Raw genomic sequence first — 141339 nt, 5'->3', positions numbered from 1 at the left:
CAGATATTTGGTCTTGAAGGAAAATTTTTTACTGATTTTTTTCTTATGTTTTTTAAAACACACTGTGATCAGTTAATATCATGAGTTAGAAAGCCATAGCATGTCGAAAAGCACTATTGTAGCAAACATCTATGTAGTCAGAAAATGTCCTTTAGATAAAATCAGAATGTCCAAGGACTCTATCCTCTCCCTCTCTCTTTCCCTTGCCTCTTTTTTCTACCTTTCCCTTCCCTTCTCCCATTCCCTCTTCACTCCTACAGTCTCTTATATTCACAGAGAGAGGTTTCTATAACCTGTCTCCTTTAAAGAGATTTACCACCCCTTCATTAACTCTGCCAGATGCTGTTTGAAGGTGTTCTCTCCGTTCTCTGAGAGGCATCTCTACACCATCCTGCCCCTGCAGACACTCTGGCTTGGTGGCAGAGGCTGTCACAGCACTGCCAACAGCAACTGTGCAGCCAGAGCTGCAGAATCTGTCACTGCTGGCCTGAAAGTGCCAGCCCTGGATGGAAATATCAGCAGGAGCTCATGATCTGCCTCCCCGTGCTGACAAATCCCTGCAATCCCTCCTGCTGTGCTCTGTGGCAGCACTGCCAGAGGAGGCAGAGGATGTGACACATCCTCAGGGACACCTCGGGCTGGCTCTGGGCAGCAGGACCTTCCCTTGGCCCATGCTCACTTCTGCAGACAGCTATGGCCATGAGCCTCACACACTCCTTGCTTTTTGGGGCAAATGCCTTCAGCTTTGCTCATTTAAGGCTCTGCAAGGGGCCAAAGACTCAACCCTCTTTTTCTGAAAAAGCAGATGGTGGGCAGTTCTTCAGCCCACACAATTAAAAATAAATTCTTTTGACCCAAGTAGCCTCCAAGCACATATTTTGGGAAGGAATTACTTTCCCACACATAGTGCACTTTCCCTCTTTTCCTGCTAACAAAATCCCAGTGTTTGATGCAAACAGCCCCAGGATATGTTCATGAATAGCTCATCAAATAGCTCACAACCAGCCCCTTGAGAAAAGCAAAGTGTGCTTTCTAATGTAACCAGTTAGTTTGAGTTTTGAATGTTTTGCATTTGCAACTGAGGCACTGTAAGCAATTCTAATTGTTGTCAGTAGGTGAGATACTTCTGAACAAAGAAATCAGTTTTACCTGGCATTTACCTGGTCATACAAAAGAATGGATGTTTGGAGAGTGTGTTTTTATAATGTCATATGTTTAAGGTGGGACACACACAGTGTACAACATCTCTCCTTTATACTTTCTTTTATAAATACATAGTTCTAAGAATTTATAACTTTTATTTGGCTTAAAAGGTCAAGGACTCAGTAGTAAACACCTGTCAAGCCTCCTGGACCTCCGTTCTGGCCATCCAGGGCCATAGGGTGCTACTGCAAAAGTTATTTTTCAGGCAACAGTAGCAAACATAGGCCCCAAGGACCAACCTGCCCCCTTTCTGTATCATCAGCAATAGAAATTGGTTTTAAATTATCAGAATTTCCAACTCCCAAATGTCAAAATATGTATTTTCACATGCAAACTATGATGGCTTTTGCTGATGTTTATAACATTTCACAGGGCCAAAGATGACTCAGATTTCTGAAGTTTTACAAAATAGAGATGCAAATGTCACAGGAAGCACAGCAAGGATGAAGGTTTAATCACCCTGAAAAAACCTCTCTTGCTGAAGTGTCCATAGAATCACAGCTTGATGCAGAGGGCACCAACAGCACCTTACCCTGTCCATGAGCCATCCTGGAAATGCAGAGCATGCCAGCCCCAAGTCTGGTTCTAGTGCCCATTCTTATGCACAATTGTCTCCAAAATCTGCAGCAGCACAAGCCAAGGTGAGGGCAAAGCCCATTCTGAGGATGTCTTGGGGACCCTCCACGCCTGTTCCGAGCGCATGGGGACAGCAGGTTGTGCCACAGCAGCAGAAATTACATTACGTGTTAGTAAATGCAGCATTTAGAGTAGCAACTAAATAGTCCTGTCTCAGAGTTAAATGTTCAATTCTTCATAAATGCAGTATCTAAACCAGTTAAATCCCACCTACACGCCAGACATCCACCTATACCTGCTTGTGTAAATAGTATTTTCCACTCCACTCCCTGGCCCTTCTCTCACCACAGTCCTCAAGCCCTCAACCAGGCACAAGCCAACTTCTCACCATGCTGTTAGTAATCACCTGCCCCACCCACAGCAGCTGTGCACATCCCTGACTGCTGGGAGAACAGGCTTGAAATGCAGACACCAACCTCCACAAAAAAAAAAAAAAAAAAAAAAAAAAAAAAAAAAAAAACAAAACAAACAAACAAAAAAAAAAACCCAACAAAAAAAAATCAAATTTTTCTAAATCATTTCAGACTAGTGAAAGATCAGGACATTGAGAGACTTGTTTATTCCCTTCAGGCCAATCAAGATAAAGTTTATGTCCTTCTGTATCAAGGGAAGTCATGGCTTCATTTTGAAGCCCAGTTTTATGTTTTATGAGCCCACTTTCCTTCCTCGTTTGTCCCTGCTCCCCAGGAGGCCACTCACTAGGCATATATAGAAATAGCTGTGTCTGAAAACACATCTACATGAGTGCATGACTTGCACTGCAGCAGTTGAAGGCATTGTTTTTATTGCACAAAGATCACAAACCTGTTCTAGAAGAACTGCAGAGTTCTTACTATGGAGCTGTAAGAACCCTGCCCACACATCTGCTGCTAAAGCAACAATTCCAGCTTTGCAGTGGCTTAAGCGGGCTGAGACAGAAGTGTTGCTCTATCAATGCATAAACCACAACAAAGCAGTGGGGACAAGCCTTTGTTCCAAGTGTGACTGAAGCTTTGGGAAGCAGCTTTGCCTGCAGAGGGCACACAGAAGCATGACACCTTTGCCTGCTGTGCACCTACAATTTCTACACCATCATTATCACTGCTCGGGTGACTGAGCAAGCTGACAGTGTGTGACAGATTGTCTGTCGTGTACAGAAAGTCACAGACAGAAGAAGGAAGGGAGAAAACAGGGAAGATGACAGTGCAAAAGATGTTGAAGGAGTGTGGCAAGGATTGAGGATTAAGAGACAGAAATAAGAAGAGACCATACCCCTTAGCTGTCAAGGGCTGAGGGGAAACTGCAAGTACTTGCATATTTGAGCTCACCACCTGGACTTGCATGCCTTGTCCACATTACCATTATTTCAATAATTTTGCTTCCTGGACAAGCTGCCAGGTCTCCATTACCAGTCCTACCTTCCTTCCAGCAGTCTCTGTCTGGGCAGAGTCAAAAACAGATCAGGGATTACCCTTTACTCCATAAGCATTCAAGACAGCCAGAGAGGTTCCAGGAAAAGGCCATAGTGAGTGTCCAGGACAAAGAGATTTTAAGCAAGTGGAAGAAGGGGGTATTAATTGAGGATCACAGTTATATGTTGGGGTATAACCTTTCAAATATTTGTTGCTTTTGAAATAGAGATTTTTGGAGTTCACTTGAGTTAGCAATATGAATTAAGCATTTAAATTTTAGCTTGTAGAATTAAGTGTTGATTTTTTTCCTTTTACTTAAGAAATCATGGATGTAATTATCATGCCAGGCAAGAACAGGCGGGGCCAGGGGTTGGATATGCATGAAAAGGTTGAGCAATGTCATCTATATGGAGCACCTTTGTGAATAAAAGATTGGGCTCAGACCAGGGCTCAGGGCACAAGTTTTCAGGAGAGCTATCTCACTTGTGCCGGGTGCTGACAATACAGACCCACTTCATAACTACATCAGATTGTGGAGTCTATTTATTCCACCTATGGCTTCACTTTTCTACTGAAAACTGCAGGTGGGAAAGCCAGGCAGAAAAGGGAAGGAGAAGCCATGTAAACAAACCCATAGCTCTATACAAGGACAGAAGCAGATTCCATCTTCACCAAACTGAAAAGAGTGGTTGTATTAGAAAAAAAACAAAAGCAAAAATACCCTAACATCATATATATTCTCCCACCACATTCAGACATTACAACAATAAAAATGCACTCTAAAACCACTGCAGTAAATTGGTGAGTTAGGAAAAATAAACAGGGCACAGGTTAATCTATATAGATCTTTGGAAAGATGAGCAATTACAATCTGCACCCCAGCTCATGCTCAGTATTTACTATAATCTTAAATAACAATAAAGTCAAACACAACAGAAGACTGATGTTCCTAACTTCTGCTTCCCAAACACAGCCAAGGGTGGCAGCAGCTACAGCTCCATTCTCCTGAGCTCACAGCGCAGCGCAGCTGTTCCAGCCGCACCAGCACGGGACTGGCCGCAGGTTGTACAGCCCGTGCCTGAGCCAGGATCAGAGCGTGTTTCCTCTCAGGTAAGGGGAGCCCCGTGCTCTTCCACAGCTTCTCCACCTTCTCCAGGAGCAAAGCAAACCCCACCACAGCTACAAAAGCCGATGCTTATCAAAGTTTTCCCTTAGCAGCTTGGAAGAGCCAACTCCCGCAGACTCCGCAGAGCGTCCGTCCGGGAGAGCCAGCCGCAGCTGCCCTGCTCTCCTTTCATCAGATCCGGGTGACACCCACCCACAGCCATTGAAAAGGGTCATTCCCAGCCTGGGAGCCAGGCGGGTCTAAGCAGTGAACAGTGATGATCATTAGAATCACCTGAGTAACAACTAAGGTGACTTAGCTCCCTGCTTTGGACAGGCCCCTTTGGTGTCCTTGTGCAGTGGGGCAGTCCCTGCCCCGGCACTGGCAGGGCTGGAGGGCAGCTGGGAGCCTTTCCCAGCGCCTGGCAGCTTCTGCAGCTTTGGCAGCTGGGGCATGTCTTGTGTCTTCTGGAAACCTGGCAGCCCAGGCGGGATTCCCAGATAGCCTCGGGCTGGCATCTCTGGTTTTTTTTTGCAGTTCTTTTGTTTGTCTTAGGTCTGAGATCAACAAAAGGGCTTTTCCCACAACTTCCAAGCAGCTAAGTGAAAAAATCTCGTTCATTCACCAAACACAATATTGCTGCCCCAAAGCAAGAACACACAGGCCAGAAATATGTCCATGCATGTGAAAAACACATGTGAAAACTGATAAAGTTTAATAAAGGACAACAGGAGACAAGGACCATAGCGCAAAGGTTATTATGGCTGGATGCATCTGGGCACTCAGCCAAGCCCACGCTGTGTGTTGCATGAAGATTGCTGCATATGCATAGACCCTTATGCATAGCAAACTTTAGTTTACATGTTCCAAGAATTGTTTTGCATGGCTCCTCCTGTGTCTTAGAGCATGCATATTCCTTGGCTGTGGTTTTAGTCCGTTCTTACCACCTCCAATTTTTGGACCTTGGTCCGCACCATCTTCAGACAGTGAGTGCTGACAGTGGGCACATCTGTAGCAGGTGTCTTCTTTCTATGTTCATTGGATGTTATCCCATTTAAGTAGGCATTTGAACACAAGCATACTTCGATCAGCTATTTCACTACTATGTCTAAGCCTAATTAAGAACTGAAATAAAAACTATATCTTTATAAGAAAGTTACTTTAACATCACACATATAAAATCCATTTTAATATTTGCAAAAAGCCAATATTAGAATATTATAATATGTATCTATAACAATCTATTGATAATATTGCTGAAAGAAGGAAAACTTTTCTAAATACCTAGTGCCTTTGGTAATCGCTAAAGGTAATGTAGCTTGGGCTCTACTACTGTTTACTCATCTCTCTGTTGCACAGAAATCTTGGATACTTTAGTGTGTAGATCTGTATTTATGACATTCTCTGAAATGAAAGTGAGAGGAGAAATGGGCTAAATTCAGATATCTGAAGTTCTGTCTGAACATTTGCTGAGGTAAATCAAAGACTAAAGGACAGCTACTCTTTGTGAAGAATGCCAGAGCAAGTTAAAATATGTATTAACAGGCATAATCAACACACTAGAATTAAAAGAGCATCTCCACCAGAAGAGAGAGTCTATAAAATCACACTCTGCATCAAGAAAACATAATGTCTATCACTACATGGATTTGTCGCTTTGCACGCCCCTCTGCCAAGTGCAAGGGGCCTCAAGGACTGAAAGCACAGGGAGCCAAAGGGAGACAGCTGCACCTACGTCACTGGGGGCTCCCGGGGAAGCAGTTTCCTTGAGAATCAAGCTCCTCTCCTCCAAAGGCACTTCCCCAAATGTCTGCATTTCCCGGGAAACACCAACACACACTTCAGAAACCCTGGCAAGGCCAAATTCCTTGTGCTCCTTGCAGCACAGGCACTCCAACTGGAGCTCATCTTCCTTCCTCCAGCTCTGTGTCGCTTCCTTCCCCACACCCACGTGTCGCTTTGGGCGCGCAGCCCCAGCCCCTACAAACACGAGCTGCTTGCTGCTTCTGCACATGCCTGAACTCCTGCCTGCGCTCACGGCAGCAAAACCAGGCTGTTCCCAGCCAGGGAGCGGAGCCCTGTTCCCGCAGGAGGCTCTGGTCAGCCCCTTGCAGGACGCTCCGCTGTGCACGCAGCACTTCTCCTGCCTGCCCAGAACGCTCCTGGCAGAGTAGAGCACAAGCTGGCCGGCTCTGTGCTCAGCACACCCCAAACACGGGTACAGGAAGACGCAGTGGCTGCTTTGCAGCCATGCCCAAGACAGCTGGGAAGAGTCCCCTGCCTCTGGTCTCACTTGGTTGGCTTTCTGAGTGGGCCTGAGGCAGGGGCTGTGATTCCTCACTTGTGGGGAGAGCAGAGCTGCCAGAAGCGCACCCAGCCTGCAGGCACTGCCTGACAGCGCTGCGGCCACTGGGACGCTCGCGCCTCTGAGTCACAGCCACTGCCCTGCTGCTGCTGCTGCTGCTGCTTCATTTGCTTTGAGGCACACCCAGAGCTCACTGTTAGGCCATGGTGGTCTCTGGTTCTGCCCTCTTCCTGTCCTTGTGTAGGGCTGGAGCATTGCTGTGCTTTCAGGAAGCTCTTGCTGAGAACTTCCAGCACCACAAGCTCCTCTGCCCTCGGTGGATGCTCGCCATGGAAGAGCATACTCAAGCTGGCTCTTCAAAAACCCAGGGTCCTTGTTCCCTTCAGCGTGCTCAGCACGACCTTCAACTCCACGGTGCTGTGCAACTGGAGCAGCAGGACAGGGACCTCTGCAGCCTGAGCTGCCCTTGTTCCTCTCTGCCCGTGCACAGACGATGGCGTGGAAGAGAACGGCAGCAGGGCCCTGCGTGTCCCCGGGCTCAGGATTTGTGCTGCTTCAGCTCCACAGACAGAGCCACGGCTTAAGTGAAATAGCCAAAATGTTTATTAAGGGAAGGCAAAGTGAAGGGGTGAATTGGGAGGGAAAACGGGGGATTGGCAGGGTCAGGGGGCTGGAGGGAGGGAGCTGCAAACAGGGAGCAAGAAGGCAGGAGCTCCTGGAGCTTGCCACAGGCTCAGCTGTGAGCAGCAAGAGCTGGGCCTGGAGCTGCAGCTGGTCCCCTCTGCTCTGCAGGTGCTCCCATCTTCAGTGGGAACTGGGGGTGGCCAAAGGACGCTGGTTCTTCTCATCCTGCAGGCGCAGTTCGGCAGATCATGTGTCGAAGGTCAGCTTGACAAACTGGTTTATGAAGGAGGGGCACTCGTATTCGCTCAGGGCTTGAAGGGCTGGAAAAGAAAGGAACAGAGCCATGGCCAGAGGCCCCACTGATGGAATCCAAGCAAAGCCTCCTGCCAGGGCCATCCCAGCCGGCTGTTGCCATGGCCAGGAGGGAGCGGCAGACACGGGCTTGGGCCGGAAGGTGCTGGCCACGGATCCCCCACGTGCCCCTGAAAGCCCTCCGGGCTCTGCCCCCGCCGCCCCTGGTCCGCACAGGGAGCAGAGCCCTGGGCAGCCCGGGCACGGACTGTAGCTGCGGGGCTAGCATGTGCAGCTGCCCCCGGCGGTCCCCGCTGGCCCGCGGCTGCCCTCACTCACCCTCAGCGAGGACCTGGAGCTCCTCCTTCTGCCCCGTCATCAGCGCTCCGGCCACCCCTGGCAAGACAGAGGCACAGGTGGCGGCCCCAGGTGGCAAAGCTGCCCGACACGGGCGCTGCCAGCCCCGGGGCCGCACGCCCTCCTCCCCGGGCAGGGCTCAGGCCGGGCCCCTGCCGCACGCTGCCGCCCCGGGGAGGGCTCGGCTGCGGGAGGGCGGCGGCAGCGGCCAGGGCTCGCCTCCGGCTGCCGGGGCAGCAGCCGGGCCGGGAGGCGGGGAGGGACGCCGGGCTTGTGGCTCACCCATGATGCTGACAGCCGTCTCTGGCAGGGGGCTCTGCGGGCTCTGCAGGCGCGGCAGGGTGCAGCGCAGGTGCTCGGCCGCTGGGCTCTGCTCCTGAAACAGCTGCGGGGAGCGCTGGGAGGGAAGGCCCGGCGCGGTCTCTGCCCCTCGGCCGGGCGCTGCCCAAGCCGGGCACCGGCCCAGCCGGCCCGCACGGCCTAGGGCAGGGAGCGGCGTGCGGGGCGCAGGCTGGTGGCCCCGGGTGCGGCGCTGGGCAGGGGCACAGCTGCCAGCCCCCCACGCCGAGTACCGGGGCCAGGGGGCTTCTCCAGCCTGCGGCTGGCGCTGCCGGGCTGTCCTTACCAGGCTCTGGGCGAACTACATCCGCAGCTCCTCCAGGTCCGTCTTCCTCAGTCAGCATGCCGCACAAAGCAGGGCTTCGCGAGAGGCCTGGAGAGCAGTAGAGAGCCGCAGGTGGCACCAGAGCCCAGGACACAGGACCTGTGTCCCTGTGCCAAGGCCAGGGGGAGGCTGGAGCCTGCCAGGCGCCAGGGCAGGAGGGGGCCGAGCCCCCTGCCATGGATGGGGCAGCATCCCTCAGAACCTCACCTTGGCCACGTGCCAAGCCCAGGAATAGAGGGAGCAGGCTCTGGCTCAGGATTCTCCTGAGAGCCTCTTCCCCCTCTTCCACTCCCAGCTCCATCACCTGGCTGAAGAGCTGAATGGAGAGCAGCTGCAGCTGGCTGTTGTCCTGGAAGGAAAGGAAAAGTCCTAAGCACCAAATGCTCCCCACCCATTGGAGCAAAGGCCTAAAACTGCAGAGAGCACAGAGTTTCCAGGCAGGGGCCAGTGCTCTTGGCTGGGGGCACAGAGCCTTACGTTGTCAAAGTGTGGCATCTGGGGCTCAGCCAGCTTCAGGGTGGTGATGCTGGGTATCTTGAAATCTTTGTCCTGCAGCAGACGCGTCAGCCTGGAGAGGCTGGTCCAGAGCATCTCTGCATTGGGATCACGCAGCTGCTGCAGCAGGTGTTGATAGAGGCCGTGTATTCCTCCGCCCTGTGTGCAAGACGAGGCTGTGCTGTGAAGCCGTGAACGGCTGCAGCAGCAGCAGCTGCTGTTGGCACTGGGGCAGCTGAAGCGGGAGGCAGGAGAGCTGGGAGCAGCTGCCTCTGCTGGCAGAGCCCAGCCAAGGCCAAAGGTGTGTGTTCCCCCGCCCCACGCTGCCAGCGCGGCTTCAGCCACTGCCCCCTTCTCACCAGCAAGGGCTCCTTGCTGAGCAGCATGAGGCCTCTGAGCTGCAGGCGCAGCCTGTCCCTGCACTGGCTGGGCAGGTGCCTGGATAGGAGCCAGAGGGCACTGGGACCGTGTCGGCTCAAGTCCAGACAGTCCAGGAGCTGAAAGGCACAGGGCAGTGACGGGGGAGCCGGCCGGCAGGAGCCCGGAGCCGCACAGGGCCGGGCCCCTGCAGCAGCGGCAGCGGGCGCGGGCAGCGTCCCAGGCGGCTGCGGCTAGCAGAGGCCCGAGAGCTGGGAGGCAGCTCAGGCAGGCAGCGCTGGCCGTCAGGCTCACCTCCACAAAGAACACCAGAGCAGGCAGATCCCGGCGTGGCTGCTTGCGGATGAGCAGGCTGAGCAGGTGTGAGGCCATGTGGGGACACAGGGGGCTCAAGCCACGGCGCATCTCCCTGGCAGGGGAAAAAGGCACCAAGGCCCTGAGCCGGCGGGCAAACCTCTCCCAGGAGTGACTGACAGAGGTCTGATCATTCCCCAGCACTCTGCAAGGGGACACGGGCCCCTTGGGAAGCGGCTGCTCCTGGGCATCCTCCTCTGCCAGGCTTGTGCAGTCTGCTCGGCCGTGCCTCGGTGGCAAGGCCCTCTCGCTTACGGCCGCGGGGACTGTGTGGGGCACTCTGGGCACAGGGCACAAATGCTGGCAGTGGCGGAGGGGAGAAGGGGGTCTCACCTGGCCAGCAGGCCCGCTGCCTCGTGCTGGGTGTTGGCACAGAGCAGGGCGTCCCAGACCTGTGTGTGCTCCAGAGCCACCAGCTTCTTGTCGAAGCCCAGTCGGGAGAGCAGAGCCTTCATGGTGTGCGCTGCAAACCTGTGTGCCGAGCAAAGGCCGAGTCACGCTGGGAGCACTGGCCCAGGCCACAGGGGGCATGGGAAGGACAGGGCGACTGGGACCTGTTGGGGTCGCTGGCAAGGCCGTGTTCCTCCCGGCACACTCTCCAGAAGCTCCTGGTCTCAACGTCCTCTGGCATCTGCTCTGTGGTAGAAAACATTTGCAAGAGCAGATCCACGAGCAGCTGGGGAGAATAAATGTGCATCCCGTAGTGCCACTCAGACGTGGGGACAATCCTCCGCAGCACCAGAGTTGCCTGCAAGAGACAAAGCACCCCGAGGCAGAGCTCAGTGCCGAGGTGCCCATGAGGCAGGGCCCGAGGGGAGAGGCAGGGCGGGCACCCGGCCTGCTGTCCCTGAGCCTGCCCTGAGCCCAGCTTTCAGCCCAGGCCGGGAGCTGCAGCGTGGGGAGAGCGTGGAGAGCTGCTGGAGAGGGTGACCTGGAGGGCCAGCAAAGGCCAGCTCCAGAAACTCACAGCCAGGGCAAAGGCGGCCTCATTCCCGCTGCAGAAGATCGGGCCGTGCGGTGGCTGCTGCTCTAGCACGGAGAGCAGCGCCGGAAGGACCTCCTCCACGGCGACTTCTGAGGTTCCCATGGCCCTCCACATCAGTGTGGCAGCTCTGTGGGACCAGAGCTGTGTCAGCACCCTGCCCCGTGCAGCTGCGTGGGGCCGGGTGACAGAGCCCCGGTGCCCTGAGGGGCCGGGAGGGAGCATGGCAGCAGGCTTGGGAAACAGAGGTGCCCGAGGGACCCTACGGGCCGGTGAGCACCGAGCTCTTGAGGCAGTGGTGCCCCGTACCTGTCACATAGTGGGGCACAGTGCAGGAGGCTCATGACCACGTGAGCGGGATGTTCTTCGGTCAGGCTCACGATGGCCATTTGCAGCCCGGCGTCCACGGTGTCGCAGGACGCCAGTCTCTCCAGGATGGCCCTGACCGTGGCTAGCACCTGGAGGGAACGGCATGAGGGAGACTTGGTGTGCTGTCCTAGGCAGCAACTTGCCCAGCTTCGCCCAGGAAGTGCTTGCCTTCCCACCCCACTGTGATGGCCCCAAAGGCTGAGCGGGACCAGCAGACATGGCTTGAGGGGCCACGTGATCCTGGGAGGCCTTCAGCCCCGGCCCCAGGCTGATTGCCTGCTGCACAGAAGAAACACCCTTCTGGCAAAACCCCAGACTGGGTGCAGGACTCACAGTCAGGGCAGTCACAGCGTCCGCCTCCGGGATGGCCTGATTGCGGGTGTTTGAGGTGGCCATCCCCTCCGTCAGGGCCATGTCAGCCTCCGCCCGGCCCTCGGCCGCTGCCCGCTCACAGCTTGCAGCGAGCTCAGCGGGTGCAGTGCTGGCAGCAGGCTCTGCCCACAGCTGGCTGGACACGGAGTTGGGCTGGGCCGTGCCTCCGGTCACGGTGGCCCTGTTCTTTCTGCGCCGAAGGCGCAGGAACCTCCGCAGTGCCTGCAGCAGAAGGAAGGGCGGGAAGAGAGGGACATTCCATGGTCTGCTGCAAGGACGGGGCTGGGCCGAGCAGGGCCAGCAGGCCCGGCCCAGGTGGGGATGGCCGCAGGTACCTGCGCCGCTCTACGGAAGCAGCCGCGGGTGGTCTCCTGCTCTTGAGTGGCGTCCTTGGCTGCATCTGGCAAAGAGGGAGAGCAGCCAGAGCTGAGGGGCTGTGGGAGAGGCCGGAGAACACAGGCCAGCCCTGCGCTCCCCAGGCAGGGACAGCCCCCTGCGTGCCCGAGGGACGGAGCACGACTGCCATCGGGGGGGCAGTCCCTGCCCCTGTCCCATCCTGTCCGTGGGCATGTCCATAGGGATGGGATGGGATGGGATGGGATGGGATGGGATGGGATGGGATGGGATGGGATGGGATGGGATGGGATGGGGCGGGATGGGGCGGGATGGGGCCTAGGCTGGCTGCAGGCACCAGTGCTGCGGCCCAGCTGCACCACTCACCGTCCTGCAGCGGCTGCAACTGCTCCGGCTCTGCAGGCTGCTGCACTGGGGCAGCTGCAGGGCCGTTCTTTTTCTTCCCCCGAAGGCACCGGAACAGGCTGAGCACTTTGCTCGCCATCCCGCTGCCCGACCTCGAGGGACAGATGCCTCGGCAGAGGTCCGAGTCAGCGGTGCCGCAGTCGTGCCTTGCAGGCACCTGCGACAGGGAGGCCTCAGGAGGATGACAGGACAGCAAGTCCTGCCCTGTGTTCCCGAGGGCTCCTGCCACAATGACAGGAGACTCCTCGTGAAGGATGGAGGTCACCAACTCCCACGGCCTGGCCACAGGGGCACCGGCCGCAGGGATGGGAGATGCCTCGGAAAGACTCCGAGTCAACGTGTCCCAAGGTCTGGCCGTGAGGCCAGCCGCAGGAGTAGCGCTTCGGAAAAGCTTCGGGTGGGCAATGAACGAGCTGGCTGTGCGGGGGATCCACACAGCACCGCTCTGTCACGTCCTGTCCCGTCGCGTGCACCGAGCACTCTGGCGTGGCCGTGACGCTGCCAGCACCTATGTCAGCGCGTGTCACAAAGGGCTGCTGCCACACCCTGTTCCACTGCGCCGCACGGTGACCCTGCTGTACCGTGTCAGGTGCAAAGAGGGAGAGCAGCCTATGTCAGCGCGTGTCACAAAGGGCTGCTGCCACACCCTGTTCCACTGCGCCACACGGTGACCCTGCTGCACCGTGTCACAAGGGGCCCTTGGTGACGCTGCCACGTGCCCCAGGGCCACCCCCTCCCCAGGCAAGGCGCCCCTGGTTGGAAGGAATCCGTTGCCCTGAGTGTCTAACACAGCCCTGGACACACCAAGGCTGGCCAACTGCTCTCCAGGTCTGTGCCCGGCCCGCACAGCCCAGCTCGGTGCTGGCCCTGGAGCAGAGCGGCTTCCAGCAAGCAAGAAGCAAACGCATCTTGCCAAGAGCTAAAACACACCAGCTAGGGAAGACGGCATTAATAAAGGCCTTGGAATTCACAGCTCTCTGAGAGACATTTGGGGTTCTCAGCTGGACAGAGATGATCCGGCTCTGTCCTGTGCTCAAAGTGGGGAACACACCCTACCACAGGTGCTTGGCTTGGTCTCCGCAGGCCCAGGCAGGTGCCAAAGCTGCTCTTGACAGCCTTCTCCCTTCCCACGCCCCACTGCCAAGTGCAAGGGGCCTCAGGGACAGAAAGGAGCACAGGGAAGCAAAGGGAGACAGCTGCACCTACCTCACTGGGGGCTCCTGGGGAAGCACTTTGCTTGAGAAGCAAGCCCCTCTCTTCCAAAGGCATTTCCCCAAATGCGCACATTTCCCAGGGAGCACCAACACACACGTAAGAAACTCTGGCAAGGCTGAATTCCTTCTGCTCCTTGCAGCCATGGCACTCCAGCTCCAGCTCCTCTTCCTTCCCCCGAGTCTGTTTCCATGGGTCCTTTCTGGCACGCAGCCCCGGGCCCCCTATAAACAGGAGCTGCCCGCTGCCTCTTCACATGCCTGAACTCCTGCCTGCGCTCAGGGCAGCAAAAGCAGGCTGTTGCCAGCCAGGGAGCGGAGCCCTGTTCCCGCAGGAGGCTCTGGTGAGCCCCTTCCCACTGTGCACGCAGCACTTCTCCTGCCCGCCCAGAACGCTCCTGGCAGAGCAGAGCACAAGCTGGCCGGCTCTGGGCTCAGCACACCCCAAACACAGGCGCAGGGAGACGCAGCAGCTGTTTTGCAGCCATGCCCCAGAGAGATGGGAAGGATCCCCTGGCCCTGGTCTCACTTGGTTGGGTTTCTGACTGGCTCTGAGGCAGGGGCAGCGCTTCCTCGCTTGTGGGGAGAGCAGAGGCGCCGGAACCGCACGCAGCGTGCAGGCACTGCCTGATAGCGCTGCGGCCACTGGGACGCCTCTGAGCCTCTGCCACTCCGCTGCTGCAGGACAGGGAGCTTTGCAGCCTGAGCTGGCCTTGTTCCTCTCTGTCCGTGCAGAGAATGCAGCGCAGAAGAGAAGGGCAGCAGGGTTCCGCGTGTCCCCGGGCTCAGGGTTTGTGCCGCTTCAGCTCCACGGAGACGCGGGTAACGTGCAAAAGCTAAACTGTTTATTAAAGGAAAGCGAAGGGAAGGGGTGAGCTGGTAGGTAAAAAAGGGGATGAGCAGGGCCTGAGGGCTGCAGGGAGGGAGATGCCAGCAGGGAGAGGGATGGCAGGAGCTCCTGGAGCTTCCCACAGGCTCAGTTGTGAGCAGCTAGAGCTGTGCCTGGAGCTCCAGCTGGTCTCTTCTGTTCTGCAGGTGCTCCCATCTCCAGTGGGAGCTGGAAATTGCCAGACTCCGGTCCATCTGATTCAGCTGACAAACGAAGTCGCAGAGATCTGGTTTTGAATGCCAGCTGCATCAGTGTGCTCCTGCAGGATGGGCTCTGATCTTCCCCGATGGCTTGAAGAGCTGGAAGAGAGAGGAACAGAGCCACGGCCAGAGGCCGGATTGAGGGAATGCAAGGAAAGCCTCCTGCCAGGGCCATCCCAGCCGGCTGTTGCCATGGCCAGGAGGGAGAGGCAGCCACGGGCTTGGGCCGGAGGGTGCTGGCCACGGATCCCCCACGTGTCCCTGAAAGCTCTCCGGGCTCTGCCCCCGCCGCCCCTCGTCTGCACAGGGAGCAGAGCCCTCGGCAGCCTGGGCACGGACTGTAGCTGCGGGGCCGGCATGTGCAGCTGCCCCCGGCGGTCCCCGCTGGCCCGCGGCTGCCCTCACTCACCCTCAGCGAGGACCTGGAGCTCCTCCTTCTGCCCCGTCATGAGCGCTCCGGCCACCCCTGGCAAGACAGAGGCACAGGTGGCGGCCCCGGGTGGCACAGCTGCCCGACACGGGCGCTGCCAGCCCCGGGGCCGCACGCCCTCCTCCCCGGGCAGGGCTCGGGCCGGGCCCCTGCCGCACGCTGCCGCCCCGGGGAGGGCTCGGCTCCGGCTGCCGGGGCAGCAGCCGGGCCAGGAGGCGGGGAGGGACGCCGGGCTTGTGGCTCACCAATGATGCTGACGGCCGTCTCTCACAGGGGGCTCTGCGGGCTCTGCAGGCGCGGCAGGGCGCAGCGCAGGTGCTCGGCCGCTGGGCTCAGGTCCTGCAACAGCTGCGGGGAGCGCTGGCAGGGAAGGCCCGGCGTGGGCTCTGCCCCTCGGCCGGGCGCTGCCCGAGCCCGGCAGGGGCCGAGCCGTCCCGCACGGCCCAGGGCAGGGAGCGGCGTGCGGGGCGCAGGCTGGCGGCCCCGGGTGCGGCGCTGGGCAGGGGCACAGCTGCCAGCCCCCCACGCTGAGCACTGGGGCCAGGGGGCTTCTCCAGCCTGCGGCTGGGGCTGCCGGGCTGTCCTTACCAGGTTCTGGGCGAACTTCATCCGCAGCTCCTCCAGGTCCGTCCTCCTCAGGCAGCGTGCCGCACAAAGCAGGGCTTCGCGAGAGTCCTGGAGAGCAGCAGAGAGCCGCAGGTGGCACTGGAGCCCAGGGCACAGGACCCGTGTCCCTGTGCCAAGGCCAGGGGGAGGCTGGAGCCCGCCAGGCGCCAGGGCAGGAGGGGGCCGAGCCCCCTGCCATGGATGGGGCAGCATCCCACAGAACCTCACCTTGGCCACGTGCCAAACACAGGAATAGAGGCAGCAGGCTCTGGCTCAGGATTCTCGTGAGAGGCTCTTCCCCCTCTTCCACTCCCAGCTCCATCACCTGGCTGAAGAGCTGAATGGAGAGCAGCTGCAGCTGGCTGTTGTCCTGGAAGGAAAGGAAAAGTCCTAAGCACCAAATGCTCCAGGCCCACTGGGGCAACGGCCGAAAACTGCAGAGAGCACAGAGTTTCCAGGCAGGGGCCAGTGCCCTGGGCAGGGGGCACAGAGCCTTACGTTGTCAAAGTGTGGCAGCAGGGGCTCAGCTAGCTTCAGGGCGGTGATGCTGGGTATCTTGAGGTGTTTGTCCTGCAGCACGTGCGTGAGCACGGAGAGGCTCGTCCAGAGCATCTCTGCATTGGGATCACGCAGCTGCTGCAGCCGGTGTTGATAGAGGCCGCGTATTCCTCTGCCCTGTGTGCAAGACGGGGCTGTGGTGTGAAGCCGTGAACGGCTGCAGCACCAGCAGCTGCTGGTGGCACTGGGGCAGCTGAAGCGGGAGGCAGGAGAGCTGGGAGCAGCTGCCTCTGCTGGCAGAGGCCAGCCAAGGCCAAAGGTGTGTGTTCCCCCGCCCCACGCTGCCAGCGCGGCTTCAGCCACTGCCCCCTTCTCACCAGCGAGGGCTCCTTGCTGAGCAGCACCAGGCCTCTGAGCTGCAGGCGCAGCCTGTCCCTGCACTGGCTGGGCAGGTGCCTGGATAGGAGCCAGAGGGCACTGGGACCGTGTCGGCTCAAGTCCAGACAGTCCAGGAGCTGAAAGGCACAGGGCAGTGACGGGGGAGCCGGCCGGCAGGAGCCCGGAGCCGCACAGGGCCGGGCCCCTGCAGCAGCGGCAGCGGGCGCGGGCAGCGTCCCAGGCGGCTGCGGCTAGCAGAGGCCTGAGAGCTGGGAGGCAGCTCAGGCAGGCAGCGCTGGCTGTCAGGCTCACCTCCACAAAGAACACCAGAGCAGGCAGATCCCGGCGTGGCTGCTTGCGGATGAGCAGGCTGAGCAGGTGTGAGGCCATGTGGGGACACAGGGGGCTCAAGCCACGGCGCATCTCCCTGGCAGGGGAAAAAGGCAGCAAGGCCCTGAGCCGGCGGGCAAACCTCTCCCAGGAGTGACTGACAGAGGTCTGATCTTTCCCCAGCACTCTGCAAGGGGACACGGGCCCCTTGGCAGGCGGCTGCTCCTGGGCATCCTCCTCTGCCAGGCTTGTGCAGTCTGCTCGGCCGTGCCTCGCTGGCAAGGCCCTCTGGCTTACGGCCGCAGGGACTGCATGGGGCACTCCGGGCACGGGGCACAAATGCTGGCAGTGGCGGAGGGGAGAAGGGGGTCTCACCTGGCCAGCAGGCCCGCTGCCTCGTGCTGGGTGTTGGCACAGAGCAGGGCGTCCCAGACCTGTGTGTGCTCCAGAGCCACCAGCTTCTTGTCGAAGCCCAGTCGGGAGAGCAGAGCCTTCATGGTCTGCGCTGCAAACCTGTGTGCCCAGCAAGGGCCAGGTCACGCTGGGAGCACTGGCCCTGGCCACAGGGGGCATGGGAAGGACAGGGCGACTGGCACCTGTTGGGGTCGCTGGGAAGGCCGTGTTCCTCCCGGCACACTCTCCAGAAGCTGCGGGTCTCAACGTCCTCTGGCATCTGCTCTGTGGCAGAGAAAATTTCCAAGAGCAGATCCACCAGCCGCTGGGGAGAATAAATGAGCATCCCGTAGTGCCACTCGGACGTGGGGACAATCCTCCGCAGCACCAGAGTTGCCTGCAAGAGACAAAGCACCCCGAGGCAGAGCTCAGTGCCCAGGTGCCCATGAGGCAGGGCCCAAGGGGAGACGCAGGGCGGGCACCCGGCCTGCTGTCCCTGAGCCTGCCCTGAGCCCAGCTTTCAGCCCAGGCCGGGAGCTGCAGCGTGGGGAGAGCATGGAGAGCTGCTGGAGAGGTGACCTGGAGGGCGAGCAAAGGCCAGCTCCAGAAACTCACAGCAAGGGCAAAGGCGGCCTCATTCCCGCTGCAGAAGATCCTGCCGTGTGGTGGCTGCTTCTCTACTACGGAGAGCAGCGCCGGAAAGACCTCCTCCACGGCGACTTCTGAGGTGCCCATGGCCCTCCACATCAGTGTGGCAGCTCTGTGGGACCAGAGCTGTGTGTCAGCACCCTGCCCCGTGCAGCTGCCTCGGGCCAGGTGACAGAGCCCTGGTGCCCTGAGGGGCCGGGAGGGAGCATGGCAGCAGGCTTGGGAAACAGAGGTGCCCGAGGGGCCCTACGGGCGGTGAGCACCGAGCTCTGGAGGCACTTGTGCCCCGTACCTGTCACATAATGGGGCACAGTGCAGGAGGCTCATGACCACGTGTGCGGGATGATCTTCTGTCAGGCTCACGATGGCCATTTGCAGCCCAGCGTCCACGGTGTCGCAGGACGCCAGTCTCTGCAGGATTGCCCTGACCGTGGCTAGTACCTGGAGGGAACGGCATGGGGGAGACTTGGTGTGCTATCCAAGGCAGCAACTTGCCCAGCTTCGCCCAGGAAGTGCTTGCCTTCCCACCCCACTGTGATGGCCCCAAAGGCTGAGCGGGACCAGCGGACATGGCTTGAGGGGCCACGTGATCCTGGGAGGCCTTCAGCCCCGGCCCCAGGCTGCTTGCCTGCTGCAGAGAAGAAACACCCTTCTGGCAAAACTCCAGACTGGGTGCAGGACTCACAGTCAGGGCAGTCACGGCGTCCGCCTCCGGGATGGCCTGATTGCGGGTGTTTGTGGTGGCCATCCCCTCAGTCAGGGCCATGTCAGCCTCCGCCCTGCCCTCGGCCGCTGCCCGCTCACAGCTTGCAGCCAGCTCAGCGGGCGCAGTGCTGGCAGCAGGCTCTGCCCGCAGCTGGCTGGGCACGGAGTCGGGCTGGGCCGTGCCTCCGGTCACGGTGGCGCTGGTCTTTCTGCGCCGGAGACGCAGGAACCTCCGCAGTGCCTGCAGCAAAAGGAAGGGCGGGAAGAGAGGGACGTTCCATGGTCTGCTCCAAGCGCAGGGCTGGGCTGAGCAGGGCCAGCAGGCCCGGCCCAGGTGGGGATGGCCGCAGGTACCTGGGCCGCTCTACGGAAGCGGCCGCGGGTGGGCTCCTGCTCTTGAGACCGCTCCTTGGCTGCATCTGGCAAAGAGGGAGAGCAGCCGGAGCTGAGGGGCTGTGGGAGAGGCCGGAGAACACAGGCCAGCCCTGCACTCCCCAGGCAGGGAAAGGCCCCTGCCCGTCTGGGAGATGGGGCATAGCTGCCATCGGGGGGGCAGTCCCTGCCCCTGTCCCATCCTGTCCGTGGGCATGTCCATAGGGATGGGATGGGATGGGATGGAATGGGATGGGATGGGATGGGATGGGATGGGATGGGATGGGATGGGATGGGATGGGATGGGATGGGATGGGATGGGATGGCCAGGATGGGGCCTAGGCTGGCTGCAGGCACCAGTGCTGCGGCCCAGCTGCGCCACTCACCGTCCTGCAGTGGCTGCAACTGCTCCGGCTCTGCAGGCTGGTGCACTGGGGCAGCTGCAGGGCCGTTCTTTTTCTTCCCCCGAAGCCTCCGGAATAGGCTGAGCACTTTGCTCGCCATCCCGCTGCCCGACCTCGAGGGACAGATGCCTCGGCAAAGGTCCGAGTCAGCGGTGCCGCAGTCGTGCCTTGCAGGCACCTGCGACAGGGAGGCCTCAGGAGGATGACAGGACAGCAAGTCCTGCCCTGTGTTCTCGAGGGCTCCTGCCACAATGACAGGAGACTCCTCGTGAACGATGGCGTACACCAACTCCCACGGCCTGGCCACAGGGGCACCGGCCGCAGGGATGGGAGATTCCTCTGAATGACTCCGAGTCAACGAGTCCTTTGCTCTGGCCGTGAGGCCAGCCGCAGGAGTAGCGCGTCGGGAAAGCTCCGGGTGGGCAATGAACGAGCTGGCTGTGCGGGGGATCCACACAGCACCACTCTGTCACGTCCTGTCCCGTCGCGTGCACCGAGCACTCTGGCGTGGCCGTGACGCTGCCAGCACCTATGTCAGCGCGTGTCACAAAGGGCTGCTGCCACCCCCTGTTCCACTGCACTGCACGGTGACCCTGCTGTACCGTGTCAGGTGCAAAGAGGGAGAGCAGCCTACGTCAGCACGTGTCACAAAGGGCTGCTGCCACCCCCTGTTCCACTGCGCCGCACGGTGACCCTGCTGCACCGTGTCACAAGGGGCCCTTGGTGACGCTGCCACGTGCCCCGGGGCCACCCCCTCCCCAGGCAAGGCGCCCCTGCTTGGAAGGAATCCGTTGCCCCGAGTGTCTAACACAGCCCTGGACACACCAAGGCCGGCCAAGTGCTCAGGGAAGGCCTCTCCATGTCTGTGCCCGGCCCGCACAGCCCAACTCGGTGTGGCCCTGGAGCAGAGCGGCTTCCAGCAAGCAAGAAGCAAACGCATCTTGCCAAGAGCTAAAACACACCAGCTAGGGAAGATGGCATTAATAAAGGCCTTGGAATTCACAGCTCTCTGAGAGACATTTGGGGTTCTTGCTGGGCAGAGGTGATCCGCCTCCGTGCTGTGCTCAAATGGGGGAACACACCCTACCACAGGTGCTTGGCTTGGTCTCCGCAAGCCCAGGCTGGTGCCAAAGCTGCTCTTGACAGCCTTCTCCCTTCCCATGCCCCACTGCCAAGTGCAAGGGGCCTCAGGGACAGAAAGGAGAGCAGGGAGGCAGAGGCAGACAGCTGCACCTACATCACTGGGGGGGCTCCTGGGGAAGCACTTTGCTTGAGAAGCAAGCCCCTCTCTTCCAAAGGCATTTCCACAAATGCGCACATTTCCCAGGGAGCACCAACACACACTTCAGAAACTCTGGCAAGGCTGAATTCCTTCTGCTCCTTGCAGCCATGGCACTCCAGCTCCAGCTCCTCTTTCTTCCCCCGAGTATGTTTCCACGGGTCCTTTCTGGCACGCAGCCCTGGGCCCCCTATAAACAGGAGCTGCCCGCTGCCTCCTCAAGTGCCTGAACTCCTGCCTGCGCTCAGGGCAGCAAAAGCAGGCTGTTGCCAGCCAGGGAGCGGAGCCCTGTTCCCGCAGGAGGCTCTGGTCAGCCCCTTCCCCACTGTGCACGCAGCACTTCTCCTGCCTGCCCAGAAGGCTCCTGGCAGAGCAGAGCACAAGCTGGCCGGCTCTGGGCTCAGCACAGCCCAAACACAGGCGCACCCCAAACACAAAGCAGCAGCTGTTTTGCAGCCATGCCCCAGAGAGATGGCAAGGATCCCCTGCCCCTGGGCTCACTTGCTTGCCTTTCTGACTGGCTCTGAGGCAGGGGCAGCGCTTCCTGGCTTGTGGGGAGAGCAGAGGCGCCGCAACCACACGCAGCGTGCAGGCACTGCCTGACAGCACTGCCTCCACTGGAATGCTCGCGCCTCTGAGCCTCTGCCACTCCGCTACTGCTGCTGCTGCTGCTGGTGCAGCTTCATTTGCTTTTTGGCACAGCCAGAGCTCACTGCTAGGCCACGGTGGTCTCTGGTTCTGCCCTCTTCCTGTCCCTGTGTAGGGCTGGAGCATTGCTGTGCTTTCAGGAAGCTTTCTGTGAAGACTTCCAGCATTGCAAGCTCCTTTGCCCTCGCTGGATGCCTGCCATGGAATCCCTCATGGCTGGCTTCAGAGCACACCCCAAGCCGGCTCTTCTAAAACCCAGGGTCACTGTCTCCCTCAGCGTGCTCAGCACGACCTTCAACTCCACGGTGCTGTGCAACTGGAGCAGCAGGACAGGGACCTCTGCAGCCTGAGCTGCCCTTGTTCCTCTCTGCCCGTGCACAGACGACAGCGTGGAAGAGAACGGCAGCAGGGCCCTGCGTGTCCCCGGGCTCAGGATTTGTGCTGCTTCAGCTCCACAGACAGAGCCATGGCTTAAGTGAAAACGCCAAAATGTTTATTAAGGGAAGGCAAAGTGAAGGGGTGAACTGGGAGGGAAAACAGGGGATTGGCAGGGCCAGGGGGCTGGAGGGAGGGAGCTGCAAACAGGGAGCAAGAAGGCAGGAGCTCCTGGAGCTTGCCACAGGCTCAGCTGTGAGCAGCAAGAGCTGGGCCTGGAGCTGCAGCTGGTCCCCTCTGCTCTGCAGGTGCTCCCATCTTCAGTGGGAACTGGGGGTGGCCAAAGGACGCTGGTTCTTCCCATCCTGCAGGCGCAGTTCGGCAGATCTTGCGTCGAAGGTCAGATTGACAGGGGGAGGCTGGAGCCCGCCAGGCGGCAGGGCAGGAGGGGGCCGAGCCCTCTCCCATGGATACAGCAGCATCCCACAAAACCTCACCTTGGCCACGTGCCAAGCACAGGAATAGGGGGAGCAGGCTCTGGCTCAGGATTCTCGTGAGAGCCTCTTCCCCCTCTTCCACTCCCAGCTCCATCACCTGGCTGAAGAGCTGAATGGAGAGCAGCTGCAGCTGGCTCTTGTCCTGCAAGGAAAGGAAAAGTCCTAAGCACCAAATGCTCCCGACCCATTGAAGCAAAGGCCCAAAACTGCAGAGAGCACAGAGTTTGCTTGCAGGGGCCAGTGCTCTTGGCTGGGGGCACAGAGCCTTACGTTGTCAAAGTGTGGCATCTGGGGCTCAGCCAGCTTCAGGCTGGTGATGCTGGGTATCTTGAACTTTTTGTCCTGCAGCAGATGTGTGAGCACGGAGAGGCTGGTCCAGAGCATCTCTGCATTGGGATCACGCAGCTGCTGCAGCAGGTGTTGATAGAGGCCGTGTATTCCTCCGCCCTGTGTGCAAGACGAGGCTGTGCTGTGAAGCCGTGAACGGCTGCAGCAGCAGCAGCTGCTGGTGGCACTGGGGCAGCTGAAGCGGGAGGCAGGAGAGCTGGGAGCAGCTGCCTCTGCTGGCAGAGGCCAGCCAAGGCCAAAGGTGTGTGTTCCCCCGCCCCACGCTGCCAGCGCGGCTTCAGCCACTGCCCCCTTCTCACCAGCGAGGGCTCCTTGCTGAGCAGCACCAGGCCTCTGAGCTGCAGGCGCAGCCTGTCCCTGCACTGGCTGGGCAGGTGCCTGGATAGGAGCCAGAGGGCACTGGGACCGTGTCGGCTCAAGTCCAGACAGTCCAGGAGCTGAAAGGCACAGGGCAGTGACGGGGGAGCCGGCCGGCAGGAGCCCGGAGCCGCACAGTGCCGGGCCCCTGCAGCAGCGGCAGCGGGCGCGGGCAGCGTGCCAGGCGGCTGCGGCTAGCAGAGGCCCCAGAGCTGGGAGGCAGCTCAGGCAGGCAGCGCTGGCCGTCAGGCTCACCTCCACAAAGAAGGCCAGGGCAGGCAGATCCCGGCGTGGCTGCTTGCGGATGAGCAGGCTGAGCAGGTGCCAGGCCATGTGGGGACACAGGGGGCTCAAGCCACGGCGCATCTCCCTGGCAGGGGAAAAAGGCAGCAAGGCCTTGAGGCGGCGGGCAAACCTCTCCCAGGAGTGACTGACAGAGGTCTGATCTTTCCCCAGCACTCTGCAAGGGGACACGGGCCCCTTGGCAGGCGGCTGCTCCTGGGCATCCTCCTCTGCCAGGCTTGTGCAGTCTGCTCGGCCGTGCCTCGCTGGCAAGGCCCTCTGGCTTACGGCCGCAGGGACTGCGTGGGGCACTCCGGGCACGGGGCACAAATGCTGGCAGTGGCGGAGGGGAGAAGGGGGTCTCACCTGGCCAGCAGGCCCGCTGCCTCGTGCTGGGTGTCGGCACAGAGCAGGGCGTCCCAGACCTGTGTGTGCTCCAGAGCCACCAGCTTCTTGTGGAAGCCCAGTCGGGAGAGCAGAGCCTTCATGGTCTGCGCTGCAAACCTGTGTGCCCAGCAAGGGCCAGGTCACGCTGGGAGCACTGGCCCTGGCCACAGGGGGCATGGGAAGGACAGGGCGACTGGCACCTGTTGGGGTCGCTGGGAAGGCCGTGTTCCTCCCGGCACACTCTCCAGAAGCTGCGGGTCTCAACGTCCTCTGGCATCTGCTCTGTGGCAGAGAAAATTTCCAAGAGCAGATCCACCAGCAGCTGGGGAGAATAAATGAGCATCCCGTAGTGCCACTGGGACGTGGGGACAATCCTCCGCAGCACCAGAGTTGCCTGCAAGAGACAAAGCACCCCGAGGCAGCGCTCAGTGCCGAGGTGCCCATGAGGCAGGGCCCGAGGGGAGAGGCAGGGCGGGCACCCGGCCTGCTGTCCCTGAGCCTGCCCTGAGCCCAGCTTTCAGCCCAGGCCGGGAGCTGCAGCGTGGGGAGAGCATGGAGAGCTGCTGGAGAGGTGACCTGGAGGGCGAGCAAAGGCCAGCTCCAGAAACTCACAGCAAGGGCAAAGGCGGCCTCATTCCCGCTGCAGAAGATCCTGCCGTGTGGTGGCTGCTTCTCTACTACGGAGAGCAGCGCCGGAAAGACCTCCTCCACGGCGACTTCTGAGGTGCCCATGGCCCTCCACATCAGTGTGGCAGCTCTGTGGGACCAGAGCTGTGTGTCAGCACCCTGCCCCGTGCAGCTGCCTCGGGCCAGGTGACAGAGCCCCGGTGCCCTGAGGGGCCGGGAGGGAGCATGGCAGCAGGCTTGGGAAACAGAGGGGCCCGAGGGGCCCTACGGGCCGGTGAGCACCGAGCTCTGGAGGCGCTTGTGCCCCGTACCTGTCACATAATGGGGCACAGTGCAGGAGGCTCATGACCACGTGAGCGGGATGATCTTCTGTCAGGCTCACGATGGCCATTTGCAGCCCGGCGTCCACGGTGTCGCAGGACGCCAGTCTCTGCAGGATGGCCCTGACCGTGGCTAGCACCTGGAGGGAACGGCATGGGGGAGACTTGGTGTGCTGTCCTAGGCAGCAACTTGCCCAGCTTCCTTCCCCCAGGAAGTGCTTGCCTTCCCACCCCACTGTGATGGCCCCAAAGGCTGAGCGGGACCAGCAGACATGGCTTGAGGGGCCACGTGATCCTGGGAGGCCTTCAGCCCCGGCCCCAGGCTGCTTGCCTGCTGCAGAGAAGAAACACCCTTCTGGCAAAACTCCAGACTGGGTGCAGGACTCACAGTCAGGGCAGTCACGGCGTCCGTCTCTTGGATGGCCTGATTGAGGGTGTTTGTGGTGGCCATCCCCTCAGTCAGGGCCATGTCAGCCTCCGCCCTGCCCTCGGCCGCTGCCTGCTCACAGCTTGCAGCCAGCTCAGCGGGCGCAGTGCTGGCAGCAGGCTCTGCCCGCAGCTGGCTGGGCATGGAGTCGGGCTGGGCCGTGCCTCTGGTCACGGTGGCGCTGGTCTTTCTGCGCCGGAGACGCAGGAACCTCCGCAGTGCCTGCAGCAGAAGGAAGGGCGGGAAGAGAGGGACGTTCCATGGTCTGCTCCAAGCGTGGGGCTGGGCTGAGCAGGGCCAGCAGGCCCGGCCCAGGTGGGGATGGCCGCAGGTACCTGCGCCGCTCTACGGAAGCAGCCGCAGGTGGGCTCCTGCTCTTGAGACCGCTCCTTGGCTGCATCTGGCAAAGAGGGAGAGCAGCCGGAGCTGAGGGGCTGTGGGAGAGGCCGGAGAACACAGGCCAGCCCTGCGCTCCCCAGGCAGGGACAGCCCCCTGCGTGCCCGAGGGACGGAGCACGACTGCCATCGGGGGGGCAGTCCCTGCCCCTGTCCCATCCTGTCCGTGGGCATGTCCATAGGGATGGGATGGGATGGGATGGGATGGGATGGGATGGGATGGGATGGGATGGGATGGGATGGGATGGGATGGGATGGGATGGGATGGGATGGGGCAGGATGGGGCCTAGGCTGGCTGCAGGCACCAGTGCTGCGGCCCAGCTGCGCCACTCACCGTCCTGCAGTGTCTGCAACTGCTCCAGCTCTGCAGGCTGCTGCACTGGGGCAGCTGCAGGGCCGTTCTTTTTCTTCCCCCGAAGCCTCCGGAATAGGCTGAGCACTTTGCTCGCCATCCCGCTGCCCGACCTGGAGGGACAGATGCCTCGGCAAAGGTCGGAGTCAGCGGTGCCGCAGTCGTGCCTTGCAGGCACCTGCGACAGGGAGGCCTCAGGAGGATGACAGGACAGCAAGTCCTGCCCTGTGTTCTCAAGGGCTCCTGCCACAATGACAGGAGACTCCTCGTGAACGATGGAGTTCACCAACTCCCACGGCCTGGCCACAGGGGCACCGGCCGCAGGGATGGGAGATGCCTCGGAAAGACTCCGAGTCAACGTGTCCCGAGGTCTGGCCGCGAGGCCAGCCGCAGGAGTAGCGCGTCGGGAAAGCTCCGGGTGGGCAATGAACGAGCTGGCTGTGCGGCGGATCCACACAGCACCACTCTGTCACGTCCTGTCCCGTCGCGTGCACCGAGCACTCTGGCGTGGCCGTGACGCTGCCAGCACCTATGTCAGCGCGTGTCACAAAGGGCTGCTGCCACACCCTGTTCCACTGCGCCGCACGGTGACCCTGCTGCACCGTGTCACAAGGGGCCCTTGGTGACGCTGCCACGTGCCCCGGGGCCACCCCCTCCCCAGGCAAGGCGCCCCTGCTTGGAAGGAATCCGTTGCCCCGAGTGTCTAACACAGCCCTGGACACACCAAGGCCGGCCAAGTGCTCAGGGAAGGCCTCTCCACGTCTGTGCCCGGCCCGCACAGCCCAACTCGGTGTGGCCCTGGAGCAGAGCGGCTTCCAGCAAGCAAGAAGCAAACGCATCTTGCCAAGAACTAAAACACACCAGCTAGGGAAGATGGCATTAATAAAGGCCTTGGAATTCACAGCTCTCTGAGAGACATTTGGGGTTCTTGCTGGGCAGAGGTGATCCGCCTCTGTGCTGTGCTCAAAGGGGGGAACACACCCTACCACAGGTGCTTGGCTTGGTCTCCGCAAGCCCAGGCTGGTGCCAAAGCTGCTCTTGACAGCCTTCTCCCTTCCCACGCCCCACTGCCAAGTGCAAGGGGCCTCAGGGACAGAAAGGAGAGCAGGGAGGCAGAGGCAGACAGCTGCACCTACATCACTGGGGGGGCTCCTGGGGAAGCACTTTGCTTGAGAAGCAAGCCCCTCTCTTCCAAAGGCATTTCCACAAATGCGCACATTTCCCGGGGAGCACCAACACACACTTCAGAAACTCTGGCAAGGCTGAATTCCTTCTGCTCCTTGCAGCCATGGCACTCCAGCTCGAGCTTCTCTTTCTTCCCCCGAGTATGTTTCCACGGGTCCTTTCTGGCACGCAGCCCTGGGCCCCCTATAAACAGGAGCTGCCCGCTGCCTCCTCATGTGCCTGAACTCCTGCCTGCGCTCACGGCAGCAAAAGCAGGCTGTTGCCAGCCAGGGAGCGGAGCCCTGTTCCCGCAGGAGGCTCTGGTCAGCCCCTTCCCCACTGTGCACGCAGCACTTCTCCTGCCTGCCCAGAACGCTCCTGGCAGAGCAGAGCACAAGCTGGCCGGCTCTGGGCTCAGCACAGCCCAAACACAGGCGCACCCCAAACACAAAGCAGCAGCTGTTTTGCAGCCATGCCCCAGAGAGATGGCAAGGATCCCCTGCCCCTGGGCTCACTTGCTTGCCTTTCTGACTGGCTCTGAGGCAGGGGCAGCGCTTCCTGGCTTGTGGGGAGAGCAGAGGCGCCGCAACCACACGCAGCGTGCAGGCACTGCCTGACAGCACTGCCTCCACTGGAATGCTCGCGCCTCTGAGCCTCTGCCACTCCGCTGCTGCTGCTGCTGCTGCTGGTGCAGCTTCATTTGCTTTTTGGCACAGCCAGAGCTCACTGCTAGGCCACGGTGGTCTCTGGTTCTGCCCTCTTCCTGTCCCTGTGTAGGGCTGGAGCATTGCTGTGCTTTCAGGAAGCTTTCTGTGAAGACTTCCAGCATTGCAAGCTCCTTTGCCCTCGCTGGATGCCTGCCATGGAATCCCTGACGGCTGGCTTCAGAGCACACCCCAAGCCGGCTCTTCTAAAACCCAGGGTCACTGTCCCCCTCAGCGTGCTCAGCACGACCTTCAACTCCACGGTGCTGTGCAACTGGAGCAGCAGGACAGGGACCTTTGCAGCCTGAGCTGCCCTTGTTCCTCTCTGCCCGTGCACAGACGACAGCGTGGAAGAGAACGGCAGCAGGGCCCTGCGTGTCCCCGGGCTCAGGATTTGTGCTGCTTCAGCTCCACAGACAGAGCCATGGCTTAAGTGAAAACGCCAAAATGTTTATTAAGGGAAGGCAAAGTGAAGGGGTGAACTGGGAGGGAAAACAGGGGATTGGCAGGGCCAGGGGGCTGGAGGGAGGGAGCTGCAAACAGGGAGCAAGAAGGCAGGAGCTCCTGGAGCTTGCCACAGGCTCAGCTGTGAGCAGCAAGAGCTGGGCCTGGAGCTGCAGCTGGTCCCCTCTGCTCTGCAGGTGCTCCCATCTTCAGTGGGAACTGGGGGTGGCCAAAGGACGCTGGTTCTTCCCATCCTGCAGGCGCAGTTCGGCAGATCTTGCGTCGAAGGTCAGATTGACAGGGGGAGGCTGGAGCCCGCCAGGCGCCAGGGCAGGAGGGGGCCGAGCCCTCTCCCATGGATACAGCAGCATCCCACAAAACCTCACCTTGGCCACGTGCCAAGCACAGGAATAGAGGGAGCAGGCTCTGGCTCAGGATTCTCGTGAGAGCCTCTTCCCCCTCTTCCACTCCCAGCTCCATCACCTGGCTGAAGAGCTGAATGGAGAGCAGCTGCAGCTGGCTCTTGTCCTGCAAGGAAAGGAAAAGTCCTAAGCACCAAATGCTCCCGACCCATTGAAGCAAAGGCCCAAACCTGCAGAGAGCACAGAGTTTGCAGGCAGGGGCCAGTGCTCTTGGCTGGGGGCACAGAGCCTTACCTTGTCAAAGTGTGGCATCTGGGGCTCAGCCAGCTTCAGGGTGCTGATGCTGGGTATCTTGAAATCTTTGTCCTGCAGCAGACGCGTGAGCACGGAGAGGCTGGTCCAGAGCATCTCTGCATTGGGATCACGCAGCTGCTCCAGCAGGTGTTGATAGAGGCCGTGTATTCCTCCGCCCTGTGTGCAAGACGAGGCTGTGCTGTGAAGCCGTGAACGGCTGCAGCAGCAGCAGCTGCTGGTGGCACTGGGGCAGCTGAAGCGGGAGGCAGGAGAGCTGGGAGCAGCTGCCTCTGCTGGCAGAGCCCAGCCAAGGCCAAAGGTGTGTGTTCCCCAGCCCCACGCTGCCAGCGCGGCTTCAGCCACTGCCCCCTTCTCACCAGCGAGGGCTCCTTGCTGAGCAGCACCAGGCCTCTGAGCTGCAGGCGCAGCCTGTCCCTGCACTGGCTGGGCAGGTGCCTGGATAGGAGCCAGAGGGCACTGGGACCGTGTCGGCTCAAGTCCAGACAGTCCAGGAGCTGAAAGGCACAGGGCAGTGACGGGGGAGCCGGCCGGCAGGAGCCCGGAGCCGCACAGGGCCGGGCCCCTGCAGCAGCGGCAGCGGGCGCGGGCAGCGTCCCAGGCGGCTGCGGCTAGCAGAGGCCCGAGAGCTGGGAGGCAGCTCAGGCAGGCAGCGCTGGCCGTCAGGCTCACCTCCACAAAGAAGGCCAGAGCAGGCAGATCCCGGCGTGGCTGCTTGCGGATGAGCAGGCTGAGCAGGTGCGAGGCCATGTGGGGACACAGGGGGCTCAAGCCACGGCGCATCTCCCTGGCAGGGGAAAAAGGCACCAAGGCCCTGAGCCGGCGGGCAAACCTCTCCCAGGAGTGACTGACAGAGGTCTGATCATTCCCCAGCACTCTGCAAGGGGACACGGGCCCCTTGGGAAGCGGCTGCTCCTGGGCATCCTCCTCTGCCAGGCTTGTGCAGTCTGCTCGGCCGTGCCTCGGTGGCAAGGCCCTCTCGCTTACGGCCGCGGGGACTGTGTGGGGCACTCCGGGCACGGGGCACAAATGCTGGCAGTGGCGGAGGGGAGAAGGGGGTCTCACCTGGCCAGCAGGCCCGCTGCCTCGTGCTGGGTGTTGGCACAGAGCAGGGCGTCCCAGACCTGTGTGTGCTCCAGAGCCACCAGCTTCTTGTGGAAGCCCAGTCGGGAGAGCAGAGCCTTCATGGTCTGCGCTGCAAACCTGTGTGCCCAGCAAGGGCCAGGTCACGCTGGGAGCACTGGCCCTGGCCACAGGGGGCATGGGAAGGACAGGGCGACTGGCACCTGTTGGGGTCGCTGGGAAGGCCGTGTTCCTCCCGGCACACTCTCCAGAAGCTGCGGGTCTCAACGTCCTCTGGCATCTGCTCTGTGGCAGAAAAAATTTCCAAGAGCAGATCCACCAGCAGCTGGGGAGAATAAATGAGCATCCCGTAGTGCCACTGGGACGTGGGGACAATCCTCTGCAGCACCAGAGTTGCCTGCAAGAGACAAAGCACCCCGAGGCAGCGCTCAGTGCCGAGGTGCCCATGAGGCAGGGCCCGAGGGGAGAGGCAGGGCGGGCACCCGGCCTGCTGTCCCTGAGCCTGCCCTGAGCCCAGCTTTCAGCCCAGGCCGGGAGCTGCAGCGTGGGGAGAGCATGGAGAGCTGCTGGAGAGGGTGACCTGGAGGGCGAGCAAAGGCCAGCTCCAGAAACTCACAGCAAGGGCAAAGGCGGCCTCATTCCCGCTGCAGAAGATCGGGCCGTGCGGTGGCTGCTTCTCTACTACGGAGAGCAGCGCCGGAAGGACCTCCTCCACGGCGACTTCTGAGGTGCCCATGGCCCTCCACATCAGTGTGGCAGCTCTGTGGGACCAGAGCTGTGTGTCAGCACCCTGCCCCATGCAGCTGCCTCGGGCCAGGTGACAGAGCCCTGGTGCCCTGAGGGGCCGGGAGGGAGCATGGCAGCAGGCTTGGGAAACAGAGGGGCCCGAGGGGCCCTACGGGCCGGTGAGCACCGAGCTCTGGAGGCGCTTGTGCCCCGTACCTGTCACATAATGGGGCACAGTGCAGGAGGCTCATGACCACGTGAGCGGGATGATCTTCTGTCAGGCTCACGATGGCCATTTGCAGCCCGGCATCCACGGTGTCGCAGGACGCCAGTCTCTGCAGGATGGCCCTGACCGTGGCTAGCACCTGGAGGGAACGGCATGGGGGAGACTTGGTGTGCTGTCCTAGGCAGCAACTTGCCCAGCTTCCTTCCCCCAGGAAGTGCTTGCCTTCCCACCCCACTGTGATGGCCCCAAAGGCTGAGCGGGACCAGCAGACATGGCTTGAGGGGCCACGTGATCCTGGGAGGCCTTCAGCCCCGGCCCCAGGCTGCTTGCCTGCTGCAGAGAAGAAACACCCTTCTGGCAAAACTCCAGACTGGGTGCAGGACTCACAGTCAGGGCAGTCACGGTGTCCGTCTCTTGGATGGCCTGATTGAGGGTGTTTGTGGTGGCCATCCCCTCAGTCAGGGCCATGTCAGCCTCCGCCCTGCCCTCGGCCGCTGCCCGCTCACAGCTTGCAGCCAGCTCAGCGGGCGCAGTGCTGGCAGCAGGCTCTGCCCGCAGCTGGCTGGGCATGGAGTCGGGCTGGGCCGTGCCCCCGGTCACGGTGGCGCTGGTCTTTCTGCGCCGGAGACACAGGAACCTCCGCAGTGCCTGCAGCAAAAGGAAGGGCGGGAAGAGAGGGACGTTCCATGGTCTGCTCCAAGCGTGGGGCTGGGCTGAGCAGGGCCAGCAGGCCCGGCCCAGGTGGGGATGGTGGCAGGTACCTGCGCCGCTCTACGGAAGCGGCCGCGGGTGGGCTCCTGCTCTTGAGACCGCTCCTTGGCTGCATCTGGCAAAGAGGGAGAGCAGCCGGAGCTGAGGGGCTGTGGGAGAGGCCGGAGAACACAGGCCAGCCCTGCACTCCCCAGGCAGGGAAAGGCCCCTGCCCGTCTGGGAGATGGGGCATAGCTGCCATCGGGGGGGCAGTCCCTGCCCCTGTCCCATCCTGTCCGTGGGCATGTCCATAGGGATGGGATGGGATGGGATGGGATGGGATGGGATGGGATGGGATGGGATGGGATGGGATGGGATGGGATGGGATGGGGCAGGATGGGGCCTAGGCTGGCTGCAGGCACCAGTGCTGCGGCCCAGCTGCGCCACTCACCGTCCTGCAGTGTCTGCAACTGCTCCGGCTCTGCAGGCTGCTGCACTGGGGCAGCTGCAGGGCCGTTCTTTTTCTTCCCCCGAAGCCTCCGGAATAGGCTGAGCACTTTGCTCGCCATCCCGCTGCCCGACCTGGAGGGACAGATGCCTCGGCAAAGGTCAGAGTCAGCGGTGCCGCAGTCGTGCCTTGCAGGCACCTGCGACAGGGAGGCCTCAGGAGGATGACAGGACAGCAAGTCCTGCCCTGTGTTCTCGAGGGCTCCTGCCACAATGACAGGAGACTCCTCGTGAACGATGGAGTTCACCAACTCCCACGGCCTGGCCACAGGGGCACCGGCCGCAGGGATGGGAGATGCCTCGGAAAGACTCCGAGTCAACGTGTCCCGAGGTCTGGCCGCGAGGCCAGCCGCAGGAGTAGCGCGTCGGGAAAGCTTCGGGTGGGCAATGAACGAGATGGCTGGGCGGGGGATCCACACAGCACCACTCTGTCACGTCCTGTCCCGTCGCGTGCACCGAGCACTCTGGCGTGGCCGTGACGCTGCCAGCACCTATGTCAGCGCGTGTCACAAAGGGCTGCTGCCACACCCTGTTCCACTGCGCCGCACGGTGACCCTGCTGCACCGTGTCACAAGGGGCCCTTGGTGACGCTGCCACGTGCCCCGGGGCCACCCCCTCCCCAGGCAAGGCGCCCCTGCTTGGAAGGAATCCGTTGCCCCGAGTGTCTAACACAGCCCTGGACACACCAAGGCCGGCCAAGTGCTCAGGGAAGGCCTCTCCACGTCTGTGCCCGGCCCGCACAGCCCAACTCGGTGTGGCCCTGGAGCAGAGCGGCTTCCAGCAAGCAAGAAGCAAACGCATCTTGCCAAGAACTAAAACACACCAGCTAGGGAAGATGGCATTAATAAAGGCCTTGGAATTCACAGCTCTCTGAGAGACATTTGGGGTTCTTGCTGGGCAGAGGTGATCCGCCTCTGTGCTGTGCTCAAAGGGGGGAACACACCCTACCACAGGTGCTTGGCTTGGTCTCCGCAAGCCCAGGCTGGTGCCAAAGCTGCTCTTGACAGCCTTCTCCCTTCCCACGCCCCACTGCCAAGTGCAAGGGGCCTCAGGGACAGAAAGGAGAGCAGGGAGGCAGAGGCAGACAGCTGCACCTACATCACTGGGGGGGCTCCTGGGGAAGCACTTTGCTTGAGAAGCAAGCCCCTCTCTTCCAAAGGCATTTCCACAAATGCGCACATTTCCCGGGGAGCACCAACACACACTTCAGAAACTCTGGCAAGGCTGAATTCCTTCTGCTCCTTGCAGCCATGGCACTCCAGCTCGAGCTTCTCTTTCTTCCCCCGAGTATGTTTCCATGGGTCCTTTCTGGCACGCAGCCCTGGGCCCCCTATAAACAGGAGCTGCCCGCTGCCTCCTCATGTGCCTGAACTCCTGCCTGCGCTCACGGCAGCAAAAGCAGGCTGTTGCCAGCCAGGGAGCGGAGCCCTGTTCCCGCAGGAGGCTCTGGTCAGCCCCTTCCCCACTGTGCACGCAGCACTTCTCCTGCCTGCCCAGAACGCTCCTGGCAGAGCAGAGCACAAGCTGGCCGGCTCTGGGCTCAGCACAGCCCAAACACAGGCGCACCCCAAACACAAAGCAGCAGCTGTTTTGCAGCCATGCCCCAGAGAGATGGCAAGGATCCCCTGCCCCTGGTCTCACTTGCTTGCCTTTCTGACTGGCTCTGAGGCAGGGGCAGCGCTTCCTGGCTTGTGGGGAGAGCAGAGGCGCCGCAACCACACGCAGCGTGCAGGCACTGCCTGACAGCACTGCCTCCACTGGAATGCTCGCGCCTCTGAGCCTCTGCCACTCCGCTGCTGCTGCTGCTGCTGCTGGTGCAGCTTCATTTGCTTTTTGGCACAGCCAGAGCTCACTGCTAGGCCACGGTGGTCTCTGGTTCTGCCCTCTTCCTGTCCCTGTGTAGGGCTGGAGCATTGCTGTGCTTTCAGGAAGCTTTCTGTGAAGACTTCCAGCATTGCAAGCTCCTTTGCCCTCGCTGGATGCCTGCCATGGAATCCCTGACGGCTGGCTTCAGAGCACACCCCAAGCCGGCTCTTCTAAAACCCAGGGTCACTGTCCCCCTCAGCGTGCTCAGCACGACCTTCAACTCCACGGTGCTGTGCAACTGGAGCAGCAGGACAGGGACCTTTGCAGCCTGAGCTGCCCTTGTTCCTCTCTGCCCGTGCACAGACGACAGCGTGGAAGAGAACGGCAGCAGGGCCCTGCGTGTCCCCGGGCTCAGGATTTGTGCTGCTTCAGCTCCACAGACAGAGCCATGGCTTAAGTGAAAACGCCAAAATGTTTATTAAGGGAAGGCAAAGTGAAGGGGTGAACTGGGAGGGAAAACAGGGGATTGGCAGGGCCAGGGGGCTGGAGGGAGGGAGCTGCAAACAGGGAGCAAGAAGGCAGGAGCTCCTGGAGCTTGCCACAGGCTCAGCTGTGAGCAGCAAGAGCTGGGCCTGGAGCTGCAGCTGGTCCCCTCTGCTCTGCAGGTGCTCCCATCTTCAGTGGGAACTGGGGGTGGCCAAAGGACGCTGGTTCTTCCCATCCTGCAGGCGCAGTTCGGCAGATCTTGCGTCGAAGGTCAGATTGACAGGGGGAGGCTGGAGCCCGCCAGGCGCCAGGGCAGGAGGGGGCCGAGCCCTCTCCCATGGATACAGCAGCATCCCACAAAACCTCACCTTGGCCACGTGCCAAGCACAGGAATAGAGGGAGCAGGCTCTGGCTCAGGATTCTCGTGAGAGCCTCTTCCCCCTCTTCCACTCCCAGCTCCATCACCTGGCTGAAGAGCTGAATGGAGAGCAGCTGCAGCTGGCTCTTGTCCTGCAAGGAAAGGAAAAGTCCTAAGCACCAAATGCTCCCGACCCATTGAAGCAAAGGCCCAAACCTGCAGAGAGCACAGAGTTTGCAGGCAGGGGCCAGTGCTCTTGGCTGGGGGCACAGAGCCTTACCTTGTCAAAGTGTGGCATCTGGGGCTCAGCCAGCTTCAGGGTGCTGATGCTGGGTATCTTGAAATCTTTGTCCTGCAGCAGACGCGTGAGCACGGAGAGGCTGGTCCAGAGCATCTCTGCATTGGGATCACGCAGCTGCTCCAGCAGGTGTTGATAGAGGCCGTGTATTCCTCCGCCCTGTGTGCAAGACGAGGCTGTGCTGTGAAGCCGTGAACGGCTGCAGCAGCAGCAGCTGCTGGTGGCACTGGGGCAGCTGAAGCGGGAGGCAGGAGAGCTGGGAGCAGCTGCCTCTGCTGGCAGAGCCCAGCCAAGGCCAAAGGTGTGTGTTCCCCAGCCCCACGCTGCCAGCGCGGCTTCAGCCACTGCCCCCTTCTCACCAGCGAGGGCTCCTTGCTGAGCAGCACCAGGCCTCTGAGCTGCAGGCGCAGCCTGTCCCTGCACTGGCTGGGCAGGTGCCTGGATAGGAGCCAGAGGGCACTGGGACCGTGTCGGCTCAAGTCCAGACAGTCCAGGAGCTGAAAGGCACAGGGCAGTGACGGGGGAGCCGGCCGGCAGGAGCCCGGAGCCGCACAGGGCCGGGCCCCTGCAGCAGCGGCAGCGGGCGCGGGCAGCGTGCCAGGCGGCTGCGGCTAGCAGAGGCCCGAGAGCTGGGAGGCAGCTCAGGCAGGCAGCGCTGGCCGTCAGGCTCACCTCCACAAAGAAGGCCAGAGCAGGCAGATCCCGGCGTGGCTGCTTGCGGATGAGCAGGCTGAGCAGGTGCGAGGCCATGTGGGGACACAGGGGGCTCAAGCCACGGCGCATCTCCCTGGCAGGGGAAAAAGGCACCAAGGCCCTGAGCCGGCGGGCAAACCTCTCCCAGGAGTGACTGACAGAGGTCTGATCATTCCCCAGCACTCTGCAAGGGGACACGGGCCCCTTGGGAAGCGGCTGCTCCTGGGCATCCTCCTCTGCCAGGCTTGTGCAGTCTGCTCGGCCGTGCCTGGGTGGCAAGGCCCTCTGGCTTACGGCCGCGGGGACTGTGTGGGGCACTCCGGGCACGGGGCACAAATGCTGGCAGTGGCGGAGGGGAGAAGGGGGTCTCACCTGGCCAGCAGGCCCGCTGCCTCGTGCTGGGTGTTGGCACAGAGCAGGGCGTCCCAGACCTGTGTGTGCTCCAGAGCCACCAGCTTCTTGTGGAAGCCCAGTCGGGAGAGCAGAGCCTTCATGGTCTGCGCTGCAAACCTGTGTGCCCAGCAAGGGCCAGGTCACGCTGGGAGCACTGGCCCTGGCCACAGGGGGCATGGGAAGGACAGGGCGACTGGCACCTGTTGGGGTCGCTGGGAAGGCCGTGTTCCTCCCGGCACACTCTCCAGAAGCTGCGGGTCTCAACGTCCTCTGGCATCTGCTCTGTGGCAGAGAAAATTTCCAAGAGCAGATCCACCAGCAGCTGGGGAGAATAAATGAGCATCCCGTAGTGCCACTGGGACGTGGGGACAATCCTCTGCAGCACCAGAGTTGCCTGCAAGAGACAAAGCACCCCGAGGCAGCGCTCAGTGCCGAGGTGCCCATGAGGCAGGGCCCGAGGGGAGAGGCAGGGCGGGCACCCGGCCTGCTGTCCCTGAGCCTGCCCTGAGCCCAGCTTTCAGCCCAGGCCGGGAGCTGCAGCGTGGGGAGAGCATGGAGAGCTGCTGGAGAGGGTGACCTGGAGGGCGAGCAAAGGCCAGCTCCAGAAACTCACAGCAAGGGCAAAGGCGGCCTCATTCCCGCTGCAGAAGATCCTGCCGTGCGGTGGCTGCTTCTCTACTACGGAGAGCAGCGCCGGAAGGACCTCCTCCACGGCGACTTCTGAGGTGCCCATGGCCCTCCACATCAGTGTGGCAGCTCTGTGGGACCAGAGCTGTGTGTCAGCACCCTGCCCCATGCAGCTGCCTCGGGCCAGGTGACAGAGCCCTGGTGCCCTGAGGGGCCGGGAGGGAGCATGGCAGCAGGCTTGGGAAACAGAGGGGCCCGAGGGGCCCTACGGGCCGGTGAGCACCGAGCTCTGGAGGCGCTTGTGCCCCGTACCTGTCACATAATGGGGCACAGTGCAGGAGGCTCATGACCACGTGAGCGGGATGATCTTCTGTCAGGCTCACGATGGCCATTTGCAGCCCGGCATCCACGGTGTCGCAGGACGCCAGTCTCTGCAGGATGGCCCTGACCGTGGCTAGCACCTGGAGGGAACGGCATGGGGGAGACTTGGTGTGCTGTCCTAGGCAGCAACTTGCCCAGCTTCCTTCCCCCAGGAAGTGCTTGCCTTCCCACCCCACTGTGATGGCCCCAAAGGCTGAGCGGGACCAGCAGACATGGCTTGAGGGGCCACGTGATCCTGGGAGGCCTTCAGCCCCGGCCCCAGGCTGCTTGCCTGCTGCAGAGAAGAAACACCCTTCTGGCAAAACTCCAGACTGGGTGCAGGACTCACAGTCAGGGCAGTCACGGTGTCCGTCTCTTGGATGGCCTGATTGAGGGTGTTTGTGGTGGCCATCCCCTCAGTCAGGGCCATGTCAGCCTCCGCCCTGCCCTCGGCCGCTGCCCGCTCACAGCTTGCAGCGAGCTCAGCGGGCGCAGTGCTGGCAGCAGGCTCTGCCCGCAGCTGGCTGGGCATGGAGTCGGGCTGGGCCGTGCCCCCGGTCACGGTGGCGCTGGTCTTTCTGCGCCGGAGACACAGGAACCTCCGCAGTGCCTGCAGCAAAAGGAAGGGCGGGAAGAGAGGGACGTTCCATGGTCTGCTCCAAGCGTGGGGCTGGGCTGAGCAGGGCCAGCAGGCCCGGCCCAGGTGGGGATGGCCGCAGGTACCTGCGCCGCTCTACGGAAGCGGCCGCGGGTGGGCTCCTGCTCTTGAGACCGCTCCTTGGCTGCATCTGGCAAAGAGGGAGAGCAGCCGGAGCTGAGGGGCTGTGGGAGAGGCCGGAGAACACAGGCCAGCCCTGCACTCCCCAGGCAGGGAAAGGCCCCTGCCCGTCTGGGAGATGGGGCATAGCTGCCATCGGGGGGGCAGTCCCTGCCCCTGTCCCATCCTGTCCGTGGGCATGTCCATAGGGATGGGATGGGATGGGATGGGATGGGATGGGATGGGATGGGATGGGATGGGATGGGATGGGATGGGATGGGATGGGATGGGATGGGGCAGGATGGGGCCTAGGCTGGCTGCAGGCACCAGTGCTGCGGCCCAGCTGCGCCACTCACCGTCCTGCAGTGTCTGCAACTGCTCCGGCTCTGCAGGCTGCTGCACTGGGGCAGCTGCAGGGCCGTTCTTTTTCTTCCCCCGAAGCCTCCGGAATAGGCTGAGCACTTTGCTCGCCATCCCGCTGCCCGACCTGGAGGGACAGATGCCTCGGCAAAGGTCAGAGTCAGCGGTGCCGCAGTCGTGCCTTGCAGGCACCTGCGACAGGGAGGCCTCAGGAGGATGACAGGACAGCAAGTCCTGCCCTGTGTTCTCGAGGGCTCCTGCCACAATGACAGGAGACTCCTCGTGAACGATGGAGTTCACCAACTCCCACGGCCTGGCCACAGGGGCACCGGCCGCAGGGATGGGAGATGCCTCGGAAAGACTCCGAGTCAACGTGTCCCGAGGTCTGGCCGCGAGGCCAGCCGCAGGAGTAGCGCGTCGGGAAAGCTTCGGGTGGGCAATGAACGAGATGGCTGGGCGGGGGATCCACACAGCACCACTCTGTCACGTCCTGTCCCGTCGCGTGCACCGAGCACTCTGGCGTGGCCGTGACGCTGCCAGCACCTATGTCAGCGCGTGTCACAAAGGGCTGCTGCCACACCCTGTTCCACTGCGCCGCACGGTGACCCTGCTGCACCGTGTCACAAGGGGCCCTTGGTGACGCTGCCACGTGCCCCGGGGCCACCCCCTCCCCAGGCAAGGCGCCCCTGCTTGGAAGGAATCCCTTGCCCCGAGTGTCTAACACAGCCCTGGACACACCAAGGCCGGCCAAGTGCTCAGGGAAGGCCTCTCCACGTCTGTGCCCGGCCCGCACAGCCCAACTCGGTGTGGCCCTGGAGCAGAGCGGCTTCCAGCAAGCAAGAAGCAAACGCATCTTGCCAAGAACTAAAACACACCAGCTAGGGAAGATGGCATTAATAAAGGCCTTGGAATTCACAGCTCTCTGAGAGACATTTGGGGTTCTTGCTGGGCAGAGGTGATCCGCCTCTGTGCTGTGCTCAAAGGGGGGAACACACCCTACCACAGGTGCTTGGCTTGGTCTCCGCAAGCCCAGGCTGGTGCCAAAGCTGCTCTTGACAGCCTTCTCCCTTCCCACGCCCCACTGCCAAGTGCAAGGGGCCTCAGGGACAGAAAGGAGAGCAGGGAGGCAGAGGCAGACAGCTGCACCTACATCACTGGGGGGGCTCCTGGGGAAGCACTTTGCTTGAGAAGCAAGCCCCTCTCTTCCAAAGGCATTTCCACAAATGCGCACATTTCCCGGGGAGCACCAACACACACTTCAGAAACTCTGGCAAGGCTGAATTCCTTCTGCTCCTTGCAGCCATGGCACTCCAGCTCGAGCTTCTCTTTCTTCCCCCGAGTATGTTTCCACGGGTCCTTTCTGGCACGCAGCCCTGGGCCCCCTATAAACAGGAGCTGCCCGCTGCCTCCTCATGTGCCTGAACTCCTGCCTGCGCTCAGGGCAGCAAAAGCAGGCTGTTGCCAGCCAGGGAGCGGAGCCCTGTTCCCGCAGGAGGCTCTGGTCAGCCCCTTCCCCACTGTGCACGCAGCACTTCTCCTGCCTGCCCAGAACGCTCCTGGCAGAGCAGAGCACAAGCTGGCCGGCTCTGGGCTCAGCACAGCCCAAACACAGGCGCACCCCAAACACAAAGCAGCAGCTGTTTTGCAGCCATGCCCCAGAGAGATGGCAAGGATCCCCTGCCCCTGGGCTCACTTGCTTGCCTTTCTGACTGGCTCTGAGGCAGGGGCAGCGCTTCCTGGCTTGTGGGGAGAGCAGAGGCGCCGCAACCACACGCAGCGTGCAGGCACTGCCTGACAGCACTGCCTCCACTGGAATGCTCGCGCCTCTGAGCCTCTGCCACTCCGCTGCTGCTGCTGCTGCTGCTGGTGCAGCTTCATTTGCTTTTTGGCACAGCCAGAGCTCACTGCTAGGCCACGGTGGTCTCTGGTTCTGCCCTCTTCCTGTCCCTGTGTAGGGCTGGAGCATTGCTGTGCTTTCAGGAAGCTTTCTGTGAAGACTTCCAGCATTGCAAGCTCCTTTGCCCTCGCTGGATGCCTGCCATGGAATCCCTGACGGCTGGCTTCAGAGCACACCCCAAGCCGGCTCTTCTAAAACCCAGGGTCACTGTCCCCCTCAGCGTGCTCAGCACGACCTTCAACTCCACGGTGCTGTGCAACTGGAGCAGCAGGACAGGGACCTTTGCAGCCTGAGCTGCCCTTGTTCCTCTCTGCCCGTGCACAGACGACAGCGTGGAAGAGAACGGCAGCAGGGCCCTGCGTGTCCCCGGGCTCAGGATTTGTGCTGCTTCAGCTCCACAGACAGAGCCATGGCTTAAGTGAAAACGCCAAAATGTTTATTAAGGGAAGGCAAAGTGAAGGGGTGAACTGGGAGGGAAAACAGGGGATTGGCAGGGCCAGGGGGCTGGAGGGAGGGAGCTGCAAACAGGGAGCAAGAAGGCAGGAGCTCCTGGAGCTTGCCACAGGCTCAGCTGTGAGCAGCAAGAGCTGGGCCTGGAGCTGCAGCTGGTCCCCTCTGCTCTGCAGGTGCTCCCATCTTCAGTGGGAACTGGGGGTGGCCAAAGGACGCTGGTTCTTCCCATCCTGCAGGCGCAGTTCGGCAGATCTTGCGTCGAAGGTCAGATTGACAGGGGGAGGCTGGAGCCCGCCAGGCGCCAGGGCAGGAGGGGGCCGAGCCCTCTCCCATGGATACAGCAGCATCCCACAAAACCTCACCTTGGCCACGTGCCAAGCACAGGAATAGAGGGAGCAGGCTCTGGCTCAGGATTCTCGTGAGAGCCTCTTCCCCCTCTTCCACTCCCAGCTCCATCACCTGGCTGAAGAGCTGAATGGAGAGCAGCTGCAGCTGGCTCTTGTCCTGCAAGGAAAGGAAAAGTCCTAAGCACCAAATGCTCCCGACCCATTGAAGCAAAGGCCCAAACCTGCAGAGAGCACAGAGTTTGCAGGCAGGGGCCAGTGCTCTTGGCTGGGGGCACAGAGCCTTACCTTGTCAAAGTGTGGCATCTGGGGCTCAGCCAGCTTCAGGGTGCTGATGCTGGGTATCTTGAAATCTTTGTCCTGCAGCAGACGCGTGAGCACGGAGAGGCTGGTCCAGAGCATCTCTGCATTGGGATCACGCAGCTGCTCCAGCAGGTGTTGATAGAGGCCGTGTATTCCTGCGCCCTGTGTGCAAGACGAGGCTGTGCTGTGAAGCCGTGAACGGCTGCAGCAGCAGCAGCTGCTGGTGGCACTGGGGCAGCTGAAGCGGGAGGCAGGAGAGCTGGGAGCAGCTGCCTCTGCTGGCAGAGCCCAGCCAAGGCCAAAGGTGTGTGTTCCCCAGCCCCACGCTGCCAGCGCGGCTTCAGCCACTGCCCCCTTCTCACCAGCGAGGGCTCCTTGCTGAGCAGCACCAGGCCTCTGAGCTGCAGGCGCAGCCTGTCCCTGCACTGGCTGGGCAGGTGCCTGGATAGGAGCCAGAGGGCACTGGGACCGTGTCGGCTCAAGTCCAGACAGTCCAGGAGCTGAAAGGCACAGGGCAGTGACGGGGGAGCCGGCTGGCAGGAGCCCGGAGCCGCACAGTGCCGGGCCCCTGCAGCAGCGGCAGCGGGCGCGGGCAGCGTGCCAGGCGGCTGCGGCTAGCAGAGGCCCCAGAGCTGGGAGGCAGCTCAGGCAGGCAGCGCTGGCCGTCAGGCTCACCTCCACAAAGAAGGCCAGAGCAGGCAGATCCCGGCGTGGCTGCTTGCGGATGAGCAGGCTGAGCAGGTGCGAGGCCATGTGGGGACACAGGGGCCTCAAGCCACGGCGCATCTCCCTGGCAGGGGAAAAAGGCACCAAGGCCCTGAGCCGGCGGGCAAACCTCTCCCAGGAGTGACTGACAGAGGTCTGATCATTCCCCAGCACTCTGCAAGGGGACACGGGCCCCTTGGGAAGCGGCTGCTCCTGGGCATCCTCCTCTGCCAGGCTTGTGCAGTCTGCTCGGCCGTGCCTCGCTGGCAAGGCCCTCTGGCTTACGGCCGCGGGGACTGTGTGGGGCACTCCGGGCACGGGGCACAAATGCTGGCAGTGGCGGAGGGGAGAAGGGGGTCTCACCTGGCCAGCAGGCCCGCTGCCTCGTGCTGGGTGTTGGCACAGAGCAGGGCGTCCCAGACCTGTGTGTGCTCCAGAGCCACCAGCTTCTTGTGGAAGCCCAGTCGGGAGAGCAGAGCCTTCATGGTCTGAGCTGCAAACCTGTGTGCCCAGCAAGGGCCAGGTCACACTGGGAGCACTGGCCCTGGCCACAGGGGGCATGGGAAGGACAGGGCGACTGGCACCTGTTGGGGTCACTGGGAAGGCCGTGTTCCTCCCGGCACACTCTCCAGAAGCTGCGGGTCTCAACGTCCTCTGGCATCTGCTCTGTGGCAGAGAAAATTTCCAAGAGCAGATCCACCAGCAGCTGGGGAGAAGAAATGAGCATCCCGTAGTGCCACTGGGACGTGGGGACAATCCTCTGCAGCACCAGAGTTGCCTGCAAGAGACAAAGCACCCCGAGGCAGCGCTCAGTGCCGAGGTGCCCATGAGGCAGGGCCCGAGGGGAGAGGCAGGGCGGGCACCCGGCCTGCTGTCCCTGAGCCTGCCCTGAGCCCAGCTTTCAGCCCAGGCCGGGAGCTGCAGCGTGGGGAGAGCATGGAGAGCTGCTGGAGAGGGTGACCTGGAGGGCGAGCAAAGGCCAGCTCCAGAAACTCACAGCAAGGGCAAAGGCGGCCTCATTCCCGCTGCAGAAGATCCTGCCGTGCGGTGGCTGCTTCTCTACTACGGAGAGCAGCGCCGGAAGGACCTCCTCCACGGCGACTTCTGAGGTGCCCATGGCCCTCCACATCAGTGTGGCAGCTCTGTGGGACCAGAGCTGTGTGTCAGCACCCTGCCCCATGCAGCTGCCTCGGGCCAGGTGACAGAGCCCTGGTGCCCTGAGGGGCCGGGAGGGAGCATGGCAGCAGGCTTGGGAAACAGAGGGGCCCGAGGGGCCCTACGGGCCGGTGAGCACCGAGCTCTGGAGGCGCCTGTGCCCCGTACCTGTCACATAATGGGGCACAGTGCAGGAGGCTCATGACCACGTGAGCGGGATGATCTTCTGTCAGGCTCACGATGGCCATTTGCAGCCCGGCATCCACGGTGTCGCAGGACGCCAGTCTCTGCAGGATGGCCCTGACCGTGGCTAGCACCTGGAGGGAACGGCATGGGGGAGACTTGGTGTGCTGTCCTAGGCAGCAACTTGCCCAGCTTCCTTCCCCCAGGAAGTGCTTGCCTTCCCACCCCACTGTGATGGCCCCAAAGGCTGAGCGGGACCAGCAGACATGGCTTGAGGGGCCACGTGATCCTGGGAGGCCTTCAGCCCCGGCCCCAGGCTGCTTGCCTGCTGCAGAGAAGAAACACCCTTCTGGCAAAACTCCAGACTGGGTGCAGGACTCACAGTCAGGGCAGTCACGGCGTCCGTCTCTTGGATGGCCTGATTGAGGGTGTTTGTGGTGGCCATCCCCTCAGTCAGGGCCATGTCAGCCTCCGCCCTGCCCTCGGCCGCTGCCCGCTCACAGCTTGCAGCCAGCTCAGCGGGCGCAGTGCTGGCAGCAGGCTCTGCCCGCAGCTGGCTGGGCATGGAGTCGGGCTGGGCCGTGCCCCCGGTCACGGTGGCGCTGGTCTTTCTGCGCCGGAGACGCAGGAACCTCCGCAGTGCCTGCAGCAAAAGGAAGGGCGGGAAGAGAGGGACGTTCCATGGTCTGCTCCAAGCGTGGGGCTGGGCTGAGCAGGGCCAGCAGGCCCGGCCCAGGTGGGGATGGCCGCAGGTACCTGCGCCGCTCTACGGAAGCGGCCGCGGGTGGGCTCCTGCTCTTGAGAGCGCTCCTTGGCTGCATCTGGCAAAGAGGGAGAGCAGCCGGAGCTGAGGGGCTGTGGGAGAGGCCGGAGAACACAGGCCAGCCCTGCACTCCCCAGGCAGGGAAAGGCCCCTGCCCGTCTGGGAGATGGGGCATAGCTGCCATCGGGGGGGCAGTCCCTGCCCCTGTCCCATCCTGTCCGTGGGCATGTCCATAGGGATGGGATGGGATGGGATGGGATGGGATGGGATGGGATGGGATGGGATGGGATGGGATGGGATGGGATGGGATGGGATGGGATGGGATGGGGCAGGATGGGGCCTAGGCTGGCTGCAGGCACCAGTGCTGCGGCCCAGCTGCGCCACTCACCGTCCTGCAGTGTCTGCAACTGCTCCGGCTCTGCAGGCTGCTGCACTGGGGCAGCTGCAGGGCCGTTCTTTTTCTTCCCCCGAAGCCTCCGGAATAGGCTGAGCACTTTGCTCGCCATCCCGCTGCCCGACCTGGAGGGACAGATGCCTCAGCAAAGGTCAGAGTCAGCGGTGCCGCAGTCGTGCCTTGCAGGCACCTGCGACAGGGAGGCCTCAGGAGGATGACAGGACAGCAAGTCCTGCCCTGTGTTCTCGAGGGCTCCTGCCACAATGACAGGAGACTCCTCGTGAACGATGGAGTTCACCAACTCCCACGGCCTGGCCACAGGGGCACCGGCCGCAGGGATGGGAGATGCCTCGGAAAGACTCCGAGTCAACGTGTCCCGAGGTCTGGCCGCGAGGCCAGCCGCAGGAGTAGCGCGTCGGGAAAGCTTCGGGTGGGCAATGAACGAGATGGCTGGGCGGGGGATCCACACAGCACCACTCTGTCACGTCCTGTCCCGTCGCGTGCACCGAGCACTCTGGCGTGGCCGTGACGCTGCCAGCACCTATGTCAGCGCGTGTCACAAAGGGCTGCTGCCACACCCTGTTCCACTGCGCCGCACGGTGACCCTGCTGCACCGTGTCACAAGGGGCCCTTGGTGACGCTGCCACGTGCCCCGGGGCCACCCCCTCCCCAGGCAAGGCGCCCCTGCTTGGAAGGAATCCGTTGCCCCGAGTGTCTAACACAGCCCTGGACACACCAAGGCCGGCCAAGTGCTCAGGGAAGGCCTCTCCACGTCTGTGCCCGGCCCGCACAGCCCAACTCGGTGTGGCCCTGGAGCAGAGCGGCTTCCAGCAAGCAAGAAGCAAACGCATCTTGCCAAGAACTAAAACACACCAGCTAGGGAAGATGGCATTAATAAAGGCCTTGGAATTCACAGCTCTCTGAGAGACATTTGGGGTTCTTGCTGGGCAGAGGTGATCCGCCTCTGTGCTGTGCTCAAAGGGGGGAACACACCCTACCACAGGTGCTTGGCTTGGTCTCCGCAAGCCCAGGCTGGTGCCAAAGCTGCTCTTGACAGCCTTCTCCCTTCCCACGCCCCACTGCCAAGTGCAAGGGGCCTCAGGGACAGAAAGGAGAGCAGGGAGGCAGAGGCAGACAGCTGCACCTACATCACTGGGGGGGCTCCTGGGGAAGCACTTTGCTTGAGAAGCAAGCCCCTCTCTTCCAAAGGCATTTCCACAAATGCGCACATTTCCCGGGGAGCACCAACACACACTTCAGAAACTCTGGCAAGGCTGAATTCCTTCTGCTCCTTGCAGCCATGGCACTCCAGCTCGAGCTTCTCTTTCTTCCCCCGAGTATGTTTCCACGGGTCCTTTCTGGCACGCAGCCCTGGGCCCCCTATAAACAGGAGCTGCCCGCAGCCTCCTCATGTGCCTGAACTCCTGCCTGCGCTCAGGGCAGCAAAAGCAGGCTGTTGCCAGCCAGGGAGCGGAGCCCTGTTCCCGCAGGAGGCTCTGGTCAGCCCCTTGCCCACTGTGCACGCAGCACTTCTCCTGCCTGCCCAGAACGCTCCTGGCAGAGCAGAGCACAAGCTGGCCGGCTCTGGGCTCAGCACAGCCCAAACACAGGCGCACCCCAAACACAAAGCAGCAGCTGTTTTGCAGCCATGCCCCAGAGAGATGGCAAGGATCCCCTGCCCCTGGGCTCACTTGCTTGCCTTTCTGACTGGCTCTGAGGCAGGGGCAGCGCTTCCTGGCTTGTGGGGAGAGCAGAGGCGCCGCAACCACACGCAGCGTGCAGGCACTGCCTGACAGCACTGCCTCCACTGGAATGCTCGCGCCTCTGAGCCTCTGCCACTCCGCTGCTGCTGCTGCTGCTGCTGGTGCAGCTTCATTTGCTTTTTGGCACAGCCAGAGCTCACTGCTAGGCCACGGTGGTCTCTGGTTCTGCCCTCTTCCTGTCCCTGTGTAGGGCTGGAGCATTGCTGTGCTTTCAGGAAGCTTTCTGTGAAGACTTCCAGCATTGCAAGCTCCTTTGCCCTCGCTGGATGCCTGCCATGGAATCCCTGACGGCTGGCTTCAGAGCACACCCCAAGCCGGCTCTTCTAAAACCCAGGGTCACTGTCCCCCTCAGCGTGCTCAGCACGACCTTCAACTCCACGGTGCTGTGCAACTGGAGCAGCAGGACAGGGACCTTTGCAGCCTGAGCTGCCCTTGTTCCTCTCTGCCCGTGCACAGACGACAGCGTGGAAGAGAACGGCAGCAGGGCCCTGCGTGTCCCCGGGCTCAGGATTTGTGCTGCTTCAGCTCCACAGACAGAGCCATGGCTTAAGTGAAAACGCCAAAATGTTTATTAAGGGAAGGCAAAGTGAAGGGGTGAACTGGGAGGGAAAACAGGGGATTGGCAGGGCCAGGGGGCTGGAGGGAGGGAGCTGCAAACAGGGAGCAAGAAGGCAGGAGCTCCTGGAGCTTGCCACAGGCTCAGCTGTGAGCAGCAAGAGCTGGGCCTGGAGCTGCAGCTGGTCCCCTCTGCTCTGCAGGTGCTCCCATCTTCAGTGGGAACTGGGGGTGGCCAAAGGACGCTGGTTCTTCCCATCCTGCAGGCGCAGTTCGGCAGATCTTGCGTCGAAGGTCAGATTGACAGGGGGAGGCTGGAGCCCGCCAGGCGCCAGGGCAGGAGGGGGCCGAGCCCTCTCCCATGGATACAGCAGCATCCCACAAAACCTCACCTTGGCCACGTGCCAAGCACAGGAATAGAGGGAGCAGGCTCTGGCTCAGGATTCTCGTGAGAGCCTCTTCCCCCTCTTCCACTCCCAGCTCCATCACCTGGCTGAAGAGCTGAATGGAGAGCAGCTGCAGCTGGCTCTTGTCCTGCAAGGAAAGGAAAAGTCCTAAGCACCAAATGCTCCCGACCCATTGAAGCAAAGGCCCAAACCTGCAGAGAGCACAGAGTTTGCAGGCAGGGGCCAGTGCTCTTGGCTGGGGGCACAGAGCCTTACCTTGTCAAAGTGTGGCATCTGGGGCTCAGCCAGCTTCAGGGTGCTGATGCTGGGTATCTTGAAATCTTTGTCCTGCAGCAGACGCGTGAGCACGGAGAGGCTGGTCCAGAGCATCTCTGCATTGGGATCACGCAGCTGCTCCAGCAGGTGTTGATAGAGGCCGTGTATTCCTCCGCCCTGTGTGCAAGACGAGGCTGTGCTGTGAAGCCGTGAACGGCTGCAGCAGCAGCAGCTGCTGGTGGCACTGGGGCAGCTGAAGCGGGAGGCAGGAGAGCTGGGAGCAGCTGCCTCTGCTGGCAGAGCCCAGCCAAGGCCAAAGGTGTGTGTTCCCCAGCCCCACGCTGCCAGCGCGGCTTCAGCCACTGCCCCCTTCTCACCAGCGAGGGCTCCTTGCTGAGCAGCACCAGGCCTCTGAGCTGCAGGCGCAGCCTGTCCCTGCACTGGCTGGGCAGGTGCCTGGATAGGAGCCAGAGGGCACTGGGACCGTGTCGGCTCAAGTCCAGACAGTCCAGGAGCTGAAAGGCACAGGGCAGTGACGGGGGAGCCGGCCGGCAGGAGCCCGGAGCCGCACAGGGCCGGGCCCCTGCAGCAGCGGCAGCGGGCGCGGGCAGCGTGCCAGGCGGCTGCGGCTAGCAGAGGCCCGAGAGCTGGGAGGCAGCTCAGGCAGGCAGCGCTGGCCGTCAGGCTCACCTCCACAAAGAAGGCCAGAGCAGGCAGATCCCGGCGTGGCTGCTTGCGGATGAGCAGGCTGAGCAGGTGCGAGGCCATGTGGGGACACAGGGGGCTCAAGCCACGGCGCATCTCCCTGGCAGGGGAAAAAGGCACCAAGGCCCTGAGCCGGCGGGCAAACCTCTCCCAGGAGTGACTGACAGAGGTCTGATCATTCCCCAGCACTCTGCAAGGGGACACGGGCCCCTTGGGAAGCGGCTGCTCCTGGGCATCCTCCTCTGCCAGGCTTGTGCAGTCTGCTCGGCCGTGCCTCGCTGGCAAGGCCCTCTGGCTTACGGCCGCGGGGACTGTGTGGGGCACTCCGGGCACGGGGCACAAATGCTGGCAGTGGCGGAGGGGAGAAGGGGGTCTCACCTGGCCAGCAGGCCCGCTGCCTCGTGCTGGGTGTTGGCACAGAGCAGGGCGTCCCAGACCTGTGTGTGCTCCAGAGCCACCAGCTTCTTGTGGAAGCCCAGTCGGGAGAGCAGAGCCTTCATGGTCTGCGCTGCAAACCTGTGTGCCCAGCAAGGGCCAGGTCACGCTGGGAGCACTGGCCCTGGCCACAGGGGGCATGGGAAGGACAGGGCGACTGGCACCTGTTGGGGTCGCTGGGAAGGCCGTGTTCCTCCCGGCACACTCTCCAGAAGCTGCGGGTCTCAACGTCCTCTGGCATCTGCTCTGTGGCAGAGAAAATTTCCAAGAGCAGATCCACCAGCAGCTGGGGAGAAGAAATGAGCATCCCGTAGTGCCACTGGGACGTGGGGACAATCCTCTGCAGCACCAGAGTTGCCTGCAAGAGACAAAGCACCCCGAGGCAGCGCTCAGTGCCGAGGTGCCCATGAGGCAGGGCCCGAGGGGAGAGGCAGGGCGGGCACCCGGCCTGCTGTCCCTGAGCCTGCCCTGAGCCCAGCTTTCAGCCCAGGCCGGGAGCTGCAGCGTGGGGAGAGCATGGAGAGCTGCTGGAGAGGGTGACCTGGAGGGCGAGCAAAGGCCAGCTCCAGAAACTCACAGCAAGGGCAAAGGCGGCCTCATTCCCGCTGCAGAAGATCCTGCCGTGCGGTGGCTGCTTCTCTACTACGGAGAGCAGCGCCGGAAGGACCTCCTCCACGGCGACTTCTGAGGTGCCCATGGCCCTCCACATCAGTGTGGCAGCTCTGTGGGACCAGAGCTGTGTGTCAGCACCCTGCCCCATGCAGCTGCCTCGGGCCAGGTGACAGAGCCCTGGTGCCCTGAGGGGCCGGGAGGGAGCATGGCAGCAGGCTTGGGAAACAGAGGTGCCCGAGGGGCCCTACGGGCCGGTGAGCACCGAGCTCTGGAGGCGCTTGTGCCCCGTACCTGTCACATAATGGGGCACAGTGCAGGAGGCTCATGACCACGTGAGCGGGATGATCTTCTGTCAGGCTCACGATGGCCATTTGCAGCCCGGCATCCACGGTGTCGCAGGACGCCAGTCTCTGCAGGATGGCCCTGACCGTGGCTAGCACCTGGAGGGAACGGCATGGGGGAGACTTGGTGTGCTGTCCTAGGCAGCAACTTGCCCAGCTTCCTTCCCCCAGGAAGTGCTTGCCTTCCCACCCCACTGTGATGGCCCCAAAGGCTGAGCGGGACCAGCAGACATGGCTTGAGGGGCCACGTGATCCTGGGAGGCCTTCAGCCCCGGCCCCAGGCTGCTTGCCTGCTGCAGAGAAGAAACACCCTTCTGGCAAAACTCCAGACTGGGTGCAGGACTCACAGTCAGGGCAGTCACGGCGTCCGTCTCTTGGATGGCCTGATTGAGGGTGTTTGTGGTGGCCATCCCCTCAGTCAGGGCCATGTCAGCCTCCGCCCTGCCCTCGGCCGCTGCCCGCTCACAGCTTGCAGCCAGCTCAGCGGGCGCAGTGCTGGCAGCAGGCTCTGCCCGCAGCTGGCTGGGCATGGAGTCGGGCTGGGCCGTGCCCCCGGTCACGGTGGCGCTGGTCTTTCTGCGCCGGAGACGCAGGAACCTCCGCAGTGCCTGCAGCAAAAGGAAGGGCGGGAAGAGAGGGACGTTCCATGGTCTGCTCCAAGCGTGGGGCTGGGCTGAGCAGGGCCAGCAGGCCCGGCCCAGCTGGGGATGGCCGCAGGTACCTGTGCCGCTCTACGGAAGCGGCCGCGGGTGGGCTCCTGCTCTTGAGACCGCTCCTTGGCTGCATCTGGCAAAGAGGGAGAGCAGCCGGAGCTGAGGGGCTGTGGGAGAGGCCGGAGAACACAGGCCAGCCCTGCACTCCCCAGGCAGGGAAAGGCCCCTGCCCGTCTGGGAGATGGGGCATAGCTGCCATCGGGGGGGCAGTCCCTGCCCCTGTCCCATCCTGTCCGTGGGCATGTCCATAGGGATGGGATGGGATGGGATGGGATGGGATGGGATGGGATGGGATGGGATGGGATGGGATGGGATGGGATGGGATGGGATGGGATGGGATGGGGCAGGATGGGGCCTAGGCTGGCTGCAGGCACCAGTGCTGCGGCCCAGCTGCGCCACTCACCGTCCTGCAGTGTCTGCAACTGCTCCGGCTCTGCAGGCTGGTGCACTGGGGCAGCTGCAGGGCCGTTCTTTTTCTTCCCCCGAAGCCTCCGGAATAGGCTGAGCACTTTGCTCGCCATCCCGCTGCCCGACCTGGAGGGACAGATGCCTCGGCAAAGGTCAGAGTCAGCGGTGCCGCAGTCGTGCCTTGCAGGCACCTGCGACAGGGAGGCCACAGGAGGATGACAGGACAGCAAGTCCTGCCCTGTGTTCTCGAGGGCTCCTGCCACAATGACAGGAGACTCCTCGTGAACGATGGAGTTCACCAACTCCCACGGCCTGGCCACAGGGGCACCGGCCGCAGGGATGGGAGATGCCTCGGAAAGACTCCGAGTCAACGAGTCCTTAGGTCTGGCCATGAGGCCAGCCGCAGGAGTAGCGCGTCGGGAAAGCTCCGGGTGGGCAATGAACGAGCTGGCTGGGCGGGGGATCCACACAGCACCACTCTGTCACGTCCTGTCCCGTCGCGTGCACCGAGCACTCTGGCGTGGCCGTGACGCTGCCAGCACCTATGTCAGCGCGTGTCACAAAGGGCTGCTGCCACACCCTGTTCCACTGCGCCGCACGGTGACCCTGCTGCACCGTGTCACAAGGGGCCCTTGGTGACGCTGCCACGTGCCCCGGGGCCACCCCCTCCCCAGGCAAGGCGCCCCTGCTTGGAAGGAATCCGTTGCCCCGAGTGTCTAACACAGCCCTGGACACACCAAGGCCGGCCAAGTGCTCAGGGAAGGCCTCTCCACGTCTGTGCCCGGCCCGCACAGCCCAACTCGGTGTGGCCCTGGAGCAGAGCGGCTTCCAGCAAGCAAGAAGCAAACGCATCTTGCCAAGAACTAAAACACACCAGCTAGGGAAGATGGCATTAATAAAGGCCTTGGAATTCACAGCTCTCTGAGAGACATTTGGGGTTCTTGCTGGGCAGAGGTGATCCGCCTCTGTGCTGTGCTCAAAGGGGGGAACACACCCTACCACAGGTGCTTGGCTTGGTCTCCGCAAGCCCAGGCTGGTGCCAAAGCTGCTCTTGACAGCCTTCTCCCTTCCCACGCCCCACTGCCAAGTGCAAGGGGCCTCAGGGACAGAAAGGAGAGCAGGGAGGCAGAGGCAGACAGCTGCACCTACATCACTGGGGGGGCTCCTGGGGAAGCACTTTGCTTGAGAAGCAAGCCCCTCTCTTCCAAAGGCATTTCCACAAATGCGCACATTTCCCGGGGAGCACCAACACACACTTCAGAAACTCTGGCAAGGCTGAATTCCTTCTGCTCCTTGCAGCCATGGCACTCCAGCTCGAGCTTCTCTTTCTTCCCCCGAGTATGTTTCCACGGGTCCTTTCTGGCACGCAGCCCTGGGCCCCCTATAAACAGGAGCTGCCCGCAGCCTCCTCATGTGCCTGAACTCCTGCCTGCGCTCAGGGCAGCAAAAGCAGGCTGTTGCCAGCCAGGGAGCGGAGCCCTGTTCCCGCAGGAGGCTCTGGTCAGCCCCTTGCCCACTGTGCACGCAGCACTTCTCCTGCCTGCCCAGAACGCTCCTGGCAGAGCAGAGCACAAGCTGGCCGGCTCTGGGCTCAGCACAGCCCAAACACAGGCGCACCCCAAACACAAAGCAGCAGCTGTTTTGCAGCCATGCCCCAGAGAGATGGCAAGGATCCCCTGCCCCTGGGCTCACTTGCTTGCCTTTCTGACTGGCTCTGAGGCAGGGGCAGCGCTTCCTGGCTTGTGGGGAGAGCAGAGGCGCCGCAACCACACGCAGCGTGCAGGCACTGCCTGACAGCACTGCCTCCACTGGAATGCTCGCGCCTCTGAGCCTCTGCCACTCCGCTGCTGCTGCTGCTGCTGCTGGTGCAGCTTCATTTGCTTTTTGGCACAGCCAGAGCTCACTGCTAGGCCACGGTGGTCTCTGGTTCTGCCCTCTTCCTGTCCCTGTGTAGGGCTGGAGCATTGCTGTGCTTTCAGGAAGCTTTCTGTGAAGACTTCCAGCATTGCAAGCTCCTTTGCCCTCGCTGGATGCCTGCCATGGAATCCCTGACGGCTGGCTTCAGAGCACACCCCAAGCCGGCTCTTCTAAAACCCAGGGTCACTGTCCCCCTCAGCGTGCTCAGCACGACCTTCAACTCCACGGTGCTGTGCAACTGGAGCAGCAGGACAGGGACCTTTGCAGCCTGAGCTGCCCTTGTTCCTCTCTGCCCGTGCACAGACGACAGCGTGGAAGAGAACGGCAGCAGGGCCCTGCGTGTCCCCGGGCTCAGGATTTGTGCTGCTTCAGCTCCACAGACAGAGCCATGGCTTAAGTGAAAACGCCAAAATGTTTATTAAGGGAAGGCAAAGTGAAGGGGTGAACTGGGAGGGAAAACAGGGGATTGGCAGGGCCAGGGGGCTGGAGGGAGGGAGCTGCAAACAGGGAGCAAGAAGGCAGGAGCTCCTGGAGCTTGCCACAGGCTCAGCTGTGAGCAGCAAGAGCTGGGCCTGGAGCTGCAGCTGGTCCCCTCTGCTCTGCAGGTGCTCCCATCTTCAGTGGGAACTGGGGGTGGCCAAAGGACGCTGGTTCTTCCCATCCTGCAGGCGCAGTTCGGCAGATCTTGCGTCGAAGGTCAGATTGACAGGGGGAGGCTGGAGCCCGCCAGGCGCCAGGGCAGGAGGGGGCCGAGCCCTCTCCCATGGATACAGCAGCATCCCACAAAACCTCACCTTGGCCACGTGCCAAGCACAGGAATAGAGGGAGCAGGCTCTGGCTCAGGATTCTCGTGAGAGCCTCTTCCCCCTCTTCCACTCCCAGCTCCATCACCTGGCTGAAGAGCTGAATGGAGAGCAGCTGCAGCTGGCTCTTGTCCTGCAAGGAAAGGAAAAGTCCTAAGCACCAAATGCTCCCGACCCATTGAAGCAAAGGCCCAAACCTGCAGAGAGCACAGAGTTTGCAGGCAGGGGCCAGTGCTCTTGGCTGGGGGCACAGAGCCTTACCTTGTCAAAGTGTGGCATCTGGGGCTCAGCCAGCTTCAGGGTGCTGATGCTGGGTATCTTGAAATCTTTGTCCTGCAGCAGACGCGTGAGCACGGAGAGGCTGGTCCAGAGCATCTCTGCATTGGGATCACGCAGCTGCTCCAGCAGGTGTTGATAGAGGCCGTGTATTCCTCCGCCCTGTGTGCAAGACGAGGCTGTGCTGTGAAGCCGTGAACGGCTGCAGCAGCAGCAGCTGCTGGTGGCACTGGGGCAGCTGAAGCGGGAGGCAGGAGAGCTGGGAGCAGCTGCCTCTGCTGGCAGAGCCCAGCCAAGGCCAAAGGTGTGTGTTCCCCAGCCCCACGCTGCCAGCGCGGCTTCAGCCACTGCCCCCTTCTCACCAGCGAGGGCTCCTTGCTGAGCAGCACCAGGCCTCTGAGCTGCAGGCGCAGCCTGTCCCTGCACTGGCTGGGCAGGTGCCTGGATAGGAGCCAGAGGGCACTGGGACCGTGTCGGCTCAAGTCCAGACAGTCCAGGAGCTGAAAGGCACAGGGCAGTGACGGGGGAGCCGGCCGGCAGGAGCCCGGAGCCGCACAGGGCCGGGCCCCTGCAGCAGCGGCAGCGGGCGCGGGCAGCGTGCCAGGCGGCTGCGGCTAGCAGAGGCCCGAGAGCTGGGAGGCAGCTCAGGCAGGCAGCGCTGGCCGTCAGGCTCACCTCCACAAAGAAGGCCAGAGCAGGCAGATCCCGGCGTGGCTGCTTGCGGATGAGCAGGCTGAGCAGGTGCGAGGCCATGTGGGGACACAGGGGGCTCAAGCCACGGCGCATCTCCCTGGCAGGGGAAAAAGGCACCAAGGCCCTGAGCCGGCGGGCAAACCTCTCCCAGGAGTGACTGACAGAGGTCTGATCATTCCCCAGCACTCTGCAAGGGGACACGGGCCCCTTGGGAAGCGGCTGCTCCTGGGCATCCTCCTCTGCCAGGCTTGTGCAGTCTGCTCGGCCGTGCCTCGCTGGCAAGGCCCTCTCGCTTACGGCCGCGGGGACTGTGTGGGGCACTCCGGGCACGGGGCACAAATGCTGGCAGTGGCGGAGGGGAGAAGGGGGTCTCACCTGGCCAGCAGGCCCGCTGCCTCGTGCTGGGTGTTGGCACAGAGCAGGGCGTCCCAGACCTGTGTGTGCTCCAGAGCCACCAGCTTCTTGTGGAAGCCCAGTCGGGAGAGCAGAGCCTTCATGGTCTGCGCTGCAAACCTGTGTGCCCAGCAAGGGCCAGGTCACGCTGGGAGCACTGGCCCTGGCCACAGGGGGCATGGGAAGGACAGGGCGACTGGCACCTGTTGGGGTCGCTGGGAAGGCCGTGTTCCTCCCGGCACACTCTCCAGAAGCTGCGGGTCTCAACGTCCTCTGGCATCTGCTCTGTGGCAGAGAAAATTTCCAAGAGCAGATCCACCAGCAGCTGGGGAGAATAAATGAGCATCCCGTAGTGCCACTGGGACGTGGGGACAATCCTCTGCAGCACCAGAGTTGCCTGCAAGAGACAAAGCACCCCGAGGCAGCGCTCAGTGCCCAGGTGCCCATGAGGCAGGGCCCGAGGGGAGAGGCAGGGCGGGCACCCGGCCTGCTGCCCCTGAGCCTGCCCTGAGCCCAGCTTTCAGCCCAGGCCGGGAGCTGCAGCGTGGGGAGAGCATGGAGAGCTGCTGGAGAGGGTGACCTGGAGGGCGAGCAAAGGCCAGCTCCAGAAACTCACAGCAAGGGCAAAGGCGGCCTCATTCCCGCTGCAGAAGATCCTGCCGTGCGGTGGCTGCTTCTCTACTACGGAGAGCAGCGCCGGAAGGACCTCCTCCACGGCGACTTCTGAGGTGCCCATGGCCCTCCACATCAGTGTGGCAGCTCTGTGGGACCAGAGCTGTGTGTCAGCACCCTGCCCCATGCAGCTGCCTCGGGCCAGGTGACAGAGCCCTGGTGCCCTGAGGGGCCGGGAGGGAGCATGGCAGCAGGCTTGGGAAACAGAGGTGCCCGAGGGGCCCTACGGGCCGGTGAGCACCGAGCTCTGGAGGCGCTTGTGCCCCGTACCTGTCACATAATGGGGCACAGTGCAGGAGGCTCATGACCACGTGAGCGGGATGATCTTCTGTCAGGCTCACGATGGCCATTTGCAGCCCGGCATCCACGGTGTCGCAGGACGCCAGTCTCTGCAGGATGGCCCTGACCGTGGCTAGCACCTGGAGGGAACGGCATGGGGGAGACTTGGTGTGCTGTCCTAGGCAGCAACTTGCCCAGCTTCCTTCCCCCAGGAAGTGCTTGCCTTCCCACCCCACTGTGATGGCCCCAAAGGCTGAGCGGGACCAGCAGACATGGCTTGAGGGGCCACGTGATCCTGGGAGGCCTTCAGCCCCGGCCCCAGGCTGCTTGCCTGCTGCAGAGAAGAAACACCCTTCTGGCAAAACTCCAGACTGGGTGCAGGACTCACAGTCAGGGCAGTCACGGCGTCCGTCTCTTGGATGGCCTGATTGAGGGTGTTTGTGGTGGCCATCCCCTCAGTCAGGGCCATGTCAGCCTCCGCCCTGCCCTCGGCCGCTGCCCGCTCACAGCTTGCAGCGAGCTCAGCGGGCGCAGTGCTGGCAGCAGGCTCTGCCTGCAGCTGGCTGGGCATGGAGTCGGGCTGGGCCGTGCCCCCGGTCACGGTGGCGCTGGTCTTTCTGCGCCGGAGACGCAGGAACCTCCGCAGTGCCTGCAGCAAAAGGAAGGGCGGGAAGAGAGGGACGTTCCATGGTCTGCTCCAAGCGTGGGGCTGGGCTGAGCAGGGCCAGCAGGCCCGGCCCAGCTGGGGATGGCCGCAGGTACCTGCGCCGCTCTACGGAAGCGGCCGCGGGTGGGCTCCTGCTCTTGAGACCGCTCCTTGGCTGCATCTGGCAAAGAGGGAGAGCAGCCGGAGCTGAGGGGCTGTGGGAGAGGCCGGAGAACACAGGCCAGCCCTGCACTCCCCAGGCAGGGAAAGGCCCCTGCCCGTCTGGGAGATGGGGCATAGCTGCCATCGGGGGGGCAGTCCCTGCCCCTGTCCCATCCTGTCCGTGGGCATGTCCATAGGGATGGGATGGGATGGGATGGGATGGGATGGGATGGGATGGGATGGGATGGGATGGGATGGGATGGGATGGGATGGGATGGGGCAGGATGGGGCCTAGGCTGGCTGCAGGCACCAGTGCTGCGGCCCAGCTGCGCCACTCACCGTCCTGCAGTGTCTGCAACTGCTCCGGCTCTGCAGGCTGGTGCACTGGGGCAGCTGCAGGGCCGTTCTTTTTCTTCCCCCGAAGCCTCCGGAATAGGCTGAGCACTTTGCTCGCCATCCCGCTGCCCGACCTGGAGGGACAGATGCCTCGGCAAAGGTCAGAGTCAGCGGTGCCGCAGTCGTGCCTTGCAGGCACCTGCGACAGGGAGGCCTCAGGAGGATGACAGGACAGCAAGTCCTGCCCTGTGTTCTCAAGGGCTCCTGCCACAATGACAGGAGACTCCTCGTGAACGATGGAGTTCACCAACTCCCACGGCCTGGCCACAGGGGCACCGGCCGCAGGGATGGGAGATGCCTCGGAAAGACTCCGAGTCAACGTGTCCCGAGGTCTGGCCGCGAGGCCAGCCGCAGGAGTAGCGCGTCGGGAAAGCTCCGGGTGGGCAATGAACGAGCTGGCTGGGCGGGGGATCCACACAGCACCACTCTGTCACGTCCTGTCCCGTCGCGTGCACCGAGCACTCTGGCGTGGCCGTGACGCTGCCAGCACCTATGTCAGCGCGTGTCACAAAGGGCTGCTGCCACACCCTGTTCCACTGCGCCGCACGGTGACCCTGCTGCACCGTGTCACAAGGGGCCCTTGGTGACGCTGCCACGTGCCCCGGGGCCACCCCCTCCCCAGGCAAGGCGCCCCTGCTTGGAAGGAATCCGTTGCCCCGAGTGTCTAACACAGCCCTGGACACACCAAGGCCGGCCAAGTGCTCAGGGAAGGCCTCTCCACGTCTGTGCCCGGCCCGCACAGCCCAACTCGGTGTGGCCCTGCAGCAGAGCGGCTTCCAGCAAGCAAGAAGCAAACGCATCTTGCCAAGAACTAAAACACACCAGCTAGGGAAGATGGCATTAATAAAGGCCTTGGAATTCACAGCTCTCTGAGAGACATTTGGGGTTCTTGCTGGGCAGAGGTGATCCGCCTCTGTGCTGTGCTCAAAGGGGGGAACACACCCTACCACAGGTGCTTGGCTTGGTCTCCGCAAGCCCAGGCTGGTGCCAAAGCTGCTCTTGACAGCCTTCTCCCTTCCCACGCCCCACTGCCAAGTGCAAGGGGCCTCAGGGACAGAAAGGAGAGCAGGGAGGCAGAGGCAGACAGCTGCACCTACATCACTGGGGGGGCTCCTGGGGAAGCACTTTGCTTGAGAAGCAAGCCCCTCTCTTCCAAAGGCATTTCCACAAATGCGCACATTTCCCGGGGAGCACCAACACACACTTCAGAAACTCTGGCAAGGCTGAATTCCTTCTGCTCCTTGCAGCCATGGCACTCCAGCTCGAGCTTCTCTTTCTTCCCCCGAGTATGTTTCCACGGGTCCTTTCTGGCACGCAGCCCTGGGCCCCCTATAAACAGGAGCTGCCCGCAGCCTCCTCATGTGCCTGAACTCCTGCCTGCGCTCAGGGCAGCAAAAGCAGGCTGTTGCCAGCCAGGGAGCGGAGCCCTGTTCCCGCAGGAGGCTCTGGTCAGCCCCTTGCCCACTGTGCACGCAGCACTTCTCCTGCCTGCCCAGAACGCTCCTGGCAGAGCAGAGCACAAGCTGGCCGGCTCTGGGCTCAGCACAGCCCAAACACAGGCGCACCCCAAACACAAAGCAGCAGCTGTTTTGCAGCCATGCCCCAGAGAGATGGCAAGGATCCCCTGCCCCTGGGCTCACTTGCTTGCCTTTCTGACTGGCTCTGAGGCAGGGGCAGCGCTTCCTGGCTTGTGGGGAGAGCAGAGGCGCCGCAACCACACGCAGCGTGCAGGCACTGCCTGACAGCACTGCCTCCACTGGAATGCTCGCGCCTCTGAGCCTCTGCCACTCCGCTGCTGCTGCTGCTGCTGCTGGTGCAGCTTCATTTGCTTTTTGGCACAGCCAGAGCTCACTGCTAGGCCACGCTGGTCTCTGGTTCTGCCCTCTTCCTGTCCCTGTGTAGGGCTGGAGCATTGCTGTGCTTTCAGGAAGCTTTCTGTGAAGACTTCCAGCATTGCAAGCTCCTTTGCCCTCGCTGGATGCCTGCCATGGAATCCCTGACGGCTGGCTTCAGAGCACACCCCAAGCCGGCTCTTCTAAAACCCAGGGTCACTGTCCCCCTCAGCGTGCTCAGCACGACCTTCAACTCCACGGTGCTGTGCAACTGGAGCAGCAGGACAGGGACCTCTGCAGCCTGAGCTGCCCTTGTTCCTCTCTGCCCGTGCACAGACGACAGCGTGGAAGAGAACGGCAGCAGGGCCCTGCGTGTCCCCGGGCTCAGGATTTGTGCTGCTTCAGCTCCACAGACAGAGCCATGGCTTAAGTGAAAACGCCAAAATGTTTATTAAGGGAAGGCAAAGTGAAGGGGTGAACTGGGAGGGAAAACAGGGGATTGGCAGGGCCAGGGGGCTGGAGGGAGGGAGCTGCAAACAGGGAGCAAGAAGGCAGGAGCTCCTGGAGCTTGCCACAGGCTCAGCTGTGAGCAGCAAGAGCTGGGCCTGGAGCTGCAGCTGGTCCCCTCTGCTCTGCAGGTGCTCCCATCTTCAGTGGGAACTGGGGGTGGCCAAAGGACGCTGGTTCTTCCCATCCTGCAGGCGCAGTTCGGCAGATCTTGCGTCGAAGGTCAGATTGACAGGGGGAGGCTGGAGCCCGCCAGGCGCCAGGGCAGGAGGGGGCCGAGCCCTCTCCCATGGATACAGCAGCATCCCACAAAACCTCACCTTGGCCACGTGCCAAGCACAGGAATAGAGGGAGCAGGCTCTGGCTCAGGATTCTCGTGAGAGCCTCTTCCCCCTCTTCCACTCCCAGCTCCATCACCTGGCTGAAGAGCTGAATGGAGAGCAGCTGCAGCTGGCTCTTGTCCTGCAAGGAAAGGAAAAGTCCTAAGCACCAAATGCTCCCGACCCATTGAAGCAAAGGCCCAAACCTGCAGAGAGCACAGAGTTTGCAGGCAGGGGCCAGTGCTCTTGGCTTGGGGCACAGAGCCTTACCTTGTCAAAGTGTGGCATCTGGGGCTCAGCCAGCTTCAGGGTGCTGATGCTGGGTATCTTGAAATCTTTGTCCTGCAGCAGACGCGTGAGCACGGAGAGGCTGGTCCAGAGCATCTCTGCATTGGGATCACGCAGCTGCTCCAGCAGGTGTTGATAGAGGCCGTGTATTCCTCCGCCCTGTGTGCAAGACGAGGCTGTGCTGTGAAGCCGTGAACGGCTGCAGCAGCAGCAGCTGCTGGTGGCACTGGGGCAGCTGAAGCGGGAGGCAGGAGAGCTGGGAGCAGCTGCCTCTGCTGGCAGAGCCCAGCCAAGGCCAAAGGTGTGTGTTCCCCAGCCCCACGCTGCCAGCGCGGCTTCAGCCACTGCCCCCTTCTCACCAGCGAGGGCTCCTTGCTGAGCAGCACCAGGCCTCTGAGCTGCAGGCGCAGCCTGTCCCTGCACTGGCTGGGCAGGTGCCTGGATAGGAGCCAGAGGGCACTGGGACCGTGTCGGCTCAAGTCCAGACAGTCCAGGAGCTGAAAGGCACAGGGCAGTGACGGGGGAGCCGGCCGGCAGGAGCCCGGAGCCGCACAGGGCCGGGCCCCTGCAGCAGCGGCAGCGGGCGCGGGCAGCGTGCCAGGCGGCTGCGGCTAGCAGAGGCCCGAGAGCTGGGAGGCAGCTCAGGGAGGCAGCGCTGGCCGTCAGGCTCACCTCCACAAAGAAGGCCAGAGCAGGCAGATCCCGGCGTGGCTGCTTGCGGATGAGCAGGCTGAGCAGGTGCGAGGCCATGTGGGGACACAGGGGGCTCAAGCCACGGCGCATCTCCCTGGCAGGGGAAAAAGGCACCAAGGCCCTGAGCCGGCGGGCAAACCTCTCCCAGGAGTGACTGACAGAGGTCTGATCATTCCCCAGCACTCTGCAAGGGGACACGGGCCCCTTGGGAAGCGGCTGCTCCTGGGCATCCTCCTCTGCCAGGCTTGTGCAGTCTGCTCGGCCGTGCCTCGCTGGCAAGGCCCTCTCGCTTACGGCCGCGGGGACTGTGTGGGGCACTCCGGGCACGGGGCACAAATGCTGGCAGTGGCGGAGGGGAGAAGGGGGTCTCACCTGGCCAGCAGGCCCGCTGCCTCGTGCTGGGTGTTGGCACAGAGCAGGGCGTCCCAGACCTGTGTGTGCTACAGAGCCACCAGCTTCTTGTGGAAGCCCAGTCGGGAGAGCAGAGCCTTCATGGTCTGCGCTGCAAACCTGTGTGCCCAGCAAGGGCCAGGTCACGCTGGGAGCACTGGCCCTGGCCACAGGGGGCATGGGAAGGACAGGGCGACTGGCACCTGTTGGGGTCGCTGGGAAGGCCGTGTTCCTCCCGGCACACTCTCCAGAAGCTGCGGGTCTCAACGTCCTCTGGCATCTGCTCTGTGGCAGAAAAAATTTCCAAGAGCAGATCCACCAGCAGCTGGGGAGAATAAATGAGCATCCCGTAGTGCCACTGGGACGTGGGGACAATCCTCTGCAGCACCAGAGTTGCCTGCAAGAGACAAAGCACCCCGAGGCAGCGCTCAGTGCCCAGGTGCCCATGAGGCAGGGCCCGAGGGGAGAGGCAGGGCGGGCACCCGGCCTGCTGCCCCTGAGCCTGCCCTGAGCCCAGCTTTCAGCCCAGGCCGGGAGCTGCAGCGTGGGGAGAGCATGGAGAGCTGCTGGAGAGGGTGACCTGGAGGGCGAGCAAAGGCCAGCTCCAGAAACTCACAGCAAGGGCAAAGGCGGCCTCATTCCCGCTGCAGAAGATCCTGCCGTGCGGTGGCTGCTTCTCTACTACGGAGAGCAGCGCCGGAAGGACCTCCTCCACGGCGACTTCTGAGGTGCCCATGGCCCTCCACATCAGTGTGGCAGCTCTGTGGGACCAGAGCTGTGTGTCAGCACCCTGCCCCATGCAGCTGCCTCGGGCCAGGTGACAGAGCCCTGGTGCCCTGAGGGGCCGGGAGGGAGCATGGCAGCAGGCTTGGGAAACAGAGGTGCCCGAGGGGCCCTACGGGCCGGTGAGCACCGAGCTCTGGAGGCGCTTGTGCCCCGTACCTGTCACATAATGGGGCACAGTGCAGGAGGCTCATGACCACGTGAGCGGGATGATCTTCTGTCAGGCTCACGATGGCCATTTGCAGCCCGGCGTCCACGGTGTCGCAGGACGCCAGTCTCTGCAGGATGGCCCTGACCGTGGCTAGCACCTGGAGGGAACGGCATGGGGGAGACTTGGTGTGCTGTCCTAGGCAGCAACTTGCCCAGCTTCCTTCCCCCAGGAAGTGCTTGCCTTCCCACCCCACTGTGATGGCCCCAAAGGCTGAGCGGGACCAGCAGACATGGCTTGAGGGGCCACGTGATCCTGGGAGGCCTTCAGCCCCGGCCCCAGGCTGCTTGCCTGCTGCAGAGAAGAAACACCCTTCTGGCAAAACTCCAGACTGGGTGCAGGACTCACAGTCAGGGCAGTCACGGCGTCCGTCTCTTGGATGGCCTGATTGAGGGTGTTTGTGGTGGCCATCCCCTCAGTCAGGGCCATGTCAGCCTCCGCCCTGCCCTCGGCCGCTGCCCGCTCACAGCTTGCAGCCAGCTCAGCGGGCGCAGTGCTGGCAGCAGGCTCTGCCCGCAGCTGGCTGGGCATGGAGTCGGGCTGGGCCGTGCCCCCGGTCACGGTGGCGCTGGTCTTTCTGCGCCGGAGACGCAGGAACCTCCGCAGTGCCTGCAGCAAAAGGAAGGGCGGGAAGAGAGGGACGTTCCATGGTCTGCTCCAAGCGTGGGGCTGGGCTGAGCAGGGCCAGCAGGCCCGGCCCAGGTGGGGATGGCCGCAGGTACCTGCGCCGCTCTACGGAAGCGGCCGCGGGTGGGCTCCTGCTCTTGAGACCGCTCCTTGGCTGCATCTGGCAAAGAGGGAGAGCAGCCGGAGCTGAGGGGCTGTGGGAGAGGCCGGAGAACACAGGCCAGCCCTGCACTCCCCAGGCAGGGAAAGGCCCCTGCCCGTCTGGGAGATGGGGCATAGCTGCCATCGGGGGGGCAGTCCCTGCCCCTGTCCCATCCTGTCCGTGGGCATGTCCATAGGGATGGGATGGGATGGGATGGGATGGGATGGGATGGGATGGGATGGGATGGGATGGGATGGGATGGGATGGGATGGGATGGGATGGGATGGGATGGGGCAGGATGGGGCCTAGGCTGGCTGCAGGCACCAGTGCTGCGGCCCAGCTGCGCCACTCACCGTCCTGCAGTGTCTGCAACTGCTCCGGCTCTGCAGGCTGGTGCACTGGGGCAGCTGCAGGGCCGTTCTTTTTCTTCCCCCGAAGCCTCCGGAATAGGCTGAGCACTTTGCTCGCCATCCCGCTGCCCGACCTGGAGGGACAGATGCCTCGGCAGATGTCCAAGTCAGCGGTGCCGCAGTCGTGCCTTGCAGGCACCTGCGACAGGGAGGCCTCAGGAGGATGACAGGACAGCAAGTCCTGCCCTGTGTTCTCGAGGGCTCCTGCCACAATGACAGGAGACTCCTCGTGAACGATGGAGTTCACCAACTCCCACGGCCTGGCCACAGGGGCACCGGCCGCAGGGATGGGAGATGCCTCGGAAAGACTCCGAGTCAACGTGTCCCGAGGTCTGGCCGCGAGGCCAGCCGCAGGAGTAGCGCGTCGGGAAAGCTCCGGGTGGGCAATGAACGAGCTGGCTGGGCGGGGGATCCACACAGCACCACTCTGTCACGTCCTGTCCCGTCGCGTGCACCGAGCACTCTGGCGTGGCCGTGACGCTGCCAGCACCTATGTCAGCGCGTGTCACAAAGGGCTGCTGCCACACCCTGTTCCACTGCGCCGCACGGTGACCCTGCTGCACCGTGTCACAAGGGGCCCTTGGTGACGCTGCCACGTGCCCCGGGGCCACCCCCTCCCCAGGCAAGGCGCCCCTGCTTGGAAGGAATCCGTTGCCCCGAGTGTCTAACACAGCCCTGGACACACCAAGGCCGGCCAAGTGCTCAGGGAAGGCCTCTCCACATCTGTGCCCGGCCCGCACAGCCCAACTCGGTGTGGCCCTGGAGCAGAGCGGCTTCCAGCAAGCAAGAAGCAAACGCATCTTGCCAAGAACTAAAACACACCAGCTAGGGAAGATGGCATTAATAAAGGCCTTGGAATTCACAGCTCTCTGAGAGACATTTGGGGTTCTTGCTGGGCAGAGGTGATCCGCCTCTGTGCTGTGCTCAAAGGGGGGAACACACCCTACCACAGGTGCTTGGCTTGGTCTCCGCAAGCCCAGGCTGGTGCCAAAGCTGCTCTTGACAGCCTTCTCCCTTCCCACGCCCCACTGCCAAGTGCAAGGGGCCTCAGGGACAGAAAGGAGAGCAGGGAGGCAGAGGCAGACAGCTGCACCTACATCACTGGGGGGGCTCCTGGGGAAGCACTTTGCTTGAGAAGCAAGCCCCTCTCTTCCAAAGGCATTTCCACAAATGCGCACATTTCCCGGGGAGCACCAACACACACTTCAGAAACTCTGGCAAGGCTGAATTCCTTCTGCTCCTTGCAGCCATGGCACTCCAGCTCGAGCTTCTCTTTCTTCCCCCGAGTATGTTTCCACGGGTCCTTTCTGGCACGCAGCCCTGGGCCCCCTATAAACAGGAGCTGCCCGCAGCCTCCTCATGTGCCTGAACTCCTGCCTGCGCTCAGGGCAGCAAAAGCAGGCTGTTGCCAGCCAGGGAGCGGAGCCCTGTTCCCGCAGGAGGCTCTGGTCAGCCCCTTGCCCACTGTGCACGCAGCACTTCTCCTGCCTGCCCAGAACGCTCCTGGCAGAGCAGAGCACAAGCTGGCCGGCTCTGGGCTCAGCACAGCCCAAACACAGGCGCACCCCAAACACAAAGCAGCAGCTGTTTTGCAGCCATGCCCCAGAGAGATGGCAAGGATCCCCTGCCCCTGGGCTCACTTGCTTGCCTTTCTGACTGGCTCTGAGGCAGGGGCAGCGCTTCCTGGCTTGTGGGGAGAGCAGAGGCGCCGCAACCACACGCAGCGTGCAGGCACTGCCTGACAGCGCTGCGGCCACTGGGACGCTCGCGCCTCTGAGCCTCTGCCACTCCGCTGCTGCTGCTGCTGCTGCTGGTGCAGCTTCATTTGCTTTTTGGCACAGCCAGAGCTCACTGCTAGGCCACGCTGGTCTCTGGTTCTGCCCTCTTCCTGTCCCTGTGTAGGGCTGGAGCATTGCTGTGCTTTCAGGAAGCTTTCTGTGAAGACTTCCAGCATTGCAAGCTCCTTTGCCCTCGCTGGATGCCTGCCATGGAATCCCTGACGGCTGGCTTCAGAGCACACCCCAAGCCGGCTCTTCTAAAACCCAGGGTCACTGTCCCCCTCAGCGTGCTCAGCACGACCTTCAACTCCACGGTGCTGTGCAACTGGAGCAGCAGGACAGGGACCTCTGCAGCCTGAGCTGCCCTTGTTCCTCTCTGCCCGTGCACAGACGACAGCGTGGAAGAGAACGGCAGCAGGGCCCTGCGTGTCCCCGGGCTCAGGATTTGTGCTGCTTCAGCTCCACAGACAGAGCCATGGCTTAAGTGAAAACGCCAAAATGTTTATTAAGGGAAGGCAAAGTGAAGGGGTGAACTGGGAGGGAAAACAGGGGATTGGCAGGGCCAGGGGGCTGGAGGGAGGGAGCTGCAAACAGGGAGCAAGAAGGCAGGAGCTCCTGGAGCTTGCCACAGGCTCAGCTGTGAGCAGCAAGAGCTGGGCCTGGAGCTGCAGCTGGTCCCCTCTGCTCTGCAGGTGCTCCCATCTTCAGTGGGAACTGGGGGTGGCCAAAGGACGCTGGTTCTTCCCATCCTGCAGGCGCAGTTCGGCAGATCTTGCGTCGAAGGTCAGATTGACAGGGGGAGGCTGGAGCCCGCCAGGCGCCAGGGCAGGAGGGGGCCGAGCCCTCTCCCATGGATACAGCAGCATCCCACAAAACCTCACCTTGGCCACGTGCCAAGCACAGGAATAGAGGGAGCAGGCTCTGGCTCAGGATTCTCGTGAGAGCCTCTTCCCCCTCTTCCACTCCCAGCTCCATCACCTGGCTGAAGAGCTGAATGGAGAGCAGCTGCAGCTGGCTCTTGTCCTGCAAGGAAAGGAAAAGTCCTAAGCACCAAATGCTCCCGACCCATTGAAGCAAAGGCCCAAACCTGCAGAGAGCACAGAGTTTGCAGGCAGGGGCCAGTGCTCTTGGCTTGGGGCACAGAGCCTTACCTTGTCAAAGTGTGGCATCTGGGGCTCAGCCAGCTTCAGGGTGCTGATGCTGGGTATCTTGAAATCTTTGTCCTGCAGCAGACGCGTGAGCACGGAGAGGCTGGTCCAGAGCATCTCTGCATTGGGATCACGCAGCTGCTCCAGCAGGTGTTGATAGAGGCCGTGTATTCCTCCGCCCTGTGTGCAAGACGAGGCTGTGCTGTGAAGCCGTGAACGGCTGCAGCAGCAGCAGCTGCTGGTGGCACTGGGGCAGCTGAAGCGGGAGGCAGGAGAGCTGGGAGCAGCTGCCTCTGCTGGCAGAGCCCAGCCAAGGCCAAAGGTGTGTGTTCCCCAGCCCCACGCTGCCAGCGCGGCTTCAGCCACTGCCCCCTTCTCACCAGCGAGGGCTCCTTGCTGAGCAGCACCAGGCCTCTGAGCTGCAGGCGCAGCCTGTCCCTGCACTGGCTGGGCAGGTGCCTGGATAGGAGCCAGAGGGCACTGGGACCGTGTCGGCTCAAGTCCAGACAGTCCAGGAGCTGAAAGGCACAGGGCAGTGACGGGGGAGCCGGCCGGCAGGAGCCCGGAGCCGCACAGGGCCGGGCCCCTGCAGCAGCGGCAGCGGGCGCGGGCAGCGTCCCAGGCGGCTGCGGCTAGCAGAGGCCCGACAGCTGGGAGGCAGCTCAGGCAGGCAGCGCTGGCCGTCAGGCTCACCTCCACAAAGAACGCCAGAGCAGGCAGATCCCGGCGTGGCTGCTTGCGGATGAGCAGGCTGAGCAGGTGCGAGGCCATGTGGGGACACAGGGGGCTCAAGCCACGGCGCATCTCCCTGGCAGGGGAAAAAGGCACCAAGGCCCTGAGCCGGCGGGCAAACCTCTCCCAGGAGTGACTGACAGAGGTCTGATCATTCCCCAGCACTCTGCAAGGGGACACGGGCCCCTTGGGAAGCGGCTGCTCCTGGGCATCCTCCTCTGCCAGGCTTGTGCAGTCTGCTCGGCCGTGCCTCGCTGGCAAGGCCCTCTGGCTTACGGCCGCGGGGACTGTGTGGGGCACTCCGGGCACGGGGCACAAATGCTGGCAGTGGCGGAGGGGAGAAGGGGGTCTCACCTGGCCAGCAGGCCCGCTGCCTCGTGCTGGGTGTTGGCACAGAGCAGGGCGTCCCAGACCTGTGTGTGCTCCAGAGCCACCAGCTTCTTGTGGAAGCCCAGTCGGGAGAGCAGAGCCTTCATGGTCTGCGCTGCAAACCTGTGTGCCCAGCAAGGGCCAGGTCACGCTGGGAGCACTGGCCCTGGCCACAGGGGGCATGGGAAGGACAGGGCGACTGGCACCTGTTGGGGTCGCTGGGAAGGCCGTGTTCCTCCCGGCACACTCTCCAGAAGCTGCGGGTCTCAACGTCCTCTGGCATCTGCTCTGTGGCAGAGAAAATTTCCAAGAGCAGATCCACCAGCAGCTGGGGAGAATAAATGAGCATCCCGTAGTGCCACTGGGACGTGGGGACAATCCTCTGCAGCACCAGAGTTGCCTGCAACAGACAAAGCACCCCGAGGCAGCGCTCAGTGCCCAGGTGCCCATGAGGCAGGGCCCGAGGGGAGAGGCAGGGCGGGCACCCGGCCTGCTGCCCCTGAGCCTGCCCTGAGCCCAGCTTTCAGCCCAGGCCGGGAGCTGCAGCGTGGGGAGAGCATGGAGAGCTGCTGGAGAGGGTGACCTGGAGGGCGAGCAAAGGCCAGCTCCAGAAACTCACAGCAAGGGCAAAGGCGGCCTCATTCCCGCTGCAGAAGATCGGGCCGTGCGGTGGCTGCTTCTCTACTACGGAGAGCAGCGCCGGAAGGACCTCCTCCACGGCGACTTCTGAGGTGCCCATGGCCCTCCACATCAGTGTGGCAGCTCTGTGGGACCAGAGCTGTGTGTCAGCACCCTGCCCCGTGCAGCTGCCTCGGGCCAGGTGACAGAGCCCTGGTGCCCTGAGGGGCCGGGAGGGAGCATGGCAGCAGGCTTGGGAAACAGAGGTGCCCGAGGGGCCCTACGGGCCGGTGAGCACCGAGCTCTGGAGGCGCTTGTGCCCCGTACCTGTCACATAATGGGGCACAGTGCAGGAGGCTCATGACCACGTGAGCGGGATGATCTTCTGTCAGGCTCACGATGGCCATTTGCAGCCCGGCGTCCACGGTGTCGCAGGACGCCAGTCTCTGCAGGATGGCCCTGACCGTGGCTAGCACCTGGAGGGAACGGCATGGGGGAGACTTGGTGTGCTGTCCTAGGCAGCAACTTGCCCAGCTTCCTTCCCCCAGGAAGTGCTTGCCTTCCCACCCCACTGTGATGGCCCCAAAGGCTGAGCGGGACCAGCAGACATGGCTTGAGGGGCCACGTGATCCTGGGAGGCCTTCAGCCCCGGCCCCAGGCTGCTTGCCTGCTGCAGAGAAGAAACACCCTTCTGGCAAAACTCCAGACTGGGTGCAGGACTCACAGTCAGGGCAGTCACGGCGTCCGTCTCTTGGATGGCCTGATTGAGGGTGTTTGTGGTGGCCATCCCCTCAGTCAGGGCCATGTCAGCCTCCGCCCTGCCCTCGGCCGCTGCCCGCTCACAGCTTGCAGCCAGCTCAGCGGGCGCAGTGCTGGCAGCAGGCTCTGCCCGCAGCTGGCTGGGCACGGAGTCGGGCTGGGCCGTGCCCCCGGTCACGGTGGCGCTGGTCTTTCTGCGCCGGAGACGCAGGAACCTCCGCAGTGCCTGCAGCAAAAGGAAGGGCGGGAAGAGAGGGACGTTCCATGGTCTGCTCCAAGCGTGGGGCTGGGCTGAGCAGGGCCAGCAGGCCCGGCCCAGGTGGGGATGGCCGCAGGTACCTGCGCCGCTCTACGGAAGCAGCCGCGGGTGGGCTCCTGCTCTTGAGACCGCTCCTTGGCTGCATCTGGCAAAGAGGGAGAGCAGCCGGAGCTGAGGGGCTGTGGGAGAGGCCGGAGAACACAGGCCAGCCCTGCACTCCCCAGGCAGGGAAAGGCCCCTGCCCGTCTGGGAGATGGGGCATAGCTGCCATCGGGGGGGCAGTCCCTGCCCCTGTCCCATCCTGTCCGTGGGCATGTCCATAGGGATGGGATGGGATGGGATGGGATGGGATGGGATGGGATGGGATGGGATGGGATGGGATGGGATGGGATGGGGCAGGATGGGGCCTAGGCTGGCTGCAGGCACCAGTGCTGCGGCCCAGCTGCGCCACTCACCGTCCTGCAGTGTCTGCAACTGCTCCGGCTCTGCAGGCTGCTGCACTGGGGCAGCTGCAGGGCCGTTCTTTTTCTTCCCCCGAAGCCTCCGGAATAGGCTGAGCACTTTGCTCGCCATCCCGCTGCCCGACCTGGAGGGACAGATGCCTCGGCAAAGGTCGGAGTCAGCGGTGCCGCAGTCGTGCCTTGCAGGCACCTGCGACAGGGAGGCCTCAGGAGGATGACAGGACAGCAAGTCCTGCCCTGTGTTCTCAAGGGCTCCTGCCACAATGACAGGAGACTCCTCGTGAACGATGGAGTTCACCAACTCCCACGGCCTGGCCACAGGGGCACCGGCCGCAGGGATGGGAGATGCCTCGGAAAGACTCCGAGTCAACGTGTCCCGAGGTCTGGCCGTGAGGCCAGCCGCAGGAGTAGCGCTTCGGAAAAGCTTCGGGTGGGCAATGAACGAGCTGGCTGCGCGGGGGATCCACACAGCACCACTCTGTCACGTCCTGTCCCGTCGCGTGCACCGAGCACTCTGGCGTGGCCGTGACGCTGCCAGCACCTATGTCAGCGCGTGTCACAAAGGGCTGCTGCCACACCCTTTTCCACCGCGCCGCACGGTGACCGTGCTGCACCGTGTCACAAGGGGCCCTTGGTGACGCTGCCACGTGCCCCGGGGCCACCCCCTCCCCAGGCAAGGCGCCCCTGCTTGGAAGGAATCTGTTGCCCTGAGTGTCTAACACAGCCCTGGACACACCAAGGCCGGCCAAGTGCTCTCCAGGTCTGTGCCCGGCCCGCACAGCTCAGCTCGGTGCTGGCCCTGGAGCAGAGCGGCTTCCAGCAAGCAAGAAGCAAACGCATCTTGCCAAGAGCTAAAACACACCAGCTAGGGAAGATGGCATTAATAAAGGCCTTGGAATTTACAGCTCTCTGAGAGACATTTGGGGTTCTCAGCTGGACAGAGATGATCCGGCTCTGTCCTGTGCTCAAAGCGGGGAACACACCCTACCACAGGTGCTTGGTTTGGTCTCCGCAGGCCCAGGCAGGTGCCAAAGCTGCTCTTGACAGCCTTCTCCCTTCCCACGCCCCATTGCCAAGTACAAGGGGCCTCAGGGACAGAAAGGGGAGCAGGGAGGCAGAGGCAGACAGCTGCACCTACATCACTGCGGGGGCTCCTGGGGAATCACTTTGCTTGAGAAGCAAGCCCCTCTCTTCCAAAGGCATTTCCACAAATGCGCACATTTCCCGGGGAGCACCAACACACACGTAAGAAACTCTGGCAAGGCTGAATTCCTTCTGCTCCTTGCAGCCATGGCACTCCAGCTCCAGCTCCTCTTTCTTCCCCCGAGTATGTTTCCATGGGTCCTTTCCGCCACGCATCCCCGGGCCCCCTATAAACAGGAGCTGCCCGCTGCCTCCTCATGTGCCTGAACTCCTGCCTGCGCTCAGGGCAGCAAAAGCAGGCTGTTGCCAGCCAGGGAGCGGAGCCCTGTTCCCGCAGGAGGCTCTGGTCAGCCCCTTCCCCACTGTGCACGCAGCACTTCTCCTGCCTGCCCAGAACGCTCCTGGCAGAGCAGAGCACAAGCTGGCCGGCTCTGGGCTCAGCACAGCCCAAACACAGGCGCACCCCAAACACAAAGCAGCAGCTGTTTTGCAGCCATGCCCCAGAGAGATGGCAAGGATCTCCTGGCCCTGGGCTCACTTGCTTGCCTTTCTGACTGGCTCTGAGGCAGGGGCAGCGCTTCCTGGCTTGTGGGGAGAGCAGAGGCGCCGCAACCACACGCAGCGTGCAGGCACTGCCTGACAGCGCTGCGGCCACTGGGACGCTCGCGCCTCTGAGCCTCTGCCACTCCGCTGCTGCTGCTGCTGCTGCTGGTGCAGCTTCATTTGCTTTTTGGCACAGCCAGAGCTCACTGCTAGGCCACGGTGGTCTCTGGTTCTGCCCTCTTCCTGTCCCTGTGTAGGGCTGGAGCATTGCTGTGCTTTCAGGAAGCTTTCTGTGAAGACTTCCAGCATTGCAAGCTCCTTTGCCCTCGCTGGATGCCTGCCATGGAATCCCTGACGGCTGGCTTCAGAGCACACCCCAAGCCGGCGCTTCTAAAACCCAGGGTCACTGTCCCCCTCAGCGTGCTCTGCACCACCTTGAACTCCACGGCGCTGTGCAACTGGAGCAGCAGGATAGGGAGCTTTGCAGCCTGAGCTGCCCTTCTTCCTCTCTGTCCGTGCACAGAAGGCAGCAGGGAAGAGAAGGGCAGCAGGGTTCCGCGTGTCCCCGGGCTCAGGTTTTGGGCTGCTTCAGCTCCATGGAGACGCGGGTAACGTGGAAAAGCCAAAGTCTTTATTAAGCAAAAGCGAAGGGAAGGGGTGAGCTGGGAGGTAAAAAACGGGGATGGGCAGGGCCTGAGGGCTGCAGGGAGGGAGATGCCACCAGGGAGAGGGATGGCAGGAGCTCCTGGAGCTTTCCACAGGCTCAGCTGTCAGCAGCTAGAGCTGTGCCTGGAGCTCCAGCTGGTTCCTTCTGCCGTGCAGCTGGTTCCATCTCCAAGGGGAACTGAAAATGGCTGAAGGAGGCCACTCCATCCGATCCAGCTGACAAAGGAAGTGGCGAAGATCTGCTCTGGAATGTCAGCTGGATCCCTATGATGGTGCAGGATGGGCTCTCCCCTGAGGGCGTGAAGAGCTGAAAGAGAGAGGAGCAGAGTCACGGCCAGAGGCCAGATTGAGGGAATGAAAGGAAAGCCTCCTGCCATGGCCATCCCAGCCGGCTGTTGCCATGGCCAGGAGGGAGCGGCAGACACGGGCTTGGGCCAGAAGGTGCTGGCCACGGATCCCCCACGTGCCCCTGAAAGCCCTCCGGGCTCTGCCCCCGCCGCCCCTGGTCCGCACAGGGAGCAGAGCCCTGGGCAGCCCGGGCACGGACTGTAGCTGCGGGGCCGGCATGTGCAGCTGCCCCCGGCGGTCCCCGCTGGCCCGCGGCTGCCCTCGCTCACCCTCAGCGAGGACCTGGACCTCCTCCTCTTGCCCCGTCATGAGCGCTCCGGCCACCCCTGGCAAGACAGAGGCACAGGTGGCGGCCCCGGGCGGCAAAGCTGCCCGACACGGGCGCTGCCAGCCCCGGGGCCGCACGCCCTCCTCCCCGGGCAGGGCTCAGGCCGGGCCCCTGCCGCACGCTGCCGCCCCGGGGAGGGCTTGGCTGCGGGAGGGCGGCGGCAGCGGCCAGGGCTGGGCTCCGGCTGCCGGGGCAGCAGCCGGGCCGGGAGGCGGGGAGGGACGCCGGGCTCGTGGCTCACCCATGATGCTGACGGCCGTCTCTCGCAGGGGCCTCTGCGGGCTCTGCAGGCGCGGCAGGGCGCAGCGCAGGTGCTCGGCCGCTGGGCTCTGCTCCTGAAACAGCTGCGGGGAGCGCTGGGAGGGAAGGCCCGGCGCGGGCTCTGCCCCTCGGCCGGGCGCTGCCCGAGCCCGGCACCGGCCCAGCCGGCCCGCACGGCCCAGGGCAGGGAGCGGCGTGCGGGGCGCAGGCTGGCGGCCCCGGGTGCGGCGCTGGGCAGGGGCACAGCTGCCAGCCCCCCACGCTGAGCACTGGGGCCAGGGGGCTTCTCCAGCCTGCGGCTGGGGCTGCCGGTCTCCGTCACATGAGCAATCCATGCAGGGTTCTCCAGCTAGGTCGGGTTTGTTGCAGTGATGGTATGCACTTATTCTGAGTTTCCAAAACAGAAAAGCAAAGGTGAGAAGAATAATATCTGGGATGATTTGATGCCCTGCTGCTATTTCTTCTGCCATATTGCTTTGAAAAGTTGGAGCAGTGAAATGGAGAGTTGGGAAACACTGCAGTGGCTCTCAGGGCAGTTGAGAGAATCAAAGAAGGGCGGACTACTCTGTAAATATAATGTCTCAAAGCTTATTAGGCAGGAATCCTGCATAGGAGTTCTCGTGGGGTTTTTTTTGGTTTTTTTTTTCTTTTGTTTTGTTTTTTTGTGGTTTTTTTGTTGTTGTTGTTGTTGTGGTTTTTGTTTTTTTCTTTTTTACCCTATGTTTTTATAACTAAAATGTACAGTGTATTTTTTTTTTTTGTTCATTTGTTTGTTTTGGTGTCCTGTTTTTGTGATCTATAGAAATCTAGAATCTCTCCTCTGTTTTTTTTTTTGTTTGTTTGTTTTTGTTTTTTCTTGTGTAATCGACATTATGACTGACTGTGTAACTTCCTTGCCAGGCAACAAAAATTCCTATGCACTTTTTGTTGCAGTGCTGGTACCTGTGCCAGCTGTCTCATGCTTGTTATGTGCCCATAAGATGTTACAGGGAGAAGCTGTAGCCAGTGTCAAGGGATTGCAAGGAGGGGTGGAGGAATCAATCCTTCATTCCTTAGGAAGAAAGGAAACAGAAGTACTGAGATGAGTTGACACTACTTCTGCTGCTATGGGTTTATGGCACATTGTAATACAGTTATTTACAAGCAGGAACTCAGCAGGCTGTTAAAAAATGGCAGCAGAGGGCTGAATAAGTTAGCCCTCTTCATGAAAGACAACGGATTTAGTTTGTCCCCAAGTTGGTAGGGATCTCATTCTGTGATAAGGTAAAGAAACAAATTGTGGGTAGAATAATTATACACACATCCACGTTGAGACAGTCTGACTGGCGAGGTATCTGGCTGTTGTGTAAGAATCTCTAACCAAATCCTGAATTCTAATTGACTTTCACAAGTCAATTCATACTGGGTTTCACAAAGGCAGTTGTCAATGCTCTGTGGTTGAACAGCTTCTTGAATTAGGTGAAAGTCACTCACCATTCTGAGCAGACTGCATTCTGAAAGTACACATGAAACAGCTAAAAAATCCCATCAAATATAATTTAGCAGGGAAAGGATTTATAAAGATTTCATTGTAAATAAAAGCATATTGTTCTGATTTCACTTTCATTGTTCTGTAAAATTAGGATGACTTATAAATAATGAATAAATGAATTTTTTTTTATTGAACATAAATTATTTTTTTCTTTACAAATGGCTGCATAGATATGAATGACAGACTTCATTGTCAGGAAAACAAGAGGTTGCATAGAGCAAGGAGTTTCCAACAGTGCAAACCAGCACCAATCATTTTGCAAGTCAGGACAGCCTTCAATCACGTTTCTTTCCATGTTTAATATTGGATGCTCTCATGACTGTTTTCTTTTCACGGGCTCATCTGGAAAATGTGGAGATCCTGAGCTGTTTACACCGACTAATCCCTCAGGCTAGGAAATAGAGCAGAAAACAATGCATGTGACAGACTCCTTAATCCTTCTATGATCTCCATCTTTAATAGGCATCCTGATGGCACACAAGAAACCTGACTGCAGAGTGGTCGTGCATACAGAGCACATGTCACTAGTTGCTCAAAAGTGGGCCTGTGGGTATTTCAGGCTGAGTGGGTGGGTGTTTTCTATATCACTTGCATGTGACAGCTCTCTTCATGTAGTAGGTGAATGCAGTAACTGATGTTCCACCACTAACATTTTTTTAATGAAATCAAAGAAAAGGTTTTTTTCTTTATATTATTTGTTTCTATATATCCAACTCTGTATCATAATGGATTCTGAAAGCCATAGTGACTTCTTCATCTGCTGGGTTTTTTTTTTTTTTTTTTAAGAGTTCTAATAGCACAGTTAACACAGTTGAATTATTTCTCCATGTAAGAAATTTCACTCCATTTTCTGCTTTCCACATTTATTCAATTTATTTTCATCAGGTGCCAGCTTGCTGTCTGGCAAACCAGTCTCATTCTATATTGGTTTGTGATGAGGCCACAGGGCAAAACAAAGCAAAAAGAATAGGAAAAAAGTAGCCAAGAAAAGAGAAGCCCTTGACCTCCTTCCTCTATGTGGCAGCCTCGTTTGGCTGAAAGATAAGTGTTGTAGTATAGATGAAAGTAATTCCTCTAATACGAGAAGTATAAATTTATTTCTAGCTCCTCTCAGTGTGGAATTTGTGTGCTAGATTTGGATAGTTAACACTTTGTGACGGGAGTCATGATTCAGCAGAGAATATTTTCTAGTTGAAAAACGCGCATGACCGATAGCTGGTGAAAACCCAACACAAGCAGAAAGTTTGTTTGGCCACCCTGCCTTAAGAGCCTCACTCCTGAGTGAAATTGGCAAAATGAAGCCAAGATCTTTCCAAAGGCTCGGGCCTGTTTATTGAAAGTCAAGACAAGCGCAGAGGAGAGCCCAGGGTGAGCCTGGGACCTGGGCTGCAAGTCCGAGTTCCAAGCTAACAATGCTGCGTGCTGCACAGGGTGTTTCCTTGGACACGGGCTGGACAGAAGGACCCAGGTGCTCAGCACCCGCGGCTTTTAAAGTCTCTTAAAGCCACAGGAGTGATGCACTCTCAATCCACCTGTTGCTTGCTCCTTGTCTTGGTTGTTGGTTGCTCCATAAGATGGTGCATCTCTGGCCAATCATTCCAGAGTTCTGAGGCTTCATTGGCTGCCTGCTCTTGCAATCATGTTTCATATTAATGTCATCATCTTCTGAGGCAGTTTTCTAGCAAATTCCCTCACCCAGATCTCACCACCCTCCCTCTACTGGGCATGCATTCCTATTTCAGCACATTTAATTCCGTAACTTATTACTCTATAACTTATTACCTAAATTAAGTGTAACAATTGATTGCATTAAGTAACAATTCATGTCCCCGCCTACAAAAGCTAACTCATTTATAACCCTACTGCCAAGAACTTGGAGCTCTGCTCCTGTGCCTTTCTTGGCAGGGCTCCTGGGGCAGCTGGTTACTGTGACAACACTGCCTGTTCTTTTGTATCAGATACAGCAGTGATGAGAAAAAATAATAAAACACAGTCTAAAGCAGAGCTCCTGAAGAAGGGACAGCCACAATGTGTCCTTTTGTTGTTCAGAAGCTTCTCACCGTCAGGGAAGGGAGCAACACATCAAAACCTACCACTTTAAACCTGAACTGGAAATCCGATCATCCTCTTGTGGTATTCACATATTCTGTGGACAGAAAGAGACTTCATTCTCTGCCAGGATTTTCCTGAGAAGCTGTGAGAAAGATCAGAGAAAACAATTCTTCTCTTAATCTCTGCACCTGTTGTTGTGCACATCTGGAATGTGTTCTGGAGGTTGTTTACCAAAAGGTAGTTTCCTAATTGGACTCTGGTGCTGGTGTTGGATTCCTTGCCCAATTGGATCCAGTGTGTTCGACTGCCTGGCAATGGAGATGGGTTTTTCCTAGTAGTATAGTGTAGTAGTATAATATAATATAGCATAGCTTAATAAAGCAATTCTTCAGCCTGTACTATACCATAATATACTATAGCTCAATAAAGCAATTGCTCAGCCTTCTGCAATCATGGAGTCAATGCACATTATTCCCCCTGTTTGAGGGCCCCCTGCCACACAATAATCCTATAAGGATTGATCAATGGCCTTTAACAGAGAAAAAATTAACTATCCTTAAGAGATTGGTAACGGAGCAATTATAGGTCCAAGATCACATCACACCCATGAATAGTCCCTGGAATTCACCAATATTCCTCATCCACAAGAAGACATCGGGCTCCTGGAGGTTGCTTCATGACCTGAGGAAGATGAATGGAATGACTGAAGACATGGGACCTCTTCAGCCTGGACTTCTTTCTTTAAAAATGTTACATTAAAAATGTGACTTTATGGTCTCATTTTTCAATGGGACCCTTCTGAGAGATATCCTTTGTTGAGAATAGAATGGGTTTTTCTTCCCTACAGGTTTCCAAAGACTAGTTTTACAGTGTTAGGGATGATAGCACAAATTGTCATTAAGGCCAGAACAAGACTGTTCAGTTTAGCAAGTCAAAATTTGCAGTTATCTATTTAGCACTGAAAAAAAGATTCTCTTGATTGGGCAATGCAAAATTCTGATGATTTACAATATGCATTGTTAAATTTTCCAGGTATTTGTTCTGTTCCTTACGTGGCTCACAAATTATTGCAAGCAAAATTGAGTTTTAGAGAGGAACCTATGTTAAGTGAGGAACCTTTAAATGCAATAACTCTCTTCACTGATGGATCTGGGAAAAGTCATAAATCAGTTGTAATTTGGTTGAACCAAACATCTAAAACCTGGGAATCAGATTTTCAAATAATAGAAGGATCTCTTCAGATTGCTGGGCTTGCTGCTGTGATTCAGGCTTTTCAGCTCTTCCCACAACCTTTTAATTTAATCAGAGATTCTGTTGCTAATGTGGTTAAACGATTAGAAGGATCAGTTCTAATGGATGTTAGTAATGACACTTTATATTGTTGGCTTTCCTGTCTTTATACATCGTTGCAATATAGAACTAATCCATATTTTGTTTCTCACATTGGGGCTCATTCTTCACTTCCTGGATTTTTAGTGGAAGAAAATGTGAGAGCAGACAAACTGGGAATGGTTATTTCAAACACTTTGCAAACATTTTTGAACAAGCAAAACTGAGTCATGTCTTTTTTCACTTGTGCAAATGTTTCCAATTTCTAAAAGTCAGTCTAAAGCTATCATCAGTACTTGCCCTGACTGCCAGCTTGTGAGCCTTCTGTTTCTACAGGAGCGGTCAACACGCGGTGTTTGCAGAGCCTGCAGTTGTGGCTATCACTAAATAGCCTTCCTTTGGTAAATTTAAAAATACTCATGTTTCAGTGGGCGCATTCTCTGGTGCAGTTTTTGCTTCTCTTCACACAGGTGAAACAGGTAATCGTGCTTGTCAACATTTTTTGCAAGCTTTTGCTTCATTGGGTGTGCCCCAAAAAGTAAAAGTCAGCAATGGTCCTGCATATATATCTCAAAAATTTGCCACATTTTTAAAGGATTGGGCTGTTTGTCACCATTCTCCCACAAGTCAAGCAATTGTTGAGAGGACACATCAGACATTAGAACACATTCTTGATCAAGAATGAGGGGGGGAGTAGAGATCACACCACAGATGAGGTTGAACAAAGCTTTATATATTTTTAATTTCTTGAATTGCTCTGTTGCAGAACCTGATCCACCAATTTTTAGGCATTTTTCAAATAACACACAGGCAAAATGAAAAGAAAATCCCCCTGTTTTAATTAGAAACCCTGGGACAGGACAAATTGAAGGTCCTTTCTGATTAACCACTTGGGGCAAAGGGTATGCTTCTGTCTCTACAGGTGCAGGAATTAAGTGGGTCCCAGTGGAAAACATCAAACCATATCACACCCCAGAAGGTGTTGATGAGTCCAAGACCATAGAAGCAAGTACGCAGACGTGAGCCGAACAGAGGGATCACGGGTCACACCTGACGTTCCTTGTTCATTGCTGGGACCTGCAAACTCTGATTTTATGCTGTTTATAAATGTGTCAATTGTTGGTTTTGTAGAGCTTTTTTGGCAAAAGTGTGGTTTTTGTTTTGTGACGTTATAGATCCCCTCTATTGGGTTTTCAAAGGTGAAGTTTTTATTAAAGGTCAAAAGCAAAGTTTTTAAATTGAGGAAGATATGGGAGGATCTTTTGCCAAAAATTAGCTGACGAAAAGAATGGAGCAAAATTGAATGATACACTGATGTTGGTTGTTTTTAATTGTTTAACAATTTAACAAACTAATGCCAATATCACTGCAATAACACAGTGATATTAAACAGATGTTAACATCTGTTTAATATCACTGTTAAACAGATGTTAAGATTGTTGGGCATGCTACCCTTTGAAATAGAACAGCTGTTGATTTTTTCTATTTCCTGGCACATGGACATGGTTGTGAGGAATTTGTGGATTGTGTTGCGTGAACCTGTCTGATCATTCTGAATCCATCCACAAAAACATACAAAAGCTGAAAGATTTGACAGCTCCAATTAAAGAAGATGCTGGATCCTGGTTAGATGATTTGTTCCTAGGATGGAGCTTTGCACCTTGACAAAGGGAACTTTGGAAGATAGGTCTATATGTGTTGGGTGTTTTGGCAGTGATACTGTAGTAATACCTTGCATACCTCAGTGTGTGCCACAAATGATGGACAAAACTATCAAAGAAGTGTTTAGCATATAAGAGACATAGGTAGGAAATGGATTCACAGAGAGTTCTCAAAATCTCACAGAGATGGTGGATGAAGGTATTGACATAGAAGAAGGTTTTGAATTAAGACCTTGGAACAGGTGAGACTTCTTCTGACAATGACTTGTAATTGCTATCAGACATGACTTATGCCCTTTGAACTGACTGGACTTTCACAACATTAAAATTGCTGTGTTGTAAAATAGCAAGGCTTAATGTGAGCAAAAAGGATGCTTTAAGCAAGTAAAAAGCAGATATACTATAGTAAAGCTATGAAACGCAAGGCAGTTAATAAATGACAGGGTTATGAAGGGTTTTTTTTAGTCAGAAGGTTTTGGGAAAGCTGCAAAAGGCAGGGCTTAAAGACATAAGAACTGCGATTAGAGCTAAGCAGCAGCCATGAGATAAGTCAGCAGCAAAATTACATAAGACGTAAAAAAGTAAGGACAAATGGAACAATGGTCTTTGTATTAAAACTTGGCTAGAATAACTCCCTAAGCTACAGAAAAGTATATCTAGTGAGATATTAGGAACTTCTGAACTTAATAATGGAGCTCTGTGCATTGTGCTTTAAGGCTTACAATGGGTATTTCATTCCAAATAAGCAAGCACTGTTTGAACAAAAGGTACCTGTGCTTCTAGGGGTTGGATAGAACTACTGTCAATATTCTTTTGCTTTGTGGGATTGGTCAAAAAAGTTTACTTTTTTAAGGTAAGGTAACATTAAGTTCTTTGTGTGCTGCCGGGGATGTGAGCTGCTGGCATCTTCCCATTGTCATAACCATGTAATGAGAGTGGAAACCAAACAGCTGGAAAACAAACAGCTCGAGGCGTGTTCCTCAGCATTCCCGTCCCGTCCATGGATTGACACAGACCCCTGGCCAGCAATGCTCTCCTCTCAGGAAATGTGGAGGGACATGGAGTTATTCAGCTTTGTGAAGAACAGGCCCCAGGAAGACTTTAGCTCCACTTCCCAAAACTTCAGGGTGGCTTTGAAGAAAGTGGGAGACAGCTTTTTTAACAGGACCAGTTACAAGAGGATGTGGTCGAATATTTTAAGGAATAGATTGTAAACAAATCAAGTTCTTATATGAACTGTCCATGAGGTAAGTAGACTTCAGGATGCTTGTCTGTGGTTTCCAGTGTCCACTGAAGTGTATTTTAGGCAGCTGAATATCATAGGGTTATTCTACTGTTATATTATTTACTTAAGAGTCAAAGATGTACCTTCACAACAACCCCTTTTCCCCCCTTTTTCTTTGTATAATAAACAAAAATAAGGACAAAACAAGGGTTTTGAGCTCTGCCTGGGTCTCTTTTTCACTATGAGAACTTGAAAAAACCTCTTCTGAATGAGGCTTTTTTCATTTCTCTCATTGGAAAAAAAGCACCTAGGTTTAATAATATATTTTTCTTTACCAGCCAAGTTCATGGCTTGATCAGGATCATGAGCTTGGTTGTGGGAGATTTTTTGTATTTATACTTTAAAAACAAACTTTTACTAATATCTAGTGCACAAAAACTTTAGACATGAATAACAGTGCAAGCAATCCACCCTTCTCCCCTTGTTAAAAGTTGTACAATTTGTTAGTGATTTAATAGATGACTTTTAATTTTTAAAATGTGTCTTGGTTTGAAAAGACAGGTGTCTGCTGAGGAAGGCAGAAACCTCCCCTGAAATGGAAAATGTAAAACCCCTCCTTACAAATTGTTATAGTTTTGAAATTTAGGGGGCCTCTCAGGCAAAGATATGGGAGCAGGAATAACAGTTCTTTATTAGAGAAGAAAATAAAAGTCAAATAAACAATGCAGTAATACAAAACAACACTGCCAGAGTCAGAATACAACCTGACACTTGTCAGCGATGGAGAGAGACGGGGAAGACTGACTTGGTGATCAGAATCCAATTTTATTGTGGGATACAAACACTTATATATTATATACTATTTCAGGGAGACTAGTAATGTGTACTACAATGATTAGGTTAAAATCACAGAGACAAACTTATGCATATAACAACATCTCTTGCTTAAACAGTTTAATGGGAATTTCTTTTTCTGGTAAACCTCTTTGATTTAATCTTCTTGCAATCTAAGTCTAACTTTCAAAGTTCCATTTGCTTTTGCCAAGGCATCCTGTTATCAAATCTCTTATGTTAACCCGGTCCAAAGTCCATCATCTGCTTTGTGCCCTCCAACACTCCAACAGACACCTGTTGGTCAGGGGGTTGGTAGCAGTCCAATTGGAATGGTGGCTGCCGTCCTCCTGGAGTGTCAGGTGTGGTTCTGTTGAAGCAGCGATCCTGTAGAAAGGTGTAGTCATCCTCTGAAGATCCAGTAGTGGTGTACATGGGCCTGGTCTTCCTCTGGGAATCCAGTGGAAAAGGCAGCTGCTCCTCTGGGAATCCAGTGGAAAAGGCTGTCCTGGTGTCCAAAATCTCAGATGATATCCAGTTAGGAATGCTTGGCTCCTCCCTCTGGGCAGAGCTTCTCACAGTGTGGGATGATGTAGTTTTATCAGTCATGCTGTGGCACTCAATGGCCCATTAACACAGATGTGTCCCCAGAGGGAGGATTGGTCATGGAAGAGATAAAGAAAACTGCCCAATTAAGAGAAGATAACAGAGCCACACCTCTAACAGATGGCAAATAGAATACACACATTTCCTTGCAATCTAGGACAAAATGATGACAAGTGGTAGAACTTCAGTGAAAGAACTTTGCAACAGTAATTTGGTTATGACAAATTGATTTTTTTTTTTTTAAATGAGTATTTTAGTGGATATCCCTTGGATCTTAACCATCCTTCTTGAAACAAGGCAATAATAATTAGTAGGAATACTAGGAAAAAACATATTAATAGACACACTAAGGCTTCCTTGATGCACAGCCTGAAGAAGAAATAGCACATTTTCCCAATTATAGGCCTATTGATTTTGATCCTAACAATCGCAAACAGTCATAATGAGTATTGTAGTATGAACTCTAAGGCATATTTTACAAACAGTTGTACATTTTTCTAACTTTTGTGTGATAACCCTTCAGTGTGTTTATTAGAGTTTTTGAAACATGACAGCCTTGATTTGAAAAGCTTTGTAGGGCAATGTTGGCTTTCTGTTGGACTTGGTGAGAAAGTGGCCCTCTCTCAGCTGCTGTGAAATGGCCGTGGCATGTGGCCAGCAGCATCTTTTCAGGACGGCTTGCTTGCTATTGTTGACACAGCCACACACCCTCACACGCTTCTTTCCACTGTATTTTGTTGGTTGGGCACCCGCAGGGGCTTTTCCCGCACTCTGCTTCTGGTTTTGGTATCTGCAGCTCTTCTCAGATCCGACCTTGGAGGCAGGCTCGGGGCAGGGCCACTCCCGATGCAGACACGCTGGGCTCCAGGGAGGGGTGACTTTGGAGCCAGCCCACTCGGTTTCCATGGTGATGGGAATTGCGGCGGCCCCGGTGGGAATGGTGGGGGGTGATCACAGCGGCCACGTGGCACGGTGTAATGGCTGTGGAATTCCCCTGTAACCTGGGAGGGCTCGGAGCGGCTGCATGGCATGGTGTCCCCGGGGGGGAGCAGAAGCGTTCCCCACATGGTCTGCTCCCCCAGGGCAGGGCGGCGTGGTGTGCCCGCCCAGGTCGGCTGCCGGGGCTGTGGCGGCCGCTGTCTCTCCACGTGTCTGGATTGTGCAATCGGCGCCACCGGCCCTCTGGACGACATCGGTGTCCTTGGCTCGGGCAGCCCCCGGATGGTCTCCATTTTCCAGGATTCCCCCACTCCCTGGGGCTGTGCTGGTTCCCACACATGCTCCACATTGGTCAGCCACAGTCCCAGTAGCAGAGCACGTTTTCACAGCAGCCGGGGCCTGCCGGCTCCCACGGCAATGCCAGCTCGCACACAGGGTGGAAGGAAGAGGCAGCTGCGCTGCTGCCCTTCCCCCTTTGCCTTTCATAATCCAGTTCTTTAATAAGTCCAGAACAAGTGTCCATGGTTTTATAATACCGATGGCTGCATCATTGCCAAATGAGACTGCCTCAAATATATTTTGTCCAGCCCTCTCCCAAAAGGGCAAATCTAAAGCATCCCCTTTTGATACGTGCACCTCATGGTTTTCGCACCATGTGAATAAAGCTTGTAGAGCTCGCTCATCGTGGTTTATTTCTCTTCTTTGAAAGAAGAAAATCAGTACCTTCATTACAGAGTTTTCTGGTCCTGACATCCAAGCTCCCATGGTCTCCTAAGTGATTCCAGTCCACAAAAACAGGGCTAGAAACCTCGCAGCACTTTATGCTACTTAGCAAAGTCCCAGGTTTTCAGCATATCAGTTCTGTCACCATTCCCAGCTCCCAGGCTGTATTTCTCCAGTTCCAAACACCAATTTGGGCCTGTTGCTCTTGTAATCTGGTTCCCACACCATTTCCCAGCTCTTACGCTGCTTGTAATCCGGTTGTACACCAATTTCCAGCTCTAACGCCGTGTGTCTCCTTTGCTCTGTGCTTCTGAGTTCTTATCACTCTGGGGTTCACCACGTGTTAGGTCACTTCTGGGGGTTGTGGGTGCAGGAGACAGAGATCACTCAGCCCCGAGATTTGTGTGGCACAGAGAGTGTTTATTTCCCAGCCTACCCCTCATACAGAGCATTTGAAAGACGCGGTCTGTATATTCTCATGGGTCTGAACTCCACACCCCCTCGGCATCTGGCCGCTGAAATGCTTGCAGCTTCCTAAGAGATCTGACTGGGGGAAGCCCCTGGCAGTCAATCCCTGGGCTTGGCAGCAAGCTCATCTCTGACATTTGGAAGCACCAGCCAATGGGTGCCTTCTTTCTCTTCAGTTCTGTTAGGTCTCGGTTTGGTTTCAGTTATGTCAGGTTGAGACTAAAGGCATAAAAAGGGTGCCATGTTTACAATAAAGAGATCTCCTTTGGATGCATGAGGGGGTCTGTGTCACTTTGTTCCCCACTGCTGCATCCAAATCTGCCTTTTGGGAGTGCTAATTCACTAAACAGTCACTATACACAAACAAGGCATGGGCTATAATTCTCAAAAAACTTCAAATTGTCTCAAGGCGTTTTGTTTTGTTTTGTTTGTTTGACAGAAAACCTACTTTATGTGTGAGGTAGAGAGTTCTATCTTACAGACTGCCTTAAAAGAAGAGATACTGGAACCCCACCAGATCAGATCAATCAAAGCACTCCTAATCTATTAGTAAGAATTAACAAGGTCTGAACTTATATTTTCTGTCTCAAGACTTTGTATGTACATCCATCCACACAATACCACTGTGATTAACTACACTAACACACAGGTTTGCATAAAGATTATTTTCCCAAATACATTGGAGTATGGTAGAGCAAAAGAAAACCTTGATTGCAGTGTCTAAAGACATTGCACGTGGTTAAACATTCCCTTTCTCTTCACAGCTTTAAATTAAAATTTACTCCTTTATAAATAAAGGTACTATAAATAAAGGTCCTAGAGGTTCCCATGAACTCCACAGATCTTTGAGAGGTGTTTGAAGGCTAGGTCTATAGACACAAAAGTGCTTCATTAGCAGGTTTCAGCTGCAGAGTTTTCTGGCTATTTGCCACCTGTCACTTCTGTTTACAGTGTCGATAAAATCATTTTCATGCTGAAAATCATTAACAACTACCTTCCATATTTATTCATGGTTAAGCACTCATGCCAGCTCCTGTTGAAGTCAAGAGCAGGTTTCTGAAAATAGCACGAATAGGATTAAACCTAAAATGTCTGCCACTGCTATCATTGAAATATGAATTTGCATGTTTTCTTATTTTTCAACCAAAATACAACCATGGCTTTCAATGTTGGGTTTTTGCAGATAGTATGCAGATGTAATAATCACAGAACTGAGGCCATTTGAGATTACAGAAAGGTTAAAAACTAGGCATGGGACGGTCATCACGAGAACTTCTAACTGACAAAAAATTGTTTGTCCTGCAACCTTGAACTCATGTCCTTATACCCTTCCCAAAAGAAAACCTATTCATTGAAGATGCATCATCATCCCAAAAACATGTTGAAATTAGGCTCGTGATTCCCTCAGGGAGATAGGAGGTAATATTTTGCTGCAGCCAAAAGGTTATTAGAAAAAAGAATGAAAGCTGTTGGTGCTAGGTGGTGTTAGTTCTGGTTTGCATTTGTTCCAGTTAATTTCTTGGATGTTGCTGAAGATGGAAAAGGGGCAGGGGTGAACACCAGAATAAAAGAGAAGTAGGAGAAGAGGAGAGGGGACAGAAAAGTAGGCTGTCAGGAGAGAATATAAGTTGCCTAGCACCCAGCCAAAGGGGAAGGGGACAGGGATCACCCAAGGCTGTGAAAAGCAATCAAAAACAGCATTGTGTTGGTGTGTGTGCATGTTCAGCTCTCAGGAGACAGAGATACGCAGCCGGCTCAGTTGAATCCTTACTAAGAAGAAGGTTCTCTTTTACTTTAATGACTTTGTCTCCATTTAATGGTAACTAAGAGTTTGTTTATTTCTAACACCTCTCTCCCAGCAGCTCAGAGCGGCACTGCACAGTGCTTGCTGTGCTCCAGAGAGCACAAAGCAGGCTGGCCTGGTGGCCCTGAATATTTCTGCAGAACACTCTGCATTTCACACCTTTGCTGTGGCTCAGGGCAGAACTGCAGGCCTGCAGGCGCTTCCTGGCAGAGCTGTGGGAGGCACTGGCTCCTGCAGATGGGAGCTGCCAAGCTGTCAGTGCCTCAGGCTGGCCTGGGTTGCCCTGGCAGAAGTGCCGTGCCTGAAGGACGCTGCCCTGTGCTCCAGCCTGCCCAGCAGCCCGGCTCCCTGCGCCGCTGCCCAGAGTGCTGCACACACTGCTGCCCTTTGCCAGGAGTCACAGGGCAGCCGGCACAAGAGTAGGAATCCTCAGCCAGGCCACCGGCCCTCGCCTGCCCCTGGCCTTTCTCTGCTCCTGGGCAGACTCCAGACGGCCAATGCCTCCAGTCTGGGCTGTGCCCAGCACGGCTACGCTTCCCCTCGGGAGCAGCCAGCTGCCAGCTGGGCTCTGAGAGCGGAGGATTCGCCCGCTGCCAGCAAGAGGCACCCAGGGCCCGGCTGCTGCCTCCTGCAGCTCCAAGGGCCTCCTTCCAGCCTGCCTCTGCCCAGGCTCAGGCTGCTCCGGGCTCTGCCAGGCCTCTGCTGGGGCTGCACCCCGGCCAAGGCCGGGCCCGCTCTCACCTCACAGGTGCTGCCAGCTCTGCACCAGAGGAGACCTTTCAGAGCCCCCTCTCTGATCCTTCTGCTTTCTCACTTGAGCAAGGCTCTCCTTCCGCCAAAGACATTGCACATGGGGATACAAATCCAAGTGGCAGGAACCCAAATGTTCTCAAGTCACAGCTGCAGGCCTGAATCTGCACAGGAAGTCTTGGCTGCCCCACTCCCTTGGTTTTCCTGCAAATGCCGATGCCCTTTCTGCCTCCACTAGAAATACCACAGCTGGGCAAAAACAGGCCAGTGGGTCATATTGCAAAGGCAGTGTGGTCTGCAGAGGATGAATGAAGAAGATCCTTCCCCACTTACAAACCATACAAAAGAAGCCAGAAATGTGACTCAGCACCAATAAAAAACAAGGAAATGTTGTGTTTTCTGAAGAGATCAGAAGGAGAGGAGTCTTCTAAATGAGTTGATGTTCCAGAAACTTTATTTAAATCCAATCCAATCTACAATCCTATTCTACAAAACTCTTCAACAATCCTACTCTACAATCCTACTGTACATTTCTAATCTAAATTTCTTATGAAGATAACATCTTCAAATTATTGTTAAATTCTTGTCTCCTAATACTTCTTTTTCTTCTTCTTCGATGAAATGATGAGTGGTTTCAGGATGGGGGCTGGTTTGGAGGATGTTACAAATGGATGCTGTACACAGGAAAAAGAAAAAGAAGCAACAAAGAAGAGTGGTGAACCATGACTTTCCAAGCTCAGTGCTTCACTGGCTCCATGAGGATTCCTCTAGTTCCTACAAAGACCCAGAAAGTAGAACAATGGGACCATCTGCACCTCCATCTTTATGTGCAGGACCTTGCCATCACAGGCAAACCTGGCCCAGACTCCCACTCATCTGTTTATTGTCATGTCTTTGTCTTGCTGGGATTTTTGCACTGACCGTGCTCTAGAAATGCTGCTTTCAATCCTTGGAGTTTCTTCTTTTCAGGAAACTCCAAAGCCTCACATTGGTCCTTGTCTTTGAACAACAGGCACTGGGCTGATTTCCACAGGGAGACAGAGCAGTGTCTACCTTTCCATGCCCTGCCCCTCCTGTGCTGGATGGCACCTTCCATCCCATCAGGGACAGCCCAGTGCCACTGGCTGCTGCACTTCCCTCTCTGCCACACAACCTGGCAGTAACCCTGGGGCAGTTCCTGTCTGCTTGAGCGTGCCAGGCAGCAGATGGGGCTGGGACAAGTCCCTCTCAGCTCTTCCTGTTTGCGTGCCAGAAACCTCCAAGGGTGGGCTGGGGGCACAAACCAGGGCCCCTCAGAGGCTCACAGTGAGCCCCCCACAGCCCCTCCTGCCCACCGCTAAATCTCCGACCACTCAGCCAGCCTGGCTTCCTTGGGTTCCTGCACCACCTTTGCATGTCTCTGTACCCTGCATTGCTCTACTTCAATTCTTTTGCCATTGGATAAAATGGAGCACACCACCAAATTACAAAACAGGGCAACAGAAGCAGTCAGAGGACAGATCATCTCTCCTCTCAGGAAATGTGGAGATTGGTGGAGTTATTCAGCTGTGTGAAAAACAGGCCCCAGAGAGCCACTTGTTGCCACCTTTCAAGACTTTGGATTGTCAGAGTAGGTCGAAGGAAGAAATTGTTTACTCATGGCATGGTGCCACCCTGGCACAGGTTGCCCCAAGAGCTTGTAGTTGCCCCATCCCTGAAACCATTCCAGCTCAGGTGGCAAAGGACTCTGAGCAATGTGATCTCTTTAAAGATGTCCCTGCTCATTACAGGACACTTGCACCAGATGACCTTTACAGGGCCCTGCCAGCCCAGCCCAGTCTAGGACTCCTCACCGTTTTCATTTGAAGAGCACCAAGAGTGGAGGTGAGGAGGAAGGGGGCTCATCTGATGCCTTGGACTTCCATGGAGGAGGAGCCCATCCCTCACACCCTGTTTCACCTGCAGCCCCTTTGCTTTTTACCTGCAGGAGCTCCTTGGCAGACCAGCGCTGCTCCTCGTCTGTCTGCAGGCAGCAGCTCAGGAAGTCACGCAGCCAAGCCGAGAGGAGCTTGGGATGCAGCAGCTGTGGGGTCCCTATTGAGGCTATCATGAATTTAGCCTGGAGAAAAAGGAAACACGAGGCTCCACCTGCTGCTTTCACATCTGTAACTGCTCTCCCAGGTCCCACTGTTTAACCCCTGTTCTTCAGTGGCAGTTTCTGCCCTGGCAGAGACCCAGAGATGCCTTTCCTTCATCTACAAAAAACCCAAACCCCAACGCAGCCACAGCTTTTCCAACATCCCTCAGATCTTGCCATGGCTGCTGATTTCATTGACCTACTCAGTGGGAAGTACATCAACAAAAGCACATCTGCTTCTCTGAGGATTCACACCTGCTTGACAGGCTTTTTGGAAGAGGGACTTTGCTATACTAATTCCAAGGATTAGTATATGAAAGGCATCACTGCAGTGCTTGTTGGTCCCTTAAGCACAGCTGCCATAGAACAAAACCCATCAAGATTTTTCTCCTGTTCTTGAAAACAATTGTAATTGGAAGGAAAGAAAGGAAATTCATCAGTTAATCCCCAGGTAAGGCAACTAACACCTACAATCTCATATTCCACACAGACACATTAAGATGCCTGCAGAAATGTGTTGGGATGAAAATGCCTGCTTGGGCGCACAGGAAACACCTGCAGCTCTGTCTCTCAGCAGTCTGAAAATTTCAGCTTCCCTTATGCAGCAAAAGAAAAGCTTTTCATGGTCAGAAGAAGGAGAGGTGCCACCCCTATGGTCACTCTCTGCTCATTTGGATACTCAAGTCAATGCATTAATGGTAGGCCCATCCCAGAAAGTGCCAGGAAACGCTGGGAGGTTTTGGTAGGCTCTCCACATCACCAGGTGCTGGCTTGGTGACATGGAGAATGTGGCTTGAACTGTGAGAGAAACATGGTCACTGAGTGTTTCAGCAGCACTGCACAAGAAGCAGAAGAGACTCTGTGGTCTCTACACCCTCCTGCCCAGGTTTCAGGCAAGCTTCCCAGCAAGAAGAAACTGCACAGGGGATGCAGTCCCTCTCTGAAAACCACAGTTTTAGAAACTCTGTTTGGTTTGGGTTTTCTTCCTTCATTTCTGGAAGGATAAGAGTAGTTCTAAGATTCTTGTTTCATGTTATTGGGGCCATCTACAGAGACAAAAGAACTGGAACCACTTATTACCCAAAGGCAAGTGTTGCCTGAGAATGGAGTTTGTTTGCATGTGGTAAGGCTTGAATTCCCCCACTCATGCAACCAAAACTACAGCAGATGCTGATGTGTTGCAGGGACATTTTTAAAAGGGCACCGTTGTGGAAGTAATGCCAGCAGATGGCAATGGGATTTTGTCCAATGGCACACAGAACATGGGACAGGTGAGAAAGACAGCGGGATCAGTGAGGATTTGCTCCTTACCGAGGTAGGACTCTGGTTCCATTAAAAGGTTCTTGTTCCACCATTTCAATTCCCGCAATTCCAAAAGACCATATGTCCACTTTGGGGCCATATGGTTCACGTGTCACCACTTCAGGTGCCATCCACCAAGCAGTCCCTGCTAACAATCTCCGTGTATTCTTCTAAGGGGTGAGCTGAGTAGGGAGGCCAAAATCGGCTGAGGAGAAAGCAAAACAACTGTTGTTATTTTATTCTGTGCAATTAGGAAACTAAGCAATAGAATTCCCCAGTGGAAGTTTGAGAATGTGCTGTTGAATCTCCTGGACAACTGTGCCTACTCTGTTTTCTCAGGTCTTTAGCCAAGGATATATGGCATTGGTGACTTAAAAAATCCTCACATTTTTTACACTACCTCCAGCAGCGGCTTTTGTTCGTTGGAAGCTTTAGACCTGTAGCTCCCTCCCTCTGGAAGGGACACACACAGAGCAACACCACTCTTGACTGCTTGTTCCTTGTCATGCCTCTGTACACATTGCAGCCGTGTCACCAGCTCACAGGGAGTGTCCCTGCACTGCCACCAGCACCATTTCTGGGGAGCTGGCAGTCACTCCAAGCAGCCCCACACCCACATCCCTGGAATGCTGCACCTGACCAAGAATACACTGACCCAGCTTGACAGAGCCGTCGGTTCTGAGAAGGATGTTGCTGCTCTTCACATCTCGGTGGATCACATGGTTGGAGTGAAGAAAATCCAGTCCTTGCAGGCACTGAGAGAGGAAACAGAAACAACATGGCAAAAACTAAGTGATGTGATTTTATTACAAAAGAAAGGACAGAAAGAATCAAAAAAGATTCCCTTTCCCCAGGGGAATGGGGGATAATGGCAGAACACAGCTTCCTTTGAGAGGAAGAGCTTGCTGCTGCAACACTTGCAGAGCAGAACCTTTCTAAGGAAAGGCGTGTCAGCCTTTGAAAGAGCAACAGCACCTGCTCTTGTAGACTGTCCCCTGCAAACCAGCCAGGGTGACTGCTGCTGCAGGGGATGTGCTCAGAAGCAAACAGCGCTTTGGCTGCACTCCTATCCTTTTTAGCTGAGGACTGAGAGAAACGAGTCTCTCTCTCTTCCTTTGCTGTTCCTTTCAAATCCTGCCAGCAGCACCTTTGCTCTTACAGACAAGGAATGCAGTGAAGACAGGCAAAAGTTTAGAAAGCAAGATGGAGAAGAGCAAATACATGAGGCAGAGCAAGAACAAAACAGCAGGAGATAAGAGTACAAGAACTGAGTTCAGTGAGTGCAGGGGCACTGGCAGCCATTTCACCTGAGATGTTTCTACTTGCCCACAGCATAGCAGCAACACACAAACAAAGCTTGGCACATAAAACCTCTCCTGTTCTGAGCCCCTGTTTCCCAGACAATCCTGCCCAAGCCCTCGGCAGCACAGATGGGATTGCTGACCTCCCGACTGATGGCTGCCATCTCCTCTTCAGACAGGTAGCTCTTGCTGATGACATCGCTCAGGGTGCCTCCATCCATGTACTCCATAACCAGCCAGAATTCCTCACCCAGAAGGTAGCTGAAAGAAGGAAACAAGGGCGTGGAGATAAACATGCATGGCTACGTTGATATTTTCTTTCCAGGTTTCTTGTTTCCAAGTGCCTTTGTGACCAGGACAGAATCAAAGGAATAGACATTCCCTCTAGGCTGTGCATTGTTTGCAGTCTCTGCAGTCTCAAGGAGAAAGGCACAGCTGTGAAAAAGGAGATGGCTTAGATGGCCTGCAAGCAAAAAGTGCACTTTAGTAACAGCCCAGATAAAAAACCTGTCAGGCATGGTGCTTCTGGAAATAAGCACCTAGTCTTCCTGGCATACATAGCAATGGCAAAGAGGGGAAAGGATCTAAGGGAAATCCACTTTAGGATGGATCAGCATTGAAGAAACTTTAAAAAATCAATCCTGAAAAACTGTGGAGGCAGTGAACTTCAAGGGTATTGACTTAGTAAGATACAGCCGATCCAGCTGATCCAGATTTTGAATATTTTTTAAACTATGTGTGCCTAGGAAGACTCATGCAAACATGATGCCATCTCTTCTCATCCATTGGAGATGAGTAGAGAAATATTCATAAATAATAATTAACAGCTCTACTTTCTGACACTGACCAAAGTGAGTTTTTAACCTCTCATGTTTGCCGTATATAAATGCACATTCGTGGAATAAGACCATGACCTGTCACATGTCTAAAGAATTCACAACACCATCCTCACCCTTTCTATCATTTCATCATTTCAGGGCACATGGGATAGAAGAGGAAAAGAAATGAAACGTGACCATGGCAGTGAGTTAATGGGGGGAGTTCTGGGGCACTGATGTGCAATGAACTCCAGATGAAATCAGCACCTTGGCCAAGAGTCCTCCTCAAGCATGAAATGCATCTCCTGGACTATCTGTGGCCTTAGTTTCCCCAGGAAAAGGACAATATCTTGGTACTCTGAAATTCCAGCTGCTGCCTGTATATATTTAGACTGGTACAAGTCCAATTCCAAATAAAATTGAATATAACTGCACACTTTAAGAGGCACTTCCTCAAGCAAGGAAAAACATCCCTCCCAATAAAAAGAAAAATTCCTGATGAACAAACATCCATCTTTTTCCATGTGGACTGTAAAGCACCAAAGCATGTCAGTGGATATCCTCCATGTGCACAGGTCTGAAGAGAGATCTCTGCCCCCTGAGGCAGACCCACGTGGTGGTTGCACGCAGCGTCCTTGCCTCACACCAGCCAAGCCTCAAACCAGGAGAAAATAGTTCCAAGTGAAGAAAGAAGTGCTTGGGCTGATGACTCTCAGGGATGACAACAGCCAGAGGCAAGAGGGGATGATGGCACAGCATGGCCCACGTGGTGATGGGTCCTGGGCTCTCCAGAGTCGTGACAGGGTTCCTCTGGCCCTCGTACCCCACTCTGCAGGGACAGCAACTCCAGCTCCTTCCTGAGATCACTCCCACCAGGGGCCAAAGCCACCCCCAGCTGTGCCGGTGTCCCCAGAGCAGGACCAGCCCCAGGAGGAGGCAGGTCCCTCTGTCCAGGGCACCAGCCCCAGACCCTCTGCTCCCACCCACGGCGGGCGCTGCTCACCTGGGCGGCCCCGGCGGTCCCTAAAGAGAAAGGCCCCAGACCCTGAGGAGTCTCCCCACCCCTGCCAGTAGCACCAGCAAGGCTCCTTCAGCCCCTTATTTTAGAGCAAAGAAAGAAATTGTTGTTGTTTCCCCCACAGAGTCTCTGGGCTCTGCTTCCTCAGCCTTCCCCTTGTGCCCCACCACGGGTGGCACCCATGTCCTGTGGGGCACAGCCTTAGGCCCAGGGCCATGGGGGCAGCACCTTTTCCCACAGGGAATCCAAGGCTCCAGTCTCTCTGCATCTCTCTGCATCACATCTTGTTGTTGTGGTGTGTGTTCATTTTCTTTATTTGGTATATTTTATTGCTTGATTTGTGGTTTTTTAATCCCTCTGTGTTTTTCTCCCCGCCTTTGGAGTAGCACAGGTTCCCCATTTTGTATCTTATGTTGCTAAATTTAGACTCGCTCCCTCATTGTTATTCAGCTTGGTTAACTGTCTTCTTGTTTGTTGCCTGGCCACTCCCTGCCAAATTGTCAATCCCTCTTGTCCCTACTCTTTTTCCCCCAACACCTTCCCTGCTCCTTCCCTCCTCAGATGTCAATCCTTCCCTAAGCCTGCCTTTTTCTCCAGAACCTTCCTTGTCAGTTCTCTATCCTTTGAAACCCCATTGGTTTACTTAAGCCTTTCCCATCCCTTAAGATCCTCTATTGGTTTACAGATTGTATTTCCCCACCTTGTGTTCCACCCTCAGTCCTCTCGATTGGTTAACAAATGTATTCTCCCCCAAGACCATCCCTGTTTATGTTATTGCCTGCCCTTGGGTCAGGGTCTTGGGACCTTGGACTTGGGGAGTTTACCATCAAATAAAGCTATGCCTGTTCCGATTCCAGGACTCGTGCTGCTGCCTCTTTTTTCATCTGCGCTGAACCTCTGCTGGCAGCTGGAATTCTGCGGGGTCTGCCAGGGGGATCTGTCACACCCCTGTTTTCTCTGTCGCTGGGCTGGGGACACATAGCCTCTACACCGCAACATCTTGTCCCTCAAGAGAGTCAACAGCCCCTCCCAGTTTGAGATCAGCAGCAGCCTTGAATTGGGGCATCCAAATCTTTGAAAAATCCCAACCTTTTCCTCCAGCCGAGCTTCCAGCTGTCCCTCACTTGGTCAGTTCCCATGAGGTGTCCCACAACAACACAGGGAGGCCCACAAGACCCTGCTGGCAGCCTGGCTGCCCTGATTCAGACACATTTTCCTTTCTTCCCACAGTTCGGCAGCTTGAACAATGGGAAGGGGCCCTTGTTTGGTCAGCAGTGAAGTGTCAGACTGCACCTTGCTGGCACAGTGCCCTTCCCAGGCTTCAGAATTCAGGTGGGGAGGACAACTCAGCACAGGCAGGAGGAGAAAAGTCGAGCTGCACCCTTGGGGCACCATTTGTGTATTTGCAGATTTCCTTTCTTCAGGGGCCTACATGCTGTCCTTGTCACCTCAGGGGTGACAGCTGCCAGCATGGAGGCCTGGCCTTGTCATTGTGCAGATGGAAGAACTGCTGCCAAAACAAAAGGCAGAGAGAATTCCTTCCTGGGTTTGGAGCCCCCTGGACAGGACCCATTCTACTGAGCAAGCAAGGCTGAACAGCCCCAGAGCCCTAAACACAGCTGCAAAGTGTCCTTGTGCCCATCACTCTCGATCCAGCAGGGCTGCAGAGAGGACAAACTCTGACCTTTAAACCAAAAGGGACAAAACCTTGTACAGGGCCTGGCCTGGAAGGCCTGGATGTGATGGCCTCTCCCAGGGAGAGAGACCAGAGGCCCTGTGAGTAGAGACCAGGACTGTTCCCAGGAAGCCATGGCAAGGTGTCAGGAGCAGGCATTAGAGATAGGGCCAGGGAGATGTGATGCAGGTGGCTGAGGAAGAGCATCATGGAAATGTAGAAACTGACACTAGGAAACAGGATTTCCTTTGTTCTCTGACAACATGGGCCTGCACGGAGGGAAGGCCTGCTGTGTCATCACAGTGTTCGAAATGAACTTTTAGATACACTTAAATGGAGAGACAAAGTAGTGGAGGCAAAAGAAATCTGTTTATTAGTAACAATTCACCAGAGTGTTGCTTTTAGTAACAATTTGCTCTCTTTCCCCCAGGAGCCAAACACACACATCCTCCAAAAATGGACTATATTTTATCCCCTTTCCTGGCCAGGGGCAATCCCTGTCCCCTTTCCCATTGCCTGGGTACTTGGGAATTTCTATTCTCTCCTCACCACCTACTTTTCTGTCCCCACTCCTCTGATCCTACTTCCTTTTTGGTCAGGTCTTTAACCTGGCTGCTTTCCCAGCTCACAGCAACACCCAACAAATTAACTGGAGCAAATCCAAACCAGAAATGACAACACACAGAACCAAAAACTTTCATTTTTTTACCTAATAATCTTTTGGTTATTAGGTAAAAAAATATTACCTCATCTCTGACAACAGGGTAGAGGACTCTGATGTCACCAACCTCTGGATGATGACATCAGGCATTGCTGGATTGTGACCTCACCTTCTCTCCCTGCTTATCTTGGGGTTCCAAGGAGTTTCAATGCCTTTTGTGCTGTCACAAGGGTTGGAGGCTGGTGTCAGAGAGCAGTGGGCTGTGACATCACAGGGGGATGCATTGTGACATTGTGCCCCTCAATTCCAAGGAATACTTTTGAAAACTACCTCCCAAAGTGAATCTTTCTCCAAGCAGATGGACTGGCAAAACCCCTCATGTGATAAGACAGATTTGTACTCTCACAAATTTGTTTTTCCTCCTAAGACCTCTGAAAACCTCTATTTTTTCGGATTTTCTTTCTTCTTTAGAATCTGTGAGCAGAAGACAGGAATATTTTTGCCGGTTGGAAAAATGCCATAGTAATGTGCTGTTGATTAGGCATGCTCTTGTCCTTACCACAAAAAAAAAGACACTGAACAAACTGAAGCACCAGGGATTTTGTGAGAGCAGATAGGAGAGACAAAATCTGTTTCATTCTTTAAGTTGTCTGGAATAATTCTGCAAGTTTGCAAAGTGCACAGAGATGCAGTCACTAGAATGAGGCCATTACTCTCATCTGGCATCCCTAAGCCTTTGCCTCAGTTTTCAGACAGTTCCTAAGTGAGGGATACATGCAAGATTTGTCTAATTAGTAAAGGCAAAGAGTCACTTAGAGTTTGATGTGTGGGGATCTCTGCCATTCCAGAAGGCATGCTGAGACCAATTTCTTTGGTTTCATTCCCTCACAGAAAAAAAAAAAAAAAAAAAAAAAAAAAAAAAAAAAAAAAAAAAAAAAAAAAAAAAAAAAGATGAGGCTCTTTCTGTGCCTCGCTGTGGCAACTCTGCCCTCTCAGCCTTTGCCTTGAGCCCTTTGATTCTTTTCCCTGAGCCTTGATCCCCATCCTCAGCCAAGGGCCCCTGGAGCCCTTTCCAGGGCTGCAGGAAAAGCTCCCTCAGCCATGACCACGGAAGAGCTTCTGGAAGAGTTTATCGTCTCTTGCTGTCTCTTAATCAGAACTGGTATGGATCAACTTGAAGTTGGAGAGGAACAAATTTTCAGGGACTATTCCTCTTCAAATTTGTTTTGTTCTAACCCAGAAGGAAGACAAAGAGGAGGTTCTCTGCTGGTGCTAAGTTATGCTTGCAATTAGTGTAATAGTAGTCATTAAGTTGGGGGAAGCAACAAGTGCCGTTCAGCGAGCATTTAACAAAATACAAGTTAGGACCGAGCCCAAAAGATCCCGGAGTTGATGCAGTTTCACAGGTTGGTTTTGCCCAGGAAGTTTGTCTTGTTTGCTGTTTCTAGGAACACCTCTACTTCCCGGCTGAAGATCAGCAGAACCAGTCTGGGAGCAGGACAGCTGCCAGCAGTTTTAAATTGAGATGTGATGATCGTTTTTCACTTAGGCTCTGTCACCTTTGGCTTAGATACAAGAGGCTTTCCTTCCTTTTCATAATGGGTATGTAGTGGGCCAAATTTTCTCTTTCCTTTTTATAGAAATCCTCCTAGAGTTGAGATGGAGCTGGGCGAGAGCCAATGAAATTTTGAATTGCCACCATAGTTGCTTCTATTGACAATTTACTAATGGTGCTGCCTTGTCTGCATTCTCATCACAAGTGACATGTTGAGAGACCAAATATGAGTTAAAGAACTATATTTTATTTTTTTAATGGAGAAAAAAAGAAGTGGTGTAGGAAAACTCCTATAGATATCTAATTTTTCTCAACATAAACTTCTACGTATTTGAAATTATGTTAACCTTCCCAGCTCTGCCTTGGGAGGTTCTAGAATTATTATGATCTGCCTACATTTTTCAGATTTCATAATAAGGAACTAAAGAATCCTAAGAGAAAACAAAAAATGTCCCATGAGGAATGGCTCCCTTCACCTTCCCCAACTCCTTTTTGCCTGCAATGCTGTCACCCCAGCAGCAGTGCCATCGTGGCAGTGACTCTGAGAGGTGGCAGCTCTCTGGCCCACACGGTGCTGCTGGCAGAGCCGGCTGCTGCCTACTCAAGGCTCAGGGGGGCCCCTGAGCTGCCGAGCTGCACGGCCAGAGCCATCTCGATGCTGCAGTGCAGGCCAGAGGCGCCGCTCAGCCGGAAGCTGCAGGACTTGCCGGAGGGCAGCGCCGTGAGCTGGCAGTGGCGCGACTGCGGCAGAAGCGGCCAGGCCGCCAGCACCAACATCTGCACCCAGCGGGTGACTTTCTGCAGGTCCAAGTAGGAGCCCGTGCAGAGGGTGTCCAGCAGGTACCACTCCTGATCCGTGGGCAGCTGGCCACCAGCGGCGTGCAGGAAGCACGTGTGCCCCAGCAGCTGCTCCCCGGAGCACAGGCACTCCAGCGCCACACGGATGCGCCTGGCTGGCGGCCACTTGCTGCTCTTCGGGCTGAAGGAGTGGCCGGGCGGTGGCCGCAGGATGACCAGTGTGCGGTAGCTGCTGCTGCTCTCCTGGACGCTGCAGGCTGCAGGGCTGGTGTCTGTCCCGGAAGCTGGGTGCAGCTCCGGCATGAAGCTCCTCCGGGAGAGCAATCGGCACACACCGAGGAGCTCGTCCACCAGCTCCTGCAGCACCTTCGTGCTGGGCAGGCCCTGCTGCAGAATCACAGAACAGCTGGGCTTGGCAGTGACCTTTAGGGACTACCCAGTGTGATCCCACAGCAATGAGCAGGGACATTCCAATGAGATTGGGTTGCTCACAGCCCCCTCCAGCCTTATCCCAGATGTGCCCATTGGTGATGGCTTGGGCACAGCCAAAATGCTGCCACTCCTGTCTGCACCCTTGTCCTTCTCACGCTCACTCACCTTCTCCTTGCTGCTGAACATCAACCTCACAATATTCACCTTGCTGCTGGATTCCTCCTTCGTGCTGTGTCTGGCAGAGCCACACTTCCATCTCATGACCAGCCAGAAGGCCAGAGGGAGCAGAGGCAACCACAGCAGCTGCCATAGACAAAGGAAAAAGCTTTCCATGATGGAATTGTTGCCATCAATCTCCTGCAGGAGCCGAGTCATTTCCTGCCGCAGATACTCCTCGCGCTCTTGCATCCTTTGAGCTTCATTCTTTTCTATTGCTGGATTCCCCTTCTGCCCAGCTATGGTCAGCCAAGGCAGCCACAGCAGCTGTCGTACAGAAAGGAGCAGATTTTCCATGATGGAATTGTTGTCATCCACCTCCCGCAGGAGCCGAGTCATCTCCTGATGAAGAAATTCCTCGCGCTCCCGCATCCGCCTGACCGCGTCCTTATCAATTTTCATGTCCGCTTTCAACCCACTGGGGGTGAATAACAGGGCCAGGATGAAGGCCAGTGTTGGAGACATGGCCTGGTGGGAGAAAGGGGGCTCAGAATGTCTGGCTGGGAGGGACCAGGGGGCTGGTGACACCTGCATTGTCCCCAGAGCCTCTCTGGGCACCTGCCACATTGAGAGCCCCAAGATCCACCTCCCTCAGCTCTGGGGACAGTGCCCTGCCCTGAGGGTCCCAGCTCTCACTCTGGCTTTAAATCCCCAGGGCATCTTTCCCAGCTCCCATCCAGCCCAGCATTTTCCCTGCATGTGCACTCACTGGCTGCCAGAATCCAACTGCCCTGAGCTGCTCCTGACACAGAGGTCAGCGTGACCTCTCCTCTGTGATGTCACAGCCAGCAGAACCATGTCACTCAGCTGCCAAGCTGGCCGTGCCCCTGCTCGCAGCTCCCACTGTGACCCCTGTCCTGGCATGTCCCAGCCCCCAGAGCCACACCTGCCAGGCTATGAGCCCCAGCCTTGGTCCCCACTGCCGGCCTCAGCGGCTCCTGGCCATCCTCACCCTGAGTGCAAAGCCAGCCCCAGGAGCCCCCCAGGGCGCTCTGGATCCAGGCTGAGACACCCTCAAGCCATCACTGAAAGGGACATGGATGGGGACTGCAGCTGGATCTTCCAGTGCTCACCACCCCTGACTGTGCTCCACGTGAACCCAAACCTCAGCAGCTGCACCTTGAGCAAATTGACCCTTCTTGCCCATCCTGGAACGTGGTGTTCCCACATCATACACGAGCCCTTTGCAGGGAGTGACCAGCTCCCAGCTGATGTGCTACTCTGGCCTTACTTTCTGTTTCCCAGCAATGAACTTAATGGATCCACTCATGAGAATCCAAGCACATCATTTGCTTCTCAGGAGCTATTAAGGAAAAAACCTCCACTCATTACTAGTTTTTGCACAGAGAAGGAGGTGCTGACAAGCATAAGGCACAGAGAGAGTCCTGATATAAGAATTCCAGAGCCATAGGGTTCCACACGTTGCTGTTCCCAGCTGTTTTGCTCATTTTTTTTAGCCATTTCTGGATGGGGGTTGCTGCTGACAGGGTAGGAAAATTTGGAGAAACGAGGGTGCAGCAGACAACCAAAACCAAGAGGGAAGACACTTAGAAATAGAGAGCACAAGAGAAGAACTTGGAGATGGCTCAATAGAAAATGCCAGCAGCAGTGCCTGGAGCCCAGAGCTGCTCACTGCCACCACAGGGGCTCCTCAGTGCCTTGCTGGTTTGTGTCTGATCCCTGCTGGGCTCCCTCTGCCCCTCCAGCAGACACAGCCCTGCCTGCAAAGGGCTCCGTGCTCTGGTGTTCTCAGCTTGCTGCAGGCTACATTCTTAGCAGCACTGAAAGAAGAGGTGAAACAAAGAGCCCTTTTCTGTGCTGCCTGCAGCTTGGAGTGCCCGGAGCCCGGGCCCGTGAAGAGCTGCTCCTGGCGCTGGCTGTGCTCAGCCCGCTGTGCCAAGTGAAATAAATGGGCAGGAGATCTTTCTCCTTTTTTAATGCCTTTATTAAGAAGAATCAGCTCAGGTGGGGAGATATCGACGGGTTGCGCCCACACCTCCGTTGCTCCCAGGCGTGGCACGGAGAAGGAGGATGATGCAGCTTTGTCCACTGGTCTGCAGACAGAGCTGGGGACTCTGTCCTCACGGGAGAGTTGTGGAGTCCTTACTTGTTTGTTTAACACTCCGGGATGTCTTCTTAATCAGTATCTTTTCAGGTTAGGGTGAGAAGCAAAAAGGTTCAAGCAGGTATGGGACTATGCTCCCATCCTTAGACGTTACTTAAGTCACTTTTTGGCTTGTGATTTTAGGGGTTCTTCTTGTAAAAACTGTAAAACTGTAAAAAAGCCAGGGTGCAATGCGTTTCTCATTTGCATGTTGGCTCTGGTGTCACTGGCCATTCTCTTTACCCTGGAGGGTTTCTCTTGGTGTCTTCTTGGCAAGTGCCCAGCATCAGGGAAACAATAGTTAATTACCGGCCCTTAACGGGTGATTAAAGACTTTTTCTTTGCCAGCACACCCAAAGAAGTCTGACCTGGTTTGACTTGTTTTTTTTTTTTTAACTCTGAAACTTAAAAAGAATACAACTTTCTATTCATAACACCAAGCAGCCACGGCCATGGAGACACAGGCGGGAGCTCTGCCCGAGGCCGGCAACGGCCAGGCCCGGCTCGCAGCTGCGAGGACGCCGGCAGCCTGTGCCTGAGCCGAGGCCGTGGCGGGGGGTTTGCGGACAGGGCTTTTGCGAGCCGGCCGGAATGTGCTGCCTCCCGTGTGGGCCCGGCTGCGGCAGAGGCAGCGGGAGCGCGGTGGGGTCGGCAGCGGCGGGCAGAGGCCGCGGAGAGCAGCAGCCCGGCCACGCCCGCTGCGGACCGGCAGGGAGCTCCCGGGCAGCCCTCGGCCGTGTCTGTGCCCGCCGGGCAGGAGCCGCGGCAGGAGCCGGCCATAGCGGCAGCTCGCCGTGCCCGGGGCCGCGGCCGCAGCTCTCCCCGCCCGGCCGCAGCAGCAGCCGCTCACCTCCGAGGCTCCGGCGCTTCCCGAAGAGGACGGGCCCAGCCCCCAGGACGCGCTGGAGCCCCGCAGCGAGAGGAGCCGCCGGCGCCGCAAACGGCAGCGCGGATGGCGCGGCCTGAGGAGGAGCAGATGAGGCTCTTGCTGGGCCACGCTGTGGCAGCTCTTCTCTCTCGCCTGCGCCTTGAGCCCTTTGCTGCTTTTCCCTGAGCCCTGATCCCCGTCCTTGGCCAAGGCCCCCGGAGCCCTTTCCTGGTCTCCAGGGAAAGCTCCCTCAGTCACAGAATCACAGAATCACTGGGCTGGAAGACACTTGCAAGATCATGGAGTCCAACCCATGCCCTAACAGCTCAACTAAACCACGGCACCTAGTGCCACATCCAGTCTTGTCTTAAACACTTGCAGGGATGGTGACTCCACCAGCTGCCTGGAGGGGTCTGTCCCAGGAAGAACCAAGATAGCACTGGGGCCTTCTACTCCCTGGTGCTTGGAGCTCTGGAAGTTTGTCTTTCTGCTTAGGGAAAGGCCATGGAGAAGTACTGGGAAAACTAGTCACTAATAGAATAGGCTATAGAGCTACAAATATATGTGCAAAGAATACAGAAAACATAGAAAAGAAAAATTACAAAACCCAAACAGCATCAGCGAGGTCTTGGGCATGAACACATAGATTCAGATGGTCTTCTCAGCCCTATTTCGGTGTATTTATAAGAACCAAAGGAATCCTGCTGGAGCCTGTGGGGAGATGGGTTTGGGAGGTACAAGTTCATTCCATTTTTTCTCCTTGGGGCAGCTCCTGTTGCTAACGTCAGCCGAGCCTGTCTCCAGTCTGATGCCTCTGATGGTTGCAGGCAGAAGACAATGACACTTCCAGGGACATGACTTTCTCCAGTGCTAGCTGTGAGTCAGAATAAAAACTCCAGAAATCACAACACCACTGGAAAATTCCCTATTTTTCATTCTGTAAAAAAGCTCTGTATCCACTTCTGAATTGTCAGTTGTTTGTTAAGGATGGGAAGTTCTCGTTTATTATTTTTTAATGTGGTGTGGAATTGGGTAAGCGTCTCCTTCCTTCACAAACTCCAGCCCAAGTTTCCTTTGAAATATGGCCCACTGGCAGTTTTTGCACAGCCATGGTACTTCTGGATGAGAAAGCAAGGGCAATGGTATTTGCAGCCAAAAGCCAAAAAAGCCTGGGACAGCCAAAGCATCCTGTGGAGATCCAGGCCTCCAGCTGTTACTAGAAATCAGCAGAGTTCCAGCCAAATGGTTCTGTGTCACTAAGTGCAATCTCTTTGCCTGGATCAGAGCCTTGCTCAACAGAAAAAGCAGAAAGATCAACAAGGATGCTCCCAAAGGCCCATGACATTGTTTTTACTTTGCTCATCTTGTTTAAGTTTGCAATAAACATTGTGCTGATGACAGGGGGGAAAAAAAAAGAAAGGAGGTTTATGACAGGTCCATGACATTCCACAAGAGGAATCACTGGTGTGCATTTCATAGACCTGTCTCAATCCTATTAAAGAATTGTAGCCCTGATTTAAAACAGACAGGTATGAAACAACCTTTGAGAGACAGAAGCTAAAATGGCTTGTGGGTTTTTTTAAGAATGCAGAAAATTACCCAAAGGGTGTTGTTTTGTGACATTTTAAAATACACTACATAAAAATTACCAACTGCAATAAATTAAGAGTTAAAAAAGAAGTACTTTGGTATATGAATAATTAGAAGCACAAAATTATGGAGATGAGAATGCATGTTTTCATAAAAACAATGAAATTACAGACAAAAAAACACAGAGCTGTTGACTTTTACCTCTCCTCCTGTGGTATTGTTGAGTGCTCTAACCACATCTCCAAAAGACCTAGAAACAAAACAGAGGCAGAGAAAGGAGAAGCTGTTTAGCTCTTGGAGTGAAAGCCAGCCCACACAGCAGATGTCTCCTGTAAATGCCCAAAACCTGCAGGATGCAGGAGGGCTCTGCCAGAAGGCAGATGATGCATTTTCCTCTCAAGTGCATGGGCACTGGGCCTGTTCCTGAAGCACTGGGGTTCACTGCCTCAGCTTCTAAAGGGAGTTTGTTCTTTCATCTTGGGTTTCAGTTTCTAAACTGTGTGGTTCCTCTCCTGACCACAGAGTATTTCCTTCCGCAAACCATCTGGAAGAAATGTTCCTGAGAACTGTTACCTGACAGCTTTCATAGCAAGTAGGTTGCTCTTTCAGGCAAGCAAGATTATTCTTTCTTAATTAGTGTGTCGGTATGATTTTCAGACATACAAAAATGCTAAAGAAATTAATACAGAGCTGTCCCACACTTGAGAGACAAGGAGATCTTCCAGGTTCTGTTCCTTGATGCAGGCAAGACCTCGGCAGCATGGAGATCTCTCTGACAAAGCCTTCTGAGCACACTCCCAAATTCTGAGCAGCACTGAGAGATGGGACAATCTATCCCCAGGGCGTGAACATATTTCCATCTGGCCTGACTTCATGCTGGATAGACATTCCACCAGAAAAACTCCTGGCCCATGGCTGTGCAGAAGTAACTGCAGTTGGACTCACCCGCTGCCAATGTGTTCCAGTTCTGTGTATTTCATGACGGGATTTTCCACATTCACCATTCTCCCTGAGGGAAACAAAATGCAAGATGCTCACTTTAAAGCAGAGATGCCAGCTTCCAGGAGATACAGAAGGCAGCCCCACTGTCTGGGGCTCTGAGTCCTTTGTGGTCAGCTGGGTAACAATAATAATGACCACAATAGCAAAAAACACCAAACCAAACCAAACTGAAAAAATCACTAAAAATAAGCAAAATAAAACAACAACAAACCTTCCCCCACCCCCCGCCAAAAAAAAAAAAAAAAATCCTCAACCAAAAAACAAAACTTCAAAACCAGTGAATTTGTGTGAGGTTTATTTGCTCTGATGGCTAGTTGGAAGTCAGGAGTCTACGGAGAATCTAGGAAGCTAAAGATTCTGTTCTGTTTGGCCACTGGCACACAGGACTTGTCCAGATGATTTGCTAGCTCACAGACTTCATCTGGTTCAAGAACAATCGCTGCTTCAGCCTTCAGCAGAGAGGGAAGCTCAGGCAAAGCCAAGTCAGTCCAAGCTGCCCTCAGAGGCAGCAGGAACACCCAGAGTGCTCTCTTAATGCCTCGGAGCACAGCACTTCCTCTGGGGAGTCCTGAATGTCCCCAGTGGGACACCAAAGTCAGGAGGAGCATTTGGTACAGCTCTGCTGACACCTGCACAGAGTGCACTGTCCCTCAGGCAAGAAATACACCAGACATACCCACAATCTCCAGGTACCCCTTCTCAATCTCTGGTTTTGGAGCAGCCATGCTGCTGTCAGAACTGGTGATGAACGAACCGTTGGAACTTGACTTCCAAGATTCAACAGTATATCTTCCTCCAGGTAATGCTGCTGCAGCAGCAGGTTTAATGCCAGAGCCCATGATGTGCTGAACCTGTCGCACTTCTGGTGGGGACAGTTCCTGTGCCTCACACCAACCTCGGGGCCCTTCATTGCCCATTGTTTGCTGGAAGTCTTTGCAGGCTGCCAGGTGAGATGTCGACACTTGCACCTGAAGTCAAAGAGAACAAAGCAGTCAGAGACTACAGCTTGTCCCTGTCAGCCAAGAGTCATTGACTGTGAAGAAAGGGAAAGAACAGATTTACAAGGGACACAGACAGGGATTCAGTCCTCCATCTGGGTCACCATGTTCCACTGCAAAGAAACAGGGAGAGCAGTAACAGGCCAGCAGGCATCAATTTGGATGACTGCTGGCCAAAAGGCCAAAGAACAAGTCCCACTGTCCAGGGCAGCAGCTGAGATTCAGCACAGCAGGAAATGTCCTTCAGAGTGACTGTGATCCACACTAGAGCAGGATGGCACTCAGAGGCACGGCCCCACTCCCTGCTGCTCTGCAGTGGAAAGGCAAGAAGGGCAGAAAGCACCAGTTTGGTGACTGCACTGGCTGTCCCTCCTTCACTCACTTGATTTTGTAGAGCCTGAGGGAGGGGATTAACTTTCTCTCTGATGATTTTTATTTCTTCCTCCAGCCTCTTCTCCTCCCTTGCCGTGTTCCTATCCTCAGATTCCTGCAGCTCTGCCTGCACATCTTCCTTGATTGTGGCAGTGTGTTTTTCTGAGTTATTTCAATGTTAATGGTTTGATCCTTGTACCCCCATTTTGTCCCCTCACAATGGTTTCTCCCAAGGTCTTCACTCCTAAGTTTCCCGCCACCGGGCTGCCACTCAGGAGGCCTGTCCCACTGCTCCACCCTTTCTTTCCTTATAAGGAGTTGTCAATCCAAGTTGTGCTGTCCCCTTTCCCTGCCTGTCAACTCAAGCCCACCCTTTTTATTCTCCAAAGTTCCATGTCACTTACCCTAAGTACGAGAGTTGGTTGGTCCCGGAAGCTTCCTCCCTCCCCTGTGATGATTTCATTGGTCCTGCTAAGCTCCTTGCTCCTCCCTGTGTGTGATCTTATTGGTTATTTTATGCTCCCTACCCTCTGGGCAAGCGCTCTTTAAAAATCTCTGACACACCACTGCTGTCTTGTCACTCGTCCCTGACCCATCCACTGAATAAAACTTCTTTGGATAGCATACGAGTGTCCTCTCCCTCGTCTCTTTGCCTCGGGATCCTCGTGGTATCCTGCCACAGCGTCACCCACGGCACCGCTCCAACTGCCACCTGAAAGGCCTCAGCTGAGGCTCAGGGGCAGCCCCTCTCGTGTGTCCCTTCGGTCACACAGGGAGCTTGCTGGCCGGCTTTACAAATGCTCTGTGACCGCAGGAGAACCGCAGTTGGCGTGCCACCGTGGGGCTTTCCTCTACGAGAACAAGCCCTCCGGCTGAACTGTTCGTGTGGCTGAACTGTTCGTGTGGGCATCAGCCCTTGGATTTATAGTTCTGGCAGCACCAACGCCCCTGTGTGAGCACGCCGATTTCTGTCTGGTTGTGCTCCCAGGGGAAGAAGACACAACCTTTCCCTTTGCACTTGGGAGGACGTCTTCGGACCTGAGGAGCCTTGCTACAGCCTTCTTTCTAGAAGTCAACAGTTCGGTAAGTTTCCCCGGTGGACTGGGGGCTGACCCAGCCAGGAACTCCCTGGGTGGTGGGCAGGTGCGATCCCAAGTGTAGGGACACGCCGCGCACAGCGTGAGCAGTCTGCTGCTGCTGATTTTCTAGACCCTTTCTGTTTTTTGTTTTCCCCTTTCCTGTAGCAAGTGGGTGAGATCTAAGTTGAGTGGACATGGGCATTCGGTTGTCCACCCAGCAGAAGGAGATTTATTCCCAAGTTGCGGGTATCCTACGGGGGGGTGAGGGGGGGGTGGGGTGAAACATTTTCTAAAAGACATTGAAAAAGTTTATTCATTGGATATTTTCTAGTTTCCCACAAGTTTCAGTTAATGAAATCAAAACAAAACAATTTTGGAAATCAGTTGGTGCGGCTTTGACTGAGGGCACAAAAAGAGGTGACTCTGTAGTCAAGGATGGATTTATGAAATTATTTCTTTTAAATTGGGATATTGTGAAAAATGCTGATCACACTGAGCAGGAAACTAAAAAATGTCCTTTAACATTGTCCCCAACAGCTCCCAGACCCTCTTGTTCCCCTCCTTCGTCCCCTGTACCTCTTTCCCCTACACTGGGTGGGCAGGGGGGAGCAACCTGTCCTCAGCAGACGCAGGGCTGCCACCGTCTCCCTGGCTCCCCCAAGCCTCCTCAGTACCTTTGCTCTGACAGTGCTGGCCACACTGTCAGGGATCTTACCCCTAACCCTTTTCCCAATCCCTCCTTCCCAGTTGACAAACCCAGTTGTCTCCAATGAAGTTTTATTCCGCAAAACCCTTTCCCTAACTGCCCCGGAGAGGTGCCCCAAAATAGCCAGCACTTTGTAGCAATAAATTCTCCACCTCAAAATGGCCAGCACCTCGCAGCAGACACCTCTCCTCCCCAAAATCCTTTTCTTCCTGTGTCGGTCCCAAACCCCACCTTCCCTCTTGCTAACCCCTCCTCTTCCTTTGCGGCACCTGACCCGGCCTGTCCAAAATGCCACTGCATTTCTAATGTCCCTTCCCCTGTTGCTCTACCTTCTACCCCTATTTCTCCATCTGTTGAAGTGTCACCTATTCCATCCCTCCCTGCCACGTCATCTGCAGACTCCACCTCCTTTCCCATTACATCATCTGTTTCATCCATCTATTTCGCAAACACCCAAGTCCCCACCCCCTAGCCACAAGTCTCCACCCACCAACTTCCTGTTTCCCACGCCCGGGGTTCCGGTTCCCACGGTAACACCCGTGCTAGGGATCAGGAGCCTACAGAGCAGGAAGCAGGGAACAATGTAGCCCCTCTGTTCCTAGCCCCAGTCACCTACAATGCCAGGGGAAACCCTAGGTGGGAACCTCTCTCATAGGACAGCATAAGAGACCTCTGCAAGGCAAAAAGAGAATTTGGCCAAAGAAGTGAATTTTTTCGAAGTGTGTTGAGAGCAACCTTTAGCAATGTCCTAGTCCCTGCTGATTTGAAACGACTTTTCAGTTGCTTGCTTCCACAATCAGAATACAAATTATGGGAAACAACATGGAAGAGGTTAGCAGGGGACCTCCTTCCGGAGATCTTGCAGAGTGACTTTTATGCTGCCGATATTGAGGGAAGTGAAATTACCATTGACCACCTTATTGGTGAGGGTGACTGGAGCCAGGCACAGAAGCAAGCGGGGGGAATCCACAGGGAAGTTCTCGATTTATCAAAAGGAGCGGCAGAGTGGGCACTTCTCAGCATGCCTTCTAAAGAACCTATAATCCCATATGTCGCCCTTAAGCAATCTGTTGCAGAGCCATTCACCGACTTTGTTGATCGTGTGAAAGAAGCGGTGGGAAAGAGAGTACAAGAACCTCAATTACAAGAGAAACTGGTGCTAAAGGTAGTGACCATGAACGCTAATGAAGCTTGTCAACGAGTCATTTTAGCTCTACCTGCATCTCCTCCACCAACCTTAGACCAACTAATCGAGGAATGCACCAGAAAAGCAGTACTTTTATCAGATGATACCATCACCAAGAACCACCTCCAACCCAATATTGCAGCTGCGACATTCCCACCACAAAGGAGACTTCCCTCGGACACTCCTCAACCGGACTATAAGTGTTTTCACTGTGGCCAAGGAGGACATTTTATCAGCCGCTGCCCCTTTTTGGGGACAGCGCCTCCAAAGGAGGGGAGAGGGGGAGCAAAAAGGGAAGGAGCAGAAGCCGCTCATCAAAAAAACTAAGATTTGAGCGCGGGCCTGCCCCGCGCTGGGACAGAAATGGGGCAGGTCACACGGCAGATGTGTACACCAATACCACCTGCCAACTAAGGACACATGACAAGCGGGAACCGTATCGTTTGAGACTCACACAATCTCTCCTTTTCTCTAACCAGGATTGGATTGAGATCGGAGCAGAGCCTGGACTTCTCCCACATATTCGACAAACAAAGACCCATCGTCACACTCCGTGTCTCGATTGCAAGTATCTCGTTGTCGGGGACACTAAATACACCCCCAATGAGATTGAAGTTGTTCCAGCGGTCCTAACACTCGACCCGGAGCGCTTCACTCTCATGACGCGCTGTGTCCATCCCCCACTCTTCCTGCCGGAGGGCCAGATTATCGCACAGGCCATCCCTATACCACACTTCATGTGCGATGATCTGACCTCTCCGTTTTTTACACCGAGGCATTGGGAGAGGAGAAACCCCTCGTGTGGTGTGGCCTTAAGAGTGGGGGGCAGTCCATTCAACTCCAAGGGATGATGGACATGGGGGCAGATGTGACGGTCATTCCACCACACAAATGGCCACCACATTGGGAGCTGCAAAACGTGAGCAGCACAGTTTCAGGTGTGGGGGGCTCACAATTGGCACAGCAATCTAAGAGCATAGTACAGATTACGGGGCCGAATGAACAATTGGCCTCCAGATGTCCATTCATTTTGAATTCAAAGTTTACCCTGTGGGGAAGAGATGCCATGTCTCAGTGGGGGGCCAAATTGGAGTTGCCAGCCCCCCAGAGTTTTTAGGTGCGGCCACTGAGGAGCGCCCTACCCAAAAGCTCAATTGGCTCATGGACACACCAGTTTGGGTAGAGCAGTGGCCGCTGAGCAAACAGAAATTAAGTGCGCTCACCAGATCATGGAAGAAGAATTGGCAAAAGGCCACCTAACTGAGACTGTTGTGGTGTGTTCTTTCTTATTTGAAGTTGGTTTATTCTATTACCCCTATCTGTAATAATGGTTCAGTCTGGAATTCCCCTCCTTCCCCCGGTCTGCCCCTCCCCAGCACAAGAGTCCTATCAATCTATTGTCTCCTCCCCTGTTTCCCTGGATACCCACTGTTAATCCCTCCCCAAGTTCCTGTCCGTCACCCACTGGCTCCTCCCTTCATTACAGAAACTTCTTCCCTTGCCAGTGGGTGATTGGATCAGGAATAAGAGTCCCGCCTTCCTATCATCCCTGTTTGCTCACCGAGTTGTCTGTTATAAGTTTGTTCCCTCCTAGGTTTCCCCTTATTGGCTGTTGTGTAACCCCCACCCGAGAGTTCCACCCCTATTACATACTGTTGTACCGCCTTCCTCGGGGTCTCTTCCCATCTGGCTTCCCTGGAGGCTAATAAAACTTCTGGACTGTGCCCTCGAGAAGAGTCCCTCTTTTCTCCGCGTCACTTTGCCTTCCTGCTGCCCACTGCTGCCTCCTGCCGAGGCGCTCCCCGGACGCCCTTGGCGCATCTGGGAAGTGCCCCCACGCTGTCAGCTGCTGTACTACAGCTTGGCCGGTGCGGTCTCCTCCCCTGCCCGGGGGAGTAGAGAAGGATTGGACAGCAGCGCGGCATGAGACCAATAGCCCCTGGAATTCCCCGGTATTTGTCATTCAGAAGCCAGGGAAGGACAGGTGGCGCCTCCTCCACGATCTGAGGAAAATTAATAATGTCATTGAAGACATGGGATCTCTTCAGCCAGGGATGCCTTCCCCTTCTATGCTCCCTCAGAACTGGGAATTGGCAGTCATTGATATAAAAGATTGCTTTTTTCAAATTCCCCTGCACCCAGCAGATGTGCCACAGTTTGCCTTCTCTGTACCGTCCATCAACAGAGAGCCTCCCATGAAGCGCTACCACTGGCGTGTTCTCCCACAAGGGCTGAAAAATAGTCCAACCATCTGCCAGTGGTATGTCATGAATGCTCTGTCTCCAGTGCGCGCCAAGGCGGGAAACTGTTTAATCTATCATTAGGTGGACGATGTTCTTGTTTGTGCCCCTGACAGCAACCTACTTGCCAGTGTTTTGGAGGACACTATTACAGCCTTGTCGGTGGCAGGATTTGAGTTAAAGGAAGAAAAAGTACAGCGCCTGCCACCCTGGAAGTATCTAGGCCTGGAAATTACCAATAAGACCATTACGCCACAGAAGCCAGTGATAAACGACAACCCAAAAACACTACGGGACCTCCATCAATTGTGTTGGTCGTTAAACTGGATCAGACCCTGGCTGGGGCTCACCATGGGAGATCTAGCCCCCCTCTTCAACTTGTTAAGGAGGGGAGAGGGGTTGGATTCCCCGAGGGCACTGACCCAGGAGGCCAGGACCACTCTCAAGAAAGTGCAATCTACCTTGGCAGACAGGCAAGCCCATCGATGCCGTGAGGGTCTGCCATTCCGGCTCATTATTTTAGGTAAGCTGCCGCACCTCCACGGGCTGATATTCCAGTGGGACACTGACCAACGGGATCCCCTCTTAATAACAGGGTGGGTATTCCTTGATCACCAACTGTCCAAAAGTATCACCAGGCAACAGGAGTTGATGGCCCAGTTGATCATGTGAGCTAGGGCACGCCTGCGTCTGCTAGCGGGGTGCGATTTCACATGCATTCACCTCCCCATCAAAACATCTACGGGGAGGATGACCAAAGAGACCATAGAACATTTACTTAGACAAAATGAGAGCCTGCAATTTGCTTTGGACAGCTACACCGGACAAATTCTTGTCAACCATCCTGGCCATAGATTATTCAACACCAAATTTAATCTTATTCCAAATGACATCCAGAGTCACCGCCCTCTCAAAGCGCTGACAGTTTTTACTGATGCATCTGGAGGGTCCCACAAGTCAGTAGTGACTTGGAAGGATCTTCAGACTCAGCAGTGGGAAGCCGATGTGAAGACTGTGGAGGGCTCTCCACAGATTGCTGAGTTAGATGCAGTCGTCAGGGCATTTGAGAAATTTTCTGAACCCTTTAATTTAATTACTGATTCGGCCTATGTAGCAGGGGTAGTGTCCCGAGCAGAGCATGCAGTGCTCAAAGAGGTCTCTAATCCCATTCTATTTGGCTTGCTTTCGCGACTGATATACCTGGTTTCCCACCGAGAGCAACCCTTCTTTGTAATACATGTGAGATCGCACACCGACCTTCCGGGATTCATTGCGGAAGGGAATAGCAGGGCAGATGCCCTAGCTGCGCCTCTACAACTGGCTGGCCAATCTAACATCTTCCAACAGGCCAAGTTAAGCCATCAACAGTTCCACCAAAATGCTCCCGGTCTGGTCCGCCAATTCCATCTACGGCGTGACCAGGCCAAAGCAATTGTGGCCACATGCCCTAACTGTCAGGAGTCCGCTTTACCATCTCTAGGTTCTGGAGTAAACCCCAGGGGCCTCCGCAGCTGTGAGGTGTGGCAGACAGATGTCACCCACGTCAGTGAGTTCGGAAGGTTCAAGTACGTTCATGTATCAGTAGATACTTTCTCGGGTGCAGTCTTTGCTTCAGCCCACACAGGAGAGAACACTGTGGATGCAAAGAAACATCTATTACAAGAATTTGCAACTCTTGGAGTCCCCTCTACATTAAGACAGACAATGGCCCAGCCTATACTTCCAGGGCGTTTGGTGAGTTTCTGCAAGAATGGAGGGTTCAACATCGGACGGGGATTCCATACTCCCCCACTGGCCAGGCTGTAGTAGAACGGACACACTGAACCCTCAAGCAAGTCCCCCTTCGCCAACGGGGAGATGTCCACACTCTGGCTCCGCATCTCCGGCTTTGCAAAGCCCTATTCACCATTAATTTCCTCAATTGTGCCTATGACAACCCTGATCCACCAGTCCTGTGTCATTTCCAACAGCACCAACAACTAAAAATAGGAGAGAGATCACCTGTATTAGTAAGAGATCCAGACTCTAAAGAGATACAGGGCCCACACAAACTTATATACTTGGGGGCGTGGATACGCGTGTGTGTCCATGCCCTCCGGAGTTAAATGGGTTTCTAAAAAATGGGTTAAACCTTATACTCCTGTGCAAGAAAAGAACCCACCTGCAAATCCAGCTCTAATATTGATAGATGACCCAGTGAACGACTCAGGTACATCCAATAGACGGTGTCGCAAAGAAAGAAGAAACCCATAATCCCTTTATGTAGTGGTACCCGGTGTTTTCTCCCTTATACCCAGTAGCATTTCCTTGTTACATTTTTCTCCTCATTTTTATCCCTGTTCTTTTTTAGGCATCCACCATGGCACTTACAGCAGTTATTGCCTACATCTGGCTCCTACTGATAATCTCCTGTCAGTCCTCAGTAGATGCATGGATCGTGCTGCAGCCCAGGAAAAATGTAAGGGTAACCCTTGCCCATGCTCTGAACCACGATCATCTTTGTTTATCCACACCCGCAGTAGAAAATCCAATGTTGACTTGCCTGGTAGGGATTCCGGCGAAAATAGAGGAATACCCAAATACCTTGAGGGAGATACAGAGAGACTTCAACACAAAAAATCCACCTAACCAGTGGGCAGAAATATACAGATATTGGGGAACAGTTAATTATGCCCATACACCAGTGATCAACCCCCTAATTCTGTGGCGAAAATGGGTATATGACCTCCCATACGCAGACACTGAGCCCCAGGAATTCGAACTACTGGGCTCAGCAAAGGCAGAGTTCTGCGTGCACTTTGAATATCAACCACAATCCCGCGTGGATTTATATGAGGATGTTAAACAGCATAAGATTAAATTTAGGGCTAACACCTGGTGCAAGCATCTGACAAAAATTGAAGCTCCATCCACAGACAATGGGTATGCTCGCAAATTAGACAAGGGTATGTTCCTCATTTGTGGAGATCGAGCATACCCCGGAACCCCTTCCTGTCTTCTTGGAGGACCATGCACCCTGGGGCGTCTCTCCCTGGCTTCACCCAACATGACTCAAATTCCAATTTGGCAGGCCAAATCAAAAACTGCAAAATGGGGTGTGACACAATTTGATGAACACGGTGACAGCAAAATTTATCATTGGGCTAAGTCAAAAAGAGTTGCCGTCTCCGTTTTTCTCCCCTGGGTGGCGGCAGCTAAAGCATTAAGCGAATTAGGTAATCTTGAATGTTGGGTGACCAGACAGGCGAATTTGACATCGACGGCGTTAAGTAACCTCCTGGAAGATGAGGAAATTACCAGAAAAGCGATGTTGCAGAACTGCGTGGCAGTAGATTTTCTGCTGCTGGCACATGGGCATGCCTGCCAGGAATTTGAAGGGCTGTGCTGCTTCAATTTGTCATCAAGAAGCCAGAGCGTCCACACGTCTCTCTGGAAAATGAAGGAACTTATTGGCACCATCAAACAGGAGAATGAAGACTGGTTTAAAGACATATTTAAAAACTGGCGTCTGTCAGGGTGCTTGCTTTCCCTGATTAAGGATATTGGTTAGTTTGTCACTGTTATCCTTTTAGTTTCCTTAGCTTTCAGTATTCTGAGAAGGATTATTTCCACTGCCCTGTCAAAACCAACGTCCTCCGCTGCCAAGATTACCGTCGCCACAATCACCACCAGAGAGGAAGAATGGTTTGAAGGCGACCACCAGAATCAAATGAGAGACCGAAGTTCTAAACAAAAAAGGGGGAGATGTGGCAGTGTGTTTTTCTGAGTTATTTCAATGTTAATGGTTTGATCCTTGTACCCCCATTTTGTCCCCTCACAATGGTTTCTCCCAAGGTCTTCACTCCTAAGTTTCCCGCCACTGGGCTGCCACTCAGGAGGCCTGTCCCACTGCTCCATCCTTTCTTCCCTTATAAGGAGTTGTCAATCCAAGTTGTGCTGTCCCCTTTCCCTGCCTGTCAACTCAAGCCCACCCTTTTTATTCTCCAAAGTTCCATGTCACTTACCCTAAGTATGACAGTTGGTTGATCCCGGAAGCTTCCTCCCTCCCCTGTGATGATTTCATTGGTCCTGCTAAGCTCCTTGCTCCTCCCTGTGTGTGATCTTATTGGTTATCTTATGCTCCCTACCCTCTGGGCAAGCGCTCTTTAAAAACCTCTGACACACCACTGCTGTCTTGTCACTCGTCCCTGACCCATCCACTGAATAAAACTTCTTTGGATAGCATACGAGTGTCCTCTCCCTCGTCTCTACCTCGGGATCCTCGTGGTATCCTGCCACAGCGTCACCCACGGCACCGCTCCAACTGCCACCTGAAAGGCCTCAGCTGAGGTTCAGGGGCAGCCCCTCTCGTGTGTCCCTTTGGTCACACAGGGAGCTTGCTGGCCGGCTTTACAAATGCTCTGTGACCGCAGGAGAACCGCACTTGATGGTCTGTAAGCAACAATGCAGAGGAAGTTTCATGAGTGGAGTGGATGCCACTCTTTTACTTACATGTTTTTGTTGATCGCTCCTGTGCTGGTGAAGATTAATCTACTCTTGAATTCTTCTCATGTCTTCCTTCTTGCTCCTCTCCACTGCCATGATGGCACTCTGAGCTTTGGGCAGCTCTGCTTGTGGCTCTGCCTTGATGTTCTATACACACAAATGCAGAGCAAGTGACTGGGAGCTGCCATCAGGCTCAGCTTTTTCCTCTTGCAGCCTCATAAGCACATCTATTCAGTCACTTCTTTCTGCTTCCCTACCCACCTCTGCTTCCACTGCAAACCTTCTGTCCCTGTGCTGATCTCTGCAGATTCCAAGGCTCTGTGCTTTCAGTGCCTGTGGGAGTCCTGGCCTCCTCAGGCCCAAGAGCTCTGTTTTATGCCCCTCTTCCTGCCCTTCCCTCTGTCACCTGGCCAGTCAGGCTTACCTGGCCATTCTGCTGTGGCTCTTCCACCTGCTGCCTGAGCTGCTCTTCCTGCTCTCGGGCTGGGAACAGCTCTCCCTGAGCCTGGCATGGCATCTCTGATAAAGCTATCTGCTCCTGCTCTTTCTCTACAAGGACCTGCAGAGAAAGCAAGAGAAGATGGGTTGCGACTTGCCATATGATATTTGTGAGCCAAGACACAAAGGCTGATGGGCTCACACATTCCCAAAGCTCTGTGCTGCTGCTCTCCTGGGTCATTCCCTGCCCGAGGGGAGGCACAGATTCCAAAGTGAGCCTGGCACTACAATCAGGGGCCATCTGGCACTGAAGCTCCAACAGCCTGTCAGGCAGCTGACAGGGAAGGTGTGGCATTCCTCAAGGCTCTGGTGAGGGCCTCCCTCTGCTCCTGCCATGTCCTCTTTGTCTTTCAGTAGTGACTGACACCCAGCCCTGTCCCACAGCTCCATCCTGGCTCTGCAGGTGGCTTCCTGGCTGAGCTCACCCCTTGGGAGAGACACTTCTGCAGTTCACGTTCTCCTCAGGCCTGCACCAGCATTCCTGCCTTTCTGACATCTACACTCTTGTTAGAAATCCTGTCATTCAGGAGATAAGGATGCGTGCAAAGATCCTCTGACACCAGAGAATCTCTATGGTTCTCTGCACCTCAGTATATGGAAGAGGACCAAGGTGTTTCTTCTCCCTCTTTTGTCAGCTGAGAATTGTGACCAGCAGTAACAGAGACTCTCATAAGGCCCCAATAACGAATGCACTTATCTTGCTTAGGCATGGACCCCTTGTGTGAGGACACGAGGCTTGACTCCATTTTCAACAGAAGGCTGATTTATTATGTTATATATTATATTAAAATACTACATTACAACTATACTAAAAGAACAGAGAGAAGATGATCAGAAGGCTACCAAGACAAGAACAGAATAGGAATAAATAACAAAAATCCTGTGACTGCTCACAGCCTTGGCACAGGTGGCTGTGATCGGTCACTTATTGAAAACAATCCACATGGACCAATGACAGATGCACCTGTGGCATTCCACAGCAGCAGATAGTTATTGTTTACATTTCTTTCCTGAGGCTCTCAGCTCCTCAGGACAGGAAAAATCCCAGCAGAGGCTTTTTCACTAAAATATCATGGCTACACACTTACACCCCCCTGGGGATGCCAGTGAAGGAAACCATGTGTCATGTAATGCATGTATGAGCAGAGTCACCAAACACCACCTAACCATGTAATTGTTCCACTTTCCTAGGACAGGCAGAAATTTAAACTGGGGACTTCAGGGCAAAAAAGGTCAGAGGAGGAAAACAGCTCTGAGGGGAAAAAACACCATGTCTGGAGGCGGAAATATCTCTGCCTGCTCAGAATCAGTTGACAGAACATGTAGAACATGTCACAAATCCTGTCCTGAAAGGGCTGCTTTAGGTGAGCTTTTCACCTCCAGCATCTTTGGACCAGATCCAGGAAGATTCAATTATGTAAATATTACAAAGATAGATAGATGATAGACAGATAGATAGATAGATAGATAGATAGATGATAGACAGATAGATAGATAGATAGACAGACAGATAAATCTCACTACTATGATCTGTCTTTACTGTTCTCTCTGTTGCTACACACATCAGCACTTGGTAGCCAGTGCCCCCAGTCAGCAGCAATCCTGAGATTGCTGTTCTGTTGTTTCAATAAACCAGACTCTTGGGGAATCTGGAGTGTGTAGGACCTTACGGAAAGTGATCTGGCCCAGAGCATTGCATTGAGAACCTCACTCTTTGTGCAACTGTGCTGGAGCAAGTTCTCTTGGACTCAACCCCACTGACACTGCTAAAGTGGTTGTGATCAGAAATGCTGCCCAGCCCCTCCCAGCTCCTCTGATCTCTGACCATCATAACATCACCCTAGGATATTCCACCCCTTATCCCCATATTGTCAACTTACTACCAAACCTCATGCATTTTATTCAAGTAAAAACTTCCATCTGCTTCCCCCAAAACATTACAAGCAATCCCCATCGTGCCCCTGTCATGTAACCACACCGGAGCACTCAATCCAGGCCCCAGACTACAGAGCTGCAGGATTCCTCACTTCCATTTTGCTGACTCAAAACTCCATCTTTCACTTCCTCAGACCCTTGACAATTACACATTTTTTTTCTGTTTCACATCTGTATAGTTTAATGTACAGACAATGGCAGTAACATCCAGCAAACAGTGATATTTGCATATGATTTTCACCCCACAATCAGATCTCCCTGAGGTACACATTGTGTTGTTCCATCTCTCTGCATTATCCGCCATGTGCAACCTGGTCCCTGATCAAATACAATCCCGCAAATGGGTTTGTCTACTTGAGGCAGAATTGATCCACACTGTCTTCCCTAACAAATCTCTGACATGTACCACTGGGACTTCATCTGTTATATTCAGGGACTCCGACTGGGCAGGACCTGCTTAGTTGTTGGAACCTCGGATATTAACTAACCAGGTGACCTTTGCTAAATGCTGCTCCCAGTTTTTGAAAGATCCCCCACCCAAGGCTTCCCACTGGGTTTTTATAGTCCACTGTACCTCTCCACTTTGCCTGCAGCTGGTGCATGCTAGGGGATATGGTACACCCACTCAGTGCCATGTTCCCTAGCCCAGGTGTTAATAAGACTGTTCTTGAAATGAGTCCCATTGTCTGACTCAATCCTCTCAGGGGTACCATGCCTCCACAGGACCTGCTTTTCAAGGCCCAGGATGGTGTTACGGGCAGTAGCGTGAGACACAGGGTAGGTTTCCAACCATCCCGTGGTGGCTTCTACCATTGTGAGCACTTGCTTTGGTGTGCCTGGGGCAGTGTGATGTGGTCAATCTGCCAGGCCTCCCCATACTTATACTTGGACCACCGCCCACCATACCACAGGGGCTTCACTCGCTTGCCCTGTTTGATGGCAGCACACGTCACACAGTCGTGGATAACCTGAGACATAACTGTCCATGGTTAAATCCACCCCTCGGTCTCGTGCCCACTTACAAGTGACATCTCTACCCTGATGGCCTGAGGCATCATGGGCCCATCAAGCTAGGAATAACTCTCCCTTGTGTTCCCAATCTAGGTCTGTCTTGGACACCCCTATGTTTGCAGCCTGGTCTACCTGCTCATTGTTTTTGTGCTCCTCATTAGCTCTACTCTTGGTGACATGGGCATCTACCTGATGAACTTTCACAGGTAACCTCCCTGCCCTGGTAGCAATGTCTTTCCACTCTTCAGCAGCCCAAACTGGTTTTCCTCTGTGCTGCCAGTTAGCCTCCTTCCACCTCTCCAGCCATCCTCATGGCGCATTTGCTACCATCCATGAATCACTGTAGAGATAGAGCTTTGGGCACTTCTCTGTTTCTGCAATGTCCAAGGCCAGTTGAACAGCTTTAAGTTCAGCAAGTTGGCTTGATCGATCTTCTCCTTTAGTGGCCTCTGCGACCTGTGGTGTGGGGCTCCATACAGCTGCTTTCCACTTCCAATTCATTCCTACGACGCGACAGGAACTGTCAGTGAAAAGATCATACCGTGTTTCCTCTGCTGGCAGTTGGTTGTATGGTGCAGCTTCTTAAGGCTGTGTCACTGGTTCTTGTTCTTCATCTGTGACACCAAAATTTTCACCTTTGGGCCAATTTATACTTACTTCCAGCATGATTCAGTTTACCAATTTGGGCGCACTGTGTGATAAGAACAATCCACTTGCTCCATGTAGCACTGGTGGCATGGTGGGTGGATATAACATTGCCTTTGAACATCCACCCCAGCACCAGTAGTCAGGGTGCCAGGAGGAGTTGTGCTTCAGTACCAATCACCTCTGAGGTGGCCTGGACTCTTTCATAGGCAGCCAAGATTTCTTTCTCTATTGGGGTGTAGTTTGCTTCAGACCTAGCTTCAACTCCAAAATCCTAGTGGTCAAGCCCGAGTCTCCCCAAGTACCTTCTGCCAAAGGCTCCAGAACAAGCCACGGTTCCCAGCTGCAGAATAGAGTATGTTCTTCTCATCCCGTCCTGTCCTGGGCCACGACTGGGCCAAGGGCTACCACATGAGCGTTCTCCTGCTTAATCTGGGCAAAAGCTTGTTGCTGCTCAGGGCCCCAGTGGAAATCATTCTTCTTGCAGGTTACCAGGTAAAGAGGGCTCACGATCTGACTGTACTCAGGAATGTGCATTCTCCAAAAGCCCATGGCACCTAGGAAAGCTTGTGTTTCCCTCTTCTTGGTTGGTGGAGACATAGCTGTGATCTTGTTGATGACATCCACAGGAATCTGACACCATCCGCCTTGCCACTTTACTCCTAGGAACTGAATCTCACAAGCTGGTCCCTTAAATTTGATCTTTTGGTGGTAAAACCAGCTTCCAGAAAGATTTGGATGATTTTCTCTCCTTTCTCAAACACTCCTGCGGCTGTGTTCCCTCACACAATGATGTCATCAGTATACTGTAGGTGTTCTGGAGTCTCACTCTTTTTTAGTGCAGTCTGGATCAGTCCATGGCAGATGGTAGGACTGTGCTTCCACCCCTGGGGCAGTCGCTTCCAGGTGTACTGCACTCCCCTCCATGTGAAGGCAAACTGAGGCCTGCATTCTGCTGCCAGAGGAATGGAGAAAAATGCATTGGCAATATCGATAGTGGCGTACCACTTCGCTGCCTTGGGCTCAAGTTCGTACTGCAGCTCTAACATGTCTGGCACGGCAGTGTTCAGTGGTGGAGTCACTTCATTCAATGCACAGTAGTCCACCGTCAGTCTCCATCCTCCTTCAGATTTACGCACAGGCCAGATGGGGCTGTTGAAGGGCGAGTGGGTTTTGCTGACCACCCCTTGGCTCTCCAGCTCTCGGATCATTTTATGGATGGGAACCACAGCACCTCGAGTGGTTCTGTACTGTCGGTGATACACTGTTGAAATGGCACTTGGTACCTGTTGTTCTTCTCCCTTCAGAAGTCCTATTGCAGATGGATTCTCAGACAGTCAAGGCAGGGGGTTCAATTGCTGGATGCCCTGTGTCACTACAGCCACTATCCTGAATGCCCCCGAGTCCATTTGGGTCTTTGAAATACCCACTTTGCAGGTAATCTATGCCCAACATACATGGGGCCTCTGGGCCAGTCACAATAGTCACATTCTTCCACTCATTTCCAGTCAGGCTCACATCAGCTTCCACCAAAGTAAAATCCTGTGATTCCCCTGTCACACCAGAAATGGAGACAGATTCTATCCCCACATGTCTTGATGGGATTAATGTGCACTGTGCACTAGTGTCAACCAAAGCCTTAAAATCTTGTGGTTCAGACGTGCCAGGCCAATGGAATCCACACAGTCCAAAAATCAGGTTTTTCTCTAGCCCCTACCTGGCTAGAGGAGGGCCCCTCTAAGCCTGGTTATCCTTCTTTCCTTGGGCATATATCTTGGAGGTTCCTTCAAGGGGATTGGACATGTCATCATCATCATACCTGGCAGTTCAGCTATGGGCAACTGTAGCTGCTTTCCTTTTGGTGGAACTTCCTCTTGGAGTCTTGCCTTTCTTCAATTCACACATCTGTTGGGCCAGAGCAGCAGTAGATTTTGCATCCCATCTCCTCATGTTTTCTCCACAATCACGCAGGAAGAACCACAGCTCAGCTCATGGGGTGTACCTTCTCTCCCTCATCTAGGGAACATCTGTATACCAGAACCTCTGATCTGTACTGCCCAGATTTGGAGAAGGTCTTCCTTAATCTCCTCCCTGAGTTTCTTACTATTCTTCTCTATCTTGCCCTCTAATTTCTGCAGATGTGTTTCCACTGCTGCGATTCTGGCATGTGTTGGACCCTGTACAGCATCTGCATATGCTCAGAGCTTCTTTGCCATATCAAGCACAGTCTCATCCCTGTCATCCCACTTCATTACTGCTAAAGCAGAAACGTATTTGTGTGGCCCAAGTCATACAAGTTTTCGCCACATCACAGATGCACATGGTACCTACCAGGTCTGGATTCCTAGTTGATATGTCATCTGAGAAGACAATCTCTGCCACTGCCTTTCTCTCAGGTGTTGGATCCCTTGTTCTATGGTCTTCCACTGGGTTTGCTACTTCCAGAGATCATCTGCACACAGGTATCTTTGTGCTACACTGTCCAAGAAATGTGCCCAGAGGCTGTGAGGGTTAGCCGCCCTCATCATTCCTTGGTTAATGACAGGATCCTGTGACAGGGATCCCAAATGCCTCGCTTCAGTGCCATCCAGAATTGTAGCCTCGCCTGCAGCATCTCAAAGACGGACTAACCAGCTAATTATGGATTCATCAGATAATTGGGTGTAATCCTTCCTTAGGCCACAAAGGTCCTTCAGGGAAAAGGACTCAATATTGGCTTCTGATCTTGCGCCTGATCGTATGTCAGGAAGTGTTGAGGGTCCTTCTCCTGCATCATCATCATCATCACCATCCTCATCATCATCATCCACTGGTCGATCAGCCTTGTCTGTGCACTTTCCAGTTCTAGTGCTAGTAGCAGCAGCCATTGGTTGAGGCTTATTGTGTGGTTTAACTGCTGGCTTCGAGCCTGGGGTGTTGGCTGCAGCCTGAGTGACTGGGATAGCTGCTGATTTATCTCCCTGCTCCCCTTCCTCTGTCTGCTGCCCTAGAGCATCTAGCAGTGTGCGATCAGCATATGCCGGGGCCCAGCTCACTGCAATGATCCTACTGGTACAGGAAGGATTCCTTGGAGAGAAGTGGAAAGAACCTGTTTATTTAACAGGCAAAACACCCCCAGCACACAAATTGAACAATATCAGATGACAGCATTCTTTCACCGATCTGAAAAGGATGACAAATTCAGAGTCTCTCCTGGGAGTGGTCGCTCTGTTATCCTCCCCCCTCCATTTTCTCCACAGAATGAAAGAACACCACAGATTTCCACCCTGTCACCATCTCTCACATAATCAACTTTCAGTCCATCATCACCCCTCAAATAATCAACCCTCAAATCCATCAGGGAGAGAGGAGTCCCCCCTTGCACCATAGGCTTCCCCCAGAAACACAATTGAAACCTCTTTTGTTTCCGTGTCACTCGTGGCACTGTTCAGAGAACATCTGCCCTCGTGATTTCTCCCCCCTCCATGTCCAGTGCTCTCACCACTGCACGTGGGCCAGGACTGCTTTTAGGGTTCCCCATTTAAGGATGCCCCACCCAGTTCCAAAAAAGCAGCAGTCTCTCAACTTCAGGACACCAATCCCCCCCAAATTTCACCCCCCGGGCCGAGGAGCCTCGTGAACAGAGATCTTCCTCTCCACGGAGACAGAGGGCATCCCACACCCTCCTCGGCCGTCTCTGTTCACGCCACTGCTTCACTCTTGACTCCAAGGTATTGCCTCCCCCTAAATACAGTCTCTGGGTCACAGGAAAAAACATGGGTCTGTCCATGGTCATACAAGAACAAGTCCAGCTCAAGGCCACTCCATTATCTCTTCCCACTTAGGATTCTTCTCACCTCTTCCAAATTTCCTCACACTTGCCCATTTCGTCAGTCCGTCATCTCTCTCTCCTCATTCTGATTCAGGAGGATCAGTATTTGTAAGGTTTCCATTATTCTACCAAGGGGTTAAAATCTTCGCTTCTCTCTGCCCAGAACTCCCACAGCTCCCGGGCACCTTGTCTCGCCACATCCCCCACTTCTGGCCGGCTGTGCTGCCAGCACAGTCTCTATCACTCTCTTCTGAGGGGGCTGCCCAACATCCCAGATCTCCTCCACCCCTGCACCTTGCAGGGCTCCTCCACCCTCCCTCCCCACAGGCCACATGGCCTCCCCCTCCCCCACCCAGACGCAGCTGGGCAGGCGAGAGGTCAGACTCCACTCACCGCCAGATCCAAATAAGGAAGTTCTCTGGGAATCTTCTGCTTTGAACCCCTGTGTGTTCTCAGAGGCGTATCCAAATCCTCAGTGGCCACCACAGGTGCAAATTTCAAATCTGGCCACTGATTAGTTTGACCACAACTTTTCCAGAAACACACTTCCTGGCCAAACCATGACACCACTGCAGAGCAGCAGGGAGTGGGGCCGTGCCTCTGAGTGCCATCCTGCTCTAGTGTGGATCACAGTCACTCTGAAGGACATTTCCTGCTGTGCTGAATCTCAGCTGCTGCCCTGGACAGTGGGACTTGTCCTTTGGCCTTTTGGCCAGCAGTCATCCAAATTGATTCCTGCTGGCCTGTTGCTGCTCTCCCTGTTTCTTTACAGTGGAACATGGTGACCAAGATGGAGGATTGAATCCCTATCTGTGTCCCTTGAAAATCAGTTCTTTCCCTTTCTTCACAGTCAATGACTCTTGGCTGACAGGGACAAGCTGTAGTCTCTGACTGCTTTGTTCTCTTTGACTTGAGGTGCAAGTGTCGACATCTCACCTGGCAGCCTGCAAAGACTTCCAGCAAACAATGGGCAATGAAGGGCCCCAAGGTTGGTGTGAGGCACAGGAACTGTCCCCACCAGAAGTGCGACAGGTTCAGCACATCATGGGCTCTGGCATTAAACCTGCTGCTGCAGCAGCATTACCTGGAGGAAGATATACTGTTGAATCTTGGAAGTCAAGTTCCAACGGTTCGTTCATCACCAGTTCTGACAGCAGCATGGCTGCTCCAAAACCAGAGATTGAGAAGGGGTACCTGGAGATTGTGGGTATGTCTGGTGTATTTCTTGCCTGAGGGACAGTGCACTCTGTGCAGGTGTCAGCAGAGCTGTACCAAATGCTCCTCCTGACTTTGGTGTCCCACTGGGGACATTCAGGACTCCCCAGAGGAAGTGCTGTGCTCCGAGGCATTAAGAGAGCGCTCTGGGTGTTCCTGCTGCCTCTGAGGGCAGCTTGGACTGACTTGGCTTTGCCTGAGCTTCCCTCTCTGCTGAAGGCTGAAGCAGCGATTGTTCTTGAACCAGATGAAGGCTGTGAGCTAGCAAATCATCTGGATAAGTCCTGTGTGCCAGTGGCCAAACAGAACAGAATCTTTAGCTTCCTAGATTCTCCATAGACTCCTGACTTCCAACTAGCCATCAGAGCAAATAAACCTCACACAAATTCACTGGTTTTGAAGTTTTGTTTTTTTGGTTGAGGATTTTTTTTTTTTTGGCGGGGGGTGGGGGAAGGTTTGTTGTTGTTTTATTTTGCTTATTTTTAGTGATTTTTTTAGTTTGGTTTGGTTTGGTGTTTTTTGCTATTGTGGTTATTATTATTGTTACCCAGCTGACCACAAAGGACTCAGAGCCCCAGACAGTGGGGCTGCCTTCTGTATCTCCTGGAAGCTGGCATCTCTGCTTTAAAGTGAGCATCTTGCATTTTGTTTCCCTCGGGGAGAATGGTGAATGTGGAAAATCCCGTCATGAAATACACAGAACTGGAACACATTGGCAGCGGGTGAGTCCAACTGCAGTTACTTCTGCACAGCCATGGGCCAGGAGTTTTTCTGGTGGAACTTCTATCCAGCATGAAGTCAGGCCAGATGGAAATATGTTCACACCATGGGGATAGATTGTCCCATCTCTCAGTGCTGCTCAGAATTTGGGAGTGTGCTCAGAAGGCTTTGTCATAGAGATCTCCATGCTGCCGAGGTCTTGCCTGCATCAAGGAACAGAACCTGGAAGATCTCCTTGTCTCTCAAGTGGGGGACAGCTCTGTATTAATTTCTTTAGCATTTTTGTATGTCTGAAAATCATACCGACACACTAATTAAAAAAGAATAATCTTGCTTGCCTGAAAGAGCAACCTACTCGCTATGAAAGCTGTCGGGTAACAGTTCTCAGGAACATTTCTTCCAGATGGTTTGCGGAAGGAAATACTCTGTGGTCAGGAGAGGAACCACACAGTTTAGAAACTGAAACCCAAGATGAAAGAACAACCTCCCTTTAGGAGCTGAGGCAGTGAACTCCAGTGCTTCAGGAACAGGCCCAGTGCCCGTGCACTTGAGAGGAAAATGCATCATCTGCCTTCTGGCAGAGCCCTCCTGCATCCTGCAGGTTTTGGGCATTTACAGGAGACATCTGCTGTGTGGGCTGGCTTTCACTCCAAGAGCTAAACAGCTTCTCCTTTCTCTGCCTCTGTTTTGTTTCTAGGTCTTTTGGAGATGTGGTTAGAGCACTCAACAATACCACAGGAGGAGAGGTAAAAGTCAACAGCCCTGTGTTTTTTTGTCTGTAATTTCATTGTTTTTATGAAAACATGCATTCTCATCTCCATATTTTTGTGCTTCTAATTATTCATATACCAAAGTACTTCTTTTTTAACTCTTAATTTATTGCAGTTGGTAATTTTTATGTAGTGTATTTTAAAATGTCACAAAACAACACCCTTTGGGTAATTTTCTGCATTCTTAAAAAAAACCCACAAGCCATTTTAGCTTCTGTCTCTCAAAGGTTGTTTCATAGCTGTCTGTTTTAAATCAGGGCTACAATTCTTTAATAGGATTGAGACAGGTCTATGAAATGCACACCAGTGATTCCTCTTGTGGAATGTCATGGACCTGTCATAAACCTCTTTTCTTTTTTTTTCCCCCCTGTCATCAGCACAATGTTTATTGCAAACTTAAACAAGATGAGCAAAGTAAAAACAATGTCATGGGCCTTTGGGAGCATCCTTGTTGATCTTTCTGCTTTTTCTGTTGAGCAAGGCTCTGATCCAGGCAAAGAGATTGCACTTAGTGACACAGAACCATTTGGCTGGAACTCTGCTGATTTCTAGTAACAGCTGGAGGCCTGGATCTCCACAGGATGCTTTGGCTGTCCCAGGCTTTTTTGGCTTTTGGCTGCAAATACCATTGCCCTTGCTTTCTCATCCAGAAGTACCATGGCTGTGCTAAAACTGCCAGTGGGCCATATTCCAAAGGCAACTTGGGCTGGAGTTTGTGAAGGAAGGAGACGCTTACCCAATTCCACACCACATTAAAAAATAATAAACGAGAACTTCCCATCCTTAACAAACAACTGACAATTCAGAAGTGGATACAGAGCTTATTTACAGAATGAAAAATAGGGAATTTTCCAGTGGTGTTGTGATTTCTGGAGTTTTTATTCTGACTCACAGCTAGCACTGGAGAAAGTCATGTCCCTGGAAGTGTCATTGTCTTCTGCCTGCAACCATCAGAGGCATCAGGCTGGAGACAGGCTCAGCTGACGTTAGCAACAGGAGCTGCCCCAAGGAGAAAAAATGGAATGAACTTGTACCTCCCAAACCCATCTCCCCACAGGCTCCAGCAGGATTCCTTTGGTTCTTATAAATACACAGAAATAGGGCTGAGAAGACCATCTGAATCTATGTGTTCATGCCCAAGACCTCGCTGATGCTGTTTGGGTTTTGTAATTTTTCTTTTCTATGTTTTCTGTATTCTTTGCACATATATTTGTAGCTCTATAGCCTATTCTATTAGTGAGTAGTTTTCCCAGTACTTCTCCATGGCCTTTCCCTAAGCAGAAAGACAAACTTCCAGAGCTCCAAGCACCAGGAAGTAGAAGGCCCCAGTGCTCTCTTGGTTCTTCCTGGGACAGACCCCTCCAGGCAGCTGGTGGAGTCACCATCCCTGCAAGCATTTAAGACAAGACTGGATGTGGCACTAGGTGCCGTGGTTTAGTTGAGCTGTTAGGGCATGGGTTGGACTCCATGATCTTGCAAGTGTCTTCCAGCCCAGTGATTCTGTGATTCTGTGACTGAGGGAGCTTTCCCTGGAGACCAGGAAAGGGCTCCGGGGGCCTTGGCCAAGGACGGGGATCAGGGCTCAGGGAAAAGCAGCAAAGGGCTCAAGGCGAAGGCGAGAGGGCAGAGCTGCCACAGCGTGGCCCAGCAAGAGCCTCATCTGCTCCTCCTCAGGCCGCGCCATCCGCGCTGCCGTTTGCGGCGCCGGCGGCTCCTCTCGCTGCGGGGCTCCAGCGCGTCCCGGGGGCCGGGCCCGTCCTCTTCGGGAAGCGCCGGAGCCTCGGAGGCGAGCGGCTGCTGCTGCGGCCGGGCGGGGAGAGCTGCGGCCGCGGCCCCGGGCACGGCGAGCTGCCGCTATGGCCGGCTCCTGCCGCGGCTCCTGCCCGGCGGGCACAGACACGGCCGAGGGCTGCCCGGGAGCTCCCTGCCGCTCCGCAGCGGGCCCGGCCGGGCTGCTGCTCTCCGCGGCCTCTGCCCGCCGCTGCCGGCCCCGCCGCGCTCCCGCTGCCTCTGCCGCAGCCGGGCCCACACGGGAGGCGGCACATTCCGGCCGGCTCGCAAAAGCCCTGTCCGCAAACCCCCCGCCACGGCCTCGGCTCAGGCACAGGCTGCCGGTGTCCTCGCAGCTGCGAGCCGGGCCTGGCCGCTGCCGGCCTCGGGCAGAGCTCCCGCCTGTGTCTCCATGGCCGCGGCTGCTTGGTGTTATGAATAGAAAGTTGTATTTTTTATAAGTTTCAGAGTTAAAAAAAACAAACAAGTCAAACCAGGTCAGACTTCTTTGGGTGTGCTGGCAAAGAAAAAGTCTTTAATCACCCGTTAATGGCCGGTAATTAACTATTGTTTCCCTGATGCTGGCCGCTTGCCAAGAAGACACCAAGAGAAACCCTCCAGGGTAAAGAGAATGGCCAGTGACACCAGAGCCAACATGCAAATGAGAAACGCATTGCACCCTGGCTTTTTTACAGTTTTACAGTTTTTACAAGAAGAACCCCTAAAATCACAAGCCAAGAAGTGACTTAAGTAACGTCTAAGGATGGGAGCATAGTCCCGTACCTGCTTGAACCTTTTTGCTTCTCACCCTAACCTGAAAAGATACTGATTAAGAAGACATCCCGGAGTGTTAAACAAACAAGTAAGGACTCCACAACTCTCCCGTGAGGACAGAGTCCCCAGCTCTGTCTGCAGACCAGTGGACAAAGCTGCATCATCCTCCTTCTCCGTGCCACGCCTGGGAGCAACGGCGGTGTGGGCGCAACCCGTCGATTTCTCCCCACCTGAGCTGATGCTTCTTAATAAAGGCATTAAAAAAGGAGAAAGATCTCCTGCCCATTTATTTCACTTGGCACAGCGGGCTGAGCACAGCCAGCGCCAGGAGCAGCTCTTCACGGGCCCGGGCTCCGGGCACTCCAAGCTGCAGGCAGCACAGAAAAGGGCTCTTTGTTTCACCTCTTCTTTCAGTGCTGCTAAGAATGTAGCCTGCAGCAAGCTGAGAACACCAGAGCACGGAGCCCTTTGCAGGCAGGGCTGCGTCTGCTGGAGGGGCAGAGGGAGCCCAGCAGGGATCAGACACAAACCAGCAAGGCACTGAGGAGCCCCTGTGGTGGCAGTGAGCAGCTCTGGGCTCCAGGCACTGCTGCTGGCATTTTCTATTGAGCCATCTCCAAGTTCTTCTCTTGTGCTCTCTATTTCTAAGTGTCTTCCCTCTTGGTTTTGGTTGTCTGCTGCACCCTCGTTTCTCCAAATTTTCCTACCCTGTCAGCAGCAACCCCCATCCAGAAATGGCTAAAAAAAATGATTAAAACAGCTGGGAACAGCAACGTGTGGAACCCTATGGCTCAGAAATTCTTATATCAGGACTCTCTCTGTGCCTTATGCTTGTCAGCACCTCCTTCTCAGTGCAAAAACTAGTAATGAGTGGAGGTTTTTTCCTTAATAGCTCCTGAGAAGCAAATGATGTGCTTGGATTCTCATGAGTGGATCCATTAAGTTCATTGCTGGGAAACAGAAAGTAAGGCCAGAGTAGCACATCAGGTGGGAGCTGGTCACTCCCTGCAAAGGGCTCGTGTATGATGTGGGAACACCGCGTTCCAGGATGGGCAAGAAAGGTCAATGTGCTCAATGTGCAGCTGCTGAGGTTTGGGTTCACCTGGAGCACAGTCAGGGGTGGTGAGCACTGGAAGATCCCGCTGCAGTCCCCATCCATGTCCCTTTCAGTGATGGCTTGAGGGTGTCTCAGCCTGGATCCAGAGCGCCCTGGGGGGCTCCTGGGGCTGGCTTTGCACTCAGGGTGAGGATGGCCAGGAGCTGCTGAGGCCGGCAGTGGGGACCAAGGCTGGGGCTCGTGGCCTGGCAGGTGTGGCTCTGGGGGCTGGGACATGCCAGGGCTTGGGTCACAGTGGGAGCTGTGAGCAGGGGCACGGCCAGCTTGGCAGCTGAGTGACATGGTTCTGCTGGCTGTGACATCACAGAGGAGAGGTCAGGAGCAGCTCTGGGCAGTTGGATTCTGGCAGCCAGTGAGTGCACATGCAGGGAAAATGCTGGGCTGGATGGGGGCTGGGAAAGATGCCCTGGGGATTTAAAGCCAGAGTGAGAGCTGGGACCCTCAGGGCAGGGCACTGTCCCCAGGGCTGAGGGAGGTGGATCTTGGGGCTCTCAATGTGGCAGGTGCCCAGAGAGGCTCTGGGGACAATGCAGGTGTCACCAGCCCCCTGGTCCCTCCCAGCCAGACATGCTGAGCCCCCTTTCTCCCACCAGGCCATGTCTCCAACACTGGCCTTCATCCTGGCCCTGTTATTCACCCCTTGTGGGTTGAAAGCAGACATGAAAATCGATAAGGACACGGTCAGGCGGATGCGGGAGCGCGAGGAATTTCTGCATCGGGAGATGACTCGGCTCCTGCAGGAGGTGGATGACAACAATTCCATCATGGAAAGCCTGCTTCTTTCTGTACGACAGCTGCTGTGGCTGCCTTGGCTGACCATAGCTGGGCAGAAGGGGAATCCAGAAATTGAAAAGAATGAAGCTCAAAGGATGCAAGAGTGTGAGGAGTATCTGCTGCAGGAAATGACTCGGCTCCTGCAGGAGATTGATGGAAACAATTCCATCATGGAAAGCTTTTTCCTTTGTCTATGGCAACTGCTGTGGCTGCCTCTGCTCCCTCTGGCCTTCTGGCTGGTCACGAGATGGAAGTGTGGCTCTGCCAGACACAGCACACAGGAGGAATCCATCAGCAAGAGGAATATTGTGAGGTTGATGTTCAGCAGCAAGGAGAAGGTGAGTGAGCATGAGAAGGACAAGGGTGCAGACAGGGGTGGCAGCATTTTGGCTGTGCCCAGCCCATCACCAATGGGCACATCTGGGATAAGGCTGGAGGGGGCTGTGAGCAAACTAATCTCATTGGAATGTCCCTGCTCATTGCTGTGGGATCACACTGGGCAGTCCTTAAAGGTCACGGCCAAGCCCAGCTGTTCTGTGATTCTGCAGCAGGGCCTGCCCAGCACAAAGGTGCTGCAGGACCTGGTGGACGAGCTCCTCGGTGTGTGCCGAGTGCTCTCCAAGAGGAGCTTCATGCCGGAGCTGCACCCAGCTGCCGGGACGGACACCAGCCCTGCAGCCTGCAGCATCCAGGAGAGCAGCAGCACCTACCGCACGCTGGTCATCCTGCGGCCACCCCCCGGCCACTCCTTCAGCCCGAAGAGCAGCAAGTGGCTGCCAGCCAGGTGCATCCGTGTGGCGCTGGAGTGCCTGTGCTCCGGGGAGCAGCTGCTGGGGCACACGTGCTTCCTGCACGCCGCTGGTGGCCAGCTGCCCACTGATCAGGAGTGGTACCTGCTGGACACCCTCTGCACGGGCTCCTACTTGGACCTGCAGAAAGTCACCCGCTGGATGCAGATGTTGGTGCTGGCGGCCTGGCTGCTTCTGCCGCAGTCGCGGCACTGCCAGGTCACGGCGCTGCCCTCCGGCAAGTCCTGCAGCTTCCGGCTGAGCGGCGCCTCTGGCCTGCACTGCAGCATCGAGATGGTTCTGGCCGTGCAGCTCGGCAGCTCAGGGGCCCCCCTGAGCCTTGAGTAGGCAGCATCCGGCTCTGCCAGCAGCACCGTGTGGGCCAGAGAGCTGCCACCTCTCAGACTCACAGCCACGATGGCACTGCTGCTGGGGTGACAGCATTGCAGGCAAAAAGGAGCTGGGGAAGGTGAAGGGAACCATTCCTCATGGGACATTTTTTGTTTTCTCTTAGGATTCTTTAGTTCCTTATTATGAAATCTGAAAAATGTAGGCAGATCATAATAATTCTAGAACCTCCCAAGGCAGAGCTGGGAAGGTTAATATCATTTCAAATACATAGAAGTTTATGTTGAGAAAAATTAGATATCTATAGGAGTTTTCCTACACCACTTCTTTTTTTTTCCATTAAAAAAATAAAATATAGTTCTTTGACTCATATTTGGTCTCTCAACATGTCACTTGTGATGAGAATTCAGACAAGTCACAAACATTAGTAAATTGTCAATAGAAGCAACTGTGGTGGCAATTCAAAATTTCATTGGCTCTCCCCCAGCTCCATCTCAACTCTAGGAAGGTTTCTATAAAAAGGAAGAAGGAAATTTGACCCACTATGGAAAAGAAGGAAAGCCTCTTGTATCTAAGCCAAAGGTGACAGAGGCTAAGTGAAGAATGATCATCACATCTCGATTTAAAACTACTGGCAGCTGCCCTGCTCCCAGACTTGTTCTGCTGATCTTCAGCAGGGAAGTGGGGATGTTCCTACAAAAAGAAAACGAGACAAACTTCCTGGGAAAAACCAACCTGTGAAACTGCATCAACTCTGGGATCTTTTGGGCTCGGTCCTAGCTTGTATTGCGGGAAGTGCTCGCTGCACTGCTCTTGTTCCTCCCCCCAACTTAATGAATACTATTACACTAATTGCAAGCATAACTTAGCACCAGCAGAGAACCTCCTCTTTGTCTTCCTTCTGGGTTAGAACAAAACAAATTTGAAGAGGAATAGTCCCTGAAAATTTGTTCCTTAACAGCTCCAAGTTGATCCATACCAGTTCTGTCTAAGAAACAGCAAGAGAGGATAAACTCTTCCAGAAGCTCTTCCGTGGTCATGGCTGAGGGAGCTTTTCCTGCAGCCCTGGAAAGGGCTCCAGGGGCTGTTGGCTGAGGACGGCAATGAGGGCTCAAGGAAAAGAACCAAAGGGCTCAAGGCAAAGGTGAGAGGGCAGAGCTGCCACAGTGTGGCACAGAAAGAGCCTTTCTTTTTTTTTTTTTTCTTTTTTTTTTTTTCTTTTTTTCTTTTCTGTAAGGGAATGAAACAAAAGAAATTGGTCTCAGCATGCCTTCCGGGACTTCAGAGATCCCCACACATCAAACCCTAAGTGAATCTTTACCCTTACTAATTAGACAAATCTTGCATGTATCCCTCACTTACGAACTGTCTGAAAACTGAGGCAAAGGCTTAGAGATTCCAGATGAGAGAGTAATGGCCTCATTGTAGTGACTGCATCTCTGTGCACTTTGCAAACTTGCAGAATTATTCCAGATAACTTAAAGAATGAAACATATTTTGTCTCTCCTATTTCCTCCCACGAAATCTCTGATGTTTCATTTTGTTCAGTGTATTTTCTTTATGGTAAGGACAAGAGTGCGCCTAGTCAACAGCACATTGCTATGGCATTTTTCCAACCGGCAAAAATATTCCTGGCTTCTGCTTACAGATTCTAAAGAAAAAAGAAAATCAGGAAAAAATTAGAGCTTTTCACAGTTGTCCGGAGGAAAAACAAATTTGTGAGAGTACAAACTCTGTCTTATCACTTGATCGTACATGGGTTTTGCCAGTCCACCTGCTTGGAGAAAGATTCACTTTGGGAGGTAGTTTTCAAACTTTGGGAGGTAGTATTCCTTGGAATTGAGAGGCACAATGCCACAATGCATCCCCCTGTGATGTCACAGCCCACTGCTCTCTGACACCAGCCTCCAACCCCTGTGACAGCACAAAAGGCATTGAAACTCCTTGGAACCCCAAGATAAGCAGGGAGAGAAGGTGAGGTCACAATCCAGCAATGCCTGATGTCACCATCCACAGCTTGGTGACATCAGAGTCCTCTACCCTGTTGTCAGAGATGAGGTAATATTTTGCTGAACCCAAAAGGTTATTAGGTAAAAAAATGAAAGTTGTTGGTTCTGTGTGTTGTTATTTCTGGGTTGGATTTGCTCCAGTTAATTTGTTGGGTGTTGCTGTGAGCTGGGAAAGCAGCCAGGTTAAAGACCTGACCAAAAAGGAAGGAGGATCAGAGGAGTGGGGACAGAAAAGTAGGTGGTGAGGAGAGAATAGAAATTCCCAAGTACCCAGGCAATGGGAAAGGGGACAGGGATTGCCCCTGGCCAGGAAAGGGGATAAAATGTAGTCCTTTTTTGGAGAGTGTGTGTGTTTGGCTCTTGGGGGAAAGAGGGCATTTGTAACAATCCACCTGCAGCTCAGGTGAATTGTTACAAATAAACAGATTTCTTTTGCCTCCACTACTTTGTCTCTCCATTTAAGTGTATCTAAAAGTTCATTTCGAACACTGTGATGACACAGCAGGCCTTCCCTCCGTGCAGGCCCATGTTGTCAGAGAACAAAGGAAATCCTGTTTCCTAGTTTCAATTTCTACATTTCCATGATGCTCTTCCTCAGCCACCTGCATCACATCTCCCTGGCCCTGTCTCTAATGCCTGCTCCTGACACCTTGCCATGGCTTCCTGGGAACAGTCCTGGTCTCTACTCACAGAGCCTCTGGTCTCTCTCCCTGGGAGAGGCCATCACATCCAGGCCTTCCAGGCCAGGCCCTGTACAAGGTTTTGTCCCTTTTGGTTTAAAGCTCAGAGTTTGTCGTCTCTGCAGCCCTGCTGGATCGAGGGTGATGGGCACAAGGACACTTTGCAGCTGTGTTTAGGGCTGTGGGGCTGTTCAGCCTTGCTTGCTCAGTAGAATGGGTCCTGTCCAGGGGGCTCCAAACCCAGGAAGGAATTCTCTCTGTTTTTTATTTTGGCAGCAGTTCTTTCATCTGCACAATGACAAGGCCAGGCCTCCATGCTGGCAGCTGTCACCCCTGAGGTGACAAGGACACCATGTAGGCCCCTGAACAAAGGAAATCTGCAAATACACAAAGGGTGCCCCAGGGGTGCAGCTCAACTTTTCTCCTGCCTGTGCTGAGTTGTCCTCCCCACCTGAATCCTGAAGCCTGAGAAGGGCACTGTGCCAGCAAGGTGCAGTCTGACACTTCACTGCTGACCAAACAAGGGCCCCTTCCCATTGTTCAAGCTGCCGAACTGTGGGAAGAAAGGAAAATGTGTCTGAATCAGGGCAGCCAGGCTGCCAGCAGGGTCTTGTGGGCCTCCCTGTGTTGTTGTGGGACACCTCATGGGAACTGACTGAGTGAGGGACAGCTGGAAGCTCGGCTGGAGGAGAAGGTTGGGATTTTTCAAAGATTTGGTTGCCGCAGTTAAATATCCCAATTCAAGGCTGCTGCTGATCTCAAACTGGGAGGGGCTGTTGACTCTCTTGAGAGACAAGATGTTGCGGTGTAGAGGCTATGTGTCCCCAGCCCAGCGACAGAGAAAACAGGGGTGTGACAGATCCCCCTGGCAGACCCCGCAGAATTCCAGCTGCCAGCAGAGGTTCAGCGCAGATGAAAAAAGCAGCACGGGTCTTGGAATTGGGGTAGCTTTATTTGATGGTAAACTCCCCAAGTCCAAGGTCCCAAGACCCTGACCCAAGGGCAGGCAATAACTTATAAACAGGGACGGTCTTGGGGGAGAATACAATTGTTAACCAATCGAGAGGACTGAGGGTGGAACACAAGGTGGGGAAATACAATCTGTAAACCAATAGAGGATCTTAAGAGAGGGGAAAGGCTTAAGTAAGCCAATGGGGTTTCAAAGGATAGAGAACTGACAAGGAAGGTTCTGGAGAAAAAGGCAGGCTTAGGGAAGGATTGACATCTAAGGAGGGAAGAAGCAGGGAAGGTGTTGGGGGAAAAAGAGTAGGGACAAGAGGGATTGACAATTTGGCAGGGAGTGGCCAGGCAACAAACAAGAAGACAGTTAACCAAGCTGAATAACAATGAGGGAGCGAGTCTAAATTTAGCAACATAAGATACAAAATGGGGAACCTGTGCTACTCCAAAGGCGGGGAGAAAAACACAGAGGGATTAAAAAACCACAAATCAAGCAATAAAATATAGCAAATAAAGAAAATGAAAACACACCACAACAACAAGGTGTGATGCAGAGAGATGCAGAGAGACTGGAGCCTTGGATTTCCTGTGGGAAAAGGTGCTGCGCCCACGGCCCTGGGCCTAAGGCTGTGCCCCACAGGACATGGGTGCCACCCGTGGTGGGGCACAAGGGGAAGGCTGAGGAAGCAGAGCCCAGAGACTCTGTGGGGGAAACAACAACAATTTCTTTCTTTGCTCTAAAATAAGGGGCTGAAGGAGCCTTGCTGGTGCTACTGGCAGGGGGGCCTCTGGCAGGGGTGGGGAGACTCCTCAGGGTCTGAGGCCTTTCTCTTTAGGGACCGCCGGGGCCGCCCAGGTGAGCAGCACCCGCTGTGGGTGGGAGCAGAGGGTCTGGGGCTGGTGCCCTGGACAGAGGGACCTGCCTCCTCCTGGGGCTGGTCCTGCTCTGGGGACACCGGCAGAGCTGGGGGTGGCTTTGGCCCCTGGTGGCAGTGATCTCAGGAAGGAGCTGGAGTTGCTGTCCCTGCAGAGTGGGGTACGAGGGCCAGAGGAACCCTGTCATGACTCTGGAGAGCCCAGGACCCATCACCACGTGGGCCATGCTGTGCCATCATCCCCTCTTGCCTCTGGCTGTTGTCATCCCTGAGAGTCATCAGCCCAAGCACTTCTTTCTTCACTTGGAACTAATTTCTCCTGGTTTGAGGCTTGGCTGGTGTGAGGCAAGGATGCTGCGTGCAACCACCACGTGGCTCTGCCTCAAGGGGCAGAGATCTCTCTTCAAACCTGTGCACATGGAGGATGTCCACTGACATGCTTTGGTGCTTTACAGTCCACATGGAAAAAGATGGATGTTTGTTCATCAGGAATTTTTCTTTTTATTGGGTGGGATGTTTCTCCTTGCTTGAGAAAGTGCCTCTTAAAAGAGACAGCTATATTCCATTTTATTTGGAATTGGACTTGTACCAGTCTAAATATATACAGGCAGGAGCTGGAATTTCAGAGTACCAAGATATTCTCCTTTTCCTGGGGAAACTAAGGCCACAGATAGTCCAGGAGATGCATTTCATGCTTGAGGAGGACTCTTGGCCAAGGTGCTGATTTCATCTGGAGTTCCTTGCACATCAGTGCCCCAGAACACCCCCCATTAACTCACTGCCATGGTCACATTTCATTTCTTTTCCTCTTCTATCCCATGTGCCCTGAAATGATGAAATAATAGAAAGGGTGAGGATGGTGTTGTGAATTCTTTAGACATGTGACAGGTCATGGTCTTATTCCATGAATGTGCATTTACACACAACAAACACGAGAGTTTAAAAACTCACTTTGGTCAGTGTCAGAAAGTAGAGCCGTTAATTATTACTTATTAAAATTTGTCTACTCATGTGCAGTGGATGAGAAGAGATGGCATCATGTTTGCATGAGTCTTCCCAGACACACATAGTTTGAAAATTATTCAAAAATATTCAAAACCTGGATCAGCTGTATCTTTCTAAGTCAATGCCCTCAAATTCACTGCTTCCACAGTTTTTTTTTAAACTGCACTTTTCGCTTGCAGGCCATCTAAGCCATCTCCTTTTTCACAGCTGTGCCTTTCTCCTTGAGACTGCACAGACTGCAAACAATGCACAGCCTAGAGAGAAGTTCTGTTCCTTTGATTCTGTCCTCATCAGAAAGGCACTTGGAAACAAGAAACCTGGAAGGAAAATATCAACGTTGCCATGCATGTTTATCTCCACACCCTTCTTTCCTTCTTTCAGCTACCTTCTGGGTGAGGAACTCTGGCTGGTTATGGAGTACATGGATGGAGGCACCCTGAGCGATGTCATCAGCAAGAGCTACCTGTCTGAAGAGGAGATGGCAGCCATCAGTCGGGAGGTCAGCAATCCCATCTGTGCTGCCGAGGGCTTGGGCAGGATTGTCTGGGAAACAGGGGCTCAGAACAGGAGAGGTTTTATGTGCCAAGCTTTGTTTGTGTGTTGCTGCTATGCTGTGGGCAAGTAGAAGCATCTCAAGTGAAATGCCTGCCAGTGCCCCTGCACTCACTGAACTCAGTTCTTGTACTCTTATCTCCTGCTGTTGTGTTCTCACTCTGCCTCTTGTGTTTGCTCTTCTCCATCTTGCCTCTCTAAATTTTGCCTGTCTTCACTGCATTCCTTGCCTGTAAAAGCAAAGGTGCGGGTGGCAGTGTTTGAAAGGAACAGCAAAGGAAGAGAGAGAGACTCGTTTCTCTCAGTCCTCAGCTAAAAAGGATAGGAGTGCAGCCAAAGCACAGTTTGTTTCTGAGCACATCCCCTGCAGCAGCAGTCATCCTGGCTGGTGTGCAGGGGACAGTCTACAACAGCAGGTGCTGTTGCTCTTTCAAAGGCTGGCATGCCTTTTCTTTAGAAAGGTCCTGCTCTGCAAGTGTTGCAGCAGCAAGCCCTTCCTCTCAGTGGCACTGTGTTCTCCATTACTCCCCATTCCCCTGGAGAGGGAGTCTTTTTGAATCTTTGTGTCCTTTCTTATGTGATGAAATCACATCACTTAGTTTTGCCCTCCTGTTTCTGTTTCCTCTCTCAGTGCCTGCAAGGACTGGATTTTCTTCACTCCAACCACGTGATCCACCAAGATCTGAAGAGCTGCAACATCCTTCTCAGAACTGACGGCTCTGTCAAGCTGGGTCAGTGTATTCTTGGTCAGGTGCAGCCTTCCAGGTATGTGGGTGTGGGGCTGCTTGGAGTGACTGCCAGCTCCCCAGAAATGGTGCTGGTGACAGTGCAGGGACATCTGCTGTGAGCTGGTGACATGGCTGCAATGTGCTCAGAGGTATGACAAGGAACAAGCAGCCAAGAGTGGTGTTGCTCTGTGTTTGTCTCTTCCACAGGGAGGGAGCTACAGGTCTAAAGCTTCCAATGAACAAAAGCCACTGCTGGAGGCTGTGTAAAAAAATGTGAGTATTTTTTAAGTCGCCAATGCCATATTTCCTTGGCTAAAGACCTGAGAAAACAGAGCAGGGACAGTTGTCCAGGAGATTCAACAGCACATTCTCAAACTTCTACTGGGGAATTCTTTTGCTTGGTTTCCTAATTGCACAGAATAAAATAAAAACAGTTGTTTTGCTTTCTCCTCAGCCGATTTTGGCCTCTCTACTCAACTCACACCTGAGAAGAATATACGGAGCGTGTTAGAAGGGACTGCTTGGTGGATGGCGCCTGAAGTGGTGACAGGTCAACCATATGGCCCCAAAGTGGACATATGGTCTTTTGGAATTGTGGGAATTGAAATGGTGGAAGAAGAACCTCCTTACTGGAACCAGAGTCCTGCCTTGGTAAGGAGCAAATCCTCACTGATCCCGCTGTCTTTCTCACCTGTCCCATATTCTGTGTGCCATTGGACAAAATCCCATTGCCATCTGCTGGGACTACTTGCACCAAGGTCCCCTCCTAAAAATGTCCCTGCAACACATCAGCGTCTGCTGTAGTTTTGGTTGCATCAGTGGGGGAACTCAAGCCTTACCACATGCCAACAAACTCCATTCTCAGGTGTCTTGGTTTCAAAAGACAGGAGTCTGTGAAGGAAGGCAAAAGCCTCCTGTGAAATGGAAAAGGTAAACCCCCTCCTTCCAAATTATCACAATTTCAGAATTAAAAGGGCTCTCAGGCAAAGATATGGGAATGGGAATAACAGTTTTTTACTAGGAAGAAAAAAAACTAAATAACAATGTAATTTAGCACAAGCAAAAAACCCACTGGCAGAGTGAGAAAAACCTGACACCCTGAGAAGTCAGGGTGTTGATAGTAGTCCAGCCAGATGGTGGCTGCTCCTCCTGGAGCGGCGATCTGCAGAAGGGTGTAAATCCTTTCTGAAAATGCAGTGAAGGAGCAGCTGGGCCTTGGTTCCTGATTCCTCTGGGAAACCCAGCGAAGAAGGCTGTCTGTGGTCTCAGAAATGCTTGTTTTATGGTGGCAGGGATGCTTGGCTCCTCCCTCTGGGTGGAGCATCTCCCAATGGGATGATGTAACTAATCTTACCAGCAACAGTGAGTATTTCAATAGCCCATTAGCAGGAGATTATCTTCCTGGCAGTGTCATTGTTCTTGAAAGAGATAAGAAAAACTGCCTAACCCCCAACAGATGGCAAAAGTAGAATACATGCTTATTTTACAAGCCAGGACATCAGGCAATACTTGCCTTTGAGTTATAAGTGGTTCCAGTTCTTTTGTCTGTGTAGATGGCTCCAATAATAGGAAACAAGGATGTTAGAACTACTCTTATTCTTCCAGAAATGAAGGAAGGAAACCCAAACCAAACAGAGTTTCTAAAACTGTGGTTTTCAGAGAGGGACTGCATCCCCTGTGCAGTTTCTTCTCAATGGGAAGCTTGCCTGCAACCTGGGCAGGAGGGTGTAGAGGCCACAGAGTCTCTTCTGCTTCTTGTGAAGTGCTTCTGAAACATTCAGTGATGATGTTTCTTTCAGAGCTGAAGCAACGTTCTCCATGTCACCAAGCCAGCAGCTGGTGATGTGGAGAGCCTGCCAAAACCTCCCAGTGTTTCCTGGCACTTTCTGGGATGGGCCTACCATTAATGCATTGACTTGAGTATCCAAATGAGCAGAGAGTGACCATAGGGATGGCACCTTTCCTTCTTCTGACCATGAAAAGCTTTGCGTTTGCTGCATAAGGGAAGATGAAATTTTCCGACTGCTGAGAGACAGAGCTGCAGGTGTTTCCTGTGTGCCCAAGCAGGCATTTTCATCCCAACACATTTGTGCAGGCATCTTAATGTGTCTGTGTGGAATATGAGATTGTAATTGTTAGTTTCCTTACCTGGGGATTAACTGATGAATTTCCTTTCTTTCCTTCCAATTACCATTGTTTTCAAGAACAGGAGAAAAAGCTTGATGAGTTTTGTTCTATGCCAGCTGTGCTTAAGGGACCAACAAGCATTGCAGTGATGCCTTTCATGTACTAATCCTTGAAATTAGTATAGCAAAGTCCCTTTTCCAAAAAGCCTGTCAAGCTGGTGTGAATCCTCAGAGAAGCAAACATGCTTTTGTTGATGTACTTCCCACTGAGTAGGTCAATGAAATCAGCAGCCATGGCAAGATCTGAGGGATGTTGGAAAAGCTGTGGCTGCGTTGGGGTTTGGGTTTTTTGTAGATGAAGGAAAGGCATCTCTGGGTCTCTGCCAGGGCAGCAACTGCCACTGAAAAACAGAGGTTAAACAATGGGATCTGGGAGAGCAGTTAGAGATGTGAAAGCATCAGGTGGAGCCTCGTGTTTCCTTTTTCTCCAGGCTAAATTCATGACAGCCTCAATAGGGACCCCACAGCTGCTGCATCCCAAGCTCCTCTCGGCTTGGCTGCGTGACTTCCTGAGCTGCTGCCTGCAGGCAGATGAGGAGCGGCGCTGGTCTGCCAAGGAGCTCCTGCAGGTAAAATGCAAAGGGGCTGCAGGTGAAACAGGGTGCGAGGGATGGGCTCCTCCTCCATGGAAGTCCAAGGCATCAGATGAGCCCCCTTCCTGCTCACCTCCACTCTTGGTGCTCTTCAAATGACAATGGTGAGGAGTCCTAGACTGGGCTGGGCTGGCAGGGCCCTGTAAAGGTCATCAGGTGCAAGTGTCCTGCAACGAGCAGGGACATCTTTAAAGAGATCACATTGCTCAGAGCCCTTTGCCACCTGACCTGGAATGGTTCCAGGGATGGGGCAACTACAAGCTCTTGGGGCAACCCATGCCAGGGTGGCACCATGCCATGAGTAAACAATTTCTTCCTTCGTCCTACTCTGACAATCCCCTTTATGTTTAAAATTATTTGCCCACATCCTGTTGTAACTTTTCCCGTTCAAAAAGGTGTCCCCCACTTTCTTCAAAGCCAATCTGAAGTTTTGGAAGGTGGCAATAAGTGGCTCTCTGGGGCCTGTTTTTCACACAGCTGAATAACTCCACCTCTCTCCACATTTCCTGAGAGGACAGGTACTCTGTCCTCTGACTGTTTCTGCTGCCCTGTTTTGTAATTTGGTGGTGTGCTCCATTTTATCCAATGGCAAAAGCATTGAAGTAGAGCAATGCAGGGTACAGAGACATGCAAATGTGGTGCAGGAACCCAAGGAAGCCAGGCCTGGCCGAGTGGTCAGAGATTTGGCTGTGGGCAGGAGGGGCTGTGGGGGGCTCACTGTCAGCCTCTGAGGGGCCCTGGTTTGTGCCCCCAGCCCACCCTTCGAGGTTTCTGGCACGCAAACAGGGAGAGCTGAGAGGGACTTGTCCCAGCCCCATCTGCTGCCTGGCACGCTCAAGCAGACAGGAACTGCCCCAGGGTTACTGCCAGGTTGTGTGGCAGAGAGGGAAGTG

The sequence above is a fragment of the Passer domesticus genome, unplaced genomic scaffold, assembly GCF_036417665.1.
Source record: "Passer domesticus isolate bPasDom1 unplaced genomic scaffold, bPasDom1.hap1 HAP1_SCAFFOLD_54, whole genome shotgun sequence".
In the NCBI taxonomy this organism is placed as follows: domain Eukaryota; kingdom Metazoa; phylum Chordata; class Aves; order Passeriformes; family Passeridae; genus Passer; species Passer domesticus.
The sequence above is the reverse complement of the archived record's forward strand: the minus strand, read 5'-3'. Positions refer to the sequence as shown.